We start from the raw sequence: 131,020 nt of genomic DNA, 5'->3' as shown, positions 1-131,020 counted from the left end.
AGATTCACTCTTTGTTCACCAACATTGTGTCAGTGTCTGGGATAAAACAATTAATGGAAGGGACAAAAACCCTGCCCTTAAAGAGCTTAGGTTTTGTTGGGGGAATATGAAATATTCAACCAGGTCATTGCAAGAGAGGGACTCCGTGACACTGGGCATCTACTTTATTTGGGCATTATTTTCAGTGAATGTAGAGGGTTGGGAGCGTCATATATATATATATATATATATATATATACGTATATATATATATACGTATATATATACATGTATATATATACATATATATGTATATATATACGTATATATATATATACGTATATATATATATATATATATATTTTTTTTTTTTTTTTGGGTGGAGGTAGAGTTGAATTTTATGTCACTGTTGTTCTTGGCTTAGGTGAGGAGACCTGTGTTATAGTGTTAGTCTAGAATGTGGTTCTATTCAATAGTTTATTTGAATTGAATAATTCCTCGTGACTGGGCATCAGGTGATTTAGGGACCTCACAGTGAGTCAATTGCTTGTTGCAGACATGACTCCAACCCTCAGCGGGAATCGGACATGCCCTAGCCAGGAAACTGAGCAGTCAGTGGGATTAGATCAAAATAAACAAGCAAAATTAAAAACACTGAGTAATTTCTTAGGCAAGAAATTTTAAGTCTGAAAGCAGACAACTTGCAATAATGTGATTACGGAGTTGGGAGTCAAGAAATACATATTATAAAAGGAAAAGAATTCTTAAATCATTCCAAGACAAGGAGACATCAGCAAAAACAGTGAGATAATTTATGTTTCCAAAATGACATAGAACATCAGAATTCATTAAAGTGTTTTATGAACTATAGGACACATCTCTTAGCCCTTTAGTTCCAGGCATTCCTTAATCTTTCTTATTAGCTTTAGTTGTAAGTTTCTTTGGGTTATGGACCCTTTTGAGAAGCTGATTGAATGCACATGTCATCTCCTCAGAAAAATGCATATATGCTTATGAATGTAATGATTATGAAATAACTTCAGGGATTTCATGGATCTCCTGAGAGCCCAACTATAAAGAAACAGGTTAAAAATCTCTGGGTTAGAGGAGTCTTAGTGGAATTCCTTAGTGATTTGTGTCATCCCTGTGCTTTCTAGGATTTCTCAAGGCAAGAAACATACCCTCTCTCCAACTCCATCACACTCAATGGATATAGGAAGATCTAGGATTACCCAGACCTGAGGCACTCTTTATGAATCTCAGTCTAAGAGCATCTTTTTGACAATGAAAGGATAAAACAGACTGGAAATTTTCTATATTTCCTTACACCACTTGGTAACTCACAACATTAAAAGGATTCTGCGCACAAGATTATCATTAATTATAGTAATAGCTTGATTGAACAAATTAAGTACCTTGATAATTGTAAACGACATTCAGCATTTCTTGATGCATGGCAATCCCTGATACCTACTAAACAGAAGCCTCCACTGTACTGGACAAGGTATTGTACAAGGTGCTCGGGTACAAAAGTGAGTAAGAGGAAGCCCTTATTTATGTTCTTGTGGAAAATGCAGCAAGTCTCATATCACTATATAATGTGGTAGAGGCAAAATGGATGTATGCACAAGAGGCTAGAAAAGATGCATTTTGATCTTCTTTTTCTGCATTCGTTCATGTTATTTCCTCTGCCTGGAGTCCTCTTTTTCATCCTTGACTGTCAATGTTTTACTCACCCTTAAAGATCCTTCTTTATGCTACCACCTTCATGAAGCCTTTCTTTTTGTTCCTCTCATTTGGAGTTAGACTTTTCTTTCTCTGAGATGCTTTTGGAATTCATGACTTTGTTATTTATTTTATTCTACCTCACCTGATGCCATTGTTATTTGATTACTGTTTTGAGATATTAAATTTCAAGGAAGATTATATGTTTTGATATTTTCTTTAGCTCTCAGCTTGTATGTGATAGAACAATAAATATGGGTTGAATTGAATTGACTTGTTTGCCTTTATAAATTTACAAAAGTATTTAAAATTGTCAACCAGTCCCCAGAGGAAACCGGACTTACGCTTGGAGGCCAGAAGTAGAGCAACTTCTCTATGGAGTAGTTTAGTAGGTGCCCGAAAAACAGCCACTGAATTAAACATATCTGAAATTCTACTAAATAGATCAAACTATATAGGTTTTTACTAATCTTTTAAAGTTTTGCCAGAGGGGGTATCAGGAAACTATGTTCAGACTTCTTGGCAGATTGAATTGACCTTTGTCATAAGTGATAAAGTTCAGTGTACAATGTCATTACAAATGTGGCTATATTATACCGAATTTACTCATGAAATAGGGTTAAGCTTGCAAGAGTGTGGCAACTTTGTATTCTGTCCGTGTAGACATCTTTCTTTCTTTCTCTTTTTTTGAGACAATGTCTCCTTCTGTCTTCCAGGGTGGAGTGCAGTGTCGCTATCCTGGCTCTCCTGGCTCACTGCAGCCTGGACTTCCCCAGCTCAGGTGATTCTCCCACCTCAGCCTCCCAAGTAGCTGGACTACAGGTGCGCACCACCACATCTGGCTAATTTTCTGTAGAGACGGGTTTCATGTTGTTGCCCAGGCTGGTCTTGAACTTCTGGGTTTAAGCAATCCTCCCGCCTCAGCCTCCCAAAGTGTTGGGATTACAGGCATGAGCCACTGCACCTGGCCTATGTAGAAATATTTCAACTTAACAATAGAATTACACACTTATGGAATTAAAAAAAAAAAGCTTGGGTGTGATATTTAAAATAGGAAAGAACACCCTGCAAATGGGCAACAGATGAGGATGCTGAAGGGAAGGTAAGAGATACAGTACTAGTGTGAGGAATTAATTAATGATTTCAGTGTTTGGACGACAATATAACGCTTTAGGTAAGGGTAAGGAAGGTGCTGGGAATTTATGTTCTTTGAGTTGATACTGTCAATTGGGCAGTTACTTTCAGTTTTGTAGACACAATCGAGAAAATGTGTAGTTTCAAAGTCAAATGGAAGGTCAGTATGTATTTTGTGGTGTCATAAGAAGTTTCTGTGATTTCAAAGTTGGATGCCGAGTCAATGTATAGTTTGGTGCCATCATAGGGAGGACCCTTTGTTTCAAAGTTGCTGTTGTATATGACAGCTTCTGGGATGTTGTAGGATAATGTGGCTTGATTTATGATTGTAGCAGATGATAGCATGGGAGTTGTAGTTAAAACTGAAGTTGCAGATGGGTGGTAGAAGTTGCTTTAGAAGTAGTGATAGCTGGGGTAGTTATACTGGTTTGGGTTTGAGAGTGAGAGCTTGAAAATAAAAATATTGAATCTAGATGTGGGTTTGTATAGAGGGATATAAAAGGAAAAATTTCACTTTTATTAGATGAATTTGTCCAGGTCTTTTGTTGATTTGTGGATTTGGATAAAATTTGATATGAGCAGACTTTTTTTAAAGGTGACTTTGGGTAAGATTGGGATTTATTTTTAAAAAAATGAATAGCAGATTTTGGGGAATATTTTGATAGAGGAGATTTTGATTGGCTACAGGTTTCATATGATGTTCTGGAGAGCAGGCTCCTGACTGAACTGCTGTTTTAAGAGGAGCTTTGGACAGGACACTTCCTTGCTTTCCAGCTGTACTTAGATGGTGATACAAAAAGTCAATCCCTGATGAAATAACTGCTTTGGAATCATTTTAGATGGGCTTGTTACAGGTAGTTAGGCATAAGTAGGGCAGAAAAGGGCTCTCCCCCACCCACAAGGAATGTTGGGTGACGGTTTGGCAATGATAACATTGCATCTCTAAAGGTTATAAATTGGTAGCCAGTGCCAGGGAGAGGTCATTTCCTGATGGTCCACACCTGTTGCATTAAAGTGTTAACTGAATGTAGATGCCAGGGAGAAGCAACTTCCTGGGCATGCACATTAACAGACAAAATGGCAGAGTATGACCTTCTGGGGGCACACTACCAGAAAAGGGAAGAAAACCTCAGATGGTCATGGGTACAACTTCCTAAACACACCGTACATGCTCACCTCCCAAGGGTAAGGAGGGCACTGTACATGCAGGCAGCTCACCCTAAGGAAAGAATCATGAGAAAGGGTCCAGCCTAAAAAGTCCTAGGATCAAGGTAAAACACTGGACTTGACCTTCAGGTGTTCATTTGGGTCTCTTTCAAGTGAACTTTCCTTTCTTTCCTGTTATAAAACCTTTTCAAATAAACTTCCACTCCTGCTGTGAAACTTTCATCGGTCTCTTTTTCTGTCTTATGCCTCTCAGTCGAATTATTTCTTCTGAGGAGGCAAGAATTGAGTTGTGGCAGACCTGTACGGATTCACTGCCAGTAACCTGGATAACTTCCACCAGTAACAAGCTGGCTTTTGGCTTTTAAAAATTTTTTTGTCTCCCAGGCTGGAGTGCAGTGGCATGATCATAGCTCACTGCAGCCTCAAACTCCTTAGCTAAAGCATTACTCCCACCTGAGCCTCCCAAGAAGCTGGGACTACAAACATGCACCACCATGCCTGGCTAATTAAAAAATTTTTTTTTGTGGTGATGAAGGTCTCACTATGTCACCTAAAACTCCTGGCCTCAAGTGATCTTCCTTCATCAGCCTCCTAAAGCATTAGAATTATAGGCGTGAGCCACTGCATTGGGCTGGCTCTTTGCTTATTTGTTATTCTTGAGTGATTTTGTGTAGATCCAGAATGTAACTAAACAGCTGTTTTTGGACCAGCTTTTGAAGGGGAAGCATTCTGCTAAGTTAAATATGAGTTTGTGCTATTTCTGGACGTGTTTTGGATGGTGCAGCTCTTTGTATATCGGCTTGTTTCAGTGAGTTTCTTTGCAGGGGCTGGTTGCTGAATAGCTTTTTGGACAAAAGAATTATTTGCAGATCACCTTGTCTTAAAATAATTTGTGTGGAGCAGTTCCTCCTTATCCTTGGTTTTGCTTTCCATGGTTCACTCATCCATGGTCAACCATGGTCTGAAAATACTAAATAAAAAAATCCAGAAACAGACAAATCATAAGCTTTAAATTGAATGCTACTCTGAGTAGCCTGATGAAATCTTGCACCGTCCAGCTTTGCCCGGCAGGAGATGTGAATCATCCCTTTGTCTGGCATATCCACTCTGTATACGCTACTTCCCCTATATAATGTAATTGTATAATATAGAAAAAAAGATAGTGCATATAGGGTTTGATAGTATCTGTGGTTTCAGGCATCCACTGGTGGTCTTGGAATGTATCTTCTGAAGACAAGCAGGGATGACTGTATAGCCCTATCCTGCCCAAACAGCTGATTATGGATGAGCTTTGGGCAAGGGAGCTTTTTCCTGTTAAGGTGATTTCAGATGACTTTGTGTGGAGTAAAATCTTGAATAATAGCTGTTTTTGGATGAGTTTTGGATGGGGCGGTTCTTTTTTGATTAGCTCATCTCCAGTGACTTCGTATAGAGCCATATCTTGGATGAATAACTGTTTCTGAATGAATTTAATATGAAGCTATTCTTTGCTGATCAGCTGATTTTGGAAGAAGCTGAATTTGATTAGGGTTATGTTGAGATGACATTGTTCTGCAAACAGGCAAATCAGACTGTGCTCTTTGTCTGTCCTGGCCTTTGTTTGTTGAATATTACTGAATAGATAAGAGAGATGATGGATAAGCATCAAAACCCATCACTGAATCTTAGGAGAGAATCAAGCAGATAAGCTGATGGTAGTGTTTTCATTTGACTCTCATTTTACTGCGAGGGCTAAACTAGCTCTCATTTGTCTCTATAATTTAATTGTATGATTTTCTTGATTGTAGACCCTTGGCTTAAGGACTAAGATACTCCAAACAGCTCCCTAATTTTGTTTAAAAATCACCAGATGTCAAGGAGGTGCTTAAGCGTCAATTGTTGGCTTCTTAATTGGCTGTCCAGTCTAGGTAGATTATGTTAATAAGTTTGAGAACTTGTAGATGTAAGGTGGGGAGAAATTGCTTGTCTTGGGGCTTGCCTTAGTGGTTAGCTTCACAGTTTGTCCCCTTATCCTAAAGTCCAATTGCATTCTATACCTCTAACTAATTAATTACTCAAATAAATATTTATTCAATATTTACTATTTTCCAGACAATGTGCTAGACATTGGGGATTGAACTAGTAGGTTGTCAATTTGCTGTCTCTTATATAAAATGAGAAGGCCTAAGAATCAGTCCCGAGGAAGTCCACTGTTTTGAAGTGTGGAAAGTGGTGGAGTAAAAAAGTTGAAGAAGTGACTGAGGAGAAAAACTTGGAGAGGGTGGTTTTTATCTAATGCATAGAAAGTCCTTTTTTTTTTCTTTTAGAACAGCTAAATGATCAAAGTGTGGAAGGTTGCTGAGAGATCAAATACAATAACAAAACTGAAATGTGTTCACTGAAATTAGCAACAATAGGTCTGGTAAATTTAGGAATTGGAGTCGAGGGTGAAAGCTGGATTAGAGTATGTTGAGTAGTAAATGGAAGGTGAAGAATAAAGAATTGAGCAATATCTGTAGGCAACTCAGGCTTTGAAGACTTCAGCTGTGAATTGGTGTGGTGAGATATAGTATTAAATAAAGGGGAATGTGGTGGTTCTTTCTTTTCTTTATTTCTCTTCCTTTCCATTCTTCTTCCTTTCTCCCCCTCTTCTCTTCTTCCCTTCCTTCTTCTTTTTCAAAAATAAGACACTTAAATAATTATGGGAAACCTCCCCAAAAGAAGAAGTGGCTGAAGATATAAAACAGGGAAATATTTACAGGAAAAAAGGCTATGGAGAGAGGATGTTTTTGGATTTAGAGCACAAATGGAGATTGACCTTTGACTAGGTCATTGTAACAGGAATAAAGAAGAAGATGGAACAGATGCAGGTAGATTTGTAGATAGGGTGACAGTGAATCAAAGGAATCAATTTGGCAACTTCGTTTATTCTGTGAAATATTAGGCAGTTCATTTGCTAAGAGTTGGAGGAGAAGGGAAAGAGACCAAGATTTTAGATTGAAGAATAGATAATATAATCCTTTGGTGTGTGAGTGAACATGCTAATACAAGACTACTGGTCTGGGGCAAGCATTTCTAGTAATTCCAATTGTTCTGCTGTGTGGTTGTCTCCAGTAACCCTCAGCATCTTTGTTACAGTGATGCAGTTCAGATGGTTGTGTTTCTAGTGGGATGTCTGTACCCTAGTCACAGTGTTATGACAAATGTACAACTGGCTAAAGATCCTCATTTGGGATTGTCCCTCCTCAGATCTCTTCTCCTTCCCTGCTTCTTCCAGCCAATTTCCTCACCTGCCTTAATTGAGACAGCATCAAGAAAATAAAAGCTATTATAAGAGAACTGTTTTATCTTTTCAACCTACCTGCTCCTGGACTCAATTTCTTGTTACAATGAAATAAATATCTTTACTCTTACTAAAGAACAACTCCTCTACTATTGTTCCCATTCCTTTTTACTTTCTTAAAGGCTTCACTTTTTCTGCTATCTTTCCATTTCCTTGTCTTGGACCATTTCCATCAGCATATCAACATGATCCACATTAAGAAATGAAACAAAACCCTCTTGAAGCTACCTCTCCATCCAACAACTGCCTTATTTCTTTGACTCCTTTTTATAGAAATTGTCTGCATTTTCTCTCTCTGACTCTTCATCTCATATCTACTCATTTCACAATAGCTTTCATTCCCACTCCATGGAAACTGCTCTTGCTTAATGTCACCAATGACCTCCAAGTTGTCAGAGCTAATGGATGTTACTGGTTCTTCATTTTACTCAACCTTTTAGTGGCATTTGTATCATTAACCACTGCCTCTTTCTCGAAATACCTTCCTTTTCTCTATTGGCTTCCATGACACAACTCTCCTGACTATTCTTTCTAGTTTTTTGCATTGTCTTTAGAAAAGTCAAGAGTGCCTCAGGGTTTAGTCTTGACTTTCTTCCTTTGCCTTCTCTTTCGTTCTTGTCCCTTCAGTTCCCTTCCCTTCTCATTTCTTGTCATCTCTTCCCTAATCTGTCTCCCTGTGTGATTTCACTTGATTCCAAGTCTTTCTTTTTTTTTTTTTTGGAGATGGAGTCTCGCTCTGTCACCCAGGCTGGAGTGCAATGGCACTATCTCGGCTCACTGCAACCTCCGCCTCCAAGGTTCAAGCGATTCTCCTTGCTTCAGCCTCCCAAGTAGCTGGGATTACAGGCACCCACCACCATGCCCAGCTAATTTTTGTATTTTTAGTAGAGACAGGGTTTCACCATATTGGCCAGGCTGATCTCGAACTCCTGACCTCAGGTGATCCGCCTGCCTCGGTCTCCCAAAGTGCTGGGATTACAGGCATGAGCCACTGCGCCTGGCCGATTCCAAGTCTTTAAATACAATTCAAATGTTGATAACTCACAATTTTATTTTTGCCCATATTTTTCCTATGAGTTCAAAGCTTCTATACCTAATGGCCTATCTGACATCTCTACCTGGATATCCAACAGTTATTTTGAATGTAATACCCAAAATAAATACTTAACTCCACTCCATTTTCCTCCCAAACTTCCTTTTCCTGAAATCTTCACTATCTTGGTAAGTGGCACCCCATCCACCCAGTTGCCCAAGGCAAACATCTAGGAATTATACTTTATTTAACCCTCCCCACAGGTATTGGCATGCCTGTCAGTATTACTTCTGAAATATATCCCAAATCTCTCAGTTGTTCTCCAGTTCTGTTCTGGTTCTTTGTTTCTTCAAGTCTTGTTTAGTTCTTGTTTTTTCTACCTTGGTACTATTGACATGCTAGACCTGGTAATTCTTTTCTGTGGGGAACAATCTTGTGCGTCGCAGGATGTTTAGCAGCATCCTTGGCTTCCATCCAACTTGATGCCAGTAACATGCCCCTAGCTATGACGATCAAAAATGTCTCCAGACATTGCCAAATAGCCTGTGTGGGAGGGGGCGCAGCACCATCACTAAGAACCCCTGATCCAGTCTAACACACCATTAGCTCTAACACCATTGCTGAAGTAGCCTTCAAATGAATCTCTTGGCTTTTACCGCTGCCTCCCACTTCCAGGTAGCATGATCTGTGCACAGATTGCTGCAGTAGCTTTTTAACTAGTCCCCTGCTTCCACTCACATTTCCCTGAAGTTCCCTCTCTATCCAGTCCCTATATAAAATGTCAATCAGATAATGTCTTGCCCTACATAAAATCTCCAGTGACTTTTTATTGAATTTTGAGTAAAATACAAACTTGTTACTATGGCCTACAAAATCTTAAATATTTCGTTTCTGTCAACCTTCTCTGGTACTAGTCTTCTTGTAGCTCGTTATGTTCTTGCCACATTGGATTCCTTTCTGCTCTCCTCAAGTGCATCAGGGCCTTTGCTCTTGCTTTTCCCTCTGTCTGAAATCTTTGGCTCCGAGATGTTTGTCTGGCTGGTTCCTTTTCAACCTGTAGGACTTGACTTAAATGTCTTCTTTTCAGAGAGCCCTTTCCCAGCATGCTTTAGTGCCCAAGGAAGTGCTCTCTGTCACTTTCCATCACATCATGCTGCTTATTTCCTTCAAAATACTAATCACCACCTCTAATAACCTTGCTTATATATTATTTACTTGCATATTGTGCACCCTTCCTGGCTAGAATGCAAGTTTCATGAAAATAAGGGCATAGTCTTTTCCACTACTGTCTTGGTGCCTGGCACATAATGGTTGAAAATTCTTGAAAAATATTTATCGAATGAATGAATGAGGCATTTGGTGTGGTGGAAACAGCACTGTAATTAGAATTAGACCTGTTTACACTTCACTTCCGACTTTGTTATTTACTGACTGGAAAGTCACAGGCAAATTAAGGAACGTTGCTAACCTTTAAGTTTTTCATCTATAAATTGGCATTTTCATCTTCACCTTATAGAGTTGACAGTTTGTATGTCTATGAACACTTAGCACCATGCTTGGCTCCTAGTGGATACTTAATATTAATTTTCTGTTTAAGAACTGAGACCCAAAGCTAAGCTGACAGTAGAGTAGTGTCTGTGGGAAGGACATGTTCACTAGGTCACTTTGTTGGTGGCTTTAAGCAACAAAAGGTTACTTCTTCACAAAAGATGAAGGGCTTTTCTCCATCCTTCCTTTATAGCTTCTTGGTTCTCCAGTTCTTGATTACAGTTGCGTTTTCTTAGCACGTGTGGGTTAAGAACAGTTAGCACCACCAGTCAGTTGTTCCTGGGAATCCTGTATTTCTGGAGCTCAACAATTCACTAGAGAATGTACACAGTTCAGATGGGGCTGGGAGCAGCTTATATAACCTGACTTGAGATCCCCACCCTCTCTCTATCATTCATGCTACTAGCTGGAAATTATAATGTTTCTGACATAATATGTACAGCTATTTTGCCCTTTGTTTTCTCATATCGCAATATTCAGATAGCCCATCAATTCTATCTTTGCATAATCAAAAGCAGTTAAATAAAGAAGCAGTTCTTTCCCTAAATGGAATGTTACTCCTTCCAAGGCTCAAACTGTAGCCAGCAAATATATGTATATATGTGTGTGTGTGTGTGTGTGTGTATATATATATATAATTCAGTATATATGTATAATTCTACATGTATACTTCTACATGTATAATTCAATGGAGAAATAAAATCGAACTAGCAATGATGAGTACTATTGCTAATATATGCTCATCACTGATATAAAGTGGAGAAGATAGGTAAAACATTCAAGTGTTCTTTAAGTACTATTTTGGAAGTTATCTGACAAAGTTGTTGTATTTGTCCACAGAAATTATGTAAGGATGCTACTTACTGTTCCTTGTTTTCCATAGTCCCTGGCCAAGGTAAAGTACTATTTACTCTCAGGTAGTTCCTAGGGTTGACAGGTTTGCCTTGGAAGATTAAGGATATGTGACCTGCTGCTTATAGCCTAAAAGAGTGAGCTTCACTTCTAAGGTAGTTGATCATCAGAAATTGTGTGCATAATGTATTATTATTTTGTTTAAGTCTTTTGCTGACGACAATGTTGTTCTGTTTTTAGCATGTCTGTATTATTCTGTATTCTCTGTATGTGCTATTATATATTAGTAATACAGTTAGTAAAAAAATGAGATTGCAGTAATCCTGAGTCACAGCAATTTAAGAAGATGTGATGCAGTGTGATGTTTGCTGTTGCTTTTAAACTCCACATGTTTAGATTTTTAAAGATTGTGCCTTTTAAGGAGACTCGGTGCTTCTCAAACAAAATAAACAAATAAAATAATAAAGCAAGCAAGCCAGGAAACAAACCCAAGTAAACCAAACACCAGTCAAGAACAGTGTCTGCACTTCAGCGAGGCCACCACCAGAGGGTGCCTCTGTCAAGGCCACGCCGTGGGACTGGCGAGGTGGTTTTTCTGAAGTCATATCTGTCTTCGCCAAAAATGGGAATTCTCTATAAAAAGTGAAAAAATCCAATAGTGGTAGGCATGTTTGCAAATTAAAAAGATGCTGAAGCTGCAAGGTGATCATCTTTTTAATCAATATTCTGTAACAGTTTCTGACTTACTTCAAATCAAATTTTCTGGAACTCCTTGATTATAAATTTATGCTATTTATTTTTAACTGAATGGAAGTGTAAACAAGAAGAAAAAATCGATAGGAGACCTATTTAGAAGGTACTCTTTATGGTAAATGTGATGTTTGGATCCGTTAATTCAACTGTATATTTACTGAGTCTTGCTATGTCCAGGCACTGTTTAGCCACTCACTCCATATGACCTAGTGAAGGAGAGAGGGGAGTTTGGCGTGGCTCATTTTCTTTCCGAGTGTGGCACTGCCATCTCCTTTAACTTTTCTCTAGGACCTCCATTCCTATGAATCTGGGTAGTGAACAGAGTTGACTCCAAAAAGTTTAAACCAGAAAATTTACCAAAAAAAAAAAAAAAAAAATCAGGGGAGATTACTCAAGCATATTTTAGGATTCCTGATTTGTTTAGGAACTTTAAATCATAAATTGCTCTTTGCTTTGAAAGCCCAGAGCCACAAGAACAGCCTGCTTAATTTGACTTTTCAATGTTTCCATATAGAACCAAGCCTCCTTGTGGGTGAGGAATGTAGCTCAGGTGCCCAGTCAGAGTGCTAGTTTATGGAAAGTGTGCATTGAATTGACTGTAATATCTTTCCTTTTTTAGCCATTAATGGTCCCTCCAAAAAGGTGTTTATAGTCAAATAAGTTTGGGAGAGGCTGCATATTGCAAAGCTTCTTGGAGATTCACATTGCTTCTTGGCATGTTCAAGGCTCTCACAGGTCCTACCATCAATGAATGGGTTTTGTCTAAGATACTTCAAACTTATTTGATTGGAGAATTTATTTTCATGCAACTACTCTTCTGTGGAATACCTTTTAGGAAACACAAAGCACGTTATCCCTTGAAATGTACTTTTTTTGTGAGTGTAGATATGCTGCATTTGAGGCTTAAGTGAATTCTTTTAGAAGATTTTATTTTTATTTTACATTAATTAATATTTTATTTATTTATCTATTTTGAGATGGAGTCTTGCTCTGTCACCCACGCTGGAGTGCAGTGGTGCAATCTTGGCTCACTGCAACCTCTGCCTCCCAGGTTCAAGTGATTCTTGTGCCTCAGCCTCCCGAGTAGTTGGGATTACAGGTGTGCACCACCACACCCAGCTAATTTTTTGTATTTTTAGTAGAGATGGGTTTCCACTATGTTGGCCAGGCTGGTCTCAAACTCCTGACCTCAAGTGATCTGCCCGCCTCCACTTCCCGAAGTGCTAGGATTACAGGCGTCAGCCACCATGCCTAGCTAATATGCGATTACAGGAGTGAGCTACCATGCCAAGCCTGTTTTCAATTTTTTGAGGGATCTCCATGTTGTTTTTTTATAATGGCTGTATTAATTTACATTCCCATCAATAGTGCACAAAGATTCCCTTTTCTCCACATCCTCACCAACACTTACCTCTTATCATTTTAAGAATAGCCATACTAGGCTGGGTGTGGTTGCTTATGCCTGTAATCACAGCATTTTGAGAGGTTGAGGAGAGACAATCGCTTGAGCCCAGGAGTTCAAGACCAGCATGGGCAACATAACATGACAAAACCCTATCACTATTAAAAAAAAAATACAAAACTTAGCCGGGTGGGGTGGTGCATGCCTGTAGTCAAGCTACCTGGGAGGCTGAGGCAGGAGGCTTGCTTGAGCCCAGGAGGTCAAGGCTGCAGTGGGCCATGATGGTGCTATTGCACTCCAGCCTGGGCAACAGAGTGAGACTCTGTCTCAAAAAAAAAAAAAAAAAAAAAAAGAGTAGCCATACTAACAGGTGTGAGAATCCTTAGCAGAGAAAGCAGCAACTTTCTCTAAAAGAGGTATAAACTTCCTGACAACTGTCAAAGACAAATTGCACTTGATATAATTAAACAGGCTAAGAAGACTATTATCATAGGGGAGAGAGAATAAACTCAGTTTCACTGAAACAAAAGGCAGGAGGGGTTTTAAACCCTCCTGTGAGCTAGTAGCAAAGTACTACAAGTTTAGACGGGAAGTTGGTCAATGTGATTAGACTATCTGTTTGCTAATGAGTTAAGCTAATTAGAGAGTTAAACTCCTATGCTCTCAGAGACTGGGAGATGGGGGGCTATTTTTCTTGATGATGACATTTCAAAAGGATGGTAGTTTGGTCCTTGAGAAAGACATTTTTGGGGCTGTAAGACTGACAAGAGGCTGGGAGATTTATCTACATTTCAAAGGGGCGGAGAAAGATATGCAATCACAATATTTCTAAAATGCTCTAGGACAAGAGAGGTCAAGAGCCTACAGTCAGAAAGAAACCTATTTAAAGTTTAGTTGAGCTGAGGGGATATGTTAAGAACACCTTGGTCACCACCCAGAGTTTCATGGCAGAAGCAAAATATGCAGATGATAATATATTGGTGAGTGAGGATTATATCAATCTTCTGGAAGCTTAATCATTTCTCTCTAGGCCCAGACTTACACATAAATACATGTGTTAGAATAGTCCTATGTGTAACTAGTATGAATAACTCTTGGGGACCACATTACCTGAACCAAGTACAGCCCATCATACTCTAAAATAAACATTACTCAATGTGATTGCTAAAACATAATACATAGATCTTTAGGATCCAAGTACACTTTTGGACTTAATTGCTATTGAATCTAAACAGGGGTTTAGATCTGCCCACCTTGGACTCCCAATGTGCTGGAATGATAGGTGTGAGCCAATGCATCCATAGTTAATATTTTAAAAATAATCTAGATATTAGAGAAGTATATAATATTGTAGAAAGTTAAAATCCCCTATGAATACTTCCACTTTTTCTCAGATAATTTTAAACAATTTGGTATATATTCCTATATATTTAAAAATATACACTTTTTGTATGCTGTATAATAGTTCTCTATACTTTTTAAATCCTATATATTTTAAATACCTATATATTATTTAAATTAACATTTAATATTAATATTTTAACAAAATATAGTAGTACACATATTATTTTTAAACTTGCTTTTTTCCCTCCACTTAATATCTTGGACAGCTCCTTATGTGAGTACATAGCTATATACTTGATTCTTTCCTTCTTTCTTTTTTTTTTTTTGAGATGGAGTCTTGCTCTGTCGCCAGGCTGGAGTGCAGTAGCGCGATCTCGGCTCACTGCAGCTTCCGCCTCCCAGGTTCAAACGATTCTCCTGCCTCAGCCTCCTGAGTAGTTGGGACTTCAGGCGTGTGCCACCATGCCCAGCTAAATTTTGTATTTTTAGTAGAGACAGGGTTTCACCATGTTGGCCAGGATGATCTCGATCTCTTGACCTCATGATCCACCCACCTGGGCCTCCCAAAGTGCTGAGATTACAGGTGTGAGCCACCATGCCCAGCCTATACTTGATTCTTTCTGAGGGTTATTTTCAGTTTGTTTTAAGTGTATGTTTTGTTCTTGACTTTATATTCAAGTGTATTAATAATAATACCATTCTCACTTAACTTTTACATAGATGAAGGGAGCTGAAATGGAATGAACATCTACTATGTGCCATTATGGTTCTAGGCTATTTAGGTATTGTTATCTCTATTCTGCTGGAAAAATTCTAGTTCAGAGAAAGGAAGTAATTTGTCAAAGTAAGTAAATAATTGGTGGGTAATTCAAACTGAAATCTATATGACCAGAAAGACACTGATTTTTCTGTTACATGGTTCAAAGTGCTTTGAAATATGTTTGTTGGCTAATATGCAAGCACAGATATTATTATTATTTTTAAATTTTTATTTCAATAATTTTTGGGGAACCGGTGGTGTTTGGTTGCATGCAGAAGTTATTTAGTGGGGATTTCTGAGATTTTGGTGCACCCATCACCTGAGCAGTGTACACTGTACCCAATGTACAGTCTTTTATCCCTCATTCTCCTACCACCCTTCTCCTTAAGCCCCTGTGATGGTTAATATTGAGTGTTAACTTGATTGGATTGAAGGATGCAAAGTATTGTTCCTAGGTGTGTCTGTGAGGGTGTTGCCAAACAAGATTAATATTTAAGTCAGTGAACTGGGAGAGGCAGACCCACCCTCAATCTGGGTGGGCACCATTTAATCAGCTGCCAGTGGGGCTAGAATAAAGCAGGTGGAAGAAAGTGAAATGAGCAGACTTGCTGAGTCTTCCAGCCTTCCTCTTTCTTCCATGCTGGATGCTTTCTGCCCTGGAACATCAGACTCCAAGTTCTTCAGCTTTTGGACTCTCGGACTTACACCAGTGATTTGCCAGGGGCTCTTGGGCCTTTGGCCGCTGACTGAAGGCTGCATTGTTGATGTCCCTACTTTCGAGGTTTTGGGACTCGGACTGGCTTCCTTGAACCTCAGCTTGCAGATGGCCTATTGTGGGACTTCACCTTGTGATTGTGTGAGTCAATGCTCCTTAAGAAACTTCCCTTCGTATATACATCTATCCTATTAGTTGTGTCCCTCTAGGGAATCCTGACTAATACAGTCCCCAAAGTCCATGATATTAGTCTTATGCCTTTGTATCCTCATAGCTTAGCTCCTGCTTATAATATACGATGTTTGTTTGTTTTTTTTCCCTGAGTTACTTCTCTTAGAATAATGGTCCCCAACTCCATCCAGGTTGCTGCAAATGCCATTATCTCATTGTTTCTTTTTATGGCTGAGTAGTATTCCATGGTGCATATACCTATATCTATAACTACCTATATCTATATCACATTTTCTTTATCCACTCATTTGTTGATGGGCATTTAGGCTGGTTCCACAATTTTGTGATTTTAGCTGCTGTAAACGTGTGTGCAAGTGTCTGTTTCATATAATGACTTCTTTCCCTCTGGGTAGATACACAGTAGTGGAACTGCTGGATCAAACTGCAGTTGTACTTTTAGTTCTTTAAGGAATATGCATATTGTTTTCCATAGTGGTTGTACTGGTTTACATTCCCACCAGCAGTGTAAAGTGTTCCCTTTTCACCACATTCATGCCAACATCTGTTATTTTTTTGATTTTATAATTACGGCCGTTCTTGCAGGAGTAAGGTTGTATCTCATTGTGATTTTGATTTGCATTTCCCTGATAGTTAGTGATGTTGAGCTTGTTTGTTGGTCATTTGTATATTTTCTTTTGAGAATTGTCTATTCATGTCCTTTGCCCACTTTTTGATGGGATTATTTGTTTTTTTCTTGCTAATTTGTTTGAGTTCCTTGTAGATTCTGTACATTAGTTTTTTGTTGGATGCGTAGTTTGGGAATATTTTCTCCTACTCTGTGGGTTGTCTGTTTACTCTGCTAATTATTTCTTTTGCTGTGCAGAAGCTTTTTAGTTTAATTAGGTCCCATCTATCCATCTTTGTTTTTGTTGCATTTGTTTTTGGGTTCTTGGTCATGACCTCTTTGCCTAAGCCAATGTCTAGAAGGGTTTTTTGGATGTTATCTTTATAATTTTTTTGATTTCAGGTCTCAGATTTACATCTTTGATCCATCTTGAGCTGATTTTTTTTTATAAGGTGAGAGATGAGGACCTAACCTCATTCTTCTACATGTGGCTTGCCAATTATCCCTGCACTATTTGTTGAATAGAATGTTCATTTCCTACTTTATGTTTTTGTTTGCTTTGTCAAAGATCAGTTGGCTGTAAGTATTTGGCTTTATTTCTGGGTTCTCTATTCTGTTCCATTGGTCTATGTGCCAATTTTAATATCAGTATTATGCTGTTTTAGGAACTATTGCCTTGTAGTATAGTATAGTTTGAAGTTGGGCAATCTGAGACCTCCAGATTTGTTCTTTTGCTTTGTCTTACTTTGGCTCTGTGGGCTCTTTTTTGGGTCCATATGAATTTTAGGATTGTTTTTTCTCGTTCTGTGAAGAATGATGATGGTATTTTGATGGGAATTGCATTGAATTTGTAGATTGCTTTTGCCAGTATGGTCATTTTCACAATATTGATTCTACCCATCCATGAGCATGGGACGGAAACACAAATATTAGAAGGAAATAACCATACAAAGTACACACAACTAATTTTAAGTACAGTTTCCTTAAATAAGTACTTTAAATGGTAGATCATGATCCACTCAAAACTTTTAAAGTTCTGTTTGTTGGAGACCTTATCATTCTGCAAAATCCCACCATGTCTCTCCTGTGATTCTCATGGACCGTCACTGGGAAGAACACAGCTGATGATAGGGCCCACTATGCACACTTCCTAAGGGACTTTACTGCTAATATTTTCTTCCATGATGTTAGAACCTTGGGAGATTAAAAGGGAATGCTTCATCACTAAAAATAGAAAATCCTTAATTTAACAACTCCCTGAAAAATTTTAGACCATTTCTGTTTAAAGACATGAGTAACTTATTCAAGGGAGAGGTTCAAGATAGTGTGCTGCTAATCCCTGTGTAGGAAAAATTCATAGTTACTAATTTGATATAACACAGTAATTTGATGTTCTTTAGGGTATCTTAACTACAGTCTAGAGAAATCTCCCGAATTATAAATTAAAAGCCACAAAGATATATACAAATATAGATTTGCATGTTGAGTAAATCAAGATCAAATCTTATGTTCAACAAAACAAGGCTAATGTATTGTCAATAAACAATGCTGGACTTCCAATCATCTTCTGTGAATATGTCAATAAAAAGGTTAGACAAACACCTGTTCTTTATTGATTCATTTATGATTCTCATTCTTTTCAGTCTGTTTATCTTGCAATTGACAATAGTCTGCTTTTGTGTTAGGAAAGGAAATCCGAGATTTATTTGCTTATGGTAGATTCTTGGGATAAGGTAGAGAAATTAAAGACAGAGTGTTCTTGATTTAAACTTTTACATATGTCATTTTCTTTTTGCTTCTACAAGTCTTAATTATAAAATAGATTCAAATATTACATGGGCAATTGAACTAAACTAAATATGAGTCTTTTTTTTTTTTTTTTTTGAGACAGAGTCTCGCTCTGTCACCTGGGCTGGAGTGCGGTGGTGCAATCTCTGCTCACTGCAACCTCCGCCTCCCAGGTTCAAGCGATTCTTCTGCCTCAGCCTCCCAAGAAGCTGGGACTACAGATGTGCGCCACCATGCCTGGCTAATTTTGTATTTTCAGTAGAGACAGGGTTTTACCATGTGGCCAGGCTGGTCTTGAACTCCTGACCTTAAGTGATCTTCACACCTCAGCCTCCCAAAGTGCTGGGACTACAGGTGTGAGCCACCGTGCCTGGCCAGACCTACTGCACCTGGCCTGACATCTTAAGTATGTATTTTAATGCTCTTTCATCCTGGGATACTGTGTTTCTATCAGATCTATTGATCCAAGATCACCCAAGGAGTCCATCATTAACAGGAGGCTTTGGCTTTTGCTCTTGCTTATTTGAGGTAGGCCTGTTGTGTTGGCACTGTGTTCAAACCACAGAAGGTACCAGGTAGTTGGGTTGAAGACATAGAGATAGGAAGAATGGAACAGCTGGAGGAGAGAGATCCTTGGCTTCAAGCAGCAAAATGTAATATTTGTGGGAATAATTAAAGATGAGACAGTAGGAAAATAGAAGGAGTAACTGCATATACCATCTTTTCCTACACTGGGGTCCAGGACATACTGTTTCAATGTTTTCTCATGGAGCATTTATAAATCATTCTACACTGGGAAGATTGAGAAGGCAGAATGGTCAGGTTAGGCATATATTTATTCAAAAACTGATTTTTTATTGCAAAGTTCAAACCCTAAATCCTTTTCTTGGAGGGAAGATTAACCACAAAGTTCATTTTATTCATTAATTCATTCATCCATTTATCCATCCATTCATCCATCTATCTATTCATTCATCCATCCATCCACCTATCCTTTTATCTAGCCACAAAAAAATTGTTGAGATTCTGCTCTGCTCCGGGCTCTTTATGTAGCCATTGAGGATAAACAGAGAACAAAACAATCACGTTCCCTATCCTGTTGGAGGTATAGGCAAATGGAGGAGACAGAAATCAGCAAATAAACATTCCAAATATCTATAATTACATTTTTATTACATTAAGAAGTTATATAATTGTGACAAGTGCTAGTGAGGAAATAACAGTTGCAATGAGAGTAACAATTCCTGTTTTGCTCTCTAAATAACATTCAAGTGGCCAATCTTTCCCATGGTTTCATGTATTTTACACAATTGAGGGAGTCAAGTGTTAATTAAATAAGCATACAAATAAATACCCCATGAAAAACTGTGATAAGAGGGAGTAATTGTAATGGGACAATTCAGATTGAGAGAGGTAGGGCAAGGATAGGAAAGACCACTTTGATGAAGTAACATGCATGTTGAGACCTGCAGGGCAAGTAAAGTTAGCAAGACAATGAAGGAGTTATGGGAAAAGGGTTTGAGGTAAACCCTGTCTAGAAAGATAGCCAAACTTGGCCGGGCGCGGTGGCTCACACCTGTAATCTCAGCACTTTGGGAGGCCGAGGTGGGTGGATCACGAGGTCAGGAGATCGAGACCATCCTGGCTAAGATGGTGAAACCCCGTCTCCACTAAAAATACAACAAATTAGCCGGGTGTAGTGGCACATGCCTGTGGTCCAGCTACTCAGGAGGCTGAGGCAGGAGAATCCCTTGAACCCGGGAGGTGGAGATTGCAGTGAGGCAAGATCACTCCACTGCCTGGGTGACAGAGTGAGGCTCTGTCTCAAAAAGAAAAAAAAAAAGCCAATCTTAAAGAGTCCATTGTGGCCAGAGGACAGTGGTTAACAGGAAAGTGGTTGAGATAAAGCTGGAGAAGAGCCAGCGGCACGTTAATGCAGAGCTTTTAAAACTGCGGCCTGAGTTTGGATTTTGTATTTCATCTTAGTTGCAAGGGTTGTTCCCAAAATAACTGTCGCCGAATACAAAATACAACAAAACTCTTTTCTTTGTCACATTCAGTCACTGAAAACTTCAAATCTTTTAAAAATTTTCATGTTTCTTTTTCCAATGTGCAAAACTTTGAATCTTAATTTAAAATATTATATTTCACCTCTTTCACTTAGGGCACATTTGAGTTTTTGGATTGGCTGCAATTAATGTTTCCTAGCATTTTTCATAAGTATTCTTAATTAAAAACTCTATTTTAAGTTGAATAATTTTAGGTAAAGTTCTTATTTTCAAATATCCGTATACTTATCCTGGTAGAAGCTTTTGTCAGATTGGCTTTTATTAGTATTGTGTATAAGCTTCCTCTTGATAGTAACTCGAAATTTAAAACATTAACAAGGAGAAGTTGTAGAAAAATATTGGTGATTATATATGTCCCTCGTACTGGATTTCTATGGATGATGTAAAAAGGTTTGATGAGTTCATTTCTAGACTGATAGTCTTCTCTTAAACAAAGGGTAGTTGTAGTGAGTAGAAATTGGCAGGAATCCTTTATATATATATATATACTTTTTTTTTTCTTAAGCAAATACAGACTCATATTCTTCTGGTGCACAACTTGTACTTTCAGAGTCAGTTTTGAAAACTATCTAAACTCTTTTGCATTACTGGGAGTGCATCCACAGGAAGACCTTTAGTTGATAGAAACTTATGGTTCTTGGTGTCTTTCAATGTGATTTTATACAGTGTCTAACATGCTTTTAGGAGGAACTAAAATATTAGGAGAATTTAATATATTGAACTTTTCCTGGAAATGACATCACGTTGATGATACTCACTTGAGTCTTGGAATAAAACCTTTTATCATTTTAGCTTATTTTGAAAAAAAAAACAAAACAAAACTCACAAACCTCATTAACCTTGATTCTCAGCCTCACAAGCTCAAGAGCAGGTGCTCACAAAATCGGTGGCAAAATTAATCGATCAGAGTTGAGCTAAATCTTCTCAGAATTTATTTCAGAAAAGACTTCTAAAGATCTGTGAAAGGAAACCTTGAATCCTCTTAGCTGATGATGACTCTGACATTTACAAGGTTAAATCTGATCTCTTTCTAACTTCTGGTACTGCCTACTAAGCATTCAGCTTCAAAGTCCTGAGGCTACCTCAAATTTAACATATCTAGAATCAAATTTATTGCCTCTGAGCAGTTGGTTTCCCAACCTGACTCCATTATTCTTTCCAGCACTTGCATTCGGAGCATGGAATCCTTTTGCTACCACCTATATCTAATTAGTCAACACGTTTTATTCTTTCCCTCATGTCTCTTGCATATATATATTTTTCTTACTAGTCTCCTGTAAAAGGAAGTCCAGGCTGCCCCCAGGACCTTACATTTGGGTTATTGTAATAGCTTCCACATTGTCTGAATTCTAAGTTTTCTCTCTCTCCTGTGCAAGATTTATCACCCTTATCCCTCCATTATAACCTCCTCCCAAACACTTTCATCATGTCACATGTCTCCTTATGAGATTTAAAAATTTCCCTGTTGCTTAGCAGGTAAGATATTGCTATGCAAGATGATCCCACATCTTCACCATCTCTCGCTTTATTATTGTTATGGGTTGAGTTGTAACCCTCTCAAAAAGGTATGTTAAAGCCCTAACCTTCAGTACCTCAAAATATGATCTTTTTTGGAAATAGGGTCTTTGCAGAGGAAATTAAGTTAAAATGAGATCACTAGGGTGAGCCTTAATCCAGTATGACTGACGTTCTTACAAAAAGGGAACATTCAGACACACAGATAGATACCCACACAGGAGAATACCATGTGCACATAAAGACAAGGATTAGCGTAATGAATGAACAACCCAAGGAGTGCCAAGGAAGGCCAGCAAACCTCCAGAAGCTAAGTGAGGAGCATAAAAGATTCTCCCTTACAGCTCCCAGAATGAATCAACCCTGCTGACACATTGATTTTCGACACAGTTCTAGCAACAGTTCAACAATATACATCTGTTGTTTAAGCCACCCAGTTTGTGGTACTTTGTTTTGATAGTCCGGACAAACTAATGCAATTATCTACCATGAACTCTCCTTTCAAACGAGGTTATTTTGCTCGTTTACCCTGATACATCAAGCACATTTTTCTTATTGCTTCTCCTGGACCTCCCTTTTCTCTGTCTAAAATTGTGTACACATTTCTTTTAGGTTCTAATTTAAGCAAATGTTTACAAAATCATCAAATATTCCTTGTCTTTTCTGAGCATTTATTATCACCAGTCATTGACCCTATTAAGTTGCTTTGAATTGTCAGTAATTTTTACTTTCTTGCATTCATTTGAAACTAGTATTCTGCATATCACCCAGTACAGGGTTTTGATTTTCAGAGTCATTCTTCAAATATATCTTGGTGTACTTAGTTTCTTTGATGGAAATGTAAGTGTATATAAGTACTTCAACTGTGGATTTAATTGAGTAAGTGGGTTGTTTGAAGAAGTTTTGAAGAATGAAATGGAGAGATTGGTAAATATGGTTAGAGGAGGTTTGGAGCTGGCTTAAGAGAATTAACAAAGGCCTGGGAAGGTCCCCCAGGGGATTCTGTGCAAGTGGTCCAGGAATCAAATATCACATTTGACTAAGAGTTGTTTGGGAAGGCATGGCTTATCTTATGTTTTGGATATCTGGAAAAATGAATGGCATTTAAGTAAGTAAGTACTGTTTTCTGAATGAATAGGTGGAAGAGAGTTTGCATAGCAGATCTCTCCTGGATGTGGGATGACCGTTACTCGTACTACACATTTACTGTACTAGGCAACACATTTACTGTACTAGACATAGAGAATAATAGAATATCCTTTTTGTTTTAGTGGGTTAGAAATCTATTCTTGGTTAGGGGTTAGAGAGAACTGATATTTAATATCAGCAAGACAATTTTACTGAAAAGGGATAGCAGATACAAATTGGAGCTATTTACCTGTCTAAGATCTTCAGCCATTACTTCATGGTAAATTCCAGGGATGGTATAATATCTTATGCAATGTGATACAGGGTTTTAATTCTCTGTTCAAATGTTTGTATATTTTATTTTTAAATTTATTAATATTTTTTATTGAGATGGGATCTCACTCTGTCACCCAGGCTGGAGTGAAGTGGTATGATCTTGGCTCACTGCAGCCTCTGCCTCCTGGGCTCAAGGGATCTTCCCACCTCAGCATCCTGAGTAGCTGGGACTACAGGTTACAGGTGTATGCTACTGTAACTTAAACTTAAATACAAAAAATTTTTTGTATTTTTGGTAGAGATAGGATTTTGCTGTGTTTCCCAGGCTAGTCCTGAATTCCTGAGCTCAAGTGATCTGCCCACCTCGGCCTTCCAAAGTGCTCAGATTACAGGCATAAGCCACCACATCTGGCCATGTTTGTATATTTCAGTACTTGTGAAAACTTAATATTAAATGAGCTTAAACAGGTGGACTGTTTTATGTTTATAATATTACATGACTAAATTCATTAACTTTGTTGAGAGGGTGGTGTGGGAGAATTAAGTGCAAAGACGCTTTATCCTAACATAAATTTGTTCTTCCCATTAAAAAATATGATTCCTAAGTATAACTTTTCTTATATTTTAAAGTTTTTTTCTTTGTGTTTGGATACATATCTCCAGCACCATAATAAAATTTAAAGACATAATATGATCAGTTACCCATATATTTATTTGAGATAAATTATTTTGAGAAAAGAGTAAAATAATTAAATGAAGCCAAACTGTTTTCTATCCTGGCACATTGACCTGTGTTCACAGAGAGATTTAACTAAAGATAAGTTGAAGGAACATCAAAATATTTTCTATTCCACTTTCCACAAAAGTGTGGATTTTAGAAAGGTTAGACAAACAATTTGCAATATTGATTGATGCTAGTATATTTTTGTGTTAGTGACAATTGAACTTTGAGAGGCTGTCAAAAAAAATTCTACAGGCTTTACACTAAACCTACTCTTGGCACTGGCATTTCCTTATTCTTTTTCTCACAACTTCAAACCTAGGAATCCTAAAGTTTGAATAGGGTGTCCTTTATCTTGGAAGTTGTTTCATTACTTGACTGTATTGTCTGTACTCTTGTAACAAAGATAGGCCTTTGACTGGGCACAGGGACTGCACAGAAGTCATGGTGCTAACTGCATTTCCTTGAAAATCTACAGGGTTGGGTGCACACACCCCAGGTGTGTGAAAGATGATCAATTAAGTGTAGGAAGAAAATGATAGGACTTATCCAGTATTTAGTTAAAAAAAGTCTTAGTACTATTTAATCTATGTACTGATAGGCCCAAATGTCGGACATTCACATGCCATTTTCTGTCTAGGAACATTGTTTTTTCTTAGTAGAGCTGTTGAGCTAGTGATAAATAGGGGGCAAATCATGATATTTTCCATTCTATTTTGTGTAGTAGGATGGGTACGGAAGATATAAGTCTGAGTGTCCCTATAAACTTTTTAAAATTAATCAGGGAAGAAGGGAGGGGGAGAAAGGAAAATGAACCGAGCTTGCAGCACTTTCAGCATTCGTCAGGAGTCAGTTCGCTCGCTGACCTGCTTCCTCATATTTCTTTCTTTCTTTTGTTTTTTTTGAGATGGAGCCTCACTCTGTCCCCCAGGCTGGAGTTCAGTGGTGCTATCTCGGCTCACTGCAACTCCCGCCTCCCAGGTTCAAGTGATTCTCCTGCCTCAGCCTCCTGAGGAGCTGAGATTATAGGCACACACCACCACGCCCAGCTAATTTTTGTGTATTTTTAGCAGAGATGGGGTTTCACCTTGTTGCCCAGGATGGTCTCGAACTCCTGATCTCATGATTTGCCTCCCTTAGCCTCCCAAAGTGCTAGGATTACAGGCGTGAGCCACCATGCCCGGCCACACTTCCTCATATTTCTTTGCTCCTATTGCTGCAGAATAGCTCTTTGCATCTCAGAGAGAAGCACCAGCAGGAGGAAGTGCTCCTCAGATTGTATTTCATAGCTGGGCTTTCGAGGGAAGCAACTCTCCAAAGTTTCTGAGCAAGGAGAGCCATTCGGTGTGTCTAACATTGAGGCAACGGGGCCAGAACTTGGTTCCACTATCCTGACTCCATTAATTAATAATTGAATGTAGGCTGTCCTAGGGAGGGCTTATATGTTGGTTCTCTTCTAGGGCAATTCCTGGAGAGGGAATTGGCTATCAGCTGTCAGCAACCAGCAATGCAGGCAGCTGTAGGCTTGAATGCCTTGGTCCTGAAGGAGAAATCTGGACTGTGTGAGACAGGGCTTCTGTGCTGCCCCAACTCACCCCTCAGGTTTTCTGGGCCAGAGGTCCAAAGGCCAAAGTCGGGGAGAGCAGATTGCAGAACCCCTATGGTTCCCTTTCTACGTTGTCTTCTTTGCATTGCCAAGCCTACCTGCCTTCTGCCAAAGCCAAAACCTTCCATGTCATACATCAGTTTAAACACTTCTCCCCATCCCTTCACTCCATATTTTCCCAGTTTTCTTCCTTCATAGTGCTTTTTTTTTCTCTGTAGTTAATTTGGGATTAATCGTGGGGAAGGGACTCAGAGCTGCTAACGCAGCATCTTCATCCAGTACATTTTTCCCACACGGTAGCCAAAGTCATCTTTGAAGGATGACAAGTGAATAGCTCAATAAATGGATACAATTCAATCTTGTTAAGTGTGCTGCCAAAATTTCTAACATTTGGGAAGTTCAGATAACACAAAAAAGGTTGAGAATTATCACTGTGTATTTGCAAAGGTGATCTGAATAAAATAAGAAGGATGAAGATAGTGCTTGATGAGACTTACCAAGAAGCTGGAAGTCATTACCCGAAGTCCAGGAATCAGGGAGAGTGTTTTCACCTTTTTCTGTTATGTCCTGAAAATGGTCAGATGGTTATTCCTCAGCCACACTGATGAATACATTGATTAAGTTCAAGTTAATTGAAAAAAATGCAGTTTATGTTTTTATATACAATCTTTAAGAGACATGGCCTTGTGAATAATAATGATGAGAAAATCTTCAGGAATTTTACATATCTCATATCTGGAGTCACTGTAAGAAGTAAATGATCTGGTAATGTGACAGCACTTTGAGAGATGTAAAGTGATCTCCAGCTGTATGGCCCTTATGTAAATATAATCATTGCAGATATCTCAGTTCCCAAATCCCCAGCATCTTCAATTATTTAAGAGATATTTGTTACATAACTTATCTATGCCAGGCTCTGCACTGGGCACAGTAGGGAATACAGAAATCTCTAAAGCAAGTTTCCTGTGGGAAGAAGGTCAATGTTTAAAATAAAAGTTACATGTAAGATTATTGCAATAAAAGCAGAAGGAAACGTGATAATCATAGAGGTGTAACAGAGGTATATTTGTCACTGCCTTGACTCAGAGCAGCCTGAAAAATGTTCCATTTGCTGAGAGTTAACTTTTTATACAACCCTGTCAGGTGACTAGGTCATCTCTGAATCTCTGGAGTTTGCAACTCTCCATTCTTTGTATTTCTGAAAAAAAAAAGTCGTTTTCTCTCTTTTCTTTACAAATGTTGAAATCTGGGTTCCTGTTTCAAGTCTGTTTCCTCAGGATAAAGCATCCACATTTTAAAAATAAAAAAACGAAAAGATAATATGATGCTATGAATTTTTATGCAAAAGAATCTGAGTAAAAGACGTCTCAAATTCAGAATTTCCAGTATCTACCTTTATAAGGAGTTGCTTTCTTTTACATTTATTTTTTATTATTATACTTTAAGTTCTGGGGTACATGTGCACAACGTGCAGGTTTGTTACACAGGTATACATGTGCCATGTTGGTTTGCTGCACCCATCAACTCGTCATCTACATTAGGTATTTGTCCTAATGCTATCCCTCCCCTTGCCCTCCACCCCCTGACAGACCCCAGTGTGTGATGTTCCCCTCCCTGTGTCCACGTGTTCTCATTATTCAACTCCCACTTATGAGTGAGAACATGCGGTGTTTGGTTTTGTCTTCTTATGTAGAGGTCAAAATGTTGGTGAAGTTCGATGGTGGCCAGTGGCTGTATTATGTTAAGGGACATACTATTTGTTATAGTCTTCAGTGTTTGTTGGCAATAGGAGAAAGTTTTGTTGGAAGGGAAGGTCGCTTGTAGAGTTATAATCTTTATCCACACAAAGAAACAGCAGTTACGATGTTTGGCAGCAGATCTTCTCGTATCTATTCATTGCTGAGGAACAGTGATTTTTTTTGAGTCATGATTTCCCAGTGAATTTTATGTGCTGGGATTAAGCTATGTAAATTCTTTTGGGTCATTGGATTCCCACTGCCATTAGCACTAAGAGGCCCAATTCTTTATTAAAACTTTGTACTCATAATATGTGATTTACCTGCCAGGCAGTTAGGGACTCATGCAAATATTTACTAAGTCTTTCAAAAGCGTACCTAATTAGTTCCATGTGCTGTGAAAAGGAAAGTTGTAAAAGACATTGGCTCAATATTCAACCTCATTTTCAAACCCATTTTTAGTTCCTAGGGACACAGCTAATCTGAATTTCCTACCATCCTTGTATCTAGGGCCTCGTGTCTAGTTGTGGCCAATGGAACATGATCAGAAAAAAATGTATGACACTTCTAAGCTTGGCCACTATAAATTGTACCCCACCTTCTCTTTCCTATCTTTGAGCAAAACATGAAGGAGTAAAGAAGTCAAGCATGAAGATATTTGGCTGAAGGGAGTTTCAGGCAAAGAGGACAGTCATGCATAGACCCAGAGGTCAGCGAGTGCATAGTTTGAAGAACAACAAGGAGATCAGAAAGGCTCAGAAGATTTTCTCTTCCTATCTTTGCTCGAACATCATCTTCTCAGCGAGGCGTATCTTCACACTCTATTTAGAATCGCAGCATGTTCTCCTTGCTGATGTACACTCATTACCTTTGACATATGACCCAAAAGACATCCACATTCTGATCTTCAGAACCCATGAATATGTCAAATTATGTGATACAAAGGTAATTAAGGTTACAGATTAAATTAGGGTTTTTTTAATAGTCTGACTTTAAAATTGAGCTATTATTTTGGATCACCTGGTGGGCATAATATAATCACAAGTATACACAATATAATCACGAGTATAATCTTTAATGTGGAAATAGCCGTAAAAAATAAAAAGTAGAAGAGAGAGGCAGAAGAGAGTCACAGGGAGATGTGACAATGGAAGAAAAGCACAGTATTGCTGGCTTTAAGATGGAGAAAACAGCCTCTAGAAGTTGGAAGAGGTGAGGAATAAATCTTCCCTGGAAGCTCCAGAAAGGACCTCAGCCCTGCCAAAACCTTGATTTTAGCCCAGTGAGACCTGTGTGGAAGGTCTAACCTACAAAACTATAAAGAATAAATTTGTGTTGTTTTCAGCCACTATGTTTGTGGTAATTTGTTGCAGCAGTAATAGAAAACTAATACAATATACTGCCCATGACTTACATCGTTATTGTGTTTATTGTTGTCAGCTTTTTCAACTAAAATTTATTTTTAATAAGTAGTGTATTTACGTGGTTCAAAATACAAAACTACCCACAAGGGTATAAACACAGAAGTCTAGTTTCTGCAATGCCCCCGTCTCATTTCTCTTTTAGGTAACTATGTAAATTAGGTATTTGTTTATCCATATTGTGATGCTTACTGTTAGGTATTAACTGGACTCGATTGAAGGATTCCTAGATGGTTGGTGAAGCATTGTGATACAGACTTTCCATTCCTTAGCTCAGCTAGGTCTGAGTTCTTGTCTCACAACCAGGAACAATTAGGTGCATGGACACTGGAGAGTGAGTGGAGTAGAATTTATTAAGCCAAAGGAAAGCTGTCACTTCTGCCAGAACTACCATTGTGGACCTACTGAATATCTTAGCCTCAGTCATGGTATTCCACACCATATTGATTCTGACCAAGGAACTTGCTTTACAGCCAAAGAGGTGCAGCAATAGGCTCATGCTTATGGAAGTCACTGGTCTTAACAATATTCCACATCATCTTGAAGTAGCTGGCTTGATAGATCAGTGAAATGGCTTTTTGAAGTTGCAGTTACAGTGCCAGGTAGGTGTCAGTACTTTGCACAGTTGGGCCAGAGTTCTCCAGAAGGCTGTAGTGCTCTGAATCAGCATCCAATATATGACACTCTTTCTCCCATAGTTAGGATTCACAGGTTCAGCAATCAAGGGGTGGAAATGGGAGTGGCACCACTCACCATCACCCCTAGTGATCCACTAGCAAAATTTTTGCTTCCTGTTCCCATGACATTATATTTTGCTGGCCTAGAGGTCTTAGTTTCAGAGGAAGGAATTCTTTACTGGGAGACACAACAATAATTCCAAAGAATTGGAAAGTAAGACTGCCACTGGCTGCTTTAAGCACCTAGTGCCTCCAAGTCAATAGATTAAAAAGGGAGTTAAGATATTGATTGGGGTGATTGATCTGGACTACTAAGGGGAAGTTGGATTGCTACTCCACAATGGAGGTCAGGAAGTTTATGTTTGGAATACAAGAGATCCTTAGGGTAGCCTCTTAGTATTATGTCCTGTGATTAAGGTCAATGAGAAATTAACCTTAATCCAACCTAATCCAACAACAAGCAAATCCAGACAGGACTACGAATGATCCAGACCCTTCAGGAAGGAAAGTTTGGGTCACCCCACAGGGAAAGATTTCATCCATAGTTGGTATTTATTACTACCTTCTTCTACTACCCATTCTTTATTCTCTTTGACTTACCAAGAAAACAAAGAAAATAAAGAATGGGTAGTAATAAATATCAGCTATGACCACATGATCAGCTACAGAAATGAGAACTGTAATTGTTGTAAGCATTTCCTCCCTATTTTGTTAAGAATATGTTTGTGCATCTCTATAATATATATATACACATATATGTATATATATATACACATATATTAAACAAATATTTTTATTTTCTTTCCTCTGTTATTCCTTTATCATGTAACCTAAGATTGATGGAACTTTGGATCAGTATTTAAGTATTATTAATATTACATCATAGTATGTAAGCTTTGGGATGTTAAGTTACCAGAAAAGGAGTAAACATCACTGAAGAACTTTACTTCCTCTTTTGAGGACAGGATAAGTGCATTTTTGGTAGTATGCAGGGTAGTTGTATCAGGTTAGGCAGAATTATGACCTTGTTGTTGGCTTTATTTAGAAATTGTTTGGTCTAAGGAGATGCATATGGATGCCAAGCTGACCAGCGGTGGACTTGTGACAGTTAATATTAGGTGTCAAATTGACTGGATGGAGGGATGCCTAGACGGCTGGCGAAGTATTGTTTCTGGGTGTATCTGTGAAGGTGTTTTCAGAGGAGATTAATGTATGAGTCAGTGGACTGAGAGAGAAAGACCCATCCTCAATGTGGGTGGTCAATATCCAAACAGTTGGGAGCCCAACTGGAACAAAGCAGGTGGAAGAAGGATACTCAGCTCGCCTTTGCTTCATCTCTTTCTTCTGCCCTAGGAAGTCTTCTTCTCCTCCTGCAGACTCTAGAGTCTTTGGTTCTTGGACTCTGGGACTTGCACCAGTGGCATCCTGAGTGCTTTCAGGCCTTCATTCTCAGACTGGGGGTTGCAATGATGGCTTTCCCTAGCTGAAGCCTTTGAACTTGGACTAAGCCACATTACTGCCTCCTCTGGTTCTCCAGCTTGCAGACAGCCTGTCCTGGGACTTCACCTTTGTGATTGTTGAGCCAATTTTTCTCTAATAAATTCCCTTTCATATACATATTCTATTGATTCTGGTCCTCTAGAGAACCCTAATATATATACAAATGTATATATGTATATTTATATAGCATTTATACTATATATAGTATTATATATAGTTTTTTAAAAAAAATAAGCAAATACACATACACTTGCTTATTTTGTCCACTCTCATATACAAAATGTAATATACTTTATATATTATTCTTCATCTTGGTTTTTTTTTTTTTTGAATACCTTTATTATATATCTTGATCTCTCCATGTGAGAACACAGGCTTTCCTGATTCATTTTCATAGCTTGTATCACATTTTGTCATGTAGAATTACCATGTTTTATTCAACCAGATCCCTATATCTGGACACATAGATTTTTCTTATTCTTTTGCCATTATTAAATGCCACAATGGATAAGTTTTTATATATATATATATGTATATATATATCTTTTTGTACTTGTGCAGGTATATCTGTAGGATAGATTTCTAGAAATGGTATTGCTGAGTAATAGAGTAAATATAGCTGGGATCTTAAAAGATATTATCAGATTTTGCTCTCTAGGTTCCATTTTTAATTTCCACAAGTGAAGTATAAGAGGGCCTGTTTCCCCCAGCCTCACCCACAAAAGGTGTCTTTTTTTTGAATTTATGCCCATATATTAGATGGGAAATAGTATCTCGGTGTAGTTTTATTGTTCATTTCTATTACTGTAAATTAAGTTTAGCAGCTCTTCATATACTTGGACTGTATTATTATTATCATTTTTTTCTGTGAGTAGTCTGCTCACATCATTGTCAATTTTTACACTGACCTGTTTTTCTTCTCCATTCGTAGGACCTTTTTGTGTTTTATTGAGAAATTAACCTTCTGTCTGTGATACAGACAAAAAAGTGCTTTTTTCCTAGTTTGTTATTTGCTCTTTATTTTTCTAACATTTTTATCCACATAAAAGATATAGAATTTTGTGCAAAGTAATCAATGTTTCTTTCTTTGGCTTTAGGCTGTAGGGTTATATTTAGAAAGGACTTCCTTATTTTAGGGATATAAAAGAATTCATCCACGTTTCTTCCTAGTACTTAAGTTTGGAAAATTTATAATTTTGCTCAATTTGGTGTGTATCTTTCTCCAAAAGACCCTCAATTTCTTTTCCAAGAAAATTTATTAAAATGCCCCATATTACCTCTGATTTAATTATTATATTAGGGTTCTTTAGAGGGACAGAACTAATAGGATAGATGTATATGTGAAGGGAAGGTTATTAAGGAGTATTGACTCACACGATCAAAAGGTGAAGTCCCACAATAGGCCATATGCAAGCTGAGGAGCAAGGAAGCCGCTTCAAGTCCCAAAACCTAAAAAATAGGGTAGCTGACAGTGTAGCCTTCAGTCTGTGGCTGAAGGCCTGAGAGCCCCTGACAAACCACTGGTGTAAGTCCAAGAGCTTAAAAGCTGAAGAACTTGGAGTCAGATGTTCGAGAGCAGGAAGCATCCAGCATGGGAGACAGATGAAGGCTGGAAAACTCAGCAAGCTGACACTCAATATTAACCACCACAAGTATGTACTGAAATTCTGTATACATCTGGGTCTATTTAAGAAGTTTTTATGGGTTCCATCCTATTGTTTTTTGGTAGTTGTTGTAACACATGGGAATATTTTAATTTTACTTTAATAGTCACATATTAATATCTTTATGTGATACCCTGTGTTTCCTCTTCCTTAAGGCAGTTTTATTGGTTTCCTACTACGAGAAATAAAATTAACCTGTAGCATCTTCTTCCTTTTACTGTCTCTTTCTCCACCTTCCAGTGTTAGTCCACAATGTCATATTTCTTAACATTTATTTTGTTTGCTTACATATACTTAAGTTTTTACTACTTGATTTGTCAGCTTTAAGTGGTATCTTGTCTCTCAGCTTTTATCAATAAGGCAGTCAGTGAATTTATTCTACTTTCTATTATTTTTCCCCATTCTCCTAGGAAACTAAGCAGTTTACTGGGGAGTAATGCATATGAAAATAGGGGGATGAGGGAGAAGTGGGCAGGGAAAGCTTTCACATTATGATGTAGATCAGATACTCATGAGAGGAAAGAGAGGAAGAAAGCAAGATTAGGAGGGAAAGCCTCAGTCCATGATGTAGATATGATAAAGCCTTGGCTCAAAGGGAAGATCTGAAGCAAAGATTGCCTGTTGCAGGAGTTCTATTTTGGGCAGAAATGGCCAGGTTCCAGTACTCCTGCAGTGATCAGTCATGGACTGGTCTATACAGAGCTACCAAAATGAGCCTAGATGGACAGAGTAAAGTGAGGGAGATGGGGTCTTTAATTGTCAGACCGAGAAGCATAGGGCAAACACATAATTTGGATTGGAAACATATATTAAGAAGTAAGATTAAGTTAATTTAAGTAAATTAATCATTTTGAAAAATAAAGAAAATGAATGTTTAGAGATAGAGTGCCCTACCCAAGTCACTTGACTCATTAGTGGCAGAGTTGACAAAAATGTAAATTTTCATTTGGGTCTCTTTTCACCAGTCTCAGAGTCTAAGAAAGGCAAGAAACTTCCAGATACACACAATGAATATAAATTGCCATTTGAAATCTTTATTAGTTAGCAAAAAAATCTAACATAATCATCAGAGTTTTAAGTAGTAGTGACAGAAGATAAAAATGCCTCCATATCCCAAATTAACATCTCCGTATACCAAGTAGCTAACTTTTATTGTTTTACAACTAAAGTCAGGGTTTTTATTTTCAGAGACAATTCTGCAAACTTGACATTAAAGCAGTAGTTTGGCATGGTTTAAAATACATTCAAATGTATACTAAATGTTTTAGAAAATATTCCATTGTTGAATACATTTCACATGGAATTTATGTGAATTAATTGAATTGATAGTGAAATATTATAAGCACCATGTGAACATACACAAACATATTCTTGTTGTTCACAGAGGCTAGAATCAGGTACATTAGATCGAAATTAACTTAGACACAACACAATAAATGTCAACCTTGCAGTTTAAACAATTATATACACTAAGAAAAATAGTGCCAGTCTTGGTTCGTGCTTGGCTGACAGACTTTATTGTCATTCACTTCTAATCCTCACTTCAAATCAACTTTCCTCTTTCTTGGCTCATATTTGTGAAATAAAATTTTATTTAAAATGGAAGATAATTATCTAAAGGGTTTTGTCATTAATCAATACAATGACAGGTCTATCAATATATTTAGATAGATAAATGTTTCTATCTACAGATATTTAGATGTCTTTGTTCATCTGGAGAGTTCCAATTTTACCCCTTTATGTTTATAGGATTAGATGGTTCAGGTGGGATTTTGATGGGGGTACAAGGTAGTGGTTTTGTAGTTTCTAACATTCAGGGAAAAGTAAATGGTTGATGGCCCATACAATATTCTCTCTTTATCTAAGGACTTTCTTTGCCCTCAGTAGGCTATCTCTGTAGGATCCAAAGAGTTATTTTGAACCCCAGACCTGCATCTGGCTTGTGGGATAGAGGCATTTTGTCTTGTTAATAGGTCTTGTGGTGGTGAATAATTAGATTGAAAGATTAATGATAGTGCTTTAAATCTGAGTAATATAATTTCATGTTGGGATTGGTGCTAAAAGAAAGGTGGTAGTTCTGCACTCATGAATCACATCTTGTAAATGACAGAACACTTTACAACATACAATATACTATTGCTCCACCATGTCGTCAATAATTCTGTTTAGTAGATTCTTCATATATAAAAGAAATCGAGAAATTTTATTTTGGCCAGGAGCTGAAGTTGGTTGTTTAGTAGTAGTAGTTTGAGTAGTGACCGAAGTAGTAGTCTGGTGTGTGGGTGCAGCTGAAGTTTCAGAAGTGTCAGGTGCAAGAGTAGTTGGGGAAGAATTAGGTGTGGTAATTGGGGCAGCTGTGGTCTCTTGTGGAGCTGGGGAAGACGGTGGAGCTGGTGTAGTTGCAGAAGGTGTGGGTGGGGCAGCTGTGGTCTCTGGTGGAGCTGAGGCGGATGATGGGTCTAGGGTAGTTGCAGAAGGTGTGGGTGGGACAGCTGTGGTCTCTGGTGGAGCTGAGGAAGATAGTGGAGCTGGTGTAGTTGCAGAAGGTGTGGGTGGGGCAGCTGTGGTCTCTGGTGGAGCTGAGGAAGATGGTGGAGCTGGTGTAGTTGCAGGAGGTGTGGGTGGGGCAGCTGTGGTCTCTGGTGGAGCTGAGGAAGATGGTGGAGCTTGTGTAGTTGCAGAAGGTGTGGGTGGGGCAGCTGTGGTCTCTGGTGGAGCTGAGGAAGATGGTGGAGCTGGTGTAGTTGCAGAAGGTGTGGGTGGGGCAGCTGTGGTGTCTTGTGGAGCTGGGGAATTCACTGGTGCTAATGTAGCTACAGAAGAGCTTGTGTTAACATTTTCTCTTGAAGATATGGTGGTGGCATTCTGGGGAAGAAAAGTCACATTTGGAAGGGTAGTAATTTTGGTGGAAGCTGATGGGAAAGTCACAGATGGAATTTGGGTTGTAGCCACTAAGGTAGGGTTGACCACACTGCTATTTTTATCTGGATGTTTAGGTGGCTGGTGAGGATTTGGGAATTTGGGGGGGTTATTAGGTGAAGGTGGAAGCTTAGGCCTACAGCGTTTGTGCAGACATTTATAGGACTTTCTAATGAACGGCTTCTGGTGAGCTAGCAGTCCAGGATAATGTGGTAATTCAAAGTGAGATTTGGGTGATTGGTGATGATGCCTTCTGTGACGTAGTTCATGATCCCTTTCTCGACCTTCACTGAACTGCAGAAAAGAAAGAAAATGTAAGAAATGAAAAAAGTATCCATTTATCAATCAGGTGATCACTGCTGACCATGAGATGAGCGGTATTTGTGGAATGCTGGGATTAGAAACCAGAGTACATTATTGAGTCAAGTGATTATCTTCCTAATTTCACCAAGTTTCAAGAAAGAATTGCTACTAGAGAGTTTTCTTTTGTCAAATGTCTACTCTCTAGATAGCTGGGATGAATATATTCCTGTGGGTTCTAGCTTGAATGCTTAGCTGGATACGAACTTTTGTGCTTACAGTTCCTCTCTTCTTCCTCTGGTGGAAAATGGTCAAGTTACTGCCTGAGGTCCCATCACAAAAGCTTCCTGCTTGCTCAGCCTGTTCACAAAACTTTAGTCAAAGACATTCAACTGAGATCCAGGAGCCCTTTCTAGATTACACCCCTCATATCTACCATCATCAAAATACGAAACAGCCAAACAACAACAAAGCCCCAACAAACAAAATATCCCACCCCGGCTTCATGTTCTCCATATTTCAGGAAACAGTTTTTAGCCTTTATAAATTGGAGAAACAACTTTGGTCATTACCTTTTAACTTTATTGTTTAAAAAATTAGAATTATAGAATTCATGATTCGGGGGTTCATGAGTCATCTGATTTTTAGAGAAAATTTGCATGTTTATGCATTTTGTCTGGATAGAGCACCAATGGTTTTCATGATTTCTGAAAGGTGTTTACATCTGAAAAGAACACTGATCCAGTCCAACTGTACATCTGATACTTGATCTTTTATCAATACACCTGCTGAAAGGCTTTCTAGTCTATGCATCTAACCTCTTCTGATTAGGAACTCACTACTGTAATTCCTAAGGCCGCCTGGTAGAGAGTTCTTGACACTGAATGTAGGTTTGTTTTTTGGGATTTTCATTCTTAACTGAGTAGAATTTTCTTCATGAAGATTTCCATCCTTTGGTCCTAATTTTGTTTTGGCAGATTTACAGAAGATCCAGAAGTCTTTCAAAATTTGAAAATAACTTCTATGCCATGTGGGTCATCATTTTGCAAGATATTTTTATTTCCTTTAGCCATTGCTGACATTATTTGAGTTAGAGTACCATCACTGTTTCAGTTTCTTATCTGTAAACATACTTCATGCCTTTTATATCCCTCTTCCCTGTATTCAATCTCATACTACATTTTTTAGTGATCAGTTATATTAAATTGGAGAAAAGAAATATAACAGGATAAATGAGAACATCCCAAACAAGGATAGGTTACGTTTTCTTCCTAATGATGTTCACAGAAGCCCTTTTTAGATGACCAAATGGGTAAATCATTCCAGTCGCAAGTTATAAAGCTTTCTTTGGACACAAAGTTTAGTGCAGATGAAGTGACAACTTCTGAGAGACTAGCTGAGTTGTTTAACTAAGATAACTTCCTCAGAGACTAATATATCCAACCTCAAAAATAGCTTCTAGGTACTGGGCTTTCAGAGGTGAATGAAACAGGGACCATCGTGAGGCTCATGTGATTGAGGGAATGAACCACATAACTATTTCAAAGCAAAGAGGTCATAGAATTAGATTTTGGATCTGGAATTTAATTTAATCCGAATCATTTCATAAATGAATAAACTGAGATCCAGGCATATTAAGTGACTTGCCCAAAGTCATTCAATTATTCAATGCCAGACATAGGACAGACTAAAACCTCCACTGCTGGTCTGTTGCAGTGTGTTTCAAATATGTTCCTCTAAGATCTGGACATTCTCCACAACATCCATCAATACAAGAAAGTATTATTTGTTTAGAAAATTAAATTGTCCAGGAAATTTTAATTCACAACTGAGAACAACCAATAGCTAACATAATGGCTTCTGATACTCACATGACTTTGGTATTTTTCCATAAATCTCTCTTAAAAGGGCATAGGTTTTCAGAATCGGTAACACTGACTCCAGGAATCTCTGAGGAGATCCTTTCCATTACAGGGGTAGTTGTTTTCTCATATAAAATAGAACAGGTCATATTGTTCAAACAGATCTTTCCCTGGAGATTGAATATGCAATCCACATAATTAAGGACCTGCTCTGACTGAAGCAGGATTGAGGGCCTCACATTCCATGATCTCGGTCTTTCCCTTTCCAGATGGTCTCTGAGGATGTTGCAAAGAATGTCCAGATCTTATAGGAACATGTATGAAACATGCTGCAACAGACCAGCAGTGGAGGTTTGGCTCTGTCCTGTGTCTGCCACTGAATAGCTGAGTGACTTTGGTCAAGTCACTTAATGTGCCTGGATGTCGGCTTATTCATTTATAAAATGATTTGGATTAAATTAAATTCCAGATCCAAAGTCTAATTTTATTTGCTTTGAAATAGTTATGTGGTTCATTCCCTTAATCACATGAGCCTCACGAAGGCCCCTCTTTGATTCACCTCTGTAAGTCCAATACCTAAAACTATGCCTGGCATATGGCAGGTACTCATTAGCTATTAATTGAATGAGTAAATGCATGGAAATGATAACAATAACTAATTTGTTATTGAATAAAGTATTAACATTTAAAAGTGTTTATTCATATGTAAAATAGTTTCAGCTATTTTACTTTAGGTGACCAAAATAATACCTACCACATTTTTATATGAAGGCAAATTGATTAAAATCCTATTAATTTTAATGTTAGCTTGGCCTGGAACATGTATCAAATGACCAGTTTGTTTGATTTACTTAATATATTGATTAGTTATTATGATTGGCAGTTACAGGTGGTTATAACAGAAATTGTAGACTAGAGTTGGATTTAGAGAAGTCTGAGAGAGGAAGGAGTTGAAAATGCATGCCTCTAAAGTTTGAGTTTAGGTGACTGAAGTATGGAGGTCCTTATAATAAATATAGATATGCCAGGGAGGGTGTATTAAAGATAGCAACCCTGCCTGCCTGTTCACATTCATTATTTATTTTTATTAAAAAAGTCTTCATGTAACACTTTATGTTAGGCCCTATTCTGAGTGGTTTACAAATACAAATTTATTTAATTTCTTAGTAATATCATAAGGTGGGTACGGTTATTATCTTCATTATATGGATGGGAAAACTGAGTCTCAGACTAAGTAACTTTTAGGAGAATGTTTCTCCATTTGCAAACTGTACTTTTGAGAGCAGAGAAGAGGGAGAAGACATGAGGAACAAGGATAGAGTAGGCTGGAGTCAAGGGAAGGAGAAGGAGAGACACATGGCACTTGCAGCAAGAAAGGAGGGTATGAGAAAGCAGAAGACTCCTAAAATAACTAGAGGAATGCCAAATTCTCTGAGGAAGGAAGAGGAGGAGAAAATTAGTCAGAAAGGGAGAGAATTAGAAGACAGAAAGGCCAAGATTACATTTTTTACTTTTGTATTTTGAGACAGAGTCTCACTCTGTCACCCAGTTGGAGTGCAGTGGCATGATCTCAGCTCACTGCAACCTACGTCTCCTGGGTTCAAGGGATTCTCCTGCCTCAGCCTCCCTAGAAGCTGGAATTACAGGTGTGTACTGCATGCCTGGCTAATTTTTGTATTCTTAGTAGAGATGGGGGTTTCACCATGTTGGCCAGGCTGGTCTTGAACTCCTGACCTCAGGTGATCTTCCCGCCGCGGCCTCTGAAAGTGCTGGAATTACAGGTGTGAGCCACGGCACCCGGCCCAAGATTACATTTAATTGAAATTAGAAAGCACAATTCATTTCTTCATTTGCTACCAGCTTATTTTTATGACCATTTGAAAATCTGTGATCCTTTTTTAAAGAGAATGAAAGCATTATGCTAAATAATGCTATAGTTGACAGAGCTCTTCATCTGACTCCAGAATACATCCCTTCAAGTCTTTCTTTGGGACATCTGGAAGAGAGAAGCCAGACTATCTGCTCCCTGAAATCACTCCACAAAAGCAGGTTGTTGCTAGAGCTCCAGGACTGACCTTTTCTGGCTGTGGGTTAATGCTAATCTCCGGTACATTCCTGTATTTTCTTTTCTTTTTATTTTTTTTGAGACGGAGTCTCGCTCTGTCACCCAGGCTGAAGTGCAGTGGCACGATCTTGGCTCACTGCAACCTCTGCCTCCCAAGTTCAAGTGATTCTCCTCCATCAGCCTCCCAAGTAGCTGCAATTACAGGTGTGGGCCACCACGCCCAGCTAATTTTTGTATTTTTAGTAGAGACGATGTTTCACCATGTTGGCCAGGCTGGTCTCGAACTCCTGACCTCACATTCCTGTATTTTCTAAGGATCAGGTCAAGGTATTTCTGTGCTACCTTCTCATATTCAAGTTCTTTGGAAACTCTTTCTCTCACCAGGCACTTTTTTGAGATTTGGGCAGCTTGAAGAGTTTTATTTATTCTAAGCACTTGGAAGAAAGGATTCTTTAGGTGTCTGGATTTGAGGGAGTTATGATGAAAGGCCACTTCAAAAGAACAACCCAGATTCATCATTTCACAATAACATGACTTGTGTTGATTGGAAAATTATTTCTTTCAATATAGAGGTGTTGGTAGCCAGGGATTCCTTATTAAAACTTTACTTATTAAAAAGTTAACATCACTGTGCATATTCAGAACTTAAAGCCTTATCAACTAGTATGTAAATTGAGATTACAATAATCTTGTCATAATTTTTATATCTACACTATAGTTTATAATTTATAAATTCTCATTTACCCTTCAGCAGCCCTGTGAAGCATATAGTGTTGTTATTATTTTACACATAGGGAAATTGGGGCCCTATAAATAGATTCTAAATTGCTCAAGATTCATCTGGATGGTAAACATTAGAGATGAGTTTAAGCCCACATCTTCTGAGCCCAGCTTGAACACTCTTCTAGTCACAGAAATCAGCATTAGGGTCCGGGAAAAAGCCTGATTGTTTTCTGGGGGATATTATAAGGTAAGTGAGAAATATGAGAATATCCAAGAGTAAATTCCGTCCACTTCATCAGTTCTTCTGCCCTCTCTCTCTCTACTCTACTGGCGTAATATTCTGAGGCTATCCATCCTCATTCAATAAAAAAGTACATTCCACTTCTTGATTCTTATTTGAAATTTTGTCAAAATAAAATTTAATAAATACTTGCAGGTACATAGCATGAGAGAAAAATATGGTTATTATTACAGCATGTATCACCTTGTAATCACATTATATCATTATTAATTTTAATCTTCCTTTGCCAGTACACCCTAAATTTCTTAAAGATAGAAGGTCCACTTTGTAGTCTTCTCTTGGTTTTGGAAGCCATCCTTTCCTGTCCCCTCTTGTGGGTCCTCCATTTTCTCTATCCATATCTAAACTTCCTACATTTTCTCCCTAGGTGAAAATGTTGTAAGGTTTCATGGCTTCAAGTATGTTTTAAATATAGACTTTACCCCTAGATTTCTTTCTGAACTCCAGACAACATATATCCACTGTTTTCTTGATATCTTGATGTGGAAGTCTAATAGCCATTTCAAATGTAACATGCCCCAAACTAGAACGTTTTTGTTCATTTCTTTCTTTTTTTTTCTTTTGAGACAAAATCTTGCTCTGTCACCCAGGCTGTAGTGCAGTGATGCAATCTCGGCTCACTGCAAACTCTGCCTCCCAGGTTCGAGCAATTCTCCTGTCTCAGCCTCCTGAGTAGCTGGGATTACAGGTGCCCACCACCACACCCAGCTAATTTTTGTATTTTTAATAGAGACGGGGTTTCACCATGTTGGCCAGGCTGGTCTTGAACTCCTGACCTCGGGTGATCCACCTGCCTTGGCCTCCGAAAGTGCTGGGACTACAGGCATGAGCCACCGCGCCCGGCCTGTTCATTTCTTTCTTTTACCACATATACAATCCAGCAGAAGATATAGTAGACTCAATCACTAAAATATATCCTAAACCCACTCTTATCTTTTAATTGCTGAAATTTAGTGCAAGTCACCATCATCTTTTATCTGGACCACTGCCATAGCTTCCTGACTAGTCTCCTTATCTCAGCTTTTGTTACCTGCTACCTATCTTCTCCTGAGAATCCTGTCATGTAAATCCCCTGGGAGTGCTTTGATCATGCTGAGACTTCCTGACAGATTTGAAACCATATTCCACACCAAGACCTAAAGGCCTTACAAACCTGGGTTTTCATCTGTGTCAGTTCTCATCACACTCACTATAAAGTTTGTGCTCTATAGATATTGGATAAATGAAACAAATTATTTCCTTATGCTCTATCTACCTACCTACCTACCTACCTACCTAGTCTATCTACCTATCTATCTAGTCTATCTACCTATCTGTATATATTTTTAAGACAGGGTCTCATTTTGTCACCCAGGCTGTGGCATAGTGGTATGATTACGGCTTGCTGCAGCCTTGACCTCCCAGGCTTAAGATCCCAACCTCAGCCTCCGAGTAGTTGGGATTACAGGCACGCACCACCACACCTGGCTAATTAAATTTTGTTGTTGTTGTTGTTGTGGAGATACTGTCTCATTATGTTACTCAGGCTAGTCTTGAACTTCTCTGAGCTCAAGTGATCCTCCCTCCTAGGCTTCCCATAGTGCTGGGATTAGAGGTGTGAGCCAGTGCACCGGCCAATTGTCCATATTTATAGGTTTCCTGGAAATAAAAGATGTCAAGCTTCTTGGAAATAGGGGTTGCCTATTATGCTTTAAAAGTCTCAGGTAGGTACACTAAATGTTTGTTATTGATAGTTAAGGAAAAAACTTATTTGGGTGAATACTTACCGAGAAGCAAGCACTCAGTGCACAGATGCACACAAACAGCGGCAGAGTTTTCATTCTTTCTGATGTCTCCTGGGAAAAGCAGAAATGTGGCGTACTATTAGTTATGATATTATGGGAGAGGAATGCGTTTTGGTAAATAACTTATTTTTATTAGAAAGTACAGGCAAAAAGAGACCAATGGTTTCTGAAAATTATGTATACATTTTCATTCCATAGGGGTGATGCAAAATTGCTTCAGGCCTAAAATGCATTCTTTTAGAGAGGAAGCAATGGAGGAGGCTCAAGAATTATTCTAACTAGTTTGCAAAATGAGCATTTTCTATTGATATTAAAGATTGGCTAGGAAAGGCAGGATCTTAGGAAGTTTAGCAATAAGAAAAGGAAATAATTTTCTTCTTATTTCTTTTCTAATTCAGGAAGCTCCCCTCTGTGGGGAACCATCATATAAATGACCTGATACTACACAGTTTTGCAAAGACTCCTGATGTTAGAGGAAAATGCTCTTTGTCGCTGTGCTATAAGGCTGTCACTTGGAACAAAGAACCAGGTCAAATGGACTCTTCCTCCAATTTCATTCTACTGAAGATTTTGCCATTTGATAATCCTTTTTCTTGTACCTTTTTTTTTTTTTTGAGACAGAGTCTCGCTCTGTTGTCCAGGCTGGAGTGAAGTGGCACACGCATGGCTCACTGCAGCCTGCACCCCCCAGACTCAAGCGATCCTCTCACTTTGGCCACCCTAGTAGCTTGGACTACAGTCATGCACCACCGCTCCTGGCTATTGCTATTATTATTTTTATTTTTTGTAGAGACACGGTTTCACTGTGTTGCCCAGGCTGGTCCTGAACTCCTGGGCTCAAGCAATCCACCCTCATCGGCCTCCCAAAATTCTGGGATTACGGGTGTGAGCCACCGTGTCTGGCCGATACCCTTTTTCTAAGTCCCAAAATGACAGGAATTATTCTTTATTCATTGTTATGTCATCATGCCTAGTACATAGTGCAGACTTAATACATATTTTTTTTGAATAACTACTTGCAAAAGAGAATTGTATTTTGGCTATAGGTTGTAGAAGGGAAGAGTGAGAGAAGAATGTGGTCTTTTGTTTTTCTCATTTTGGTTATATATGTAATGTGTACATGTCAGCTTATCAGCTTTAGAAAACAAAATAAAGGTTAAATCATATAGACAGATTACATATTAGGGCAGGTAATTAGTGTGCATGTCAATGTGGTGGGCTGTGAGATTAGACACACTTTACAATACAATCCCATGGTTTATAAAATGGGTGTTAGAGTCAGTCAGAGACTTGATTTAAGCTCTGCCCACTTACTGTGTGACTCTGCCACTCACTGCATGACTTTGAGTGAGTTGCAATCTTACATCATAAGAATGTCCTGAGGATTGACTGGAATAATATATATATTACAAATCGTACTGAGAATAATGTCTTATCCATAATAAAGTCTCAGTGGTATTATTATAGTACTAGCACACTAAGAAGAAAACAATCTGACCCAATTGAAAAACGAAATGGTTACTTATTATTCTTCAGGTTCCTAATATATTGTCAGATTTGTTTTTAAATTTCAAGACCAAAAAACATTCCTACCAATCATATTGTGTTCTAATAACATATGAATTGAGTGTTACCACACTGTTTGGCAGTTCATAAGAAGAGAGGAGAATAACTGTATTAGAACAACTATTGCTATTACTTAATATATGTATATTACTTGAAAGCTGTTTAGTTTATATTAGAACCTATCTAAAGTATCCACATACCTGGTGCAGTGTGAATCTTTCTTCTTAGGGTGTTCAATCCAGTTGCTTGCTTTTAGCCAATCCTTTGAGGATGGTAACTAGAAGCAAAAGAAGAGAAAGCACAAGAGAATTTTCAGGTTTTATAACACTCCAGTCGAGCTTTTTGGAAATAGGAAATCTATTAGATTTAAGATAAGGTCATTTGTGTCAAGGAATTTACTTTTAAAGAAAAGAATAGTTGTGGTTTGCTGAGATTGACAGTAGTTCTTTGTGCATCAATTTCTTCCTGATGAGCACAGTGACGATCAGAGGTTCTCAATGAGTAACTTATGTGCTTGATGAGTAGTGGAACAGTAATTGAAGGCGCTTACGGAGAAACAAACAACCATGGCCCAGGTCCTCCCAACAGGAACAGATCATCCACTCTTTCCTGTTGGGCTCTCAAAGTAAGCAGAGTGATTGCCTTCTGACAGTTAATGTGATGGAACACCATATTTCCTTGTCAATAAGACAAGTTAATAAAGGACAGAGGATTTAAAAAAAATACTGTGGTGCCAAGTACTGGTGCAGGGCAGTATTTAAAGCCAAAAAATCAACACTGAATTTTTAAATACAAGTAATTAAAAACAATTTTTGACTTTTTGTCTTGAAAAATATTCAAACATATAGAAAAGTGAGGAGGGTAGTAGAACTATATACTCATTCCCTGGTTTTCATAATTCTTAACATTTTGCTATATATCTTAGTTGTTTTGCTGAAGTATCTTAAGGTAAACTACAGAAATTGTAACAGCTACTCTCTATTTCAGCATTTCTCTCTAAAAAGCCTTTCTTTTATAACACAACACCATCAACCTATAACAATATTAATAATTCAAACATATAATCTAAAATTGAGTTTATACTCAAATTTTGGCAAAAATATTTTTAGTCATTTTGTTCCTACCAGGACTCAACTAAGGGCCGTGTGTTGCAGTGACTTGTTATGTCTCTAGTTTCTTTTATCCCAGAAAATTTTCTCCCATTTCCCCCATGGTAGTGATATTTTGATAGCTAGACTAGTCATTTTATAAATATTTATTTTTAAAAAGAAACTTAATAACTTAAAAAAGAACTTAAGAATCATTTTAATAGAGATCTTCAAAATTAGATATTTCTACTATGTAAAATCGTTAATCTGGAATACAGTTTTGAAGGTGTGATTCCACTTCTAGCTAGTCAGTTTGTTCTTTTGCACATACAGTCTCTGAGGGCTTACATTCTTTGGGTTTGATTCCTTGCTTCTCCACTTAGTAGCCATGTAATTTTTGACAGGTTAGCTAACTTCTTTGAGCCTCAGTTTTTCTATCTGCTAATTAGGTGTGACATCTACTTTACAAAGTTGTCAGACTGAAAGTAGATAAGTTAAAAGTTCTGACATGGTTCTTTTGAATGGAACACCCTCAGCTATTATGCTGCCATTAGTGGAAAGTTAGGGACAGTTTTTGAGATAGCAATGAGTTAGTAAATATGGGCTATAATATTAATTTCTTTTCATCTTTTTTTGCTAGCAACTAGTGATATGCATTTACAATATACTTGTTATAGTTAAAATTGACTGTAGAATATAATTTTTATTGATCTGAACAAGCTTTTCTAAGTACATGACTTCAATAGAAAAATTTTCATATCACCTTGCTATTACCCAATTAGTGATAAGTTGTAATGACCTCAAAAATTGATAGAATTTCAAAAATTGTCTAATTATCCTCAGTCCTAAATAATGCCTGGAGATAACAAATTTAATTTTCTTTAAATATTGGAAAAATATAAGAATATCTGGACATATTATGACTGAATCCAGTACATTTCAGGTTTTATTTTTCAATAAATGAGTAACACTTATGCATTTATTATTTTAATTTTTTAAAAATTATATTCTCTTGGGATACATGTGCAGAATGTGCAGGTTTGTTACATAGGTATACATGTGCCATGGTGGTTTGCTGCACCCATCAACCTGTCACCTACATTAGGTATTTCTCCTAGTGCTATCCCTCCCCCAGCCCCCCACCTGCCAACAGGCCCTGGTGTGTGATGTTTCCCTCCCTGTGTCCACGTGTTCTCATTGTTTAACTCCCACTTGTGAGTGAGAACATGCAGTGTTTGGTTTTCTGTTCCTGTGTTAGTTTGCTGAGAATGATGGTTTCCAGCTTCATCCATGTCCCTGCAAAGGACATGAACTCATCCTTTTTTATGGCTGCATAGTATTCCATGGTGTATATTGCCACATTTTCTTTATCCAGTCTATCATTGATGGGCATTTGGGTTGGTTCCAAGTCTTTGCTATTGTAAATAGTGCTGCAATAAATATATGTGTGCATATGTCTTTATAGTAGAATGATTTATAATCCTTTGGGTATATACCCGGTAATGGCATTGCTGGGTCAAACGATATTTCTGGTTCTAGATCCTTGCAGAATCGCTACACTGTCTTCCACAATTGTTGAACTAATTTACAGTCCCAGAAACAGCATAAAAGCATTCCTATTTCTCCACATCCTTTCCAGCATCTGTTGTTTCCTGACTTTTTAATGATTGCTATTCTAACTGGCTTGAGATGGTATCTCATTGTAGTTTTGATTTGCATTTCTCTAATGACCAGTGATTATGAGCCTTTTTTCATATATTTGTTGGTTGCATAAATGTCTTCTTTTGAGAAATGTCTGTTCATATCCTTTGTCCACTTTTTGATGGGGTTGTTTGCTTTTTTCTTGTAAATTTGTTTAAGTTCCTTGTAGATTCTGGATATTAGCCTTTTGTCAGATGGATAGATTGCAAAAATTTTGTCCCATTCTCTAGGCTGCCTGTTCACTCTGATGATAGTTTCTTTTGCTGTGCAGAAGCTCTTTAGTTTAATTAGATCCCATTTGTCTATTTTGGCTTTTGTTGCCATTGCCTTTGGTGTTTTAGTCATGAAGCCATTGCCCATGCCTGTGTCCTGAATGTTATTGCCTAGGTTTTCTTCTAGGGTTTTTATGGTTTTAGGTCTTACATTTAAGTCTTTAATCCATCTTGAGTTAATTTTTGTATAAGGTGTTAGGAAGGGGTCCAGTTTCAGTTTTCTGCATGTGGCTAGCCAGTTTTCCCAACACCGTTTATTACATAGGGAATCCTTTTGCCATTTCTTGTTTTTCTCAGGTTTGTCAAAGATCAGATGGTTGTAGATGTGTGGTGTTATTTCTGAGGCCTCTGTTTTGTTCTATTGGTCTATATATCTGTTTTGGTGCCAGTACCATGTTGTTTTGGTTACTGTAGCCTTGTAGTATAGTTTAAAGTCAGGTAGCATGATCCCTCCAGTTTTGTTCTTTTTGCTTATGATTGTCTTGGCTATACGGGTTCTTTTTTGGTTCCATATGACATTTAAGTGGTTTTTTTCTAATTCTGTGAAGAAGGTCAATGGTAGCTTGGTGGGGATAGCATTGAATCTATAAATTACTTTAGGCACTATGGCCATTTTGATGATATTGATTCTTCCTGTCCATGAGCATGGAATGTTTTTCCATTTGTTTGTGTCCTGTCTTATTTCATTGAGCAGTGGTTTGTAGTTATCCTTGAAGAGGTTCTTCACATCCCTCGTAAGTTGTATTCCTAGGTATTTTATTCTCTTTGTAGCAAATGTGAATGGGAGTTCTCTCATGATTTGGCTGTTTGTCTATTATTAGTGTATAGGAATGCTTGTGATTTTTGCCCATTGATTTTGTAGCCTGAGACTTTGCTGAAGTTGCTTATTAGCTTAAGGAGATTTTGGGCTGAGAAGATGGGGTTTTCTAAATATACAATCATGTCATCTGCAAACAGAGACAATTTGACTTCCTCTCTTCCTATTTGAATACCCTTTATTTCTTTCTCTTGCCTGATTCCCCTGGCCAGAACTTCCCATACTATGTTGAACAGGAGTGGTGAGAGAGGGCATCCTTGTCTTGTGCTGGTGGTTTTCAAAGGGAGTGTTTCCAGCTTTTGCCCATTCAGTATGATATTGGCTGTGGGTTTGTCATAAGTAGCTCTTATTATTTTGATGTACGTTCCATCAATACCTAGTTTATTGAGAGTTTTTAGCATGAAGGGGTGTTTAATTTTATCAAAGGCCTTTTCTACATCTGTTGAGATAATCATGTGGTTTTTGTCATTGGTTCTGTTTATGAGATGGATTACATTTATTGATTTGCGTATGTTGAACCAGCCTTGCATCCCGGGGTAAAGCCAGCTTGATCTTGGTAGATAAGCCTTTTGATGTGCTGCTAGATTCAGTTTGCCAGTATTTTATTGAGGATTTTTGCATCGATGTTCATCAGGGATATTGGTCTGAAATTTTCTTTTCTTGTGTCTCTCCCAAGTTTTGGTATTAGGATGATGCTGGCCTCGCAAAATGAGTTAAGGAGGAGTCCCTTTTTTTCTATTGTTTGGAATAGTTTCAGAAGGAATGGTACCATCTTCTCTTTGTACCTCTGGTAGAATTTGGCTGTGAATCTGTCTGGTCCTAAACTTTTTTTGGTTGGTAGACTATTAATTACTGCCTCAGTTTCAGAACTTGTTATTGGTCTATTCAGGGATTCAATTTCTTCCTGGTTTAGTCTTTGGAGGGTGTATATGTCCAGGAATTTATCCATTTCTTCTAGATTTTCTAGTTTATTTGCATAGAGGTGTTTATAGTATTCTCTGATGGTAGTTTGTATTTCTATGGGATCAGTGGTGATATCCCTTTTATCATTTTTTATTGCATCTATTTGATTCTTCTCTCTTTTCTTCTTTATTAGTCTGGCTAGCGGTCTATCTATTTTGTTAATCTTTTCAAAAAACCAACTCCTGGATTTATTGATTTTTGAAGGGTTTTTTTGTGTCTCTATGTCCTTCAGTTCTGCTCTGATCTTAGTTATTTCTTGTCTTCTGCTAGCTTTTGAATTTGTTTGCTCTTGTTTCTCTAGTTCTTTTAATTGTGATGTTAGGGTGTTGATTTTAGTTCTTTTCTACTTTCTCTTGTGGGCATTTAGTGCTATAAATTTCCCTCCAAACACTGCTTTAGCTGTGTCCCAGAGATTCTGGTATGTTGTGTCTTTGTTCTCATGTGTTTCAAATAACTTATTTATTTCTGCCTTAATTTCCTTATTTAACCAGTAGTCATTCAGGAGCAGGTTGTTCAGTTTCCATGTAGTTGTGCAGTTTTGAGTGAGTTTCTTAATCCTGAGTTCTAATTTGATTGCACTGTGGTCTGAGAGACTGTTTGTTATGATTTCCATTCTTTTGCATTTGCTGAGGAGTGTTTTACTTCCAATTATGTGGTCAATTTTAGAATAAGTATGATGTGGTGCTGAGAAGAATGTATATTCTGTTGATTTTGGGTGGAGAGTTCTGCAGATGTCTGTTAGATCCACTTGGTCCAGAGTTGAGTTCAAGTCCTGAATATCCTTGTTAATTTTCTGTCTCTGTTGATCTGTCTAATATTGACAGTGTGGTGTTGAAGTCTCCCAGTATTATTGTGTGGGAGTCTAAGTCTCTTTGTAGGTCTCTAAGAACTTGCTTTATGAATCTGGATGCTCCTGTATTGGGTGCATATATATTTAGGATAGTTAGCTCTTCTTGTTGCATTGATCCCTTTACCATTATGTAATGCTGTTGTCTTTTTTGATCTTTGTTGGTTTAAAGTCTGTTTTATCAGAGACTAGGATTGCAACCTCTGCTTTTTTTTTTGCTTTCCATTCGCTTGGTAAACATTCCTCCATGTCTTTGTTTTGAGCCTATGTGTGTCTTTGCACATAAGATGGGTCTCCTGAATATAGCACACTGATGGGTCTTGAGTCTTTATCCAATTTGCCAGTCTGTGTCTTTTAATTGGAGCATTTAGCCCATTTACATTTAAGGTTAATATTGTTATGCATGAATTTGATCCTGTCGTTATGATGTTAGCTGGTTATTTTGCTGGTTATTTGATGCAGTTTCTTCCTAGCCTCAATGGTCTTTACAATTTGGCATGTTTTTGCAGTGGCTGGTACTGGTTATTCCTTTCCATGTTTAGTGCTTCCTTCAGGAGCTCTTATAGGGCAGGCCTGGTGGTGACAAAATCTCTCAGCATTTGCTTGTCTGTAAAGGATTTTATTTCTCCTTCACTTATGAAGCTTAGTTTGGCTGGATATGAAATTCTGGGTCAAAAATTCTTTTCTTTAAGAATGTTGAATATTGGCCCCCACTATATTCTGGCTTGCAGGGTTTCTGCAGAGAGGTCCTCTGCTAGTCTTATGTTAGTTTGATGGGCTTCCCTTTGTGGGTAACCTGACCTTTCTCTCTGGCTGCCCTTAACACTTTTTCCTTCACTTCAATGTTGGTGAATCTGACGATTATTTGTCTTGGGGTTGTTCTTCTCAATGAGTATCCTTGTGGTGTTCTCTGTATTTCCTGAATTTGAATGTTGGTCTGTTTTGCTGGGTTGGGGAAGTTCTCCTGGATAATATCTTGAAAAGTATTTTTCAACTTGGTTCCATTCTCCCCATCACTTTCATGTACACCAATCAAGCGTAAGTTTGGTCTTTTCACATAGTCCCATATTTCTTGGAGGCTTTGTTTGTTCCTTTTTATTCTTTTTTCTCTAATCTTGTCTTCATGCTTTATTTCATTAAGTTGATCTTCAATCTCTGATATCCTTTCTTTTGCTTGATCGATTTGGCTATTGATACTTGTGTATGCTTCACGAAGTTCTCGTGCTGTGTTTTTCAGCTCCATCAGGTCATTATGGTCTTCTCTAAACTGGTTATTCTAGTTAGCAATTCTGCTAACCTTTTTTCAAGGTTCTTAGCTTCCTTGCATTGGGTTAGAACATGCTCCTTTAGCTCAGAGAAGGTTATTACCCACCTTCTGAAGCCTACTTCTGTCAATTTGTCAAACTCATTCTCTGTCCACTTTTGTTCCCTTGCTGGCAAGGAGTTGTGATCCTTTGCAGGGGAAGAGGCATTCTGGTTTTTGGAATTTTCAGCCTTTTTGTGCTGGTTTTCCTCATCTTCGTGGATTTATCTACCATTGGTCTTTGATGTTGGTGACCTTCAGATGGGGTTTCTGTGTGGATGTCCTTTTTGTTGATGTTGATGCTATTCCTTTCTGTTTATTAGTTTTCCTTCTAACAGTCAGGCCCCTCTGCCCTAGGTCTGCTGGAGTTTGCTGGATGTCCACTCCAGACCCTGTTTGCCTGGGTATCACCAGCGGAGGCTGCAGAACAGCAAGGATTGCTGCCTGTTGCTTCATCTGGAAGCTTCATCCCAGAGGGGCACTTGCCAGATGCCAACCGGAACTCTCCTAAATGAGGTGTCTGCCGAACCCTGCTGGGAGGTGTCTCCCAGTCAGGAGGCACAGGGGTCAGGGACCCACTTGAGGAGGCAGTCTGTCCCTTAGCAGAGCTCGAGCACTGTGCTGGGAGATTCATTGCTCTCTTCAGAGCCGGCAGGCGGGAAGGTTTAAGTCAGCTGAAGCTGCGCCCATTACCTCCCCTTTCCCCAGGTGCTTTGTCCCAGGGAGTGGGGAGTTGTATCTATAAGCCCCTGACTGGGGCTGCTTGCCTTTCTTTCAGAGATGCCGTGCCTAGAGAGGAGGAATCTAGACAGGCAATCTGGCTACAGTGGCTTTGCTGAGCTTTGGTGTGCTCCATGCAGTTCAAACTCTTGGTGGCTTTTTTTACACTGTGAGGGGAAAACCACCTACTCAAGCCTCAGTAATGGCAGATTCCCCTCCCCCGACCACGCTTGAGATTCCCAGATTGACTTCAGACTGTTGTGCTCGCAGCGAGAATTTCAAGCCATTGTATCTTAGCTTGCTGGGCTCTGTAGGGGTGGGAACCACTGAGCTCGACCACTTGGTTCCTTGACTTTAGCCTTCTTTTCAGGGGAGTGAATGATTCTGTCTCACTGGTGTTCCAGGTGCCACTGGGGTATGAAAAAAACTTCTGCAGCTAGCTTGGTGTCTGCCCAAATGACCACCCAATTTTGCGCTTGAAACCCTGGGCCCTGGTGGTATAGGCATCTGAGGGAATCTTCTTGTCTGCTGGTTGTGAAGATGGTGGGAAAAGAATAGTATCTGGGCCAGAATGCGCCATTCCTCATGGCACAGTCCCTCATGGCTTCCCTTGGCTAGGGGAGGGAGTTTCCAATCCCTTGCACTTCCCAGCAAGGTGACGCCCCACCCTGCTTTGGCTCACCCACTGTGGGCTGCACCCACTATCTAACCAGTCCCAATGAGATGAGCCAGGTATCTCAGTTGGAAATGCAGAAATCACCCACCTTCCGTGTTGATCTCACTGGGAGCTGCAGACTGGAGCTGTTCCTATTTGGCTATTTTCGGATGACTATCTCATTCCATTATTTTTAACTTTACGAATGTAAAATGCTGCCATTACTTGCATAGAACAGTCATCTCAGTTATGGAGTTTGAGAAGTCCAAGATCAAGATCTGGCCGACTTGGTGTTTGGCGAGGACACAGTCTAATTCATAGAATGGTACCTTCTTGTTGTGTCCTTGCATAGCGGGAGGGCTATTTTAATGTTCTTACGGTGTTAAAGCCACTTGGGGTTTTAGAAACTGATGATGGTATACGCCAATTACACAAAAATTTAAAATTAACATGTTGAAATGACTGACATGTGGACTACAAATCACCATTATGACATATTTTAAATTAGCACTGAATGTTGTGATATGGGATACAGCATCATAAACTCATAGTGTACTGTCAACTGAGTTCTGCTCTTCTGGAGCTGAAAAGCTACAGCTGTTTTTCTGTTCCTCACTATACTTTCACTTCTACACCAAAATGCATTATAGTTGCAAAAAAAGTGAAAAAATAATAGAAACTTCTCATTTGCTATAGCCACAACTAGAGCATGGTTAATCGATTGAAAAGTAGATTTAAAAAGAATTCATGGTAAAGGCTTTTGCCTAACTGCTTTTTATGTTGACCCCCAGCCCCAATGGATTTTCCAGATTGTCTTATGCTAATTTCTCTGTAAGACATAATTTGAATATGGAAAACATCAGTTATTTTAACCAGTTAATCAAGATAGCTTCTGTTGTGTCAATATTATTTTAGGATTTTTTTTTGTGGTTTGAAGTGTATCTTCTGGTATTACTAAAGTTGTGAGTTGGCTTTCATTAGAGTTTTGAGAAGATCTTTGCAGAGAGAGGGTCTATGGAATCTACTTCCTAATCTGGAGTTAAGAGTAGAAGAATTTGACCATAGGACCAACAGAAGATTGACCTGCAAAAGTGATAGAGAGTAGTGCTTCAGTTTTATTTACTTATTCATTCATTCATTCATTCATTCATTCATTTTTAGAGACAAAGTGTTGCTCTGTTGCCCGGGCTGGAGTGCAGTGGTGTGATCTTAGCTCAGTGCAGTCTCAAACTCTTGGTCTGAAGCCATCCTCCTGCTGCAGTTCCTGCTGGGACTACAGGCATGTATCACCATGCCAAGCTAATTTATTTTTTTTTTTAGAGATAGGGTCTTGCTATGTTACCCAGGCTGGTCTTGAACTACTAGCCTCAAGCAATTCTCTTGCCTCAGCCTCCCAAGTATCTGGGATTACAGGCATGAGCCATTGCACCAGGCAGAGTGCTTCAGCTTTAACTAGTCTTGGCAGGGACTATATAATCTAATTTATGTCTATATATGCAAAAAAGATAATTATATGCATCTTCTTTCCTTCTTTATTTGCTACTATGAACTGTTTTATCTGCATGATCAGTTCTAATATCTTAAATGTATCTAAGTCCTTTTCCTTTTTAAAGTACTTTCATATACTTCATAATTATAAATGATCTGGAACAATTACTAGAAGAAAATATAGTGATTTGTCAATTTGTGGGAGCACTCATTTTGTTTAACATAACAGAATCATTGAACTATAATGGATAAGGTGACATTGAAATTTTCTTAATAACGCTTTTAAAAAGTATGTTAATTAGAGGAAATTAGATAAACAGTTTGTGCTTTCCAGTAAAATAATTCATTTTTTATTTTTGATTTTTGCTACTTAAGTTAGCTTGTTAATCTTTCTCTCTCTCTCTCTCTCTCTCTTTCTTTTTTTTTAAGACAGGATTTTAGTGTGTCATCCAGACTGGAGTGAACTGGCACAATTATGGCTCACTGCAGTCTTGACCTTTGGGCTCAAGTGATCCTCCCGCCTCAGCTTCCTGAGTAGCTGGGACTACAGGTGTCTGCCACCTGAGTGGCTACTTTTTAAAAATTTGTTGTAGAGACGGGGTCCCCTTATGTTGCCCAGGCTGGTGTTGAGCTCCTGGGCCCAAGTGATCTTCCTGCCTTGGCGTCTCAAAGTGCTGGTGTTACTGGCATGGGCCACTATGGTCGGCCCAGCTTGTCAACCTTTCTTTTTCATGCCTATTTCTTTTGTATTAGCTGTGTCCCTCTTGTTTTGGTTTACTAAAGCTGGCTCTTTTTAGCTTGGAAATTTTTTCTTTCTCCTTTTTTTTTTTGATTTTAAGATTTCACCTTTATTATATCCTTTTGGCTTGTGTTTAGCAAAACCTAATCTAATCTACAAATCTTAAAAGGTAAGCGGAGAGCTCTGTGTCTTTCCCTTGAGTAAGGCTCTTCCTCATTGAGAGAAGTGATAATTATTTTTGTAATTGCCATGTCTGCCTCTGAAGTTTTAGGTCTACTTTAAAGATAGCATTTTGTATTGGAATAGGAGACAAAGACACAGAATAAGAAGGCATTAGACTTAAAGGGCAGGGAAAGAAATATGCTCTACAAGAGATAGAAGGATCAGTGGATACTCATAGCAAGAATAGGGAGGCAGAGTATACCCAAAAGATATTATTCCTTAATTCTACTGGAAAATCAGTAAAACACACAGGTTTTTCTAATAATGAGTCCATGATATCATCTGCATATAGAAAGTGTGGCCTTTGTCATCAAAGAGCTCAGTCCCGTCTTCACTGGGACCATGAGTTATTTGTCTAGGATAAACTGGTGAATTAAATTTGATTGTGATCTGACGCAGGTTCAAGATGGCTTGCTAGAGACACTGGACATTTGCATTCCCCAGAAAGAACCAAAATTACCAACAGATTATCACACCTCAAATAGAACATCTAGGAGAGGCCACTACAGTCCAACAGAGAAGGCATGAGTAACATGTAAGGTGCAGACGGAGAAAGAAGCTAGTGGCCAGCTTGGCCAAGATAAGCTCGGAGCCCCAAGGGGTTCAGTATTGAGAGCAAAGGGTAAGTTAGAGACCTTCAGTGGTCCACATCCTCACTGCACGGAAACAATCTGACTATGGGAGAGATCCTCTACCCACATGATCCCTGAAACTAGCATACGCAGTGATCTGGAGACTCCATGAGGGCATTGCACCAGATAGGGAACTTGCACTGAGTCCCTCACACCCTTAACACCTATGTGGCTGCAGTAGGGTGCCGTTGTGAGAGAACACAATCACAGGACTACATCCTTCCCTGGGAACCACAGCCCCCATATGACAACATCCCAGAAACCTCCACTGACATCCCCCAGTGTCCACCCTGAGGGCCATAGCAGCACAGTGCTGGCTGGACCAAAAGGCACTGCAGGGTCCTCAGTACTCTATCCTACCGGGAGTACTACTCCCTGGAAGCAAGATGGCACAGCACATCAAAAAGATGGCCCCCAGGACAAAGGAAACCAAAGTGTGTGCTTTTCAGAGCCTGAAAACACCCTTTCTGGGGCTGTAAGAAGTGACCCCACCGGTAAAAGTGGCACAAACTGCACTTGGGCTTACAAGTGGAGAGTGAGATTCCATCCCCCACTCCATCTCAAAAAAAAAAAAGAATTTTTCATAACTTTCATGTATATTATTCACCTCACTCCTGAGGCCCCATCACCTTTCTTTTTGCTCTTGCTTCTCACTTAATATTTGGCTACTTATCTATCAAAACAAGGCTTCTCAAATTCTATTAGTTTATGGAACCATCCTTGATGATATTACCAGCATTGTGGATTTTTCTCTTTCACCATTCTGAGCTTTGATAATTGATTGGTACCTCACAATTTAATCTTCTATCCTACTTTGTTATGTATCTGTCTTCCCCTTCTCTTTTCCTTTTTTTTCCCTTACATCTAGCCGTCTATAGTGTAATCTAAGTGTTGTAATATTGTCTTCTAAAGCAGCGAAGGATCTAGTGTGATATTTTCTTTTCTATTTTCGTGACAGAGACATAGTTACCAAAAATGGGCCCATAACTTTAATTTAGGAAGTCTTTGTATTCTCTAGTCTATAAACTTTGGTGTCATGCTTATGGAAACTTGTTAGTTTATAATACAGATTTGTCTTGTTTTAATAATGTTGACATTTATTAATCTAAGATTATTAGTCAATTAGCTAAAATGCAAATAAAGAAAATAAAAGTCCTTCTATCTAATTGCTTGTTACAGGAAGTGGTAAATTCTTTTATGTCAGGGTAACTGTGGGGCATTCATCTTTGATAACATCCAGGCTCCCTGGAGATTAGAGATGAACAAAGATGAAATTTTTGTATTCATTATACCTGTTACTATGTACATTGTAAAAAGGCTAAACAAACAATTCCTACTTTGTGGTAAATGTCTCATTTGGGGTTTTCAGTCTTTCCAATTGGTTCTGTTTCTGTTATACTGTCTGTATATAAAGCTTCCATACATATTTGTAAAAAATGTGAATTTTTATTTTATTTCATTATTATTATACTTTAAGTTTTAGGGTACATGTGCCCAATGTGCAGGTTAGTTACATATGTATACATGTGCCATGCTGGTGTGCTGCACCCATTAACTAGTCATTTAGCATTAGGTATATCTCCTAATGCTATCCCTCCTCGCTCCCCCAACCCCACAACAGTCCCCAGAGTGTGATGTTCCCCTTCCTGTGTCCATGTGTTCTCATTGTTCAATTCCCACCTATGAGTGAGAACATGCGGTGTTTGGTTTTTTGTCCTTGTGATAGTTTACTGAGAATGATGTTTTCCAATTTCATCCATGTCCCTACAAAGGACATGAACTCATCATTTTTTACGGCTGCATGGTATTCCATGGTGTATATGTGCCACATTTTCTTAATCCAGTCAATTATTTTTGTTTGAGGTAACTATTAGTATTAAATGTAAATATAATGCTACCCAGATTCTCTGTATCCTTATTTTTTGTCATCTGATTTGCTGAGAAAATGCATGTTAAATTTTCTCACCTGGATTTGGAATTATCAATTTCTTCTTGTATTTATAATACTGCTTTATATTTCAAGGTTTATAAAGTTAAGTACATATAGTTTTATGACTTTTATATTGTCTAGATAGACTATAACTTTTATCAGTCGAACATTTCCCTGCTTATTCTATTAAATATTTTCCCGTTGAATTCTGTTCTTTAATATCATCACACTACTTTTCTTTATGTGATATTTTTCTGAACAATTTTTCTTTTTTTCTGTTAATAACTTTGTCTGTTTTTCTTATAATCATGTTTCTAGCAAATAGCATGCAGTTGTATTTTTAAAATAATCTGAGAATTTTTGTTTGAAAATATGGAATACAATCTATTTGCATTTTCTGTTTACTGTTATGTTCCAATTTATTTTCTTTAACTTGTTTTACATTTTGTTTTCCAAGCTGTTTTGTTTCTCTTTTTTTCTCATTATCTTAGTTTAGGATGCTTACATTTTTTGTTACTTTTTTTCCTTGTGGGCTTGGAAATTTTATAACTTATTGGTATTATTTTGTTATGAGTAGAAATTATCATTGCCATTAATTCTAATGTTAGAGATCAGAAATTATACAATGCACATGTAACTAAAATTATGTAACTTTGATACATACAAAAGTATATACAAAGCATAATAAGTGAACACCCATGAACTTATCACACAATTTAAGAACTACTAGAACATTACCAATATCCTTGTATCACCTGTGCACTATTCCTAGTTCATCATTTATCAGGCTAATGAAGTCTCCTGTTCCTAGTTGCTAAGAGGGTTTCTTTTTTTAAATTATGAATAAGTAGAGATTTTATCAATCTTTTTTTTTTAGATCAATCAAGATGATCATGTGTATTTTTTTCCAATCAGTGTGGACATGCATTTAAGGTTTTCTAATGTAAAACCATCTTTGCATTCCCAGAATAAGCTTAATTTAGTATGTGAATTTTAATATATTGTTGGATTTGTTTTATAAATATTTAGCTTAGAATTGTTTCATCTATATTCATCGGAGAGATTAATCGCTACTTTTTTTTCCCTCATGCTAACTTCGCTTTTAATATCAAAGAATAACAGCATTATAGATTGAATTGGAGACTATTTCATGAAAATTTTAATTTTTGAAAGAGTTTTCAGAATATTAAAATGCTTTAACTTGGAAAAGTTGATAAAATTTTCATATAAACCATGCAGGGAAGATTTTTCCTTTGTGAGAGGATTTTAATGATTCATTTAATAGTCACCATTTTTAATGGTTATAGAGTTATTAAAGCCTTCTATTTTTTTGAGTCAGACTTGGTATCTCTCTCTCACACACACATTTTCCTTCTTTCTATTTAAATTTGTCTATTTCATTTGTCTTAAAAACTATTTTCAGAAACATATTCATTACATTCTTTTATTTTTACCTTCTGCTATATATAATTATGTAACAGTTTTTATTGCTAAATTTTTTATTTGGGTTCCTCTTCTCTTTTCACAGGTTTGCAAGGAAACAATTTTTGAGTTCTTTGTTTTCTCTATTTTATTTTGGTTTATATTTTATTAATTTTCTACTTTTGGCTCCTCTCTCTCTTTTCTTAGTTTTAATTTTTGTCATAATCATAAGTGTACATGATTGATTGATTGAGACAAGGTCTTGCTCTGTCACCCAGGCTAGAGTGCTGTGGCATAATCAGCTTACTGCAACCTTAACCTCCTGGCCTCAAGCGATTCTCCCACCTGTCTTTTGAGTAGCTGGAACTACAGTCATGCACCATCACACCTGGCTAATTTAAAAAAATTGTATGTAGCGATGGGTGTCTCACTATGTTGTACAGGCTTGTCTCAAACTTCTTGCCTCAAGCAGTCCTCCCCCCTTGGCTTCCCAAAGCATTGGGATGACAGGTATGAGCCACCACACCTGGCCAAGTGTCGGTAATTTAAAGTCAAATGGCTACATTGTTCTGTTATGAAGAACATTAATCCCCTGCCCCATCCCCATTCCCTTAATTACCACTTCCCAGGGCAACCATGTTTGCAGTCCCCTGTCTTCCATCTTATTATTTGGTGTTTACATTTATTTCTCCAAATAGCATGATTGTGTATTATTTCTTGATTCTTTTTCAATTTTGGGCATGGTCTATTGATTTTTCAATATAGAGGAGAAGGCTTTGAAGATCTTTTTCTCCTTCATCTTCCATTGTTCACTTTTAACTTTTGTAACCCCAACTGCATAATATAATAAAATTAAAGTGTTAGTTAATGCCAATAATCAATTCATATTTACACTACTTTGAATGTGCAAACATTATTGACATATTTCACAACTTTTTGTTTTCCCTTGCTATGGTTTGGCTCTGTGTCCCCACCCAAATCTCATCTTGAACTGTAATCCCCATGTGTCAAAGGAGGTAGCTTGTGGAAGGTGTTTGGATCATGGGAGTGGTTTCTTCCATGCTGTTCTCATGACAGTGAGTGAGTTCTCACAAGATCTGATGGTTTAAAAGTGTGTGGCAGTCCCCCCTTTGTTCTCTCTCTCTCTTCTGCCATCATATAAGATGTGCCTTGCTTCCCCTTTGCCTTCAGCCATGATTGTAAATTTCCTGAGTCCTGCTCCCAGTCATGCAGAACCATGAGTCAATTAAGTCTATTTATAAATTACCCAGTCTCAGGTAGTTCTTCATAGCAGTGTGAAAATGGACTAATAAATCCCTGGAATTAATACTTGTGTCCTTTTTCCATTTCCTTCATTTTTGACATGCTTATTATCAGTTCAATTCCTCATTGGCTATTTAAATATCTGAAGACATTTAGGTATTACATTAAATTAATCTTTTTGAGTAAATGTTTTCAGAGTCTTCTGAATGCCTCCAGAAAATTGATACCAAGGAGCGGGGCATTGCTATAAAGATATTTGAAAATATGGAAGTGACTTCGGAACTGGGTGACAGGCAGCGATTGGAAGAGTCTGGAGGGCTGAGAAAAAGACAGGAAGATGAGGAAAATTTTGGAACCTCCTAGAGACTTGTTAGAATAGTTGTGACCAAAATGTTGATAGTGATATGGATTGCAAAGTCCAGCCTGAAGAGGTCTCACATGGAAATTAGGAACTTCTTGAGAACTCTGCCTCCTTGAATACTGAATCATAAATTACATGGGGTAAGAGTACTATAGGGAGGCACAAGAAGAGGGTGGTGAAGGGTGACCAGGGGACTTCAGATTTCCCATGGGTATGTAAGAAAACATGGGCTTAGACTGGAAATATAAGGCACTGCTCCTTTGTTGTTAAAAGTATACGGAGTTGGGAGGGGCGTGGCGTGTGACATCTTTTCGTAAAGCTCGAGTTCCACATACACCTTTTGATTCCATATTCAAGATATTCATCCTGATTTTTCTCAGCAATATTTCAGAGAGTCTGTGAGAATAAATAGTAGATAAAAATTTTATTATAAATACTATCTTTCTCCCAATTTAATCTTGTTACACGTTTTGATACCAGGCTCTGTAAAATGATGAGATTAATGTCCATAAGGCACTCAACAGCTCACACTGAAATGCATATAAACTCACAAACCAGAAAGAATTGCAAACAGGGTGATAATATTGAAACATTTAAAGGATAGAGTGATTAGGAAATTAAACATAAATATTAAGTCAAAGAAATGGAGTACTGAATTTGAATACATTCTAGCTTGATATATGGCATATAAGAACAGTTTTATATGAGATCAGAAACAATGTATGACTTAAAATATGATAAAACTCATAGAAAGATTGAGCCTAATGAAGCTTTTTAAGAAGTGGGTCACCAGCTCTGACAGACCCAGGGGCCGGTGTAATACCTTTGTACTTTTTGCTGTTCTTTGAAAGCAGACACAGAGGGGGCTCACTCTTAATTGTTGTGGAAGACAATATATGCTTCACCAAGAATTAGTGTTTTCATAGAATAAATAATTTAGAAAAAAATTAGCATAAATCATGATCACTGGAATTCTGGCAGAAAAAAAAATATCTCCAAAGGCATAAAAAGCCTTGGAATGCTAAAAAAATATAAAATATAAATGGAAATAAATATCACTGAAATTATCTGTCTCATTTGCCTTATCTATAAAAGGGTTTAATATTAGTACATAACTGAGAATGGACTTAGTTTTGTGGCTAAACGTTATACAATTTAGGGGCCTCATAAGAAAAGAATATAAAATTATTTTTGCAAAATTTCAAATATATACAACCACATGAATGCATTGTTAGAGTCTCTAATGAAATGCCATTAGTTGTCTTGAAACCCGCTTCTGCATTCACCCCGTTGGGTTTCTGGGAAGAATAAACCAGAAATGGAGGGGTGGACCAAGATGGCCTAATGAAAGCCTCCACTGATAGTCCCCCACAACAGGAACACCAAATTCGACCACTATCTACACAGAAAAGGACCTTCCAAAGAACCAAAAATTAGGTAAGCAATCACAGTACCTGGTTTTAACTTCATATCACTGAAAGAGGCACTGAAGAGGGTAGGAAAGACAGTCTTGAATCTCTGACACAACCCTTCCCTCATCTGTTGCAGTGGTCATATGGCAGGAAGAGAGTCTCAGTCCTTGCAGGAGGGAGGAGGGAGCATGCAGTGCCTGTGGGACTGTTCATTGGACTCAGTGCTTCCCTGGGTCACAGCACAAAACAAAACCGGGCTTAAGTCAGCTGATACTTGCCCACAGAAGGAAAATGAGACCAGCTCTAGTTAGAAGGGAATCACTCATTCCAGCAGTTGAAAATTGAGTTTTGGCAAGCCTTGCCATCGCTGGCTAAAGTACTCTGTGGTTCTAAATAAACTTGAAAGGCAGCCTAGGCCACAGAAGCTGCAATTTCTAGGCAAGTCCTAGTGCTGTGTTGGGCTCAGACCCAGTGGACATGGGAGGCATATGACCTAGGGAGAGACCAGCCAGGGTGGCTAATGGAGAGCCTGTGCCACCCTTCCCCTAGCCACAGGCAGCACAGCTTGAAGCAATGAGAGAGTCCTTTATTCTGCTTGAGAAGAGGAGAGGGGAAGAGTAAAGAGGATTTTGTCTTGTATTTTGAATATAAGCTCAGCCACAGTAGGAAAGGGCATCAGGCAGAATAGTGAGGCCCCCATTCTAGGATCTACCTCCTGGACAACGTTTCTAGACACAACCTGGGTCAGAAAAGAACCTGCTGTCTTGAATGAAAGGAAGAAGTCCTAGCAGGATTCATCACCTGCTAACTAAAGAGCCCTAGGGCCCTGAATAACCAGCAGCAATACCAAGGTAGTATGCCATATTGCTGCTGGTTATTTCTGCTGTGGGTGAGACTCTGAGATGCAGTGGCTTCAGGTGAGACCCAGATCATTCCCAGCTGTGGTGGCTATGGTGAGAGACTCCTTCTACTTGAGAAAAGCAGAGGGAAAAGTAAAGGGAACTTTGTCTTGCACCTTACATACCAGCTTGGTCATAGTGAGATAGAGCACCAAATGGGCTCTTGGGGTCTCCAGTTCCAGGCCTTACATTTTGGACAGTATTTCTAGATATCCCCTGGACCAGAAGGGAGCCCAGTGCCCTGAAGGGTGAGTCCCAGGCCTGGCAGCATTCAGCACAAGCTGACTGAAGAGCCCTTGAGGGAACATCAGCAGTAGTCAGGCAATACTATTCATGAGCCTGTGGTGGCAGTGGCTGTGGGGTAAAACTCCTCCACCTTTGAAAAGAGGAGAAAAGACTGGAAAGGACTGCATTTCGTGGTTTGAGTGTCATCTTAGCTGCACTACACTAGAACAGCAGGTAGACTTCTAAGGATTTTGACTCTAGTCCCTGTTTCCTGGACTACAGCTCTGGACCCACCTGGGGCCTGAGGGAACTGGCTGTCCTGAAAGGAAGAATACAGACCTGGCTGGCTTTGCTACCTGCTGATGTCAGAGCCCCAGGTTCTTGAGCAAACAAACATAGGTGGTAGCAAGGGAGAGGTTAGAGCAGGCCTGGCATGAGATCCAGTGCTGTGCATACAGTGGAGCTCTAATACATATGGCAGAAGAATTTTCAGTGGAAACTTTACAGGCCAGGAGAGAGTGGCATGACATATATAAAGTGCTGAAGGAAAACACTTTTAACCTAGAATAGTATATCTGGTGAAAATATCCTTCAGACATGAAAGAGGAATAGAGACTTTCCCAGACAAACAAAACCTGAGGGATTTCATCAACACCAGACCTGTCTTACAAGAAATGCTAAAGGGAATTCTTTGATCTGAAAGAAAAGGACATTAATGAGGAATAAGAAATCATCTGAGGGCAGAAAACTCACTGATAATAGAAAATACACAGGAGAACATAGAGTATTGTAACACTGTAATTGTGATGTATACACTGCTCATATCTTAAATGGAAAGATGAAAAGATGAACCAATCAAATATAGTAACTACAACAACTTTTTAAGACACAGGAAGTACCATAAGACATTAATAGAGAGACAAAAAGTTAAAAGTGCGAAGACGAAATTAAAGCATAGAGGGCTTTTTTTTTTGTTTTTGTTTTTTGTTCTTTTTTAGTTTTCTTTTTCTTGTTTGTTTATGGAATCAGGGTTAAGTTGTCATCAGTTTAAACTAATGGGTTATATGATATTATTTGTAAGCCTCATGGTAACCTGAAATCTAAAAACATATAATGGATACACAAAAAATAAGGAGCAAGAAATGAAAACATACCACCAGTGAAAATCATCTTCACTAAAAGGAAGACAGGAAGGAAGTAAAGGAAGAAGAGAAAAACACAAAACAACCAGAAAACAACAAAATGGCGGGAGTAAGTCTTTACTTATCAATTATAACATTGAATGTAAATGGACTAAACTCTCCAATCAAAAGACATAGAATTGCTGAGTGGATGAGAAAACATGACCCAGTGATCTGATGCCTACAAGAAACACACTGCATCCATAAATGTGCACATAGACTGAAAACAAAAGAATGAAAATATATATTCTATGCCAATGGAAAGAGCAGGCATAGCAATACTTGTATCAGAAAAAATAGATTTCCAGACAAAAAATTTGAGAAGAGACAAATAAGATCAGTATATAAGGATAAATGTCAATTCAGCAAGAGGATATAGCAATTGTAAATATACATGTACCCAACACTAGAGTGCCCAGATAAATAAAGCAAATATTACTAGAACTGAAGAGAGAGATGGACTCCAATACAATAATAGCTGGAGATTTCGGTACCTCATTTTCAGCATTGGATAGATCTTCCAGATACAAAATCAACAAAGAAACATCAGACATAATCTGCACTATAGAACAAATAGACCTAATACATATTTACAGAATATTTAATTCAGTGGCTGAAGAAAACACATTCTTCTCCTGAGCACATGGATCGTTCTCAAAAATATACCACATGTTAGGTCACAAAACAAGTCTTAAAACATTAAAAAAAATTGAAATAGTATCAAACATCTTCTCTGACCACAATAGAATGAAACTAGAAATCAATAATAAGAGTAATTTTGGAAAGTATACAAACACATGGAAATTAAACAAACCAAGAGGCAGAGCAAGATGGTGGAATAAAAAGCTCCACTGATCATAACCCCCCAACAAGGACACTGAGTTAACAACTATCTACAGAGAAAAAAACACCTTCATAAGAACCGAAAATCAGGCAAGCACTCATAGTACCTTGTTTATCTTTATATCACTAAAAGAGGCATTGAAGAGTTAGAGAAAACAGTAATGAATTGTCTGTGCCACACCTGCCCTAGCCCTGGCAGTCACCATGTGGTGTGGAGAGCATCTCTGGGCACCAACGGAGGGAGAACACAGCAATTGTGAGACATGGAACTCAGTGCTGTCCTGTTAGAGCAGAAAGAAAAACTAGGCCAAACTCAGTTGATGCTTACCCATGAAGGGAGCATTTAAACCAGCCCTAGCCAGAGGAGAATCACCAGTCCTAGTGGTCTGAACTTGAGTTCCTACAGACCTCACCACTGAGGGCTACAGCACTCTGTGTCTCCAAGTAAACTAGAAAGGCAGTCTAGGCCATAAAGGCTGCAACTCTTAGGCAGTCCTAGTGGTGAACCAGCTCAGAGACAGTGGACTGGGGGGGCATGCAACATACTGAAACACCAGCTGGGTCAGCCAAGGAAGTGCTGGCATCACTCCTCCCCATCTCCAGGCTGCATATCTCATGGCTCGAAAAGAGACCCCTTCTTACCATTTAAGGAGAGAAAGGGAAGGGTGGGGAGGACTTTCTCTTGCATCTAGGCACCCAGTTCAGCCACAGCAGGATAGGGCATTGGTCAGAGTCATGAGGCCCTTGTTCCAGGCCCTAGTTCCCAGAAAACCTTTCTTGACACACTCTGGGCCAGAAGGGAACCTGCTGCCTTGAAGGAAAGAACCCAGTCCTGCCAGCATTTATCACCTGCTAACTGAAGAGTCCTTGGGCCCTGAATAACTAGTAGTGATAGCCAAGTACTACATTGAGTACCTTGGGTGAGCCTCTGAGACTTGCTGGCTTCAGGTGATACTCAGCACATTATCTGCTGTGGTGGCTATCAGGCAAAAACTCCTGCTTAAGAAAAGCAGAGGGAAAAGCAAAGGAGACTTCATCTTGCACCTTAGGTACCAGCACAGCCACAAAGCTTGGCTCTAGGCCAAGTGGGCCCTAGGCATCCCCAATTCCAGGACTTGACTCTTGGATGGCATTTCTTCTAGACCTGCCCTGGGACAAAGGGGAGCCCACTGTCCTGAAGGGTGAGTCCCAGGCCAGACAGCATACATGACAAGCTGAAGTAAGAGACCTTGGAAACATTGGTGGTAGTCTGTCAGTACCCCTTGTGCCTGGGGTGGCAGTGGCTATGGGGTGAGGCTCCTCTGCCTTGGGAAAAGGGAGGAAAGAGGTGGAAGGACTGCATCTTGTGGCTTGAGTGCCAGCACTGCTGCAGTACAATAGAACAGTACGTAGACTTATAAGTTTTTCTACTCTAGACCATGACTCCCAAACAGCACTTCTGGACCCATCTGGGGAATGGCGGACCTCACCATCCTGAATGGAAGGACATAGGCCTGGCTGGCTTTGCCACCTGCTGATTATAGAGCCCCAGGGCCTTGAGTGAACAGAGGCAGTAGCCAGGGAGTGGTTAGAGCAGGCCTTGGGCAAGACCCAGAGCTGTGCTTGCTTCAGGTCTGACCCAGCATGGTCATAGTGGTGGTAGCCACAGAGGTGCTTGTGTCACTCCATCCCCAGCTTTAGGTGGCTCAGAACAGAGAGAGAGAGACTCTATGTTTGGGAGAATGTAAGAGAAGAGAACAAGAGTCTCTGCCTGGTAATCCAGAGAATTCTATCAGATCTTGTCCAAGACCATCAAGGCAGTACCTCTATGAGCCCACAGGAACCACAGCATTACTGACTCGCGGTGCCCACTAAAGCATATGCACCTTAGACCACAATACCCAAGTCCTTTCCAATATCTGGAAAGCCTTCCCAAGAAGGACAGGTACAAATAAGCCCAGACAGTGAAGATGATATGGTTTGGCTGTGTCCTTGCCCAAATATTGTCTTGAATTGGAGCTCCCATAATTCCCATATATTGTGGGAGGGACTCAGTGGGAGATAACTGAATCATGGGGGTGGTTTTCCCCATACTGTTCTCATGATAGTGAATAAGTCTCATGAGATCTAGTGGTTTTTTAAGGGGAAACCCCTTTCGGTTGGTTCTCATTCTCCCTAGTCTGCTGCCATGTAAGACATGCCTTTTGCTTTCCGTCACAATTGTGAGGCCTCCCGAGCCACATTGAACCATGAGTCCATCAAACCTCTTCTGTATAAATTACCCAGTCTCAAGTATGTCTTTATCAGTAACGTGAAAACAGACTAATACAGAAGACCACAATAAATACCCAACTCCTACTCAAACTATTCTAAAAAGTAGAGGAGAAGAGAACACTTCTAAACTCATTTTATGAGGTCAGTATTACCCTGATACCAAAACCAGACAAAGACTCACAAGAAAATAAAACTACAGGCCAAGAACATCCATTGAGGAAAGAACAGTCTCTTCAATAAATAGTGCTGGGAAAACCGTATATCCATATGCAGAAGAATGAAATTAGACCCCTATTCCTGGACATATACAAAAATCAAATCAAAATGGATTAAAGACTTAAATCTAAGACCTCAAACTATGAAACTACTAAAAGAAAACATTGGGGAAACTCTCCAGGACACTGGAGTGGGCAAAGATTTCTTGAGTAATACCTCACAAGCACAGGAAACCAAAGCAAAAATGAACAAATGGGATCACATAAAATTAAAAAGCTTCTGCACAGCAAAGAAAACAATCAACAAAGTGATGAGACAACCCACAGAATGGGAGAAAATATTTGCAAGCTACCCATCTGACAAGGCATTAATAACCTGAATATATAATGTGTTCAAACAACTCTGTAGGAAAAAATCTAATAATTTGATTAAGAAATGGGCCAAAAATTTGAATACATATTTCTTCAAAGAAGACATACAAATGGCAGACAGGTATATAAAAAGGTGCTCAACATCACTGATCTTCAGAGAAATGCAAATCAAAACTGCAATGAGATATTACCTTACTCTATTTAAAATGGCTTTTATCCAAAAGCTAGGCAATAACAAATGATGGCAAGGACACTTGAACACTGTTGGTGGGAATGTAAATTAGTACAAACACTGTGGAGAACAGTTTGGAGGTCCCTCAAATGACTGAAAATTGAGCTAGCATACGATCTAGCAATTCCACTGCTAGGTGTATACCCAAAAGAAAGGTAATTAATATATCAAAGAGATATCTGCACTCCCATATATATTGCAGCACTATTCACAATAGCCAAAATTTGGAATCAACCTAAATGTCTACCAACAGATGAATGGATAAACAAATTGTACATACACAGAATGGAGTACTACTCAGCTATAAAAAGAATGAGAACCTGTCATTTGTAACAATATGGGTGGAACTGGAGATCATGATGTTAAGTGAAATAAGCCAGTTACAGAAAGAAAAAAGTTGGCAAGTTCCCACCTATTTGTGGGAGCTAAAAATGAAAACCATTGAACTCATGGACATAGAGAGTAGAAGCATTGTTATTAGAGGCTGGGAAGGTAATGGGGAGTTGGGGGCACGTGTGGATGGTTAGTGGGTATAAAACAAATGGAAAGAATGAATAAGAACTACTGTGTGCTAGTGCTACAGGGGGACTACAGTGAAAAATAATTTAATTGTACATTTAAAAATAACTGAAAGAGTATAGTTGGATTGTTTGAAACACAAAGGGATAAATGCTTGAGGGGATGGATACCCCATTCTCCATGATGTGATTATTATACACTGCATGCCTGTATCAAAGTATCTGATGCAACCCACAAATATATACACCTTATGTATTCACAAAAATTAAAACTAAACAATTAAAAAAAGAACAAATCAGTTAATGTAAAGAATTTTAAAATAGTGTCTGACATGTCTATGGTATATAAATGTGTGCTTCTCTATTACTATGATGTATTATCAAGAGATAGTGTAATTAAAAGATTTTCCTCTGAATTAAGAATACTTGATTGTATATAATCATAACTTATTTGGATTGGAAGGAATAAAACCATTGTGACTTTTTTTTTCTGAGTATGTAATATGATATAAAGCTACCTCCTTCCTCAAAATAATAGTTCTAAACACGTTGTAAAGAGGAGCCAACATTTAATGAGCTCTCATCATAGGTCAAGTGTTGGGCCAGGCGCTTCTCAAAATATCTCACAGTCTTCTCCATAGTCCTTTAAGACATCATTGTTATCCCCATTTTATGTATGAAAAAGCTGAGATGGAGAGTTTAAGTAACTTTTTGAAAGTAATAAAGGTTGTTAATAGCACAATCAGGATATGAACTCAGGACATCAAGGCCCTGCTTTCTGTACATCCTCTCAAATGGTTTGTTTGGACTTGGTGATACTTTTGGAAAGGTTGCCCCTCTTCCCTGCCCACCCACCCAATTCCTTCCATAATATCATAAAGAAAATCTCATGTTGGGATGTCTTTCTCATTTGCACTTGTCTGCATTTCTTGTAAAATGTTATTTTTGGCAAAATATTTGCCTGCAGATGAAGATCTATGCAATAATATTAATATAAGAGATAATCAGTTCTTTTTTTCTCATTTGACTTACTCTTAATTATAATAAAGAAAAACTTGACACAATAGTTTTGATTTCTGAAAGAACCATTATCTAAACCAACATTCTGTTCTACCTGTACATTAGTGAGGTAGTCAGTACATGTGATCAGCAGTAACTGTTATTTGGCATTAGAAGTTTAGGAAGGGATAAGAAGAGAAGCATGGTAAATGGTGTTATAGATTGAATTGTGTCCACCAAAAGATGTGTTGAAATCTTAACCTCCAGGACCTCAGAATGTGGCCTTATTTGGAAATAGTCATTGCAGATGTAATCAAGTTAAGATGAGGTCATATTTGAGTAGGATGGGCTCCTAATCCAATATAACTACTGTCCTTATAAGAAGATGGTCACATGAAGGAAGATACAGGAAAATGTCATTTGAAGACAGAGGCAGAGATTGGAAGTATACTGCCACAAGCCAAGAATGTCTGGGGCTACCAGAAACTGGAAAAAGCAAGGAAGGAACATTCCTCTACAGGTTTCACAGGCAAGATGGCCCTGTAGACACCTTGATTTCAGACCCCTAGCCTATAAAACTGTGAGAGAAATTTTTCTTGTTTTAAGCCACCCAGAATGTGCATGCATTATTACAAATGAAGACAAGGGTTTCTTAGTAAGTAATATCCCCTTGAGGTCTTGAATGCTTTTCTGCTTCATATTCATATGTATCTATAATATTTTTAAAAGGCCCATGGCATTGCAGGCATAGTAACCCATGCACATAATATATTTAAGGATTTGAGAGCCTGGATCTGTATTCAAAAGCTTCTGTATGTGGATCCTAAGGACCTACCTGAGTGGGACCTTCCTCCCAGATCTCTTAGAGTCCCATCAGCCCCTGTGCTTGGGCATCTTCCAGCCCAGGAGAAACAGAAAAACAAATGAGTGAGTGGCCATGAGATGATGCCTGTCTAATTGATTCATTTGAACATACAGAGAGAAGGTCATGTCTGGGGTGAAGCATTTTCCTCAAAGAAAAGATAGCTGCTCCTGATGAAACTTGGCAGTTGTTCCGTTGTACATTCATTCTCCTTGAAAAACTGTGTTGTGACTCAGTGAGTCAGATTGCTGGAATATGCAAGTTAGGTTTGCATCCAGCTTTCATTCCCTCAACTAATACCTTTCAGCAATTGGTGGTGTCTATTATACGAACCTCTTTTTTTGTTTCCATGGAAGCATTGTTGTCTTACTTAGACAAAGCTCAGACTGGGTTGGGATTTATGTGGATGGGTTTCTCAGAATGACCCTATCTCCAAGTGTTTTCCAGTTAGAGGTGGTTTTGGCCTAGTCTGGAGGACTAGGTGCTGTGCTGAGCACCTAGAGTGGTGCTGGAGAGAAGACATTATTAAATAGGGGAGAGATTTTGAAACATGATTTCTATTGAATAAGTGGTGGATAAAATAGTATCAAAGGAATTTATATGAATTATTTGTGCTGCTTACATAATCTTCTATGGCAGACTCATAATCTTCTATGGCAGACTCATAATCAAATGTAGTGTCATAAAATGTGCTGGGGCAATTGTTATAGCATCATTAGTTTTGTTTAATATACCAGCTGGAGCAACAGTTAGTGGAGTTGTGGTTTCAAGGAAGGTAATATGAAGTACGGAGGAGGCAGATGTGGCTGAGGGCAATAGATGAAGTTGTGCCAGACACAGTTGTGATCATTGATACAATGGTAGCTGGTGTCATGGGAGGAGTATGGTGGAGGCTGCAGGTGTGGTATTGATGGCAGCAGGTATGGTAAACAGAGCAGTTGAGGGAATGAAAGTTCGTTTGGTTTCAAGGGGAACAAAAGTGTTTTGTTTTTGTTTGTTTTTGTTTTGTTTTGTTTGTTTGTTTTTTAGACAGAGTCTCTGTCACCCAGGCTGGAGTAGAGTGGTGCAACCTCCTCCTCCCAGGTTCAAGCGATTCTCTTGCCTCAGCCTCCCAAGTAGCTGGAACTACAGGCGCATGCCCCCACACCTGGATAGTTTTTGTATTTTTAGTACAAATTGGGTTTCACCATGTTGGCCAGGCTGGTCTCGAACTCCTGACCTCAGGTGATCTGCCCACCTTGGCCTCCCAAAGTGCTGGGATTACAGGTGTGAGCCACCGCACCTGGCCCAAAAGTGTTCTTGATAGCATTTTTGATACTGATAGTAGTAGAATAAGTACCAGTATATGATATGGTATTGACAGCTGATGTAACTGCAACAGGGATTATATAGAGACAGTAGAAATAGATGTTGAAAATATGGTTGTTTTAGGTTCAAGATAATCAGTGGCTATAAAAAAAGATGCATCATCAATTGCAGTGGTGTCAGAAGCGACCATTTCAGTATTAGATGGGGAGGTTGAGTCAAATCGGGTGGCTGCAAGTGCAGTGGTGGTAGTGGCAGATAGAGCTGAAGTAGAGGACTGGGTAGTAGGGGAAGGTGTTGTGATAGTTGTAAGGAGTAGGCTAGTGTTGGTCACTCTCAATGTGGTAGAAGCTGAAGTAGTGACTTGTGTTGTCTTGACAGCAGCAGTGACCACGGGTGTTGTGGCCTTTTCCACAGATTTGGTTCCTAAGGAAGAGGGGATGGGGATGGATATAGAAGCAAAATACCCAGTGGAAGCAGGTGTGGAAGCTGATGGGTTTAAAGCATCAAATGTCATATTTCCAGGTGTTTTATTGGAGGCCACCGTGGTGTCAAGAGGTGAGCTGACAGGAATCTCATCTGTGGAAGGAACATCAGATAAGGTAGCTATAGCCTCAGATATGGACTTTGTGGAAGATTTAGCATTGCAAATGTCACAATATTTGTGGAAGTGGTTGTAGTCGATCTTGTAGCAGTGGTTTAAGGCTTGTGGATGGGAAATTTGGTGATAAATGAGGGTCAGTTTGGCTGCTGTGAAACTGGAAGATGTTGATGTCCAGTGGATTTGGGCTTACAAGAAAGAACTGGATTATGTCGTGGAAAGTGAGTTTTGTTTTTCTTAAATGGATTTAAATGAGGTTTGTATGAGCCAGCTTTCTGTGGAAAAGCTTTTGGTTTATCAGGATTCCTGTGTGAAAGACAGTTTAGGTGTGATTTTGGTTTGCCAAGTTTTTTTTTGGACCAGTCTCTGCTTCTGATATTGTTGTTTTGTGTGCTAATTATTTTCATCTATAAGTTTTTGCTTGAGTTTTTGAGTGGGTAGGTTGTTTTATTTTAGTCATTTTTGTACCACATCTTCTTGGTTAGTTTGCTGTGGAAGACAGATTTTTGTTTGTCTTGATCTTTTTCCCGGATTTGCACTAATATTAAGTTTTAACCGCACAAAGTGTGGTTTTGACTTGCTTCGAAGCTGACCATTTTGTTTGCCAGTCGAAAATGAAACAGGTTTAGGTTGATATGGGTTTTGTTGCTTGTTGGTACTGGATTGAGATTTAGATTTCCTTGGTAGTATTCTAACAGCTTTGTGTGGATAATATTTGATAGTGTGAGATCTTTTGTTAGGGGGTTGAGTTACTGTGATTTGGTTGTTGGTGGCCACTTTGTTGTGTTGGAGATTTTAGCGCAGGATTTGATTGGCTGTTTTTTTTTTAAGGTAAATTCTTTTTGTGTTAGGTTGTTCTTTTACATATTTATTTCCCTGTTGCCTAGATCTTTTTGTCTGAGATCTTGATTTTTTTTTTTGGCCAAATTAATGAGTTTGGCTTAATTTTGATTTGAGAATTTCTTCAATTAATGGAAAGAGATTTGAATTGATCTAATTTAGGGTGAATATAAACATCTGGGTGTTTTAGATTTTTTGGTGAACTTCAGTGAAGATTTTCCTGGGTGAGGTTTAGCAGATCTGGAACTTGTTTTAAGAAGTAAGTTCACATGAGTTTGGGGATGAAAGAAGACTTCCTTGTTGGACAGGGAAAATTTGACTAGGATTCATCTCGGATCTCCTGGAAGCAATAGAATTTAAATGACTTTGAGAGACCATGGATCTTTTGACTAGATGGATTTGATTGAAGTCTAATGTGACCAGTTTTAACTGAAGAAGGTACTTGCTGATGTGAAGCTGGTCCTTGAGAAGAAAGATTTTGTAATAGTCTAGTTTTTGGCTTATTTCTCTTGTGTCCCACTTGACTGCAAAAAGAAAAATGAAAACATTAAGCACATATAAGATGGCAAGAACTGCCTTCAAGCCCAGGCAAAAGGGATCCCTCATCTGGGTCTTGAAGTTTAGAGATCCTTATTTTGGCCCTCATGTGGCCATAGAGGGCAAGAGGAGTAATCACCAGGAGATTTTCTTTCTCTATCCCTGAGTTCACTTCCAGAAAGTGCAAAAGCCTCTTCCTTGGGTTCATCCTACAAATGGTGACCATGCTGCTACTGTGCATATGTACCCCTAGGCTGGAGGGGAAATTGAGGAGGATGTTTGGCCTGGAGTATACACATTTGTTTTCACATGACCACTGTTGGGGTGGTGGGGAGGGAGGGAGGAGGAGCCAGGGATGAGAGGAGAAGCAGGTGGGCTGCAGGCCAGGGGCCAAGACCTGGCTCATTATTACTCTGCCACCTTCTGACAAAGAATTCATGAGTCTGAGAATCCTAAATGCACTTTTTTTTGCTTCTGTTTTTCTTTGATTTTTCTACAATACACTTGTATTACTTTATCATTAGGAGAAATGCAAAAAGAGTATGTTGATGCTATTTGAGAGGTTGAGCTGTACATATACGAACCCAAAGTATGATAGCATTTTTGTTGTATAGAAAATATAGTGTTTACCAAGGAGATGAACTCATGCTTAACTCAGTTGGCCAAGGCTGTTAGGAATGAGCTCCCTCAACTTCTTGAATTTCTAAATATCTTTGTATCTTTTCAATCCTAGTTTCTTTGTCCTGAGGACTTGGTTTTGTTCAAGGTCCTTTCGCTGTTCCACATTTTTTTGAATCTTCCTGTCTAGAGTTGTATTCACTCACCTTAATGGGCTTCCTTTAAGACAGTATATTTTCTTTGAATAACTGGGTATTGACTAAAGGTCACCACTCAATTGTATTAATAGGTGCTCCATTAACCACTAAAATAAACTGAACTAAAATGGATGGTAGGCCTAAAGGACAAATTGTCTTTTTCATCATTCAGACTATTTTTTTGCAATAGTTTTGGATACTGAGATCTACTTTGTCAACCCAGATTGCAGCCTTACGGTGAATTTTAACTCAATTATTTTCTTCAGTCTACTTTTAGTTTACAACTTAAAGCTGCAAATCCATCCTTCTCAATGCCTTTCAGAAGCATCTTAACTTTTCTATATTTCACACTTCTTTGCAAATATAAGCTAAGGGATTAACCATTTTTTTGTTTGAGAGAAAGACAGAATATTCACCATCATAGTTTTTATTAAAACCTCTCCCTCCATATATAGATGCTGCCACCAATCTTTCTTCACCCATTGATTTTTCTCATTATTGCTGATACACTATTTTAAAGATACTCTCTTTTCATTATGAAACTCCCTGCATGAGTTATAAGTATTTCCGATATAGTGGAGTTATCAATTCCAGTATTTTCATCCTAACATTTTGGGTCATTTAATGGTTGTACTCATGTGCATATTATAGGCCTTCTTTCATTAGCATTATCATCCCTATGTGATAAGATATTTATATAATAATAAAGTTCTTAAACAAGAATGTTGACTACATTTATAGACAACATATGTAATATTAAAAAGGTAACTGGACTGAAAGATATATGGAGGTAGGGATATAATCTGTCTGCTTCTCTACTCAATTTCCAGAACCTATAAATACATGTAATACCACACAATAAAAATTATTGAATCAAGTTTAATAGCTGATATACTTGGGTTTATTCCAATCTTTATAGTTTACTCTTTGGAAGCTCTTAAAATGCTTTAAATTAGTTGCATATATTAATAATTTTTTTCTGCCTCCCAACTTCCATGAGCTCCCCTCACCCCACCTGTCCTGGGCCCACTGTTTATGTTTCCAAATGTTTAGCATGCCTTATGTTTCTCAAAATGTATTTTGAGGGAGCATGTCTTTTTCCTACAAGGGATGTGCTGTTAATTTTCCTTCTTCTCATCCATTCTCTTTCCCTCCCTTTTTCCTCTATTTTGTTTTTATTCTTTCTATTTTTCTGTCTCCCTCCATTTTTAAATTATGTTTTGAATTGATGTCCAATAGATATACATATTTTCAGGGTACATGTGATAACCTAATACATTAATAAAATTTGTATAGATCAAATTAGTGTAATTGGGATATCCATTACCTTAAATGTGTCTTTTCTTTATGCTAGAAACATTCAAATTATTTTCTATCTATTTTGGAACATATTATTATTATAAACTATAGTCACCTTACTGATCTATCAAATGTTAGGTTTTATTTCTTCTCCTTTTGTTTTTGTTTTCTTATTTATCATTTACGTACTGTTGCTTTGTCCTGGGCAGAGTGTTAGATGCGGGGGAATTCAAAGATGTACAAGACAGATATGATGCATGTGCTCATGCGGTATAAGTTGAGCATTGATAATGAGAAATATTATTGTATATTCCTCCACTGGAGCATGAAATTCATATGACATTTTAAAGATGCTGAGAAATTCTGCAGCTAAATCAAAACAAAAAAATTAATGTTTCTGTTCTATTTCTAAAGCTATTTGACTCCAGGAACTTTTAAAAATTAAGTTTTTATGTAATATAATATTATGCAGATATAATAGTATATGGAACATGCATCAGAGAAATGAGAGGAAACAACATAAACCTATGCTGAATATTATTTTAAATTATACTTCCTTCTTTCCATATATGTGCATCTCTAGGTATTTCACATTCGAGATGACATATATGGTGACCTCTTTTTATATATGTTAGGACTAAGAAATGAATAATAATAACTAATGCTGATAGTATCTTGGAGTTAAAAAATAATTTTCTGATTTATCAAAACAGAGTTTCTGGTCATAGTTTTGTTGTGAAGATAAACTCTATTAAACATCACATTAAAACTTTTCAAAAATTTCTAAAATAAGTGAAATTTAACTGCTAAAATGTTTAAAGATATTAAACATAATAATTTTTAAATTCTAATGAATTATCAATTAGCATGTGTGATTAACAAAATGCATTTCATTCATATAGTGCTTTTAAATTTTCACTTCTAAACAGTCTTATTTGATTGAAATAATACATATAAAATTACTGAAATTAAGATAAGAAACCATTGTACAATAGGTCCATGGTGATTATTGAGGAAAAGTGTGAACAAAATCATAACATAACACTTTAAGATAAATATTATATTATTATAAATGTATAAACATATTAATGTGTACTTTTATTTAGAAATATGATGTTCAGTCTTACTAGGTATGATGAACTAAATGATGTGGCCTCCATTACTACCTAACCTCTCGACTTTCATTTTGATCCCCTATAGCCTATCTCCAAACAGGAGGCAGAGTGCTTTTAAAAACAAAAGTCGGGCACCAAATCCCCTGCTTAAACTTCCCAGTGGGATCCCATTGACTTCTGAATGAAATCCAGACTTTTTGCCACCACTTAGAAGGTGCTAAAGGAACCAGCTCGTACCTTATTCTCCCTCACAATCACTCACTTCCAGATTCTGACCTGCTAAGCTTCTTCCCTCCTTGGTGGACTTTTGTCTAGAATTCTCTACTCCAATATCATCACTTGGCTGTTATTTTTTCTCTTTTTATTCAGCTTAAATGACATCTCTTTAAAAAGGCTTTTTGAAACACCCAATCTAAACTAGCCTTTTTAATCTCTATCATTTCACCCTATTTTAGTTCCCATAGTTTATTTTTATCACTGTCTAAAACAATTTCTTTATTTTGTTTCTTGTGATTTGCCTCCCTTCTTTATGAAACTAGGCTCAGTGAGAGCAGTAACTCTCTTTCTTTTCTATGCTGTATTTCCAGTTCTTTGAACAGTGCCTGCCACATGATATGACTTTGATAAATGTATGTTGAATGCATAAATCAATTGTTTACCTTGTATTAGTGTCCCTTGAATATAACCTGGAGTAGGTTTATTAATTCTTATTGGAAAAAACATTTAGATTCTTATATCTAGAGTGCAGACTTTTAGAGTATCATTTTGATCTTAGAAACTTCATTTCTGGCCAGGTGCGGTGGCTCATGCCTGTAATCCCAGCACTTTGGGAGGTGGAGGCGGGTGGATTATCTGAGGTCAGGAGTTCAAGACCAGCCTGGCCAACATGGTGAAACCTCATCTCTACTAAAAAATACAAAAATTAGCCAGGTGTGGTGGTGCATGCCCGTAGTCCCAGGTACTTGGAAGACTGAGGCTGGAGAATTGCTTGAACCTGGGAGGCAGAGGTTGCAGTGAGCCGAGATTGCGCCACTGCACTCCAACCTGGTGACAGAGTGAGACTCTGTCTCAAAACCAAACCAAACCAAAACAAAACAAAACAAAACAAAACAAAACTTCATTTCCTGAAGTGTTAAGTTTTCTATTTCAGGGCTAATATTTTCCAGGAGTTATCAAACAAACATCAACAGTCTTTAAGAATTTGAGCTTTCTTTATGATAGTTATTATTTTTGTGTTGTAAAAAGGTGAAAGAAAAAAACAAATGCAGTTTATTATATTGCAATGTCTGGACTTTTGGTTGGGGATGATGTTGATCAGTACCCTGTGGTTACCTATTCAGAAATGGTAATAAATGGCACCTGGACAGAAATGAAGTTTCTAAGATCAAAATGATACTCTTTTGAGGTTGTAAGCCTTTCCAGTACATGAGCCATTACTTACAGCTTGAGTAGCTTACAGATAGAAGGGATAGTGCTGTTCTACATTCCACATGATTTTCAAAAACAACCAGGCCTGGACAGGCATTATTAGTTATATTCTTTTAAAAATTATTTATAGTATCCAAAGCTAGCTCTTTATATATGGACATCTATTCAAGATCTGCTCAAACTCTATTTTCTTCATGAACCTTTCCAGGACTTAGTGAGGGTAAAGAATAGATTTTTTTAAAAGCAGCTCCCTGGAGTCACTTCCAAGGTAGCCAAATAGGAACAGCTCCAGTCTACAGCTCCCAGCGAGACTGATGCAGAAGATGGTGATTTCTGCATTTCCAACTGAGGTACTTGGTCCATCTCATTGGGACTGGTTGGACAGTGGGTACAGCCTACAGACAGTGAGCTGAAAGAAGGTGGGGTGTCGCCTCACCTGGGAAGCGCAAGGAGTCGGGGAATTTCCCTTTCCTAGCCAAGGGAAGCCATGAAGTGACTATACCTGGAGGAACAGTACACTCCTGCACAAATACTGCACTTTTACCATGGTCTTCCCAACCAGCAGACCAGGAGATTCTCTCCTGTGACTGTCTCAGTGAGTCCCACGCCCATGGAGCCTTGCTTGCTGCTAGTACAGCAGTCTGAGATCGACCTGGGACGCTACAGCGTGGCGGGGGGAGGGGCATTTGCCATTGCTGAGGCTTGAGTGGGCAGTTCTATGCTCACAATGTAAACAAAGAGGCAGGGAAGCTCAAACTGGGTGGAGCCCACTGCAGCTCAGCAAGGCTACTGCCTCTCTAGATTCCACCTCTGGGATCAGGGCATACTTGAACAAAAGGCAGCAGACAGCTTCTGCAGACTTAAACGTCCCTGCCTGACAGCTCTGAAGAGAGCAGTGGTTCTTCCAGCACGGCATTCCAGCTCTGAGAACAGACAGACTGCCTCCTCAAGTGGGTCCGGGACCCCTGTGTAGCCTGACTGGAAGACATCTCCCGGTAGGGGCTGACAGACACCTCATACAGGTGGGTACCCTTCTGGGATGAAGCTTCCAGAGGAAGGATCAGGTAGCAATATTTGCTGTTCTGCAGCCTCTGCTGGTGATACCCAGCAAACAGGGTCTGGAGTAGACCTCCAGCAAACTCCAACAGACCTGCAGCTGAGGGGCCTGTCTGTTAGAAGGAAAACTAACAAACAGAAAGAAATAGCATCAACATCAACAAAAAGGACATCCACACCAAAACCCCATCTGTAGGTCATCAACATCAAAGACCAAAGATAGATAAAACCATAAAGATGGGGAGAAACCAGAACAGAAAAGCTGAAAATTCCAAAAACCAAAACGCCTCTTTTCCTCCAAAGGAACACAGCTCCTTGCCAGCAAGGAAACAAAGCTGGACAAAGAATGAGTTTGACGAATTGACAGAAGTAGGCTTCAGAAGGTTGGTAATAACAAACTTCTCTGAGCTAAAGGAGCATGTTCTAACCCATTGCAAGGAAGCTAAAAACATTGAAAAAAGGTTAGACGAATGGCTAACTAGAATAACAAGTGTAGAGAAGAGAATGACCTGATGGAGCTGAAAACCACAGCATGAGAACTTTTTGAAGCATACACAAGCTTCAATAGCCGATTTTATCAAGCGAAGGAAGGGTATCAATGATTGAAGATCAAATTAATGAAATAAAGTGAGAAGACAAGACTAGAGAAAAAAAAGTGAAAAGAAATGAACAAAGCCTCCAGGAAATATGGGACTATGTGAAAAGACCAAATCTACGTTTGATTGGTATACCTTAAAGTGATGGTGAGAATGGAACCAAATTAGAAAACACTCTTCAGGATATATCCAGGAGAACTTCCCCAACCTAGCAGGCAGGCCAACATTCAAATTCAGGAAATACAGAGAACACCAGAAAGATACTCCTCGAGAAGAGCAACCCCAAGACACATGATTGTCAGATTCACCAAGGTTGAAATGAAGGCAAAAATGTTAAGGGCAGCCAGAGAGAAAGGTTAGGCTACTCACAAAGGGAAGCTCATCAGACTAACAGCAGATCTGTGGGCAGAAACCCTACAAGCCAGAAGAGAGTGGGGGCCAATATTCAACATTCTTAAAGAAAATAATTTTCAACCTGGAATTTCATATCCAGCCAAACTAAGCTTCATAAGTGAAGGAGAAATAAAATCCTTTACAGACAAGCAAATGTGAAGAGATTTTATCACCACCAGGCCTGCCTTACAAGAGTTCCTGAAGGAAGCACTAAACATGGAGAGGAAAAACCGGTACCAACCACTGCAAAAACATGCCAAAGTGTAAAGACCATTGATGCTAGGAAGAAACTGCATCAATTAATGTGTGAAATAACCAGCTAGCATCATAACGACAGGATCAAATTCACACATAACAATATTAACCTTAAATGTAAATGGGCTAAATGCCCCAATTAAAAGAATAGACTGGCAAATGGGATAAAGAGTCAAGACCCATCAGTGTGCTGTATTCAGGAGACCTATCTCACATGCAAAGATATACATAGGTTCAAACTACAGAGTTGGAGGAAGATCTACCAAGGAAATGGAAAGCAAGAAAAAGCAGGGGTTGCAATCCTAGTCTCTGATAAAACAGACTTTAAACCAACAAAGATCAAAAGAGACAAAGGAGGCCATTACATAATGGTAAAGCGATCAATTCAACAAGAAGAGCTAACTGTACTAAATATATACACACCCAATACAGGAGCATCCAGATTCATAAAGCAAGTTCTTAGAGACCTACAAAGAAACTTAGACTCCAACACAATAATAATGGAGACTTTAATACCCCACTGTCAATATTAGATCAACGAGACAGTAAATTAACAAGGATATCCAGGACTTGAACTCAGCTCTGGACCAAGTGGATCTAATAGACATCTACAGAATTCTCCACCCCAAGTCAACAGAATATACATTCTTCTCAGCACCATTTCACACTTATTCTAAAATTGACCACATAATTGGAAATAAAACATGCCTCAGCAAATATAAAAGAACAGAAATCACAACAAACTGTCTCTTAGACCACAGTGCAATCAAACTAGAACTCAGGATTAAGAAACTCACTCAAAACCGCACAACTACATGGAAACTGAACAATCTGCTCCTGAATGACTACTGGGTACATAATGAAATGAAGGCAGAAATAAAGATGTTCTTTGAAACCAACGAGAACAAAGACACAACATACCAGAATCTCTCGAACACAATTAAAGCAGTGTGTAGAGGGAAATTTATAGCACTAAATGCCCACAAGAGAAAGCAGGAAAGATCCAAAATCGACACCCTCACATCACAATTAAAAGAACTAGAGAAGCAAGAGCAAACACTTTCAAAAGCTCGCAGAAGGCAAGAAATTATTAAGATCAGAACTGAAGGGGGTAGAGACACAAAAAGCCCTTCAAAAAATCAATGAATCCAGGAGCTGGTATTTTGAAAAGATCAGCAAAATAGACTGCTAGCAAGACTAATAAGAAAAGAGAGAAGAATCAAATAGATGCAATAAAAAATGATAAAGGGGATATCACCACCTATCTCACAGAAATATAAGCTACCATCAGAGAATACTATAAACACCTCTATGCAAATAAACTAGAAAATTTAGAAGAAATGGATAAATTCCTGGACACATACACCCTCCCAAGAGTACACTAGGAAGAAGTTGAATCTCTGAATAGACCAATAACAAGTTCTGAAATTGAGGCAATAATTAATAGCTTACCAACAAAAAAAGTCCAGGACCAGATGGATTCACAGCTGAATTCTACCAGAGGTATAAAGAGGAGCTGGTACCATTCTTTCTGAAACTATTCCAATCAGTAGAAAAAGAGGGAATCCTCCCTAACTCATTTTATGAGGCCAGCATCATCCTGATACCAAACCTGGCAGAGACACAACAAAAAAAGTTAATTTTAGGCCAGTTTTGCTAATGAACATTGATGCAAAAATCCTCAATAAAATACTGGCAAACTTAATCCAGCAGCACATCAAGAAGCTTACCCACCAAGATCAAGTCAGCTTCGTCCTTGTGATGCAAGGCTGGTTCAACATAAATCAATAAACGTAATCCATCATGTAAACAGAACCAATGACAAAAATCACATGATTATCTCAATAGATGCAGAAAAGGCCTTCGACAAAATTCAACAGCCTGTCATGCTAAAAACTCTCAGTAAACTAGGTATTGATGGAACATATGTCAAATTAATAAGAGCTATTTATGACAATCCCACAGCCAATATTATACTGAATGGGCAAAAACTGGAAGCATTCCCTTTGAAAACTGGCACAAGATGGGGATACCCTCTCTCACCACTCCTATTCAACATAGTGTTGGAAGTTCTGGCCAGGACAATCAGGCAAGAGAAAGAAATAAAGGGTATTCAATTAGGAAAAGAGGAAGTCAAATTGTCCCTGTTTGCAGATGACATGATTGTATATTTAGAAAACACATTGTCTCAGCCCAAAATCTCCTTAAGCTGATAAGCAACTTCAGCAAGTTCTCAGGATACAAAATCAATATGCAAATATCACAAGCATTCCTATACACCAATAACAAACTGAGAGAAAATCATGAGTGAACTCCCATTCACAATTACTACAAAGAAAATAAAATACCTAAGAATACAATTTACGAGGGATGTGAAGGATCTCTTCAAGGAGAACTACAAACCACTGCTCAACAAAATAAAAGAGGACACAAACAAATGGAAGAAATTTCCATGCTCATGGGTAGGAAGAATCAATATCTTGAAAATGGCCATACTGCCCAAGGTAATTTATAGATTCAGTGCTATCTCCATCAAGCTACCACTGACTTTCTTCACAGAATTAGAAAAAAACTACTTTAAATTTCATATGGAACCAAAAAAGAGACCCCATAGCCAGACAATCCTAAGTAAAAAGAACAAAGCTGGAGGCATCATGCTACCTGACTTCAAACTTTACTACAAGGCTACAGTAACCAAAACAGCATGGTACTGGTACCAAAACAGATATATAGACCAATGGAACAGAACAGAGCCTTCAGAAATAATACCATAGATCTACAACCATCTGATCTTGGACAAACCTGACAAAAGCAAGCAATGGGGAAAGGATTCCCTATGTAATAAGTGGTGTCGGGAAAACTGGCTAGCCATATGTAGAAAGCTGAAACTGGATCCCTTCCTTACACCTTATTCAAAAATTAATTCAAGATGGATTAAAGACTTACATATTAGACCTAAAACCATAAAAACCTTAGAAGAAAACCTAGGCAATACCATTCAGGACATAGACATGGGCAAGGACTTCATGTCTACACCAAAAGCAATGGCAACAGAAGCCAAAATTGACAAATGGGATCTAATTAAACTAAAGAGCTTCTGCACAGCAAAAGAAACTACTATCAGAATAAACAGGCAACCTGCAGAATGGGAGAAAATTTTTGCAATCTACTAAAGGGCTAATATCAAGAATCTACAAAGAGCTTAAACAAATTTACAAGAAAAAAACCCCATCAAAAAGTGGGCAAAAGATACGAACAGACATTTCTCAAAAGAAGACATTTATGCAGCCAACAGACACATGAAAAAATGCTCATCATCACTGGCCATCAGAGAAATGCAAATCAAAACCACAACCAGATACCATCTCACACCAGTTAGAATGGCGATCATTAAAAATTCAGGAAACAACAGGTGCTGGAGAGGATGTGGAGAAATGGAACACTTTTACACTGTTGGTGGGACTGTAAACTAGTTCAACCATTATAGAAGACAGTGTGGTGATTCCTCAAGGATCTAAAACTAGAAATACCATTTGACCCAGCCATCCCACTACTGGATATATACCCAAAGGATTATAAATCATGCTGCTATAAAGACACATGCACAGGTATGCTTATTGTGGCGCTATTCGCAATAGCAAAGACTTGGAACCAACCCAAATGTCCATCAATGATAGACTGAATTAAGAAATTGTGGCACATATACACCATGGAATACTATGCAGCCATAAAAAAGGATGAGTTCATGTCTTTTGTAGGCACATGGATGAAGCTGGAAACCATCATTCTCAGCAAACTATCATGAGGACAAAAAACCAAACACTGCATGTTCTTACTCATAGGTGGGAATTGAACAATGAGAACACTTGGACACAGGAAGGGGAATATCACACACCGGGGCCTGTCGTGGGGTGGGGGCAGAGGGGAGGGATAGCATTAGGAGATATACCTAATGTTACTGACGAGTTAATGGGTGCAGCACACCAACATGGCACATGTATACATATGTAAGAAACCTGCGCGTTGTGCACATGTACCCTAGAACTTAAAGTATAATAATAAAAAAATAAAAAAATTGAAACCCATAATTTAAACCAGACTTACCCTCAAAGCTGTGAAATTGGTTAATAAGTGCATATTCATCTAATGTTACTACGGTTGAATAAGAAATAACATTTATGTAATTCCAATGAAAACTACAACTGATTAAATCAAATGTTATTGCCTAAAGAATTGTGATATAACCTTGATCTGGAAACAGTTTCAGTTTTCTCTTTTAAAACATTATATACTTCTAGAATAGTTGTATATTCATCTCCCACCCCCCCAAAAAAAACCCACTAGTAGGAATGAAAATCATATGCTCTTAAATTCATGAAAAATACCCTCTGACTTCATCTACCATGAACTCTTTGTGTTTGAAGATGTTTATTGTTTGTATCTGTATTCCCAACACAGAGCACATTGTCTTGTGTAAGGTAAGCACTAAACACAGTTTTGTTGAATTGACTCTATAAGGCAAATAAAAGCCTTTTTGGCCTTGTTACAAATGAAAAAAAAGTAAATACAATACAAAGAAAAAAGTCTATTGTAAAAACATTTTTCTCATATGTTCTTGGTTTCATGGCATCTAAGACCTTATCTAGGGCAAAGCTGTTTTTCCCCCTGGAGATCAAAGATTTTTGTGGTCTTTTTTTCTTCTTATTTGGAGTTTTTCTTAGCCAAAATGTAAGTAAACTAGATATAACCATTACATACTGAAAAGTAGCATACAGCTCCCCATACAGTGAATTATTTTAGGACTAATGTCAGATAGACAGGAAATATCACTAATGTTAAAAAATTATTTGCCAGTAGAAGAGAAAATCAAGACATGGTAAATTAGGAAGAATGTGGAGTTCACTAGTATTAGTCCTATGAAATCTCATGAATTTTTTGTCATACTGTTAAATTACATTGAAGATTAGAAAAATAAAATAGCATTACTAACCATATTTTAATCTAGAAGAACATTTAGAAATGCTGTTCTACCAGTGGATTTTTACAGTAATCATTAGAAATGCAATGCTTAAAAAAATAACCTTGATTCTCTATTCAAAAGTCTTAATTTGTGAATTCCCAGGTACCTACCTTTGAAGGAATCCTTCCTCCAAGTCTGGTCAAACTACTTGTCAGTTGAATTCTTGTTAGTTACTGTGTCTAGGCATTTTGGTAGCCAAGAAGCAACTTAAAATCTAAGGTGGCAAATAAGAAGGATCAGTAAGAGAACATTTCTTATAGCCTTCCTACTAGATTCTTTTAGGAATAGGAAATACTGTAATTGAGTAAAGGTCATGTGTGGATTGAGGCTTTTATACCAAGAATGGTTGGTTGTTTGTTCAGTTGACAGTTGTCCTTTGTACCTTGATTACTTCCTGAGAAACAGTGGATTGTGTCTTAATATGCATATTTTCCTCTGGTTAAGTATGTGCTCTCAATAGAAGTATCTGTGTCGATTATTTTTGGGGTCATAGTAGACTCACTTGCTAATCAATAGAAATCAGGCTAGCTAAAAATATCCCTACGCATATGAATGAAATCACATGTTAATACATTTGAGACTATAAAATAATTAATAAAGGAAATTACAAAATATTTATAGCTGAATAAAAGCGAAACACAAAAAACCAGTATTTATGGGATACAAAGGGAAATGCAACTTCTAGCTCTCAAATATTTATAAAAAAATAAGAAAGACTGAAAATATATGAGCTAAAGTTTTAGCATCTCTTAGAACTTCGCAAAAGCAACAAAATACGTCAAGAGAAAAAAGAAAGCGATATAAGGGCAGAAATAAATGAAATAGAGAAAAAGTAACAACAACAAAAACAGATGCCTTGTGAACAGAGCCATAACCCTTTCACATTTTTGTAGGCTCACTAAAATTTTTTGTTCAGTCTGATGAGAGTTGTTCTTGATGATATTACCATCAGTTTTTTAAATATCATACTTTTCTTATATCTAATATTAGTTAATCTGAGTAGTTTGCATTTCATCTTCAGATTTTTTTCTTCTTTTTTTAACTTTTACTTTAGGTCCAGGGTACATGTGAAGGTTTGTTATATAGTTAAACTCATATCATGAGGGTTTGTTGTACAGATTATTTCATCACCTAGGTACTAATCATTGTACCCAGTATTTAGTTTTTTGGCTCCTCTCCTTCCTCCCACCCTTCACCCTCAAGTAGGCCCCAGTGTCTGTTATTCCTTTCTTTGTGTCCATGAATTCTCATCATTTAGCTCACGCTTATAAGTGAGAATATGTGGTATTTGGTTTTCTCTTTCTGCATTAGTTTGCCAAGGATAATGGCTTCCAGCTCCATCCATGTTTCTGCAAAATACATGATCTCGTTCTTCTTTATGGCTGCATAGTATTCCATCATGCATATGTACAGATTTTCTTTATCCAGTCTGTTATTGATGGGCATTTAGGTTGATTCCATGTTTTTACTATTGTGGACAGTGCTTCAATGAACATTCATGTGCATTTTTATGGTAGAATGATTTGTATTCCTCTGAGTATTTACCAAGCAATGGGATTGCTGGATTGAATGGTAGTTCTGTTTTTAGTTCTTTGATGAATCACTACATTTCTTTACACAATGGTTCAACTAATTTACACTCCCACCAACAGTGTATAAGTGTTCTCTTTTCTCTGCAACCTTGCCAGCATCTGTTATTTTTTGACTTTTTAGTAATAGTCATTCTGACTGGCGTGAGATGGTATCTCATTGTGGTTTTGATTTGCATTTCTCTAATGATCAGTGATATTGAACTTTTTTTCATATACTTGTTGGCTGCATGTATGTCATCTTTTGAAAACTGTCTGTTTATGTCATCTGCCCACATTTTAATGGGGTTGTTTTTTTTTCTTGTAAATTTGTTTAAGTTTCTTCTAGATGCTGGATATTAGACCTTTATCTGATGCATAGTTTGCAAATTTTTTCTCACAGTCTGTAGGTTGTCTGTTTACCTTGTTGATGGTTTCTTTTAAGTTTAATTAGATTTCATTCATCAATTTTTGGTTTTGTTGCAATTGCTTTTGGTGTCTTCATCATGAAATCTTTACCTGTTTCAATGTCCAGAATTGTATTGCCTACGTTGTCTTCCAGGATTTTTATATTTTGGGGTTTTACATTTAAGTGTTTAATCCATCTTGAGTTGATTTTTGTCTGTGGAAAGAGTCCCATTTCAATCTTTTGCATGTGGCTAGCCAGTTATCCAAGCATTATTTATCAAACAGGGAGTCCTTTCCCCATTTCTTTTTTTTTGTCAGCTGTGTCAAAGAACAGATGCTCATAGGTGTGTGTTCTTATTTCTGGGCTCTCTATTTTGTTCCATTGATCTATGTGTCTGTTTTTTATAACAGTACCATGCTGTTTTGGCTACTGTAGCCCTGTAGTAAAGTTTTGATGCAGGGCAGGTGAGCCCCAAAGTGGAGCTTAGTCTGGGAGGGCTCCTGGCTTTGCCCAAGAAAGAATTCAAGGGCAAGCCAGAGGGAGAAGAAAAAAGCTTTATTGAACAGGCAGTGTTACAGCTCCAGTGGTGTTATAACTCCTTGACTGCTCCTGCAGAGCAGAGATACTCCTGTAGGCAGAGAGTAGCAGTTTAGGGCAATTTTGGGGTCATCTTTATACCCATTTTTAATTGCATGCAGTTTAAGGGGTGGTTTATGCAGGGAAGGGGTAGTAACTTTTGGATTATTGAGTGCCATGGAAATGGACAGTAACTCCCAGATGTTGCCATGACAACAGTAAATTGACTTGGCACACTAGTGGGTTGGTCTGATTGAAAGCTTCTTTTGACCCTGCCCTGTTTTAGATAGTCTTCAATGTGGTCTGTGTCTGAGCCCTGCCTCTGGGGTCAATTCCCAACCCCTACTTCAGTTTGAAATCGGATAATGTGATGCCCCAGCTTCGTTCTTTTTGCTCAGGATTGCCTTGGCTATTCAGGCTCTTTGTTGTTCCATATAAATTTTAAAATAGTTCTTTCTAGTTCTGTGAAGAATGTCATTGGTAGTTTGATAGGAATAGCATTAAATTTATAAGTTGCTTTGGGCAGTATGGCCATTTTAATGATATTGATTCTTCCTATACTTTCCTTAAATTTTTTCCCCAACAATCCATAGCATCAGCATAGTGATTGTATTTCCTTATAACATCAAATAAACATATATTTAATTTATATACAATATAACACATTTCTTAGAAGAAATAATCATTACAAAGCTTTTGGTGTCAGGTTAGGTCTTTCAGTAATTATCTGTATGTCTGCCTGTCAACCCCATGATTGACATAAAGTGGTAAATATTAGAATTACCAGCTCCATGATCCAATCACCTCCCACTAGGTCCATCCTCCAACACTGAGGATTACAATTCGAAATGAGATTTGGGTGGGGACATAAATCCAAACCATATCAGAGATGATCCAGATGTGGTAGAAAAAGCTCTTGTTCCAGAAACAGTAGTGGCAGCTGGTGTTGCAGAGAGTGGTGATAAATAAAACAGCAGTGGGTATATAGAGTTTGGAATGAGAAGTTAGCTTATATGTGTGTAGGAATATTCAGTCATTGGTAATATCAGAGTTTGTAAAAGCATTAGAAGAACTGATGAAATCAGTTGTGCTTATGTGGAGATCAGTGGTGTCAGGTTCATAATCAAGTGTAATATTATCAAATGCATTGGGATAAGATGTTGTCACATCCTCTGTGGGGACTAGGGCATTTACTATATAGAGGAAGTAGGCAAAATCAATTTCAAGTATGGTAGAGTCAAAGAGTGTAGATGAGGCAGTTGAGATAGAGGAAGTAGGAATGTCTGTGGGATTAAGGTGGTCACAGTTATATTGTGAGCTGGAGGCAGCAGATGTAATGGAAGCTGATGAAATGTTAAAAGATGTGGTGGAATCAGACCAAGTATTAGTGGTAGCAGTGATGGAGGAACCTGAGGAAGTATTGGTGACTGCCAGTGTAGTGGTAGAAAGAGAAACAGTGGGTTTAAGTATAAGAGGTGGTAAGTAAAACTGTGATGAGAGCCAGTGCAGTGATGGCAGCTAGAGTGGTGACAGAAGATGTGGTTCTTGCTAGGGGAGATTGTGTTAGTCTGTTCTCCCATTGCTATAAAGAGCTACCCAAGACTGGGTAATTTATGAAGAAAGGAGGTTTAATTGGCTCACAGTTCTGCAGGCTGTACAAGAAACGTGGTTGGGGAGGCCTCAGGAAACTTACAATCATGGCGGAAGGTGAAGGGGAAGCTGGCATATCCTACATGGCTGGAGCAGGAGGAAGAGAGCAAAGGGGGGAGGTGCTATGCACTTTTAAACAAGGGGATCTTGTAAGGACACACTATTATAAGAACAGCAAGGGGGAAATCCGTGCCCATGATCCAATCACCCACCTCCCACTATGTCCCTCTCCCAACATTGAGGATTACAATTGATGTGAGATTTGGGTGGGGATACAAATCCAAACAATATCAGAGATGATCCAGATGTGGTAGAAGAAGCTCTTGTTCCAGAAACAGTAGTGGCAGCTGGTGTTGCAGAGAGTAGCTGTGGCAGCCTCTGGGAAAATGGAAGTAGAAGTGGTAGTAAGGTTGGACCTTGTAGGGGAAGCTGTGCCTATGGGAGAAAGGGCAGTGTAGGCCACAGTGGTGGTAAAGGGTGACAGCGGGAGTGGCTGGTAGTACCTCCAGGTGAGGCAGAGAGAGCAACTGTGGTGGGGGCTGGTATTAGTAAGTGCAGATGTGCAAGTATAGTTGTCAGGGGAGTGGTGGCAGGAGAAACGTTGACAATTGACATGTCAATTGATGTTGGGGGAAAGTCCCTAGATATGGTCAGATAGACAGATTACTAACAACATCAGATATAGAGATAGGAGTAGAAGGAGAATATGTAAGAGCAGGTGTGGTAGGTACTGAAGCTTCAGATATGGTAGTGGCAGCAGTGACTGCAGGTGTTGTAAAGACAGTGATGAAATAGTATCATCCATATATGGTTAGTAGGTTCATATGTAGATAAAACGTTAAATGTTGAAACTTCAGCTGTCTCACCTTTCAAGGTAAATGCAATAGATATGCTGATTGCAATCATATCTGTGGCAAAAGTCTTAAATAAGTTTGTGGCATTAGAAGTGGTGCTTCTAGATTTCAGATCAATAGCTATGGTGACATCTGTGGAAGCAAGTGTGCTGATAGTTTCAGCAGTTTTGAAGGTACTTCCAACTTGACTGGTAGTAGATATGCAAATTGATGTGATACTGGCAGTGGGGGTGGAGGCAGTTGTCATGGATTGGGAAGTTGCCAAGACCAGCTCAGTCAGGGAGGCCCTAATCCAGTGGCGCTAGAGGAATTAAAGACACACACACAGAAATATAGAGGTGTGAATTGGGAAATCAGGGGTCTCACAGCCTGCAGAGCTAAGAGTCCTGAATGGAGATTTACCCACATATTTATTAACAGCAAACCAGTCATTAGGATTGTTTCTATAGATATTAAATTAACTAAAAGTATTCCTTATGGGAAATGAAGGGATGGGCTGAATTAAAGGAATAGGTTGGGCTAGTTAACTGCAGCAGGAGCATGTCTTTAAGGCACAGATCGCTCATGCTATTGTTTGTGGCTTAAGAATACCTTTAAGTGGTTTTCTGCCTTGGGCGGTCCAGGTGTTCCTTGCCCTCATTCCAGTAAACCCACAACCTTCCAGCGTGGGTGTTAGGGCCATTATGAACATGTTACAGTGCTGCAGAGATTTTGTTTATGGCCAGTTTTGGGGCCACTTTATGGCCAGATTTTGGGTGGCCTGCTCCCATCAGGAAGTGTTTGTGGGAAGTGAATTGATGTTGGTGGCATCTGATGAAGAGCTGGTAGCAGATGTAGCCTTAGCAGTAATTGATTAGGTGGAGATGATATATATAGAGAAGGTTGAAGTATTGTGAAGAGCATCCTGGTAGATACAGAAACTTTTGTGTTGGTGGCCAGAGTTTTGGTGGTGAGGATACATTTTATGCTCATAAGTAAAGTGATGAATTTCATGATATCAGCTACTAATTTGACAATGACAGTGAAACTGGTGGTGGCACTCTCATGTTCTTGTTAGTGGGAGCTAATAGAAGTTTACTAGTGATCATTTCAGTGGTATTCTCCATAGGAATAGAGGTGGAGGAAGTTTAGTAGTAAGTGCCACTGTCTTGATAGCAGTAGCTTTGTTGCCAGCAGCCATGGTGGAGGCTACAGGTTTAGAAGTTGTTGGATGTGGTAGTAACTTTTCAGGTTGAAGTGTATGGGGCACTACTGGAGGATAATGATGATGTGAGTGAGGTTTAATTGATGGCTTATTGGGATATTTATGTGAGTGAGGATGGAGTTTTTTTACTGGCTTGATTTGATGATGTTTTTGTGTGCCCTGTCATTGAAACAGTTTACATGTACAATAATAAGGTGAAACAGAATAGCATTTTTGTACTACTTTCAAAGTGAAGGCACCTTAGGTTGAAGTTTTGGTTGACCAGGATAGGGATGTTGATGGAATAGTGGGAGATGTCTCTGATGATGTTTTGCCTGTTTGCTTTTCTGTTCAGTGATGCTTTTGGCTTCAGTTTTGAGCATCTATGTTATTTGTGTTTAATCACATTGACCTCATATTATCCTTCACTAGTCTGATATTTTTTGACAATGTTTGGCTGTATTTTTTCTTTATGATTGAATTTTTAAGAAGTTTTATTTGGGGGTGGAGCCAAGATGGCCGAATAGGAACAGCTCCGGGCTACAGCTCCCAGCATGAGCGATGCAGAAGACGGGTGATTTCTGCATTTCCACCTGAGGTACCGTATTCATCTCACTAGGGAGTGACACACAGTGGGTACAGGACAGTGGGTGCAGTGCACCATGCACGAGCCGAAGCAGGGTAAGGCATTGTCTCACTCAGGAAGCACAAGGGGTCAGGGAGTTCCCTTTCCTAGTCAAAGAAAGGGGTGACAGATGGCTCCTGGAAAATCAGGTCACTCCCAACCTAATACTGTGCTTTTCCAATGGGCTTAAAAAATGGCACACCAGGAGATTATATCCTGCACATGGCTTGGAGGGTCCTACGCCCATGGAGTCTCACTGATTGCTAGCACAGCAGTCTGAGATCAAACAGCAAGGCGGCAGCAAGGCTGGGGAAGGGGCGCCTGCCATTGCCCAGGCTTGATTAGGTAAACAAAGCAGCTGGGAAGCTCCAACTGGGTGGAGCCCACCACAGCTCAAGGAGGCCTGCCTGCCTCTGTAGGCTCCACTTCTGGGGGCAGGGCGCAGACAAACAAAAAGACAGCAGTAACCTCTGCAGACTTAAATGTCCCTGTCTGACAGCTTTGAAGAGAGGAGTGTTGTCCCAGCATGCAGCTGGAGATCTGAGAATGGGCAGACTGCCTCCTCAAGTGGGTCCTTGACCCCCGAGCAGCCTAACTGGGAGGCACCCCCCAGTAGGGGCAGACTGACACCTCGCACGGCCAGGTACTCCTCTGAGACAAAACTTCCAGAGGAATGATCAGGCAGCAGCATTTACAGTTCACCAAGATCCGCTGTTCTACAGCCACCGCTGCTGATACCCAGGCAAACAGGGTCTGGAGTGGACTTCTAGCAAACTCCAACAGACCTGCAGCTGAGGGTCCCGTCGGTTAGAAGGAAAACTAACAAAGAGAAAGGACATCCACACCAAAAACCCTTCTGTACATCACCATCATCAAAGACCAAAAGTAGATAAAACCACAAAGATGGGGAAAAAACAGAGCAGAAAAACTGGAAACTCTAAAAAGCAGAGCGCCTCTCCTCCTCCAAAGGAATGCAGCTCCTCACCAGCAATGGAACAAAGCTGGACAGAGAATGACTTTGACGAGCTGAGAGAAGAAGGCTTCAGACGATCAAACTACTCTGAGCTACAGGAGGAAATTCAAACCAATGGCAAAGAAGTTAAAAACTGTGAAAAGAAATTAGATGAATGGATAACTAGAATGACCAACGCAGAGAAGTCCTTAAAGGAGCTGATGGAGCCGAAAGCCAAGGCTCGAGAACTACATGAAGAACGCAGAAGCCTCAGGAGCCGATGCAATCAACTGGAAGAAAGGATATCAGTGATGGAAGACGAAATGAATGAAATGAAGTGAGAAGGGAAGTTTAGAGAAAAAAAGAATAAAAAGAAATGAACAAAGCCTCCAAGAAATATAGGACTATGCGAAAAGACCAAACCTACATCTGATTGGTGTACCTGAAAGTGACGGGGAGGATGGAACCAAGTTGGAAAACAATCTGCAGGATATTATCCAGGAGAACTTCCCCAATCTAGCAAGGCAGGCCAACATTCAGATTCAGGAAATACAGAGAATGCCACAAAGATACTCCTCAAGAAGAGCAACTCCAAGACACATAATTGTCAGATTCACCAAAGTTGAAATGAAGGAAAAAATGTTAAGGGCAGCCAGAGAGAAAGGTCGGGTTACCCACAAAGGGAAGCCCATCCGACTAACAGTGGATCTCTCGGCAGAAACTCTACAAGCCAGAAGAGAGTGGGGGCCAATAGTCAACATTCTTAAAGAAAAGAATTTTCAACCCAGAATTTCATATCCAGCCAAACTAAGCTTCATAATTGAAGGAGAAATAAAATCCTTTACAGACAAGCAAATGCTGAGAGATTTTGTCACCACCAGGCCTGCCCTAAAAGAGCTCCTGAAGGAAGCACTAAACATGGAAAGGAACAACCGGTACCAGCCACTGCAAAAACATGCCAAAATGTAAAGACCATCAAGGCTAGGAAGAAACTGCATCAACTAATGTGCAAAATAACTAGCTAACATCATAATAACAGGACCAAATACACACGTAACAATATTAACTTTAAATGTAAATGGACTAAATGCTCCAATTAAAAGACACAGACTGGCAAATTGGATGAAGACTCAAGACCCATCAGTGTGCTGTATTCAGGAAACCCATCTCACATGCAAAGACACACAAAGGCTCAAAATAAAGGGATGGAGGAAGATCTACCAAGCAAATGGAAAACAAAAAAAGGCAGGGGTTGTAATCCTAGTCTCTGATAAAACAGACTTTAAACCAACAAAGATCAAAAGAGACAAAAAAGGCCATCACATAATGGTAAAGGGATCAATTCAACAAGAAGAGCCAACTATCCTAAGTATATATGCACCCAATACAGGAGCACCCAGATTCATAAAGCAAGTCCTGAGTGACCTACAAAGAGACTTAGACTCCCACACAATAATAATGGGAGACTTTAACATCCCACTGTCAACATTAGACAGATCAAGGAGACAGAAAGTCAACAAGGATACCCAGGAATTGAACTCAGCTCTGCACCAAGCGGACCTAATAGACATCTACAGAACTCTCCACCCCAAATCAACAGAATATACATTTTTTTCAGCACCACACCACACCTATTCCAAAATTGACCACATAGTTGGAAGTAAAGCACTCCTCAGCAAATGTAAAAGAACAGAAATTATAACAAACTGTCTCTCAGACCACAGTGCAATCAAACTAGAACTCAGGACTAAGACATTCACTCAAAATTGCTCAACTACATGGAAACTGAACAACCTGCTCCTGAATGACTACTGGGTACATAACAAAATGAAGGCAGAAATAAAGATATTCTTTGAAACCAATGAGAACAAAGACACAACATACAAGAATCTCTGGGACACATTCAAAGCAGTGTGTAGAGGGAAATTTATAGCACTAAATGCCCACAAGAGAAAGCAGGAAAGATCCAAAATTGAAACTCTAACATCACAATTAAAAGAAATAGAAAAGCAAGAGCAAACGCATTCAAAAGCTAGCAGAAGGCAAGAAATAACTAAAATCAGAGCAGAACTGAAGGAAATAGAAACACAAAAAACCCTTCAAAAGATTAATGAATCCGGGAGCTGGTTTTTTGAAGAGATCAACGAAATCGATAGACCATTAGCAAGACTAATAAAGAAGAAAAGACAGAAGAATCAAATAGATGCAATAAAAAATGATAAAGGGGATATCATCACCAATCCCACAGAAATACAAACTACCATCAGAGAATACTACAAACACCTCTATGCAAATAAACTAGAAAATCTACAAGAAATGGATAAATTCCTTGACACATACACCCTCCCAAGACTAAACCAGGAAGAAGTTGAATCTCTGAATAGACCAATAATAGGCTCTGAAATTGTGGCAATAATCAATAGATTACCAACCAAAAAGAGTCCAGGACCAGATGGATTCACAGCCGAATTCTACCAGAGGTACAAGGAGGAGCTGGTACCATTCCTTCTGAAACTATTCCAATCAACAGAAAAAGAGGGAATCCTCCCTAACTCATTTTATGAGGCCAGCATCATCCTGATACCAAAGCCTGGCAGAGACACAACCAAAAAGAGAATTTTAGACCAATATCCTTGAAGAACATTGATGCAAAAATTCTCAATAAAATACTGGCAAGCCAAATCCAGCAGCCCATGAAAAAGCCTATCCACCATGATCAAGTGGGCTTCATCCCTGGGATGCAAGGCTGGTTCAACATACACAAATCAATAAAGGTAATCCAGCATATAAACAGAATCAAAGACAAAAACCACATGATTATCTCAATAGATGCAGAAAAGTCCTGTGACAAAATTCAACAATGCTTCATGCTAAAAACTGTCAATAAATTAGGTATTGATGGGACATATCTCAAAATAATAAGAGCTATCTATGACAAACCCACAGCCAATATCATACTGAATGGGCAAAAACTGGAAGCATTCCCTTTGAAAACTGGCACAAGACAGGATGCCCTCTCTCACCACTCCTATTCAACATAGTGTTGGAAGTTCTGGCCAGGGCAATCAGGCAGGAGAAGGAAATAAAGGGTATTCAATTAGGAAAAGAGGAAATCAAATTGTCCCTGTTTGCAGATGACATGATTGTATATCTAGAAAACCCCATCATCTCAGCCCAAAATCTCCTTAAGCTGGTAAGCAACTTCAGCAAAGTCTCAGGATACAAAATCAATGTGCAAAAATCACAAGCATTCTTATACACCAATAACAGACAAACAGAGAGCCAAAGCATGAGTGAACTCCCACTTACAATTGCTTCAAAGAGAATAAAATACCTAAGAATCCAACTTACAAGGGATGTGAAGGACCTCTTCAAGGAGAACTACAAACCACTGCTCAATGAAATAAAAGAGGATACAAATAAATGGAAGAACATTCCATGCTCATGGGTAGGAAGAATCAATATTGTGAAAATGGCCATACTGCCCCAGGTCATTTACAGATTCAATGCCATCCCCATCAAGCTACCAATGCCTTTCTTCACAGAATTGGAAAAAACTACTTTAAAGTTCATATGGAACCAAAAAAGAGCCCTCATCGCCAAGTCAATCCTCAGCCAAAAGAACAAAGCCGGAGGCATCACGCTGCCTGACTTCAAACTATACTACAAGGCTACAGTAACCAAAACAGCATGGTACTGGTACCAAAACAGATATATACATCAATGGAACAGAACAGAGCCCTCAGAAATAATGCCACATATCTACAACTATCTGATCTTTGACAAACCTGAGAAAAACAAGCAATGGGGAAAGGATTCCCTGTTTAATAAATGGTGCTGGGAAAACTGGCTAGCCATATGTAGAAAGCTGAAACTGGATCCCTTCCTTACATCTTATACAAAAATTAATTCAAGATGGATTAAAGACTTACATGTTAGACCTAAAACCATAAAATCCCTAGAAGAAAACCTAGGCAATACCATTCAGGACATAGGCATGGGCAAGGACTTCATGTCTAAAACACCAAAAGCAATGGCAACGAAAGCCAAAATTGACAAATGGAATATAATTAAACTAAAGAGCTTCTGCACAGCAAAAGAAACTACCATCAGAGTGAACAGGCAACCTACAAAATGGGAGAAAATTTTTGCAACCTACTCATCTGACAAAGGGCTAATATCCAGAATCTACAATGAACTCCAACAAATTTACAAGAAAAAAACAAACAACCCCATCAAAAAGTCGGCAAAGGATATGAACAGACACTTCTCAAAAGAAGACATTTATGCAGCCAAAAAACACATGAAAAAATGCTCATCATCACTGGCCATCAGAGAAATGCAAATCAAAACCACAATGAGATACCATCTCTCACCAGTTAGAATGGCAATCATTACAAAGTCAGGAAACAACAAGTGCTGGAGAGGATGTGGAGAAACAGGAACACTTTTACACTGTTGGTGGGACTGTAAACTAGTTCCACCATTGTGGAAGTCAGTATGGCGATTCCTCAGGGATCTAGAACTAGAAATACCATTTAACCCAGCCATCCGATTACTAGGTATGTACCCAAAGGATTATAAATCATGCTGCTATAAAGACACATGCACACATATGTTTATTGCGGTACTATTCACAATAGCAAAGACTTGGAACCAACCCAAATGTCCAACAACCATAGACTGGATTAAGAAAATGTGGCACATATACACCATGGAATACTATGCAGCCATAAAAAAGGATGAGTTCATGTCCTTTGTAGGGACATGGATGAAGCTGGAAACCATCATTCTCAGCAAACTATCGCAAGGACAAAAAACCAAACACCGCATATTCTCACTCATAGGTGGGAATTGAACAATGAGAACACATGGACACAGAAAGGGGGACATCACACTCCAGGGACTATTGTGGGGTGCGGGGAGGGGGAAGCATAGCATTAGGAGATATACCTAATGTAAATGACGAGTTAATGGGTGCAGCACACCAACATGGCACATGTATACATATGTAACAAACCTGCACATTGTGCACATGTACCCTAAAACTTAAAGTATAATAATAATAATAAAAAAAGAGGTTTTATTTGGCCAGAAGTTTTCTAAGACCTAGTACTTGTGGCTTGATTTGTGTTGGTCCATTTCTTTTACCAATGGAAGTTGAATGTGGTTTAGATTATTAGCAGTTTTGTTGAATACTTTTTCTAGAAGTAGTTTTAGATTTCTTTGGCAACTTTTTACCAGTTTTACTTGGATGGTATTTGCTCACACTAGATCTCTTGTATGTTACTGAGTCCTTAGAATTTTGGTATTGCCTACTCCTTGGCTGTGCTGGAGATTTTTTTTTTAACCAAGAAGTTTTTGATGAGGTTGATGATGCCTCCTCTTACATAGGATAGGTCTCTGCTCACTCAATGGCTGTTTATGCTGTTTAGATTTCTTCTGTATTTTTGTCTTTGTCTCTGCATTTGAGAACTAGCTTGTTTTGATTCAGTTGTGTTAAAGTAGTATTTTCTCTGGTTAGTTTGCTTTTCTAAGGGAATTTTTATTTCACTGATTCATTGCTTCTTGATCATATTTTTGTGAAATTTTGATTATACAGGTATTTTCTGAAGGTCTTGTGTCATAGTTTGGCATAGACCATTTCTCTTACTAGTTAAAGCTGAGCGTAATAGGTGTTGTTTGGAGCTCTGTTAAATATTGGTTCTAAAGTGGGGGTTAATTTTTTTTCTTTTGCGTCATTGTGGCTATTTGGACTGGATAAGGGGTAGATTTTTTCTTAGCTGTTGTGTTTCTATAAGTTATGATTTGGTAGCTTCTTTGTTGTGTAGGGGAATTTTTGTTAGAAAATTAGTTGTCCAGATCCAGGGTTGATAGATTGCCTATTTAATTCTCATTTGTCTATACATTTTAGGCAGAGATTTTGGATGGATAGGCTTTCTTGACTCAGTATTATTTAAATTTTTTTTTCTTTGATTAGCTTGCTGTGAAATTTGTGATTTTATTTGGTTGGATTATTTACTTTCTGGTTGTAATTATATGAACTTTTGATTGGCCTGATGTTTTCTGTGGACCCAATTCTTATAATTTAATTTTGTTGACCAATTCTTTTACCAGAAGAAGGAATTTGGGATCAAATTGGGTCTTAAAGAATATTGTTTCTGGGCTAAGAGTTATATCTAATTCCTAAATTTTTAGCAGGTTTAGTTGGCCAAGATTTGGAAGTATTATAACTTGATTTATCTTACAAAGTCATGTGATGTTGAGGTTTGTGAACACTTTCTTGCATAGGGTAAATTTGACCAGATTTTGTCTTTTTTGTTTCTTTTTAAAGCAAGAGGTTTTAAATAGGTAGAGAATACTCTAAATCTTTTTTTTTGTTTGTTTGTTTGTTTTGTGGATGGATTTGGATTAAATGGAATCCTATGAGTTTGAACTGATGAAGGGGAATGCTGATACAGGAGCTGCTACTCAGACAGAGAAAAGTACCTTTCATCTGTGCTTGCTTTGTGACTTGCTAGATTTTAGAAAGAAAGGGGAAATTCATTAGACATGTATAACCATTCTTTTTTTCTTTTCTAATTTTTCTTTTTAGTTCTGATTTGCATGTGCAGGATGTGCAGGTTTGTTACATAGGTAAATGTGTGCCATGGTGGTTTGCTGCACCTATCAACCCATCACCTAGGTATTAAGCCCAGCATGCATTAGCTATTCTTCCTAATGCTCTCCCTCCCCACCCCACTCCCCTGCCAGGCTCCAGTGTATGTGGTTCCCCTTCCTGTGTCCATGTGTTCTCACTGATGTATAACCATTCTTATTTAATATTTCATTATGTGAGAAATGTTAATGAGCACATTGCAATTCCTGAACTCATGTATAGAGAAATCATATAGCTAGATGACCCTAGTGTCCTGTTCTCTTAGAGATTGGTCCCCAGAAACAAACTAGCTGTGTCTGAACTTCAACTCTGCCATTTACTCTCTTTGTGGTTTCCGATATATTACTTAATTTATCTGTTCCCCTTCGGAGTCTCATTACCTCCACTTACAGAATTTTTTTAAGTGAGACTATCATTTTTGGATGTCTAGAAATTTGCTGTTTAAGGCAGATTGTTGGGTAGGAGAGAGTTCAGCTGTTTAGACCATTTTCTTATACAAATTATTTGAAACAAAGGCCAAGGCGGGTGGATCATGAGGTCAGGAGTTTGAGACCAGCCTGGCCAACATGGTGAAACCCCGTCTCTACTAAAAATACAGAAATTTGCTGGGCATGGTAGTGTGCACCTGTAATCCCAGCTACTTGGGAGGCTGAGGAAGGAGAATTGCTTGAACCTGGGAGGCAGAGGTTGCAGTGAGCCGAGATCGCACCACTGCACTCCAGCCTGGGTGACAGAGCAAGACTCCGTCTTGGAAAAAAATAAAAAAAGGATGCCTACATGCTTGCAACAGTGAAATGAAGAGTACAGAAGTACCTCATTTTATTGTGCCACTCTTTTGTGTGCTTTGCAGATATTGCATTTTTCACAAGTTAAAGGTTTGTGGCAACCCTGTGTTGAGCAAGTCCATAGGCACCATTTTTCCAACAGCACGTACTCATCTCATGTTTCTATGCCACATTTTGGTAATTCTCACAATATTTCAAACTTTTTCATTATTATTATATCTGTTATGGTGATCTGTAATCAATGCTCACTGATGTTACTATTGTAATTGCTTTTAATTGCCACAAACTGCACTCATATTAGACACCAACTTAATTGATAAATGTTCTGTGTGTTCTGACTGTTACCAGCCTTTCACTCATCTTTCTCCCTACTCTTTGGCCACCCTATTCCCTAAGAAACAATAATTTAAAATTATGCCAATTAATAACCCTACAATGGCTTCTATGTGTTCACATAAAAGAAAGAGTTACACATCTCTCACTTTAAATCAAGAGCTAGAGGCTGGGTGTGGTGGCTCACGCCTGTAATCCAAACACTTTGGGAGGCCGAGGTGGGTGGATCACAAGGTCAGGAGTTCGAGACCAGCCTGGCCAACATGGTGAAACCCCGTCTCTACTAAAGATACAAAAATTAGCTGGGCATGGTGGTGGGCACCAGTAGTCCCAGCTACACGGGAGGCTGAGGCAGGAGAATCACTTGAACCTGGGAGGCAGAGGTTGCAGTGAGCCGAGATCGCACCACTGCACTCCAGCCTAGGAGACAGAGCAAGACTCCGTCTAAAAAAAAAAAAAATCAAGAACTAGAAATGATTAAACTTAGTAAATGGATGTCGAAAGCTGAGATAGGCTGAAAGGTAGGCCTCTTGAGCCAAACATTCAAGTTGTAAATGAAAAGGAAGAGATTTTGAAGAAAATTAAAAGTGCTACTCCAGTGAACACACAAATGATAAGAAAGTGAAACTACCTTATTACTGATATAGTGAAAGTTTGAGTGGTCTGGATAGAAAATAAAATCAGACACATTTTCTTAAGCCAAAGCCTAATCCAGAGCAAAGTCCTAACTCTCTTCAGTTCTATGAAGACGGAGAGAGGTGAAGAAGCTATAGAAGAAAAGTTGAAAGCTAGCAGAGATTGGTTCATGAGGTTTAAGGAAAGAAACCACGTCTATAACATAGAAGTGCGAGGTGAAACAGCGAGTGCTGATGTAGCAGCTGCAGCAAGTTATCCAGAAAATTTAGGTAAGATAATTTCTTATCTAGCTAAGAAAATCTAGCTAAGGTATAATCCACAGATTTTCCATGTAGACAAAATAGCAGTGTATTGAAAGAAGATGCTATCTAAAGAAGATGCTTTCATAGCTGAGAAGTCAATGCCTGGCTTCAAAGGACAGGTTGACTCCCTTGTTAGAGTCCAGTGTAGCTAGTGACTTTAAGTTAAAGCCAATGCTCGTTTGCCATTCCTAAAATCCTAGGACTCTTTTAAGAGTGACAGTAAATCTACCCTTCCTGTGCTCTATAAATGCAGCAAGAAAGCCTGGATTATAGCACGTCTGTTTACAGCACGGTTTACTATTTTAAGTCCACTGTTGATACATACTGCTCAGAAAAAAGATTCCTTTCAGAATATTACTGCTTATTGACAATGCATGAAGTCACCCAGGAGCTCTCATAGAGATGTACAGGGAGACAAATGTTGTTTGCATGACTGCTAACACAACATCCGTTCTGCAGCCCATGGATCAAGGAGTAATTTTGACTTTCAAGTCTTATTACTATGGAAATACATGGCTGGGCGCAGTGGCTCATGCCTGTAATCCCAGCACTTTGGGAGGGCGAGGCGGGCGGATCACGAGGTCAGGAGATCGAGACCATCCTGGCTAACACGGTGAAACCCCATCTCTACTAAAAATACAAAAAAAAAAAAAAAAAAAAAATTAGCTGGGCGCAGTGGCAGGCGCCTGTAGTCCCAGCTACTTGGGAGGCTGAAGCAGGAGAATGGCGTGAACCCAGAAGGCGGAGCTTGCAGTGAGCCGAGATCTCGCCGCTGCACTCCAGCCTGGGTGACAGAGCGAGACTCTGTCTCAAAAAAAAAAAAAAAAAAAAAGGAAATACATTTCGTAAGACTATAGCTGCCATAGATAGTGATTTCCATGATGGAACAGAGGAATGGAAAAATATTTGTGATTCTTAAGAGGAGTCCAAATATCAATATTTAACAGGAGTTTGAAAGAAATTGACTTCAGCCTTCATGGATGATATTGAGGGATTTGAGACTTCAGTGGAGGTATATATATATATATATATATACACACACACACATATATATACACACACACATATATATACATATATATCTACAGTCATATATATATTTGGTTTCAAATTCAGTCTTTTAAAAGTGTTCCTGTATTAAATCCAATATTGCAAAAAAATGTGTAGTTTTATGCAAGGTTCTGAATGTTTAATAAAATAATGTCATTTCAGATCAATACTCATCATAGCTTTTAGAGCTATAGTTTCTTGTCACAGTTAAGATAATTTCACATGCACTCGCTTAATCATATTACATTAGTGTGTGACTATGTTTTGAAATATAATAAACTTTAGGAAATGTATCTTCATAAATAAAAATACCCAGGGAATGAAAATATGCTTGGACTCTGAGAGAAGATTGAATGTCAACTTTCAGCCTTTTGATCAACTTAGGAGAGCAATTAGTATCTTTTATTATTTTATTGAAATTTGTTGTCAAGTTTTAGAATTATATAAATATAATAATTTCCTTCAGAATGAAACTGTTCACAGGCACTTTAAGCAAATTGCTAGGGTCAAGATGCTAATATCAATATTCCTTTACATCTTAGTTCTGAATATTCATGAATGGAGATAGCATATAGTTTACTTCCTATATGTAAAATATTTATTTTACTTCTTGTTCTATCAAACAAGTTGGAAACAGGGATGATGCATTCTTACCTAAGTAACCATTTTATATGCATTATTATCCAGAACATATAGCCTTCAGCTTATTTACATATTTTTAAGCATAGTAACATTTTGCTTTCTCTAAAGAGTCTAGGAATCTTAAGCCTAGGTAAAGTAAATAAGTGAGAAGGCAGGTAGAAGAACAGAGAGTATATAATGTTTGGAAAATGAATAATATAGGCCCAAATATCTTCAAATTCAGTTCTATAACATGTTATACAAGCCAAGAAAAACGGGTATAAGTCTAAGTGACCTCTTGAACTTGTAGATTGCTATTGCTAGCAGTCTATTTGTTGTTGTTGTTGAGGGTTGGGATGGGGACAGAGTCTTGCTATGTTACCTAGGCTGGAGTGCAGTGGTGCAATCATAGCTCACTACAGCCTGGAAATCCTGGCCTCAAGGGATCCTCCCACCTCAGCCACCTAACCAGGAGTTAGGACCACAGGTGTGTGTCACCAAACCAGCTCTTTTCTTTTCTTCCTTTTTTTTTGAGACGGAGTCTCGCTCTGTCGCCCAGGCTGGAGTGCAGTGGCGCGATCTCGGCTCACTGCAAGCTCCGCCTCCCGGGTTCGCGCCATTCTCCTGCCTCAGCCTCCCGCCTCAGCCTCCTGAGTAGCTGGGACTACAGGCGCCTGCCACCGTGCCCGGCTAGTTTTTTGTATTTTTAGTAGAGACGGGGTATCACCGTGTTAGCCAGGATGATCTTGATCTCCTGACCGTGTGATCTGCCCGCCTCGGCCTCCCAAATTGCTGGGATAACAGGCGTGAGCCCACCGCGCCCGGCCTCTTTTTTTTTTTTTTTTTTTTTTTTTTTTTTTTGTAGAGATGGGGTCTGGTCAATAAAATGTAAGTGTCGTTTGTTATAGGGTAGTTTATGATTGTGTGTAGGATTCAAGTGAAAGGTAGGGGTTCAGTTTCATTCTTCTTCACATGGCTAGCCATTTATCCCAGCATAATTTATTGATTAAGGGCTCCTTTCCTCATTGCTTGCTTTTGTTGACTTTGTCCAAGCTCAGATGGTTGCAGGTATATGGCTTTATTTCTGGGTTCTCTATTCTGTTCCATTGGTCTATGTGTCTGTTTCCACTAGATCAATTTAAGTTGATATTTTAATTATTTTCTTTCTTTTCTCTTAGTTTATATTATTATTTGCTTACATTTTTGTTACCTGGTTGACCTTATATATATGTGAATTTCCTGGGTAAAGGCAATAAAAAACTGATCTCATATTTTTCTGCTGTCTCTGCCCTTTCTATGTAGGAAGTCAGGAACCCTCATATTTTTCCTTGTCTGCTTGTTTGGCCTCAAGATGCTGAGTGAGGCTACTTGTGGTGTTAGCCTACGTGCTGATAAATCCTCATTAGCAGTCCGCCTTTCTCTGCCTCATTCTCAATCCTGGGAAGATGATCATACAAACTCTTACACGTGAGTTTCCTTACCTGTGAGATTTTTGTTGGGTTCTGCTGATGAAATAGGTGGAAGAGAGACGTAGGGTTACTATTTGGTATAAAAGATAAAAAATGGTACAGCCATATAGGTTCCTTGCCATGAATGGAGCTTAGCTTCTAAGAAATCAGAGAACTAAGAACTAGGCAGAGAAGAGTGGACTGCTAATGAGGAGTAGCAGTCACACCTGTCAGTAGTCACATCTTTGAAAGTAGTTTCAAGTAGAAGTAAACACTCCAGTGGGATTATCTAGGAAAATTCTTTCTGACTCCATTCTAAGAATTCAGTGAGATTCCAGGCTCTGAACCATTAATCACGTAACTATTAGGAGACTATTAATTGTGTAACTATTAGGAGCTTAGCTTAGCTCCATTCATGGCAAGGGACCTATACAGTTGGACCATATTTTATCTTTTATACCAAATATAAAAGATTTGTACCTCTCCCTTCCACCTATTTCATCAGCAGAACCCAACCAGAACCCCCAGGTAAGAAAACCCACATGTAAGAGTTTGTATGGTTATCCTCCCAGGATTGAGAACTAGGCAGAGAAGAGTGGACTGCTAATGAGGAGCAGTAGTCACACCTGGCAGCAGTCACATCTTTGCACAACGGGTCTTATTGTGTGGCCTTTCCTTCATTGTCCCAACTCTTCTTCAGGCTCTGGGCTCCTTATTTGTTCCCTTTGCTTCATCAAACATAGGCCCATGACCAGCTCTACTGGGAGACCCTGAATGTCTCAGCCCTGTATTTTTTTTTTAAATCCTGTCCACTCTCTTTAAATAAACCCTTTATTAATTTTTTTTCCCATAAAGGGTCTCTGTTTTCTTCTGGGAACCTGTCTCATCAACTGTTGGTAGATGAGAAAATATAGGATAGAGTGGTAGTCATAATGATAGCAATAGGTGCATATTATTGCTCAAATACTTTATTTAGTGTGCTGGTTAGATCAGGGTTGGTTCCATCAAAATCATTGCAGTTTATTTCTTCTAAGATATCAGAGCAGTTTGGAAAATATCATTTATTGCATGTTCAACCAAAAATGGCAAAGAGTTTTTGCCAAAAACTTTTAAAGGCTGGGCTGCTTAATATAGTTTGGTTGGAAGTCGTAACTTGGACAGTGGCATTGAGCAATACTGTGTGAGGACGGTTGGCGAGAATTTGAGTAGTATTTTCAGTAGATGCTGCGGGGGTTGCTGCTGATATGGAGGTGGCAGGCTCTGGTGTTGAAGAGATAGGTACTGTTGAGGAGCTGATCGTCATTGTGGGTTTTGTGGAAGTGCTGGTGGTTGCTGTTGCAGTGGTGGGGGGATTTGTGGTGATTGTTGTATCTGCGGTGGTGATGTTTATTTGGGGCTCAGGGTTAGAGATAGGAAGGTAAATAGCAAGAAAAAAAGGAATAGGAGGAAATGGGGGTTTTAATATCCTAATAGGTCCTACATAGTAAGGTCTTAGTGGGAAATGTAGGTTTGGATAACCCGGAAAGAGTCGAGGTTGTCTAATAGATTCCAATGGAAAGAGTTGAGATAGAATGACTGCTTGGCTAAATCGAGAGAAAGAAGATGGTGGAACTCGCCCTGGGACAAAGGGAAGAGAAAGTGGTGAATTAAGTCTTGAGTCATAGGGAGGTGGGGGACTTGGTGGAACCCATCTTGGCCTGTAGAGTGGAGGTGGTGGCAGCTGGCCAGGTAGATATGGTCTTCTGGAGAATCTTTGACTCTCACTGGGCTGTGGAGATAAAAACAAAGGTAAAAAACAAAATTTCTAAATTTGATCATTTAAAGTTCAAACATTAGGATATACTATGTATTAATATATCTACTATGTAAACATTAGGATATACTAAGCCATAAGTCATGTATTTCACTGAGAAAATAACTTAGAAAAAATAAGGAATAGAAAATTTCCTGTTTATTCTGGATGCCTGGGCAATCAAAGAAAAGTAGAATAGTATTAAATGAGAAAAAACCAAAAAAGTGGTAACCTTGCTATCTGACCTGTAGGTTTTAGGGAGGGACCAAATCACCTTGATTATGTATAAGAAAAGACCACCTTTGAATGTAGTTTCAAGTGGAGGTAAATACCCAGGTTGACTATCTGGGAAAATTCTTTCTTACTTCATTCTAAGAATTCAGTGAGATTCCAGACTCTGAACCATTAATTGTATAACTATTACATGCAACACTTCTTTCTAGGGACAAAGAGAAACAGATTTAAGACTCTGCTTATGTGAGTCTGAAATCAGTGGAAGATATAACCCTCCAATGACAATACAAGGCAATACAACAAAAAGCCTATGGAGCTAGTATAGTATGTTGGTTAAAATTTAGACACTGGAGTCTGATTGCTAGAGCCTCCTAGAGCCAGTCCTACCATTGTTAAATGCTAGCTGGGTGACTTGCTTATGGTTATCTCTGCCTGTTTGCTCACTCCTCAACTGGTTCTAGAAATAGTTCTTACCATTTATAGTGGTAGATAGGATTATACATAATCTATGTAAAGTGCTTAGACATAGTAAGGTAGAGTAAGGGCTCAGTATAATTTTGAGTGATTTTGTACTCTATTAATAACAAGCATGGCTTGTAGATGGTAGCAATTCAAGAAATAATTGATAAATATTGTAACAATTTTAGTAATTTAGATGAAAATTTTAATTTTTATCAAAGAGAGAGGACTAATTGCCATGTAGAGAAGATGGCATTTGAAATGAGGATAAAATAACAGGGTAGAAATGAGGAGGAAGAAGCCAAATTAGGATAATATCATAAACAAATGAACAAGGTCAAGAAAATATAGGTTCTATTCTAGCGACCATCAGAAGACCAGTTTGCCTGAAACAAAGCTTTAGGAAGGTGCAAGACTCTAATCATTCCCCTACAACATTCAACTCCTTCCTGTGTCTCTGCCATATTGCCTTCAGAAACATCAAACTTTTGGATCAACTCTATGCAAACTACCTTCCCTAGTCCTACTTCCATGGTGATGAACATTGCTGGAGAATGCCACAATCTCTAATGGTAGCAACACTAGAGAACTATAGTGTCTGTGTTTGTCTGGTGCATCAGCACTGCTAAATCATTTCCTCCCATTTTCCCCAAAAGGCTATCTTCTCAGCATCTATACCTCACTTCTACTTTTCTTGCTCCCCTCTACACCCATCAGAAGATGATCTTGCCTTCTAATTCACATAATTTAGGCCATGATACGTGAGAACTTCTTCACTTTCCTGCCCTATGCCTATAAAACTCATAAATATCTTGCTGTTCTCTCTTCCTGTTTAAGACCAGTCTCTTCACCTGTGTTTTATATCTACATCTTCTCTGTCCCTAGGGTCTTTCTTCTCTTTTATTTTTGTAAAATAAACCTCTTTCTAATCCCTGGCTGTATTCTTCCTGTCTATAATATTGATTGATATCTCATGTATTAAAGAATCTCATTCTTAACCTAGGGTACCCTTGAAGCTTTCTTTATTAGTTTATCTCTCTCCATTCCTAGCCAGATAGTAAGGAAGGCTGGTTTAGATTTTCTGTCTCCACTTCTCAATTTCCCTTTTATCTGGTTACTGTCCCCATCACACAACTTAACTGAATCTCTTACAAAGATCAGTGACAACTCAAAAATTCCAAGTCATTTCAGAGGGAGCCATAGTGATGTCATGGTCACATGATCAATTCCTCTGTATATTTTATATCTATGTTTTCTCCCTTTCCAGGGACTGTCCTGTCTTAGTCATCACCTTTTATTCTTGTAACATAAACATAAACACATTTATTTGGGTTATTTCTGGGCTATTGTTCCATGGACTTCCAAACCACTGGCTATCCAGGATCTTAGGCCTTATGGCCAGAAGAAGAAAAATAAGCCACGTTAATAAAATTCTCTTTCTCTTTGTAACTTGAAATAGGAAATATTGAGATATCCTACTTAGAAGTAGGAACTAAAATGTGAATATTGTGAGATGAGAGGAGCCAGACAGAGGCTGGAGCATTAATAAGGGCCACGTGCAAACTAAGCTATAAGGACACAGGGACTGTGAGTAAAGAGAGCACATCTCAGGGAGGGAACAGTACAGAGAAAAGCAGGGTTGCCATGAGAAGCAAAGACCGGTTTTTAGGGCTGCCTGCTTTTGCTGTGCCAGTTCTACTTTATATTTATTCTTGCATTGACTTTCTTATTTAAGGAAGGAAGAAAACATTTATTGAGAACCTGGCCAGGCATGTTTCCTTCCTTTAAGGAAAAAGGAAGTCAATGCAAGAATAAATATAAATTAGAACTGGTGCAGCAAACTAAGGCAGCCCTAAAAATGCAAGAATAAATATTGTGAGTGGAACCCTGTTCTTTGCAACCAAACAAAAGCCTATACCGCCATCCAATCTCATCTTTTGCCACTTCTTTATCCTCACTCTGGCCATGTAGAACTAGTACTAGTTCTTTCAACATAACGAGCTCTTTTTGGTAGTCCCTGTGCCTTCATAAAAGCAGTTCCTCTAGCTGAGAATGTTTCACTCCTGCCCTAATTTCCATTCACTTGGCAAGCTCTTCCTTCAAAATGTTTAAGTGGCTTCACTCCTCTCCCCCAATAATTTGATATGATAATTAAAAGAATTGTACAGAAAATATCTTTATACAATATAAAATCAGCCAAAATTTTACTTTTGTAAATCTTTTATTGGAGACAAAAGCAAACTTCATCACTTTTTTTCACAGTGATAGTAATTGTTTGTTTTGATATTTTTCTCCACTTTTAGGCCATGTGCTATTTTACTGCTGTTGAAGGAATAAGTTGTATCTTCTTTAGCTTTGTGTCTTTAGTATCTTAGTCAGTGCCTGGCACCTTTGTGAATAATAAAAGGTATGAGGAATTCGAAGTAAGTTAGGTATCTTTGTTCTTTTTGTTGCTTTAGCACTTCTATTATAATACTTATAGTCACTTATTATATAGTGTAGTAATTATTAACTTCTTCAAACAATGTCTCTGTATTGTTTATCATTCTATCTCCAGTTTCTGGCACGTTGGAGGTTCTCAGTACATTTTTTTTTTAAACGGGGTCATGCTCTGCTACCCAGGCTGGCGTGCAGTGGTGTGACCTCAGCTCACTTCAACCTCTGTCCCCCAGGCTCAGGTGATCTTCCCACCTCAGCCTCGCAAGTAGCTGTGACCACAGGAGTGCACCACCATACCTGGCTATTTTTTTTTTGTATTTTTTGTGGATATGGGGTCTTGCTATGTTGCCCAGGCTAGTCTCGAACTCCTGAGCTTAAGCAATCCACCTGCCTTGGCCTCCCAAAATGCGGGGATTACAGGTGTGAGCCACCATGCCTGGCCAAGTTCTTAGTAAATGTTTTTGAATAAATGAATGTGGACTCAAATGAAATTGAGATCTTAAGTCATGGCTGCTAACATTAATGAAGATATAGGTGTCAAGAGGAAAAAAATTAATTAAGTTTTAATCCTTTTGAGTTTGAAAAGTCATGGAAGTTTGTAGATGCAGATTGAAATCTCAGAACTGGAGAAATAGATTTGGAAAGCACTGTTGGGTCAAAGCAATAAGTAAGAAAGTAATGAAGAAGAAATGGCTGAAGACAGAAACTTGGGTATCAATAAGAGAAAGGTGAGCAGCCAGTGAAGGAAAATCAGAGACAGGAGGAAACCCAGATGGTACAGTGTCATGGAAATTAAGTTCAAAGTGATCTTCAATGAGCTGCTCTCTGGACCCTAAGCAGAGGTGGGGAGAAATCATGTGAAAAATTACACCTTACAGCAAATAGCTGACCCCTGATCTCCATTCTTATTATTTTTATCTTTTCCTATTCTCTTAATACAATTTTTCACTAGCTAGTTTCCCTCCTCCACTGGCCAATGGTAGTGAACATTATAACCCTAGACAAATGATGAAAATGCCTTCTTAAGGAGTCTACATTTGGGGGGATTACCTTCACAAATGATAAGCTTATTTGAAACAGAATAGAGAATTGGCTATTTTGAGTTTCATTTTACTTATTTGTTAAGAGAGGATAATAATAATAATTGTCACACTGGATTTCTGGAGAGATTAAACAGCATACTTTTGTAATATACTTCTTGGCATATATTAAACACTCCATAAGTGGTAGCTTTAATATTATTATTATGCAGCCCACCTATATTTAAATTTGATTATATTCTCTCTGTAGTTTTAACATTTGATGGTTTAAAATAATCAAAAACGATTTAATGTGTGAGTTCCATGAGGGCAGATATTTTTAAATTTATTATTATTTATTTGTAAAACATTTAAAGAGCATAAATGCAATTTTGTTACATAGATATATTGGAGTTAAGGTGCGGGGAGGACAAAGCAGGGTCTTGTAGGTAGGGGTAAGGACTTTGTATCCCCGCCTTCTAAGTCTTATGGAAAACCATTAGAAGCTTTTGAACAAAGGAATGATATGGCAATATTTACTTTGGAAAAACATCTTTCTGGTTGTTGTGTGGAGAATAAACTGCAGGGACAATAGTGAAAGCAGAGAGATCAGTTATTGTTGCCACAGGTAGGAAGTGATGATGGCTTGGCCTAGAATGGTAGCAGGAGGGTGGTGAGAAAGGGTAAGATTTAGATGATGTTTTGAAGGCAGAGTGGGCAATATTTGCTGAAGGAGTGGATCTGGGAGGTGATAGAGTCAAGGATGATTTCAAGTTTTTTTTGGCTTGAGCAACTGGATTTGTGCTCATAGATGGAGAAAGGGTAAGAAGATGGTGTCCTGGGAGACTCTGACATTTAGAGATCAGGAAGAGGAGATGTGTCTGGAGAAGGAGACCAACAAGGAGTCGTCATTGAAGTAGGAGAAAAATCAGGAGAGTGGAGTTGAGGAAAAAGAAAAAACTCTTTAAGTAGGAGACTGATCATGTCAAATACAATTTAGACATAATTATCATGGGGACTGAAAGCTGACCCTTACGCCTGGCCATTTTGAGTACAATTTGACAAATGTGGTTTCATCCAAATGATGTGGGCAAAGTCTGCTTGGAGTAGGCTTAAGACAGAACAGGAAAAGAAGTGAAGATGTACAGAGGCAACTTTTTCAAATGGACCATGATGGGAGCCATAAGATCAGTGGAGTATGAAAACAAACATATAAATGATATTACCTCATATTTATGTGCTAGTAGGAACAATCAATAGAGAGAAGGAAAAATTGCTGATATTTAGATTTAGAGTAGATAATTGCAGGATAATTGCAGGAATCTCCTTGCTTAGGGGAGAGGATGGGATCTAGTGTACAAGTTGAGGGGTTGGTCTTAGAATATATTGGGTTGATTTTAGTCCATCCCAGATAATAGAAGAAAAGGCAGAAGATAGGCAAATAGATCAAGGCAAGTTAAAATTTTGTTTCTCCATTCACAAGTTATGTGAATTTGGGTAAGTTATGTAACCTCTCTGTTACTTTTCCTATCTTTAAAAGAGAGAAAGTAATAGTATCTATCACATGATGTTCTTTAGAAAAAATAATTAAAATGACAAATAATTTAGCATAGTATTTTGCATGCACACAAACATGCAAACATGTTTCAATGAAACATAAATATTTTTTGCAAACTCATGAATAATGTTGGGTTAATTTTATGATTATTTTGTAAATGAAATATCAGGTTTTTACATGCCATATTGCCTTGTTCACTGTCTCTGTAGACTGGGAGTTAGCAAACTAAGGCTGTGGGCCAAATGTAGTTTGCCTGTTTTGGTAAATAAAGTTTTACTGGAACATAACCATGCCCATTCGTTTATTGTAGCTGCTTTCAAGCTACCTCAGCCAAGTTGACCACTTATTACAGGCCCACAGAAGCCTACAATATTTGTTATCTGGCCCTTTTCAGAAAAGTTTGTCAACTCCTGCTCTGGCTATTATTACCAATCTATCTTGTATCCTCTGACAGTCATATACCCCTTGAAGTTAGAGGTCATGTTTATCAGTGTTTGTATCCTTCTTAAGCTGTAGGTGACTTTAAGTAAATATTTATGGATGCCATTCAGATATTTTAGAAGTTTCATTTTTTTTCTCCAAATCATTATGGATGATGGAAAGCAAGAGTGTGTGGGAAGAGACGGCATCTTTCTGAGGTTTTGTACTGACTTCATGTACTAAAGTTTTGCATGTCACTCAGAGTAAAACTAAGGCTCTGCAAAAGCCCATGAGACCTGATGCAGCCTCACCCTCCTCTAACTCTCTAGTATCACCTCCTGCTCCTCTCTTCCCATCTCACTCTCTACCAGCCATGCTAGCCTCCTTATTCTTCACACTAGGCAAGTGTACCCTACTCCAGACTTTGGAACTCCCTGTTTCCTCTGCTTGCATGGTTGGCTTTTTCACCCACTTCAGGTCTTTAATCAAATGCCATTTTCCACTGGGCTACCCTATCTAAAATCACATCCTTGTTCTACCTCCTCCTAAAATTCCTTCTTCCCAAATTTTCTGCATTACATAGTCAGTTATTTTGTTTATGGCTTGTCTTCCCCAAGTAGAATATAAGCTCCATGAGGTTAGAAACTTTTTGTCTGTTTTGTTCACTGCTGTTTACCCAACATCTAGAATAGTGCCTGGCAAACAATAAGTGCTCAATAAGTATTTTGGGTTGAATGAATTCCCCATATTTGGTGATAAGCAGAAATTTCTCTTACTTGATTTCAGAATGCCATTTCCTTCCTTGCACATGGCAAGGAGCGTAATCCTTTCCCGTGACAACATTTGAGCATTTATACAAACCCGTAAGAAGTCCTCAGCCTTTCTCTGTTTGATTTCTCAGTTGACCAGGGCCTTGTTACTCAAAATGTTATTTGCTGACCAACAGATCAGCACCAGTATCACCTGAGGGCTTGTTAGAAATGTAGACTTATGGGGCTCAGGCAGACCTACTGGATCAGAGTCTGCAGTTCTACAAAATCCCTAGATGATTTGTGTTCCTGATAGAGTTTCTAGAGTTTGTAGAGTTTGGAGAACCACTGTCTGTCTTCGGTTATTTGATATCTGCTTATCGTTGGTTTAGTTCAGGCTAAAGGTTTTGCTTTGCTTTTGGCAATTATTTTATCATAGCCCTTTCTGTAAAGTATTTTATTTATGTTCTGTTTTTAAGTTTATTTTACTTTTTACTTTTTTTAAACTTCTATTTCCTATTCTTAAGGATTAGAAACTGCCAGACTGACAGCTTAACCAACTGACAGCTGACAGCAGTTTAGTGGACAGATTGTGCTGCAAACAAAGTCTTCTCTAAGTTAGGGATGGCAGGTATTGGCAAAAATGCTGTCGTTACTCATCTTGTGAGCATGGCAGATATCCTTGTCCACCATGAGATACTTTACCTTTGAGCTTACACTTGGCCTATTATCCATCCCTGTGTCATACTTCATATAGCCTATCCAATGGCATGAATGAACAGGTAAGACTCTGAAACCTATTTGTTATTACTTGGCGTCAACTACACAAAGGCCCATTCACTTGTTGTGTCATTCCCCTAATACTTATTGAGGGTTTGTCTCATGTTCAGCTCTGTGCTATGTAAAGGAGCATCCCAAATAGTTCCTGGGTTTTTGTGAGGTTTGAGGGTAAAACTGTGCTCCAGAGTACATTGTAAATATACAAATATGAACTGTTATTTTTAATTTAAATCCTAGATAGTCCCTATCTCATAAAAGATAATCTCTGATATATTGAAAGTTCTAGATGCTAAGTACAATAAAGTTTCTTTATTTAGACTAATGCTTAAGACTGTTGTTAAGATTTACCAACTTCTCATGAGACAATGAATACAGCAAGAAATTTTTGCTAGAGTGACCTTAAAATTATGTCTTGTGGTTCTTGTTTTCTTATATCCAATAATATTTAATTCTAACATGAGAAAATTTATGTATTAAACTCATGTTTTTTTAGGACATGGAATCCTCTGCTTCTTATATAAATGGGATTCTATACTCTTTCAAGGTAGAAAAGAATTTAAGTTACATTTGTCTTGCAATTCAGGCTTCTGGAATAAAAATATGCCATTAATTCATATGAATCCTCAAGGTAGATGCTTTATGTAGGACTCCTCAGAAGTTGTCTGTCCTCAGTATGAAACAGAAGGTTGTAGATAGAGAATCAAAGACAGCATTTCCTCTATTATTGTCTCTGAGAAGTATTCTAGTCAACAACCTCTATTTCATTTCCCCAAATTTCTCAAGTTTACTTGATCATGGATCTTTCTTTACCTTCTAATCTATTGTATAAAGTCTGAATTAGTGTTTATTAATGTTAACAGAGAAGTCATATTTGTCATATTTGGGGAATTCTACCAAAAAAGTGGTTTATTCCAGAGTAATAAATTTGATAATTAATTCTAATTATTGACTTAGGTTTTTTCATATGATGGATTGATTTAAGTTGAATTTACCTTGAAAGCTCTCTTTATATATTTCATGCAATTATAACATAATAGCTTGAGAAGTAAATTTCAAGAAAATTTACTCAAGGAGTCTCAGATTTCAGCTTGAGTAAGAGTATCCTAGAATGCAGGTTTCCAGGCCCCAAGATCAGCTATTCTTTTTTTCTCAGGTCTGGGATAAGGTCTGGAAATGTTCATTCTTATTAAGTGGATCAGGTGTTTCTGATATAGGTATCTCATGGAGTATAATAATCTTCTATTTCAACCTCAGAAGTATAATTTTTTTATACAAATGTTATTACATAGCACTATATGCTTCAGAACAATACAGATGTCATTAAATATCAAAAAATGCTTCAGAAAAATAACGTTACTTTATCTGACAGTATCATTGCTAGGGTCTATTGATATTTATTTGCTCACTAGTTTCTCTTAGGTAGATACTATATTATGAAAAGAAGACCTAATCTATGAAGATCCCAATTTGGAATTCGACTTTGGTATTTCTGTATCAACCACCACTAGGCCCAACACACAGTGGATTATCAGTAATTACTAAGAAATGAGATAAATAGGGCTCTTTCTCTCCTCGCAAGCCCACCTAACCCCAACATATGCTAGGGAAACTGATCTTACTCTGAAATTCGTATCATGCTATGATGTTTTTGGCTATGGCACTTATCACTTGTTACTTTGCATTATATATTTTTGGATCTCCTATAGAGCTTTAACAAATGATTTTCAAAAGTTTGAATTAGTGTAAGTGCTTCTTGAGTAAATGACTTCTTTTTCTGTTTGTATTTTTTTCCCAAGTGAGTAGCACTTTAATTTCCAGTCAGTTAAAGGAATATTTTAGTCATAATGAATATATTTTCAGGCATCAGAAAGGCTTCCTGATTTTAGTTTTTATAAATATTTTCAATAAAAAACTATTGTACAATCAGCAATCCTTGCATTGATATATCATGTTGTCTTTTTAGAAAATTTATCATGAAGCTCCAACTGTATGCTTTCTTATTCCCTACAGCTTTTAAACATTTAGTAAGCTTAAATTATATTTTTCTGACAATTTGATAGTAGTCCTTTTGAAAAAGAAATAAAAAGGAAGAGATATCTCTAGATAAGAGCTAGCTCTCCTAGATACTACCTGCCCTGTGTCCTCTTCCTGCAGTCCACTGTCCCTTCATGCTTAGCAACCGCTGACTAGATGGTTAGTCATAAATGAGAAAGGAAAAGGAAAGTAAGAGCAAGTCCATAATTATCAACAGCCTGACACTGTATTTTTATATACAGGACAAAATTCTTGGTATCAAAACTTTCTTTGAAATCATGATTAACAATAAATATAACAAGTAAATTTAGAATTGAGGGAACTTACTGTGAAACATGAAATAAGAGCCAACAGGCCCAAGAAGAAAGTTAATTTCATTCTTTAAAGTTGCTCCTACAAACAGGCCAAAGATTATCCACAGTTAGCCAAATCGATCAACAGTGTTTTTCAGAAAAAATTTTTTAAAACATTTTAACACTTGTTATGTAAAATGATGAAGAAAGACCAACATAACCTTTAAAGATGTGTTTGATATTTTGGGGAGAGGAAGCAGCATAGATGCACAGCAATACTGTCATGTTTGTGATTTTTTTTTTAATGGTGGTACTTTATTTTATGAAAGATAATTTTCAGATAATTGTTGAAAGTACATTTTAAAATTAAAGTATTTTTGGAAATTCCTTGTTGCCTTTAGTGGTGACTACTTTGGAACATAACTACTTAGGGTATACTTTTAGTATGTTTACTTAAAATTAGTCAAAGCTTACAGATTTCTATAGATTTGTGACCTAAATATTGTCAACGTGACACGACTATTGTAAAAAATAACTTCTTAATACAATTATTGTGTTATTGTTATTAGATCTGTCTGAAGCAAAAGAAACCATGTAATGTGTATTTTTCCTTTAACATCACTCTACTGAAGTATTATTACTTTGATATGATTTTTTTCCAAGTTATTCCAAAAGTCAATTATTGTCTATCAGTGTGTGAATTAGAAAAAAGATGTTTTTATCCTAATTTGTTTATAATTTTCAACAATATATAAGAAGCACATGGCACCCTGGGTTCTGGGAAGGCAAAATTCAAGCACATAGGCTGACAGATTGTCTTGGGGTTTATGTGGTATCTGTCATTGGCATTAGCCTTGAAAGTGATGTAAGACAGGTTGACAGATCCTATAGTTGTATGTGCGTGTGTCTACCCCCTTAAAATAGCTTTTTTCTTATATGTTTTCATATTAGAAAGCAGTTTGACAATACATAAGAAACCTAACTCAAACAAGAACAACAAAAATGCAAATCTAACTTAATATACCTTTTTAAGACTCTTCTACTCATGATTGACTTTAGAGACCATAAAATACAGCAGTGGAAAAAGTCAATAGATTGTGAAATTGGATGTAAATTGTGCAACTAATCAATATGAATGTTCTTGACATTTTTTCAGGAATTTTAAGCAATTTTACCACAGACAATGATTTTTTTTTTAAAAACACATCTGAGATTTTTGGGTAACGAGGCTATTTCCATTAAAAGCCATGAGGATGATATTCTTGAGAATATGAGCAAAAGCTAGAATTCCGAAGTGAAAATTCTTACATTTATATTTCTATATACCTACCTTGGTAGAAGATTCTTCTTTGGAACAAATTACTGCTTAATCTTACTCTTGCCAGATACTCAATTTAGGTAGCCACAATTTAAAAGTCCAAGAAGAGAAAGAACTTTGATAGAAAAGCCTTTCTTCTTAAATACCTCTGTCTGGATTTTTATTGGAGTTAAGAGAAAGGTTGAGAGAGGGTAAAGTTCTGTATTGATATTCTTTACTGAAACAAAGAAATAATAGTTGCAGTTGCCAGTTTGGCAGCTTCATCTATAGAACTGTGATCCAATCACTGTCCTAGCAGGCCCTGGGGCAGCACACAGAATGCTCAAGTACAGTGGTTTTCAAACTTGACTGCACATCACAACTATCTGGGAAGCTTTAAAAAATTCCACTTCTCAGACCTTACCCCAGAACAATTTATCAAAAGTTATGGGGCAGAAGACAGACAAAGTAATTTAATTTTGTTTTAAAAATTTTATTAATTTTATTTATGTTAGTTTTTTCCTTCCAACTTTTATTTTAGGTTCAGGGGTACCTGTGTAGGTTTGTTACATGAGCAATTTGTGTGTTTCTGGGGCTAGTTGTATAAATTATTTCATCACCCAGGTAGTGAGCACAGTACTCAACAGGTAGTTTTTTGATCCTCACCCTCCTCCTGCTCTACACCATCAAGTAGGCCCTGGTGTCTATTGTTCCCTTCTGTATGTTCCCGTATACTCAATGTTTAGCTCTCATTTCTAAATTAGAACTTGCAGTATTTGGTTTTCTCTCCTTGAATTCGTTTGCTTAGGATAATGGCTTCCACCTGCATGCACGTTGCTGCAAAAGAACACAAGAATTAAAAAACTCCCCAAGTTATTGCAAAGTGAAGCTTTGTTTGGGAACCACTGTTGTTAAAGGCTATAGATACTGGAGTTTTAATGTGTCTATACATATGTATCAGAACTGACATATATATATGTATAGTAAGAGTTGGTTTATTTGAGAAGAAGCTTATTTGGGAAGAAGGAATTTAAAGAATGGAAAAAGGAGGCAGTTGAAATAAATTCTTTGTCTTAATTTTGGAAATAACAGAAGATATCTAGTGGTGGGAGATAATTAGGAAATAGAATCCTTCTAGTTTCTTATTTTCAATTTCATATTTATTTCCCAGATGTGTAATTTTAAAGATACTGTATACATGCATTTGAGCTACTTAAAATGTTAAATATATAGAAATTACTTAATACATTTTTCTGAAGCTAATAATGAATATCTGGACTGCTTAATGGATAATAAATTCTCCAATATATGTTGTATTCTGTAAGTATGTGGTGTTATCCCATTATCTAAATCAGATGGATAAATTCAATGTACACTTGTCTACCAAAGATGGGAGGTATTACACAATCTATTTTCAATTTATGGCAAAAGGATGTAGTAAATTACACAATTTTATGTATAAAATGAAGGCAGGTACTGAGAAATTTACTCATAGGAAATAAAATCTATTCATTTGAGAGGAAATTACCATATGCTAGAAGATGTTATGCTTTATTTTCTAATAGCCATAATTTGTTGAATCCTTACCATGTCCTAGACTATGTGCTAATCACTTTATGTAGATTAGCTCTCCTCATGCTCACAACAAACCCTTGCAATTTATGTTATTATTATCAGATCACTGATTAGATAATAAATTAGAGAGGAGTCACGTAAGTTGCTCAAATTCACTAAAATAGCTGGGAAAGGAATTGACCTTAAATTTGCCATATTTGAGAGCTTGAACTTTTCCCTTCATTACGCTGCTTTGTCTCTCAAATCCAATTATTTGAACCACTGAAGTAATTACTATATTTTTAATAGTAGCACTCATTGACGCTTGAATGCAACTCATCAGTAATACATGAAATCTATTTAGGGAGTAGCAAACAGAATTTAGAGGATGGATAGAGCAGAATAGAAGTAAATATCAGATTGCATTATATATTAATACTTTTCAGGATATATTATATGGTTATACATATGGGTGTACTGGGTTATTATGTAAAAATATATGTTTTCTGTCAGCTGCAGCCAATAAAATGTAAGAGTCTTTCATTATAAGGTAGTTTAGTGATTGTGTGTAGCATTCAAGTCAGGTGGCCTAAGCTGAAATGTCAACTCCCCTCCTATTAGCTGTGTTTTATATGACCAGCTATTTAATCCAATTATGTCTCAACACTGTCATTTACAAAATAAGATAGTAATATGTCTACTTCTTGATATTGTTCTGAGGATTAAATAAATAGGACATAGAAAATTGTGACCCACGTTATTAGTAAGTGTTAGCCTTTCAGTGGGAATGTCCTTCTTCCATCATGCAATTTTTAAAATATTCTGGGTATGATGAATCTCTAGTAAAGGGGTAAAACATATTCAAATTTAAAACGTGACTTAAAAGCTTTTGGTAGTGAATGGGGAATTAAGTTGGAATTGATCTTAAGCTACCTAGTTTTCTTTGCCTCTGTCTTTGTTGATGATAAGTTGACAATTAGAACTCTTGTCTCCTTTTTTAGTATGCTCATTATAGACAGTTTTGTTTTCTGTACCCTTCTATGACTCAGGAAATCCTTTAAGTTAATATCTAATACTTCCTGAATTGTTACCTTCTCTAGTAACATGCTCATTTTGTGAAAAAGATGAACAACTTCTCTTTTTGGTTGGTGTTGTAAATTGTTTTGATGCCCAGTATATTTTCAGCCAAGTGTTTTAAGTACAAGGTGTGATTTGTTGTTATAATGGATCATTGGATATGAAGGACTTAAGAATGAACATTATCAAAATTAAAATAATTTCTGCATGACTTATAGTCAACAAAGGATTAGTTTCCAAAGCAGGGGCAGCACATTTCTTTTCGAAATAAGAACTGTTATTCAAGAGAAATTTTAATTAACACCTGGCTTTAAAAGATCTTGACTAGATATTTTCTGGAACAATACTTAAAGCAACAATTGCCTTTTGTTAAGGAAATTCAAGTTGCTGGTGTAGTCTCACTGCTGTTGGTGAATAAAATTATTTATCATGACATCTTTCTGATCAAGAAACTGATTTCACAGCAAAAGAATGTGATTATGAGCTCATGCATATGAAGTTCATTCTTCTTACCACATACCCCATCACAGAGAATCATCTAATCTGATAAAACAGTGTAATGACCACTGAAGACTTTATGATACCAGTTGAGAGTATATACCCTGCAAGAATGAGGTTCTATTTTACAGGATGCAGTACATGCTTTCAATCAGTGAGCAACATATGCATCCAGCTTTCCCAGGGCCAGAATTCATGGGAACAGAAATTAAGGCTCTTCTTATTATTACAACTAATAGCCCACTCACAGAATCTTTGCTTTCTGTCTTTGTAACTTTGAGTTATGCTAGTTTGGAGGTCTTGGTTCATAAAGGAGGAATTAGGACATTTTGATCTCCTCATGTCACTGAACAAAAATAAATAAGAGTTACTCTACTGGTTAGCAGGATTGTTCCTGATTACCGAGGGGGAAATTGGGTTGCTGCTAACAAAGAGGAACACAGAGGACTGTCTGGAATTCAGGAGATTCTCTGGGACACCATTTAGTATGTTCATGTCCAAAAGTGAAAATTAAGGGGAAACTACTACAACCAAGAAAATGTATAACCACTGAGGATTGAGATACTTCAGGAATGAAGGTCTGAGTCAAGCATTTGGAAAGGAACCTTGGGCAGTGTTGAACTCTGTTGTTTTTCCAACACGTACAAAAGCAGCCTCATTAAATCCTCTCAGAGATTCCAGGACCAACCTTCCAGCATTCCTCCCTACTGGACTAGGTCTTAGACAAAAAGGACCATTCCTGTATACATAGAGAGACCAACACAAGTCTACTTTTTCATAGGTTTGCTTTTCATACTGTGGGACCTCATCTGCAAACTTCTAAATTTCAATAATTTCAAACTTTACCCTTCTTTCCTTAGCCCTAGGAGTCTTAGCTTCTTTCTGCAGTTGCTACCTCCATGAGGTAAATCCGGTGTTCTCGTTTTGCCTTTTCAGTTACCCCGTTAACAATTCTTGCTGCCTAATTAATGATACTTGATATTAAATTCTTTTAAAAATAATTGGCAGTATTGCTGCCTCCTGACAGCACCATAACTGATGCAGTGACTGATGGCTGCAACACCCACTAGGCTCCATTAGTAGCAATAGTCTTGGGCTCAGGATGATGTCCAAACTCACTAGACAAAAGATGCATCACATACCAAGTTTATTTAGCGTTTACTTAAAATGTATACAGAACAGGTAATAACATAGCACGCTTGACAATAGCTTGCTGGAGAATTGGTAAACTTTAGGCACAGCTTCCTATGTCCCAGCCATTCTGAACCTGGGATGTATATGGTCATGAGAAACAAGTTTGAGTGTGATTGGAAAACCTCAGTTCAGAGAAACTTTAATGATAGATTGATTGCACGGAAATCTGATGTATTTGATGAGTCATGACTGGCTGTGCTAGAGGCTCAGAGTAGAGGGATATTTCTATGGGAATACTGTGGCCAGTCTAAACTATAGCAATATGCCACTTGTAAATGTGATCTGTTACTCCCTCAAAGTCAGAGTACTGAAAACAAAAGCTAAAATTTTATAGTTGGCAATATTTCTCCTTCACCTCCTTAGGCAACACATGCTCCTTTGAGGCCAATTCCATTCAGTTCTACACTCTGACTTCTGCTCATGTGATCACCTCTTCTCATTTCATTTGTCAGTTATATTGCTATTTGCTTGAAGTCATGCTGGGTGACTTAAATTTTCTTTTCTTTTGTTTTATTTCAACTTTCATTTTGGGTTCATGGGGTACATATGCAAGTTTGTTACCTGGGTATATTGCATGATGCTGAGCGGGGAGTGAAAATGATCCCAGCATCCAGGTACTAAGCATAGTACCCAACAGGTAGATTTTCAGCCCTCACCTCCTCTCACTCCCTCTCCCCTCTAATAGTTCCCAATGTCTGTTGTTCCCATCTTTATGTCCATTGTACTCAAATTAACTCCCACTTATAAGTGAGAACATGCAATACTTGGTTTTCTGTTCCTGTATTAATTTGCTTACAATAATGGCCTGCAGATGCATCTATGTTGCACAAAGGACATGATTTTGTCCTTTCTTATGGCTGTGCAGTATTCTATATGTTTATATGTAGCACATTTTCCTTATCCAATCCACTGGTGATGCACATTTAGGTTGATTCCATGTCTTTGCTATTGTGAATTGTGCTACAATGAACATACAGGTGCATGTCTTTCTGGTAGAATGATTTATTTTCCTGTGGGTATATACATAGTCATGATAGTTCTGTTATTAGCTCTTTGAGGAATCACCACACTGCTTTTCACAATTGTTGAAATAATTTACACTCCCACCAACAGTGTATAAGTGTTTCCATTTCTCTGCAACCTTGCCAGCATCTGTTATTTTTTGACTTTTTAATAATAGCCGTTCTTACTGGTGTGAGATAGTGTCTCATTGTGGTTTTGATTTGCATTTCTCTGATGATGAGTGATGTGGAACATTTTTTCATATGTTTTTTGGTCACTTGTGTGTCTTCTTTTGAGAAGTGTCTGCTCATGTCTTTTGCCTATTTTTTTAATGGGGTTATTTGTTTTTTTTGCTCAATTGTTTAAGCTCCTCATAGATTTTGGATATTAAATCTTTATCAGATGCATAGTTTGAGAATATTTTCTCCCATTCTACAGGTTGTTCGTTTACTTTGTTGTTAGTTTCTGTTGCTGTGCAGAGGCTTTTTAGAAGTTTCTGTTGCTGTGCAGAGGCTTTTTAGATTAATTAGGTCCCACTTGTCAACTTTTGTTTTTGTTGCAATTGCTTTTAAGGACTTAGTCATAAATTCTTTGCCAAGGCAAATGTCCAGAATGATATTTCCTAAACTTTTTTCTAGGATTCTTACAGTTTTAGTATTTATTCTTAAATTTAAGTCTTTAATCCATCTTGAGTTAATTTTTGTATGTGGTAAAACATAGCGGTCCAGTTTCATTCTTCTTCACGTGGCTAGCCAGTTACGCCAGCATCATTTATTGATGAGGGACTCCCTTCCTTGTTGCTTGCTTTTGTTGACTTTGTGAAAGATCAGATGGTTGTAGATGTGTGGCTTTATTTCTGGGTTCTCCATTCTGTTCTATTGGTCTATGTGTCTGTTTCCACTGGATGTCCCATCCAATCCCTAGCTTCTCTCATCTTGCATCTAATCTCCTGTGACTTTTCTCTATTTCAGCTACTCACTGCTGCAGTCACACATTGGATTGCAGTTACACTAACATTTCTTATTTCTAAATCGCTCATTCACACATCTCACTCCAGAATGACAACTGCCTCTCCTTCAAGTTTACAAGTTTAACTATTCCCACTGGAAACACCAGTTAATTGACCTCATGACTTTCTCCCGATCCATCAGCTCTCTTTAACCTTTCTCTCTTTATTCAGCATAGGGTCAATGGTAGATCACTAAAGTGACATTCTTTCTCATCCCTAAATAAGTGTTTAAAATTTTTATTATTATGAATAACAGTTAAGAAATACATTGAACAACATGTCCCAGTATGCATAAAGGTGAATGTATTTGTCAGAATAAGGGGTATGAAGTACAGTGCACTCTGTTGTTCCATTCCATTCTATTAATCTCATTCCATCTAATCCTATGTTATTTAATTTCATTCAGTTATATTTCATCAAAACTATTTCATATCTGGGGTGGAGAATAAATTCCCTGCTGTGGCTTCATTTGGCCATATTGGTTCCAATCCATTTCAGCTAGCTCTTTGATCTCATAAGCAGAGGGAGTGTTTCAGCAATTTGTTTCTTTTCTTATCTGCCATCCTGCAAACTTAAGAATTTCTGTTAGTTACTGTTTCTTTAACTCTTCAGGGCACTGTGTTAGGGTTCTCTAGAGGGACAGAACTAAAGGAATATATATATGTATGTGTATATATATATGTATGTGTATATATATATGTATGTGTATATATATATGTGTGTGTGTGTGTGTGTGTCTATATATATATATATATATGGAAGTTTATTAAGTATTAACTCACAGGATCACAAGGTCCCATAATAGGTCATCTGCAGGCTGAGGAGCAAGGACAGCCAGTCTGAATTCCAAACTGAAGAACTTGGAGTCTACTTTTCAAGGGCAGGAAGCATCCAGTACAGGAGAAAGATGTAGGCTGGTAGGCTAGGCCAGTCTCTCTTTCTACATTTTATCTGCCTGCTTATATTCTAGCCACGCTGGCAGCTGATTAGATTGTGCCCACCCGGATTAAGGGTGGGTCTGCCTTTCCCACCCTACTGACTCAAATGTTAATCTCCTTTGGTGACATCCTCACAGACACACCCAGGATCAATACTTTGTATCCTTCAATCCAATCAAGTTGACAATATTAACCATCACAGGCACAGTTTCAGAAGTAACTCTTATTTGTTTCTTTTTTCCTTTCATTGGCTGAAATTCAGCACATGGCCATGCATAATTGCAAGGAAGGCTAAGAAATGTAGTCTACCTGTAGGTCCAGAAAAAATAGAGAAATGGATATTCCTTTGAAATTATGAGATTTGTGCTATAATCACCATTTCTATGATAGTTAAACTATTTTCTCACTTTAGGAATACTCTAAGAGATTTGATATTTCTTCAAAGTGATTCTAGAATAAATATTTTCTTAAGGGTTCAAATGATCTATGTTCACTCATTTAGGTGACATAACTGGGGGAAAAATGTTGGCTTTGATGACAACAGTGGAGACTTCATATTGGTGCTCAATTCTTTATTTTTGCCTCATTGGTATAAATGTTATGTCTGCATGGGTTTTTTCTACAATTTCTTTCTAAGATTATTTCTCCCCAAAGCTCAGCACTTTTGGAATTTTTCATTCTCATCCAAAAATGGAAGCAATTTTATGTAAATGTCTCTTGGAAGCAGTGTTGGAATTCATATTTTGGGTAGTAGAAGCAGTAGTTACAAGGGTAGTGGTGTCTTTTGTGGTGGTGGTGGCACCTGCTGCAGTTGTTCATATTTGGGGTGCAGGAGTAGGGAGGGTAGGATCAGTTGGAGAATTTACAGGGAAAAATGGAGGTCCAGGTGGATAGGGTCTTGGTCGGGAAGGAGGCTGTGGATAACCTGGGGCATCAGGATGGAGTGGTGGACCTTAGGGTTGAGGAGGGGGTGGTGGAAATATCCCTGGACCATAGGGTGCGGGAGGAGGAGGTGGGATTCTCCCTGGACCATAGGGTGGAGGAGGAGGTGGTGGAACAAATCCTGGGCCAAAAGGTTGAGGAGGAGCCAGCGGTCCAGGTGGATATGGTCCCCTGGGGCCTCTTTGACTCTCACCAGGCTGTGGAAATAAGAAGTAAATAATTTCAAATCAGATATTTCACAGTTAAATATAAGGGTGAATGCTTTCTGTGGTAAGCAGAACTCTGAGATGGCCCCAAGATTTCTACTCCCTGCTGGCACATGCTGGCCTGACCTTATCAGGTGAGCCCTTTTAAAAAAGGTTCTACAATGTCAGAGACAGAAGAAATCAGAGAGATTTGAAGCTGCAGTAAATGTTTTTCTCTGGGCTTTGAATCAAGATGCCATGTTGTGGGGAGGGCCATGTGGAGGTACATGGTAGACTGGCTATAGCAGCCGAGAGTGGCCCCTGGCTCGTAAGCAGCAGGGAAGTAGGGGCTTCAGTCCAATAACCAAGGGACTGAATCCTGCCAACAACCATACAAGCTTAAAAAAGGACACTGAGCTGCAGAAAAAGAAATACAGCAGTGGGCACACCTTTTCAGCCTTGTGAGACTGAGCAGAGAAGCCAACTAAGCCAAGTTTAGAGTTGTGGCCAAAGAAACTGAGATAATAATGAGTTTTTAATGCTACTAATTGGTGGTAGTTTGTTATGCAGCAATAGAAAACCATTACATTGTATCTAAGTCACATAGTCTGAAAGTCTATTATCAAAGAAAAAAAGTTTCTCTTTTGCTTTCTGAATACGTAGGCTCTCAATGAAAGCAGGGATAGTATTGACTAAAAAAATATATATAATGAGCAAAAATCTTATCCTTTGCCTATAGTCGAATCTGTCATTTAAGTCAATTGTAAGTGGAAATAAATGCCCTTCCAGGATGAGAAAAATGTCTTATTATGTCTAATTCAAGAGTTCAGGGCTGTTCAGACTTTGAACACTAATAAATTGTGAGAGACGTCATGAGCACCTACTTTGTGCAATGAGCTAATGTAGGAGCTGTGGTGGGGATCCAGGGTTACAAACAGATCTTCTATGAATCTACAGGCCAAGGAGTTACAATACAAGGCAGGATAAATATGATCTAAAGGGAAATGAAATGAGTGGAATGAGTCTCTGGGATTTCATGTGAGGGTTTGAGTTCTGCTTCTGGCACGTAGAGGTTGGGTGAGTGTGGAATCCTGTTTGAGTCTCTTTTTTCTCATCAGAAAAATGACGTTAATAAAAGGACCCACCTCCTGTTGTTATTGTCAGATTTTTGTTGTGAAATATTACCTGTAAAATGCTTAGAGTGATGATTGGCTCAAGTATGGTTTACATAGAGCACAATTTTTAGAAATAAAAATAGCTGAGGCTGGGCATGGTGGCTCATGCCTGTAATCCCAGCACTTTGGGAGGCTGAGGCAGGTGGATTGCTTGAGGCCAGCAGTTCAAGGCCAACTTGGACAATGTAGCAAAATTCTGTCTCTATTTTAAAAAATAAAAAAAAAATAGCTGAAAAGTAGTGCAAGGAACAAATACATTAAGGAGTTAAAGCGATCAGTTCTGGATAGGAAAATGATGAAGGATTGTTCTAGTGAGAAGAAGTCATTTGAAAAGAGGCTTAAAGAATATAAAATAAGGAGAGAACATGCCAAACAGAATGAAAATACACAAATGCTCTGGGGTAAGAATGAAGTTCCACTCTACTGATGACAAGAAGTCCAGGTTGCTTGGAGCAGATGGTTTACACAGGACACAAAACTACATTCACTTCTTGTGGTTCTCAGTCCCTTCACCTATTTGTCTGGTATTACCCTTGTTAAATCTAAACTTTAGTATTACGGCAAAGCATCTCTGTCCTGGATTCCTAATTCCAGGTTCTTAACAATGGTAGAGGATGTCACAAGCACTGTACCATCAGAAAGTTAGCGTCCTTCAGTGCTGCCTGAAATCCTTTTTTGAGTGTCTTATCTTAGATTATCTCTTCCCACTTCCCCAGAGGCCTGTAATTTTCCAAGTTGATGCCAGTTTTATCAACATTCTCCACCTCATCCTGAGCTATCATTTACCCCCACCAAACTGGCTTTTCTCCTGCTTCACCAAGATATTTCAGGCAATTAGAAATGAACTTCCCTGATTTACTGGCCACACAACCATGGAGTCATTGATAGCTAGGAATTTTCTGTTTCTTTACAAGTGTCTTCTCAGGGACTTGGCTCTGTCAGTCTTCCCTTTACTTCCTGTAACTATAATATTGGAATTTGTTTTCTGAGGAAAATGAGCCAGTTAAATGGCAGGAATTATAAACTGGATCATTTTCTTCAGAAAACAACTATCATTTATGTTCCACTCACCCTTCTCCCCCACAATCCTATTGGCTTTGCATCTCCCTTCCTGAATTCTAAGTCTAACCACTTCTTATCATATCTCTTACTTCCACTTTAACCTAAGTCATTTGTTTTTACCCAAATTACTGTAATGACACCTTGATTTGACTGCTTGATTCTACTCTTACACTTTCACCTAAAATATACAGAAAGTTTAAATAGATCATTTGCAAAAGAAGTATCAAGTTATATTATTTCCCTGCTTATAAAAGGTTCAGTTTCAACCACCGGTACCCTTGTTGTTGATTTTCTTGTCACCTCTTTCCTTCAAAGCGAAACTTTGAAACTTTGAAAGGGTATTCTAGATTTGCCAACTCCACTTCTCATTTCCCATTTGCTCTTCAACCTGGCTTCTGCCTTTAACATGCCAGTAAAAGTTTTATTAGGATCACTAATACAACAAATGAAAAATACCAAGGCACTTCTGTAGAACTGGCCTCATGTTTGTCTTCTCTAGCTAATGACATTCTGTGGTATTATGGAGGGCATTTGACCCAAGTGCTGCCAAGCCAAAGACTAGTCAGGATGTATGGAAGTTCAGGACTTGATTTTTAATTGTCAAGAAAACAAATCCTTAGTGTGGGAAAATACTCCATTCACTTTTATTGTTGAAACAATTAAAAAATTAGCTGAAAGTGCCCTCGCCTCCTAAAGATATCCTGATGTTGATCTTAATATTAAGTAATGAAAAATCTTCATAGTAAGTATACCCAATCACATTGATTAGCTCCCTTTCCGCAACTGGCTAAAGGTAACGAACTCAGAAAAATGATGAAAATACTATTTTAAGAAGAAACACTACGCTCTCGAAGGACTATAATTGGCACTAATCTCCTACATTACTTTATTTAGGAACAGTCCATCTAAGACACGGATACTTTGAACCTAAATTTATTTGTATTTTAATGGGACTAATAGTAGTTAGACTTGCTTTATTTGTGTGTGTGTGTGTGTACATATACACACACACGTAAAGGACATGCTACCCTTCATATTTCCAACATTCAATAATTATTAATCATCATGAATCTCATATAATTAAGTTGGGGAAAGGTTGATTTCCATTTAAACTGCTTATGTTATCAGAAAACTATCTTTTTCTTTTTTCTTTTTTTTTTTTTTTGAGATAGAGTCTCACTCTGTCACCCAGGCTGGAGTGCAGTGGCACAATCTTGGCTCGCTGCAATGTCCACCTCCCGGGTTCAAGCGATTCTCCTGCCTCAGCCTCTGGAGTAGCTGGAATTACAGGTGCATGCCATCATGCCTAGCTAATTTTTGTAATTTTGGTAGAGACAGCGTTTCACCATGTTGGCCAAGCTGGCCTTGAACCCCTAACCTCAAGTTACCACCTGCCTCAGCCTCCCAAAGTTCTGGGATTGCAGGCGTGAGCCACCGTGCCTGGCCCAGAAAGTTATCTTTTTCAAATTAATCTTATAAAAAAAAATTTATATAATAAAAGCCTGATACTTTGAAATTATAAATGTTTTTCTTTTGTATTCTGAGGGAATAAAAATATTGAAAATAAGCTTTATAATCAAGCCATTAAGATATTACCTTTAAAATATATCAATATATTTTATTGGTTTATTAAAAATTATGTCAACATATAATGCTCTCAGTAATTTAGCCAAGGTCAGACTACCTCAGTAACCTTAGAATTTCCTGATTTTGTTCCTTTTTGAAAGTAGATGAGGCCGGGCACGGTGGCTCACGCCTGTAATCCCAGCACTTTGGGAGGCCGAGGCTGGCGGATCACGAGGTCAGGAGATCGAG

General features: G+C 38.3%; 3 protein-coding genes across 8 annotated transcripts in view; all 3 read right to left on the bottom strand.

Annotated features, from left to right (window-relative positions):
* MUC7 (mucin 7, secreted) lies at positions 33,646-86,151 on the bottom strand. 4 transcript variants are annotated; one of them, NM_001145006.2, is made up of 4 exons: positions 85,956-86,151; positions 44,352-44,428; positions 42,568-42,636; positions 33,646-35,844 (listed from the first exon to the last, which is right to left on the bottom strand). In NM_001145006.2, exons 3-4 carry the CDS (start codon positions 42,619-42,621, stop codon positions 34,765-34,767), a joined length of 1,134 nt encoding a protein of 377 aa, NP_001138478.1. In that variant the 5' UTR covers positions 42,622-42,636; positions 44,352-44,428; positions 85,956-86,151; the 3' UTR covers positions 33,646-34,764. The 4 variants fall into 4 exon arrangements, with proteins under 4 accessions (NP_001138478.1, XP_047271679.1, NP_001138479.1 ...); XM_047415723.1 differs by lacking the exon at positions 85,956-86,151 and adding an exon at positions 44,702-44,719; NM_001145007.2 differs by lacking the exon at positions 85,956-86,151 and adding an exon at positions 44,551-44,685.
* OPRPN (opiorphin prepropeptide) lies at positions 106,448-118,703 on the bottom strand. 3 transcript variants are annotated; one of them, NM_001302807.2, is made up of 4 exons: positions 118,603-118,703; positions 117,307-117,372; positions 117,076-117,131; positions 106,448-107,263 (listed from the first exon to the last, which is right to left on the bottom strand). In NM_001302807.2, the coding sequence occupies exons 2-4, from the start codon at positions 117,355-117,357 to the stop codon at positions 106,987-106,989; spliced, it is 384 nt and encodes a 127-aa protein (NP_001289736.1). In that variant the 5' UTR covers positions 117,358-117,372; positions 118,603-118,703; the 3' UTR covers positions 106,448-106,986. The 3 variants fall into 3 exon arrangements, 2 of the variants coding, with proteins under 2 accessions (NP_001289736.1, NP_067048.4); NM_021225.5 differs by lacking the exon at positions 117,076-117,131; NR_126503.2 differs by lacking the exons at positions 117,076-117,131; positions 117,307-117,372.
* Positions 118,704-126,398: 7,695 nt separating this feature from the next.
* Positions 126,399-131,020, bottom strand: part of SMR3B (submaxillary gland androgen regulated protein 3B) — a 7,114-nt gene continuing 2,492 nt past the window's right edge. Inside the window, exon 3 of the mRNA NM_006685.4 lies at positions 126,399-126,980. Coding sequence (NP_006676.1) covers positions 126,795-126,980 — 186 coding nt within the window. The 3' untranslated portion in view covers positions 126,399-126,794. The remainder of the gene's footprint in view (positions 126,981-131,020) is intronic.

This window comes from Homo sapiens, chromosome 4, assembly GCF_000001405.40.
Source record: "Homo sapiens chromosome 4, GRCh38.p14 Primary Assembly".
Taxonomy (NCBI): Eukaryota; Metazoa; Chordata; class Mammalia; order Primates; family Hominidae; genus Homo; species Homo sapiens.
The sequence above is the reverse complement of the archived record's forward strand: the minus strand, read 5'-3'. Positions and strand labels throughout refer to the sequence as shown.

Coding starts and splice junctions, on each gene's coding strand:
- MUC7 (NM_001145006.2), bottom strand. CDS start 42,621: ATGAAAACTCTGCCGCTGTTTGTGTGCATCTGTGCACTGAGTGCTTGC. Junction 35,845..42,567: donor CACTGAGTGCTTGCTTCTCG/GTAAGTATTCAC, acceptor TCTTTTCTGCAG/TTCAGTGAAGGTCGAGAAAG.
- OPRPN (NM_021225.5), bottom strand. CDS start 117,357: ATGAAATTAACTTTCTTCTTGGGCCTGTTGGCTCTTATTTCATGTTTC. Junction 107,264..117,306: donor CTCTTATTTCATGTTTCACA/GTAAGTTCCCTC, acceptor TTATCTCCACAG/CCCAGTGAGAGTCAAAGATT.